This window comes from Rhinoraja longicauda, chromosome 1, assembly GCF_053455715.1.
Source record: "Rhinoraja longicauda isolate Sanriku21f chromosome 1, sRhiLon1.1, whole genome shotgun sequence".
In the NCBI taxonomy this organism is placed as follows: domain Eukaryota; kingdom Metazoa; phylum Chordata; class Chondrichthyes; order Rajiformes; family Arhynchobatidae; genus Rhinoraja; species Rhinoraja longicauda.
In genome coordinates this window covers 61,089,443-61,233,621 of record NC_135953.1, presented here as the reverse complement: position 1 = coordinate 61,233,621, position 144,179 = coordinate 61,089,443, and the positions used below count along the sequence as shown (strand labels likewise).

The following is a 144,179-nucleotide window of genomic DNA, read 5'->3' as shown; positions in this document are numbered from 1 at the left end:
GGTTTCTCAGTGTCGGATCTATTTTACAGCTGCTCTATATTTAGTCATTCTCTAGTTAGAGCACAGTGGCAGGTTATTTCCATATTAATTATTTTTGTTTTTTATGAAGTCAATTCAGGATAAGCAATTACAGATCACATGTTACATTCAAAAGGATGCAGGATATCCCATGTAAAATCTGGCTAAGCAATGAAGAATTTGGTTCTCATACGATTTGGCAAAAAAAGGATGTAAGATAAGTCAGTGAGGTGCAAGACGTAAGTCAATTCCCGATACAGGGTCCTGACCTGAAACATCGATAATTCCTCTTCCCATAGATGCTGTTCAACCTGCTGAGATCCTCCAACACATTGTTGTTGAGGCAAATTGGTTTTCTGATTGCATGTTTAAAAGCAATGTGGGTTAGATAAATTCGTTTTATCTAACGGATGATAAATAAATCCCAGATCCTAATTTAGGCAAGGACGTCCTTGCTATTGTGGCAGTGCAGTTTAGGTTCATGAGGTTAATCCCCGGGATGGCGGGACTGTCAGACATGGAAAGATTGGAAAGACTGGGCTTGTATTCACTGGAATTTAGAAGGATGAGAGGGGATCTTACAGAAACGTATATAAATATAAAAGGACTGGACAAAGTAGATGCAGGAAAAATGTTCCCAATGTGGGGGAGTCCAGAACCAGGATCCACAGTCTAAGAATAAAGGGGAGACCATTTAAAACTGAGGTGAGAAGAAACTTTTTCACCCAGAGAGTTGTGAATTTGTGGAATTCTCTGCCACAGAAGGCAGTGGAGGCCAATTCACTGGATGAATTTAAAAGAGAATTAGATAGAGCTCTGGGGGCTAGTGGAATCAAGGGATACGGGGAGAAGGCAGGTACAGGTTACTGATTGTAGATGATCAGCCATGATCACAATGAATGGTGGTGCTAGCTCGAAGGGCCAAATGGCCTCCTCCTGCACCTATGTTTCTATGTTTCTATGCTGTTAACGACAGGAAGAAAAAGCCAAAGATCTAAAAATTACATCCAATTTTGGAATGCTGCAGGTACCTCCCATGTGGGCAATGGAAGTCACATTGATTCATTAGGATAGAGAACACACTCCATAATAATAGGGTGAAACTATGTTACAATATAACAATATAACAACTACAGCATGGAAACAGGCCTGTCCGGCCCTACCAGTCCACGCCGACCATTCTCCCTGACCTAGTCTCATCTACCTGCACTCAGACCATAACCCTCTAATCCCCTCTTATCCATATACCTATCCAATTTACTCTTAAATAATAAAATCGAGCCAGCCTCCACCACTTCCACCGGAAGCCCATTCCATACAGCCACCACCCTCTGAGTAAAGAAGTTCCCCCTCATGTTACCCCTAAACCTTTGTCCCTCAATTCTGAAGCTATGTCCCCTTGTTGGAATCTTCCCCACTCTCAAAGGGAAAAGCCTACCCACGTCAACTCTGTCCGTCCCTCTCAAAATTTTAAAAACCTCTATCAAGTCCCCCCTCAACCTTCTACGCTCCAAAGAATAAAGACCCAACCTGTTCAACCTCTCTCTGTAGCCTGTGCTGAAACCCAGGCAACATTCTAGTAAATCTCCTCTGTACCCTCTCCATTTTGTCGACATCCTTCCTATAATTTGGCGACCAGAACTGCACACCATACTCCAGATTCGGCCTCACCAATGCCCTGTACAATTTTAACATTACATCCCAACTTCTATACTCGATGCTCTGATTTATAAAGGCAAGCATACCAAACGCCTTCTTCACCACCCTATCCACATGAGATTCCACCTTCAGGGAACAATGCACAGTTATTCCCAGATCCCTCTGTTCCACTGCATTCCTCAATTCCCTACCATTTACCCTGTACGTCCTATTTTGATTTGTCCTACCAAAATGCAGCACCTCACACTTATCAGCATTAAACTCCATCTGCCATCTTTCAGCCCACCCTTCCAAAAGGCCCAAGTCTCTCTGTAGACTTTGAAAATCTACCTCACTATCAACTACTCCACCTATCTTAGTATCATCTGCATATTTACTAATCCAATTTGCCACACCATCATCCAGATCATTAATGTAAATGACAAACAACAGTGGACCCAACACAGATCCTTGGGGTACTCCACTAGACACTGGCCTCCAACCTGACATACAATTGTCAACCGTTACCCTCTGGTATCTCCCATTCAGCCATTGTTGAATCCATCTTGCAACCTCACTATTAATACCCAACGATTTAACCTTCTTAATCAACCTTCCATGTGGAACCTTGTCAAATGCCTTACTAAAGTCCATATAGACAACATCCACAGCCTTGCCCTTATCAATTTCCCTGGTAACCTCTTCAAAAAATTCAAGAAGATTAGTCAAACATGACCTTCCAGGCACAAATCCATGTTGACTGTTTCTAATCAGGCCTTGATTATCCAAATAATTATATATATTGTCCCTAAGTATCTTTTCCATTAATTTTCCCACCACAGACGTCAAACTAATAGGTCTATAATTGCTAGGTTTACTTTTAGAACCTTTTTTAAACAAAGGCACAACATGCGCAATGCGCCAATCTTCCGGCACCATCCCCGTTTCTAATGACTTTTGAAATATTTCCGTCATAGCCCCTGCTATTTCTGCACTAACTTCCCTCAATGTCCTAGGGAATATCCTATCAGGACCTGGAGACTTATCCACTTTTATATTTTTCAAAAGTGTCCATACCTCCTCTTCTTTAATCCTCCTAATTTCCATCATTACTCTACTTGTTTCACTTACCTCACATAATTCAATATCCTTCTCCTCGGTAAATACCGAAGAAAATAAATTGTTTAATATCTCCCCCATTTCTTCCGGCTCAGCACATAGTTGTCCACTCTGACTCTCTAATGGACCAATTTTATCCCTCACTATCCTTTTGCTATTGACATATCTGTAGAACCCCTTGGGGTTTACTTTTACATTACTTGCCAAAGCAGCCTCATATCTTTTTTTCGCTTTTCTAATTTCCTTCTTAAGATTCCTTTTACATTCTTTATATTCCTCAAGAACCTCATTTACTCCCTGCCGCTTATATTTATTGTATATCTCCCTCTTTTTCCGAACCAAGTGTCCAATTTCCCTGGAAAACCACGGCTCTTTCAAATTATTATTCTTTCCTTTCCACCGAACAGGTACATAAAGACTCTGTACTCTCAAAATTTCACCTTTAAATATCCTCCATTTCTCTATTATATCCTTTTCATAAAACAAAAATTTCCATTTCACTCCTTTTAAATTCTTTCTCATCTCCTCAAAATTAGCCTTTCTCCAATCCAAAATCTCAACCCTTGGTCCAGATTTGACCTTCTCCATAATGATATTGAAACTAATGGCATTGTGATCACTAGACCCAAAGTGCTCCTCAACACATACCTCCGTCACCTGACCCATCTCATTTCCTAACAGGAGGTCCAACACTGCCCCTTCTCTGGTAGGCACCTCTACGTATTGCTGCAAAAAACTATCCTGCACACATTTTACAAACTCCAAACCATCCAGCCCTTTAACAGAATGTGATTCCCAGTCTATATACGGAAAATTGAAATCACCCACAATCACCACTCTGTGCTTACTACTAATATCTGCTATCTCCTTACATATTTGCTCTTCCAATTCTCGTTCCCTATTTGGCGGTCTATAATACACCCCTATAAGTGTTGCTAAACCTTTCTCATTTCTGAGTTCCACCCAAACAGCCTCCCTAATCGAGCCTTCTAGTCTGTCCTGCCAAAGCACTGCTGTGATATCCTCCCTGACAAGCAATGCAACACCCCCACCTCTTGCCCCTCCGATTCTATCACATCTGAAACAATGAAATCCTGGAATATTTAATTGCCAATCGCAACCCTCCTGCAACCATGTTTCACTGATCGCCACAACATCATACTTCCAGATGTCAATCCAGGCTCTAAGCTCATCCACCTTTCTTACAATGCTCCTAGCATTAAAATATACACATTTAAGGGACCCATCATTTCTTATTCTCAGTTTATTTCTTTTCCCTTCTTTCTCTCCTACATATTGGGTCTGAGTGTTTCCCTTTTCTGCCTCCTGCCTCACACACTGCCTTTTAGCTATCTGTGTTTGAGTCCCTCCCCCCAACCGTACTAGTTTAAAGTCTCCGCAGTTATTTTAGCAAATCTCCCCGCCAGGATATTGGTTCCCCTCGGGTTCAGATGCAACCCGTCCTTTTTGTACAGGTCATACTTCCCCCAGAAGAGGTCCCAATGATCCAGAAACTTGAAACCCTGCTCCCTGCACCAGTTCCTCAGCCACGTATTTATCCTCCACCTCACTCCATTCCTATTCTCACTATCGCGTGGCACAGGCAGTAAGCCTGAGATTATTACTTTGGAAGTCCTTTTTTTTAACTCTCTTCCTAGCCCCCTAAATTCTCCTTTCAGGACCTCTTCCCTTATCCTACCTATATTGTTGGTACCTATATGTACCACGACCTCTGGCTCCTCTCCCTCCCCTTTCAGGATATCCTGGACACGCTCAGACACATCCCGGACACCGGCACCAGGGAGGCAAACCACCATCCGGGTCTCCCGACTGCGTCCACAGAAACGCCTATCTGACCCCCTCACTATAGAGTCCCCTATTACTACCGCTCTCCTCTTCCTTTCCCTACCCTTCTGAGCAACAGGGCCGGACTCCTTGCCAGAGGCCCGGGCACCATCGTTGCCCCCAGGTAGGCTGTCCCCCCCCAACAGTACTTAAACAGGAGTACTTATTTCCAAGGGGTACAGCCACCGGGGTACTCCCTAGTCCCTGCCTCTGTTCCTTGCCCCCCCTAACAGTGACCCACTTGTCTACCTCCGGTGGTCTAGGAGTGACCACCTCTCTGTAACTCCTATCTATAACCTCCTCACTCTCCCTGATCAGACGGAGGTCATCAATCTGCCGCTCCAGGTTCCTAATACGGTCCCTTAGGAGCCCCATCTCGTCACACCTGGCGCAGATGTGGATGTCTGGAAGACTATCAGACTCCCAGATTCCCCACATCCGACACCCAGAACAAAAAACTGCCCTGGCACTCATACTCTCAAAACAAAGCCCCGTGCTCGGTTACTAAACCTACCGCCCGGCCGCTACTCCAACCGCTCCAACCGCCCACCCAAAAGAACTGAGTGATCTCCTGGGAGAGGCGAAAAACCGGATAAAAAACCCAGGCCAATTTGGGAAAAAATCCGGGAAATTCCTCTCCGACCCCAAGCTAGGCGATCGAAACTTGTCCGGGAGATCACACAGGTCTTACTCCTTACTATCCCCACACACTACTTCCCAAGCAACACAGCTTGGTGCTGCTTGCTGCTTGCTGCTGCTTGCTACTGCTGCTGCTTGCTGCTGCTACTGCTGCTTGCTGCTGCTGCTGCTGCTGCTTGCTGCTGCTGCTGCTGCTGCTTGCTGCTGCTGCTGCTGCTGCTGCTGCTTGCTGCTGCTAGGGCGGCACGGTAGCGCAGCGGTAGAGTTGCTGCTTTACAGCGAATGCAGTGCCGGAGACTCAGGTTCGATCCTGACTACGGGTGCTGCACTGTAAGGAGTTTGTACGTTCTCCCCGTGACCTGCGTGGGTTTTCTCCGAGATCTTCGGTTTCCTCCCACACTCCAAAGACGTACAGGTATGTAGGTTAATTGGCTGGGTAAATGTAAAAATTGTCCCTAGTGGGTGTAGGATAGTGTTAATGTACGGGGATCACTGGGCGGCACGGACTTGGAGGGCCGAAAAGGCCTGTTTCCGGCTGTATATATATGATATGATACTGCTGCTTGCTGCTGCTGCTGCTGCTGCTGCTTGCTGCTGCCGCTGCTGCTGCTTGCTGCTGCTGCTGCTGCTGCTTGCTGCTGCTACTGGTTCAATAACTGAGGCACTCAGGGGTATGTGGGGTTGCTAAAAAGGTCAGGTGGAGAAAGCTGCAAGACAAGCAACTGGCAGTTTGATGTTTTAATGTAAGAATCCGGGTTACCTGTGAGATGCAGTCTTTGGAGAATCACTAGTGTGGCTAGTGAACAACTAAAAGAATGAATTATGAAACACTGTACCTTGATACACATGACAATAAACTAAACTAAACTAAACATATGACCAGAATTAGGCCACTTGACCCATTGAGTCTACTCCACCATTCAATCGTGACTGATCTATTTTTCCCTCTCAACACTATTCTCATGCCTTCTCGCCGTAACCTTTGACACCCCTACTCATAAAGAATGTATTACTCTCTGCTTTAAAAATACCCAATGTCTGTGGGCAATAAATTCCGCAAATTCACCACCCTCTGGCTAAAGAAATCCCTCCTCATCTCCAATCTAAAGGTACATCCTTTTATTTGGAGCCCTGCCCTCTAGTTCTAACTCTCCCATTACTCAAAACATCCTTTCCATGTCCACTCTATTTGCCTTCCTTTCTGCTGACTCAACCTGCAAAATAACCTTTTGGGAATCCAGCACCAGCGTTCCCAAGTCCCTTTGCACCACCAATTTCAGAATCCTCTCCCCATCTAGAAACTAATCTATACCTTTATTCCTTCTACCAAAGTACATGACCATGACATTTTTCCACACGCTATTTTATTTGCCATTTCTTTGCCCAATCTCCAAGCTGTCCAAGTCTTTCTGCAAACACCCTGCTTACTCAGCACTACCCGTCCCTCCATTTATCTTCATGTCATCTGCAAACATGACCACAAAGCCATCAACTTTTGAACTACTTTAAGGACATGCTGCAACCTTCACAGACAACCCTCACAAAAAGTGTTGCATTCCTGAAGTGGCCGACTGCCAGTTTCAAAATAATCCCTGGCCCCCCTTCAAGCTGTGTGACAAATAGAAGTTTGTGCCAGCAAGGACTTCTGTACATTTCGATGCCCCTGTGCCTCTCTCTTGGTGTTATCAGATCTATAATAAACGTCCTTGTTCCGCAAAAGATAGCACCCTTTGCTGTGTCTTTCCATCCTGGACCGGAAGCAGGTTAAATTAGGACCTGTAATATTTTTTTCCCCCTTCCTCCACAAGCTGTTAAAATCCAAGCTTAACATAAACTGGTGAAGCCTTCTTGAGTAGGAAGAAACTGCAGCTGCTGGTTCACACCAAAGATAGACACAAAATGCCGGAGTAACTCAGCAGGTTAGGCAGCATATCTGGAGAAAAGGAATGGGTGACGTTTCGGGTAGAGACCCTTCTCCAGTCTGATGAAGGGTCTCGACCTGAAACGTCACAGAAGCCTTTTTGTCTTTTGTCATCTTCTCTTTAACCTAGATCGTAATTGAGTCTGAAAAAGGGTCCTGACCTGAAACATCATCTGTTCATTCCCTCCACCAATGTTGCCTAACCCTCTGATTTCCTCCAGCACTTTGTGTTTTGCTCAAGATTCCAGCATCTGCAATTTCTCATGTGTCAGGATGTTAATCTCTATTTGTATATCTACTGTGACACTGGAGATCGTTTGGCCCAGAGTCTATGCTGGCTCCAGGCAAAACATTCCCCCTCTTATTTCCATATAATCTATTCTTGCTCACATCCTCTCTCATTTTTACTCTTATCTTTGGCTTCCCAGTAGTAAGGCACACCTTTTGTCAAGTCTATTGGTAGCTCAGCAGACTGTACTGAGGCAGTGTGAATGCCAGCATTATTGTTTTGAGTGGCTTTCAGAAATGAAAGAAACACTCAGATAAAGTAGTTATTTTAAGGCCGAGATGGGCAGGAACATTTCTGAAAACGTTTTAAGAAATGCAGGAACTAAACAAAGGTCAGTGATCGGCTGTAGCTCTTGTCAAAATAAAAATTGTTTCCCTCCCCATCCATGTACAGTTCCTGCTTCGAAGGCAGTGGCCCAGCCATCACTAGGGTCTAGAATTCCCAAAGGCTTCTACTCGCTTATAGTTCGGATACCTTAGATTGCCGTATGCTGGTTTAACACAGGAAACAACTTCCTCCAGGATGTGCATACTCATAGGAACTGACTGCTCCTTATGTTTTTAATGTTCATGCATTGATATTAGTGGAAGTTTCAGAGATATTAAAAATTAAATGAAAATATTTTACTATTATATATAATATTCATGTGAATGTTAATACTGTGTATTGCTGTATGCTGTGATGTACACCGTTGCGAGGTGCCTGATCACCCTGTACTTACTTGTACTCTTTACTGATCAGTGAAGAAGGTGCTCTTTGCTGAGATGCTGATTCCATATGCATCTGGCAGCCGCACTCATGTCATGAATCTTTATTTGTGAATGAAAAAATATATAGGCTATTATATCACAGGAGATATAACATAGAAACATAGAAACATAGAAAATAGGTGCAGGAGGAGGCCATTCGGCCCTTCGAGCCAGCACCGCCATTCGTTGTGATCATGGCTGATTATCCACAATCAGTAACCTGTGCCTGCCTTCTCCCCATATCCCTTGATTCCACTAGCTCCTGGAACTCTATCTAACTCTCTCTTCAATCCATCCAGCGATTTAGCCTCCACTGCCCTCTGTGGCAGAGAATTCCACAAATTCACAACTCTCGGGGTGAAAAAGTTCCTTCTCACCTCAGTTTTAAATGGCCTCCCTTTTATTCTAAGACTGTGGCCCCTGGTTCTGGACTCCCCCAACATTGGGAACATTTTTCCTGTATCTAGATTGTCTAGTCCTTTTATCATTTTATACGTCTCTGTAAGATCCCCTCTCATCCTTCTAAACTCCAGTGAATACAAGCCTAGTCTTTTCAATCTTTCCTCATATGACAGTCCTGCCATCCCAGGGATCAATCTCGTGAACCAACGCTGCACTGCCTCAATTACAAGGATGTCCTTCCTCAAATTAGGAGACCAAAACTGTACACAATACTCCAGATGTTGTCTTACCAGGGTCCTATACAACTGCAGAAGAACCTCTTTACTCCTATACTGAAATCCTCTCGTTATGAAGGCCAACATGCCATTCTTTTTGGAGCTCAGCCTTTTCCTGCATGCCTCATATCCATGAGCATTGTGGCATTCTATTTGCAAAAGGATAATGTGGGTAATTAATCATAATAGTATTGAATGGTCTATATATCAAGAGTCAAGAGAGTTTAGCTATCATATGTACTGACCACGTACATTGAAATTCTTACTTGCAGCGGCATTATTGGCCAGTAAACGCAATGCACAGATAATGCAATGAACAGAGCTCTTAAGGATAGCGGAGTCAGGGGGTATGGGGAGAAGTCAGGAACAGGGTACTGATTGAGAATGATCAGCCATGATCACATTGAATGGCGGTGCTGGCTCGAAGGGCCGAATGGCCTACTCCTGCACCTATTGTCTATTGTCTATAGTCTAATATATAATAAGCAAAAATTTCAATTAATTAATAACCATAATGCTACTGCAAAAAAAAACCTTAGTCCTTAGTGCAACCAAAGGCAGAGCATAGAAGTTCACATTTGAGGTTGGTGTTGTGCAGTGTTCAAGCACCTGAAGGTTGTTGGGAAGAAGATATTCTTGAACCAGGTGGTCACAGTTTACAATCTTCCCAATGGTATGAGCGAAATGAGAGTGTGGCCGGATCCTTGATGATATTGGCTGTCTTTTTGAGGTAGGGCCTCCTACAGATCTCTTTGATGGTGGGGAGGATCAATACCTGTGATGGACAAAGCAGTGTCGACCACTCTCTGTAATCTCCAGGCCTTGATGCAACCAGTCGAAATGCTTTACACCATGCAACTGTAGAAGTTCAAGAGAGTATTTGTCAACATACCAAATTTCCTCAATCCTCTCAGGAAGTAGTCATTAATGAGCTTTCTTTGTGATTGCATGAATGTGTTGGGTCCACAGATCTTCAGAGATATGTGCGCCCAGGAACCTGAAGCAGCTGTACATTCATTGGCATCCACACTGTTTTGCAAAGACAGAACGGAGCAACTACACAGGTTCCATGAAAATCATGTGGCAAAACAACAACACAGTTCAACATGCCAAGAAGATCAGTTAACAGATGCTAACCAGTCACATGTACTAGCTAGGAACTGCTTTCATTCACAGCAAGATGAAACAATTATTTCACTGTAGGCACAATCTTGGGTCACCATTCTTCAGTGGCTTAAAGTCTTCAATTAGCAGATGCAGAAAAGAGACATTGTCCTGAATCAATCATTGCAATTACATGGCTTCCCTGTGTGATCAGTTCCAGAACTTGGTAAATGGTGCTAAAAATACATGGACGGCTGCTTCCCCAAATTATCGAATTGATCTGTGTCATGCCAGTGTGCAGATGAAGCGGAAAAACTGGACACCATATTTGAGCGGAGCATTCTGCATTGAGAGTTTCTATTCTGTAATTGATTCTGTAATTAGCTAGTCTTCATCTCCAACCAGCTTCTGAAGAGGTGCTGAACAAATGCTTTTGAACACTAAACATAACCTGTGCAACTTAACAGATCAAAGCACAAGTGACAGGAGTAGAATGAGGCCATTCGGCCCATCAAGTCTACTCTGCCTTTCAATCGTGGATGATCTATCTCAACCTCTTAACCCTTAACAGACATTCATGAACTTGGACTCTCGGTCTGAAGAAGGGTCTCAACCCGAAACATAACCTATTTCTTTTCTCAAAAGATGCTGCCTGACCCTCTGAGTTACTCCAGCGTTTTGTGTCTATCTTCAAGAACTTGCCAATCATCTTGCTGAAAATGATGTGGAACAGGACTGTCCAGATAAACTCACACAATTCGAGTTCTCTACGCAGGATAAGCCAGATAAAATATCTGTAAGTTTTAATGCAAGTTGGCCGCCAGACAACAATTCCTGACTGTACATCATCCTTAAACTTTCCCTGACCCTGTTAGTTACAGATCATGAAGGAGATTAAACATTGTCGATGATGGTAAAGATAAAAAATGAACAGGGATGAAAAATACACTAGAGGCACCTAAATGGTTTGATTCAGAATCAGAACTGATGCAGCAAATTGGTTTTGATATTAATTTCCACTCTCAAAACTCAGAAGAAACCAAGATGTAACAATTGCCCCTGTATCCCCTCCGTCACTTCTAGAGACCCCAACAGTCCTTCCAAGTAAGACAGAAATTCACATGCACGTCCTCTGACCATATACACTGTAATTGGTGCTGCTGATGTGGCCTCCTTTAGAGGAGACAGAGCATAGACTAGATGACGGCTTCACCGAACACTTGTTCTCTGTCCACCTAGGCCTGCTGGATTTCCTGTTTGCTAACTTCCTCTCCCATTATCATACCAACCTTTCTGTCTTGGGTCACCTCCATTGCCAGACTGAGACCATATGTAAATCCAGAACAAGGGGTCACAGTTTAAGGATAAGGGGGAAGTCTTTTAGGACCGAGATGAGAAAAAATTTCTTCACACAGAGAGTGGTGAATCTGTGGAATTCTCTGCCACAGAAGGTAGTTGAGGCCAGTTCATTGGCTATATTTAAGAGGGAGTTAGATGTGGCCCTTGTGGCTAAAGGGATCAGGGGGTATGGAGAGAAGGCAGCTACGGGATACTGAGTTGGATGATCAGCCATGATCCTATTGAATGATGGTGCAGGCTCGAAAGGCCGAATGGCCTACTCCTGCACCTATTTTCTATGTTTCTATGTTTCTATATTTTGAGGAACACCACCCAATAATTCACTCGGGTAGCTTACAACCTAACGGTATGAACATTGAATTCTCCAATTTTAGGTAACATCCCATCTAGTTTTTTTCTCTTCTTCCTCCCCATCTTTCCTGAACCTTGTGCGAACCCATTATCACACTATCCCACCTTCTTCCCCCCATCCACATCCCATTCCATCTATATCAATTGCATTAACGTATGAGGAGTGTTTGATGGTTCTGGGCCTGTGCTCACTGGAGTTTAGAAGGATGAGGGGAAATCTCATTGAAACCTACTGAATAATGAAAGGCCTGGATAAAGTGGATGCGAAGATGATGTATCCTGTAATGGAAGTGTCTAGGATCAGGGGGCACGGCCTGAGAATAAAAGGACTTACCTTTAGAATGGAGATGAGGAGGAATTTCTTTAGCCAGATGGTGATAAATCTGTGGAATTCATTACCACAGACAGTTGTGGAGGCAAGTTGGGTATTTGTTAAAAAGAGATTGATAGGTTCTAGATTAGTAAAGGCATCAAAGGTTATGGGGAGAAAGCAGGAGCATGAGGTGGAGAAGGAAAAATAGATCAACCATGATCGAATGGGGAGCAGACTCGATGGGCCGAATGGCCTAATTCTGCTGCTATGTCTTGTGATAACCTTCCCTCAAGCTTCACTTTTCACTCCTCTTTCAGTCCTTTTCACTCCTCTTTCAGTCCTCTTCTCTCCTTATCAATGCTCTTTTGCCTCCTTGTCTCCTTTTTTGGTCTCGTTTTGTCACTCTTTTGTCTCCCTTTCATCTGTAGCCTTTGTCCACCTATCACCCAATAAAATAAACCTCACCTGTATCCACCTATCACTTACCAGGCTTTGTCCCATATCCATGTCTTTTCCAGCTTTCTCTCCCACACTACAATCAATCTGAAGGAGGGTCAGAAGCCAAAACGTCACCTATTCATGTCCTGCAGAGTTGCTGCCTGACCCGCTGAGTTAATCCAGCAATTTATGGTCTAAGAATACTGATTGTTAGTTTGCAGTGCAACTGATATTATTCTTGTAGCAGTTTGTTGGGATGTAGTAAAATGTGTTTTAAATTTTAATTCATGGATTTCAGTAATTTTCCCAGACACATGTTTTGTTCAGCTCTGTGTGACAAATTTGAATAGTTAATTTTGAAATTGTTGGTAGTGGTTTATTTATTCATACCTGGATTTAAATATTTAATGGCTTTTGTGTTAATACTTGTTGATACCATTCACGTTTTTTAGTTGGTATATGGGTAGCCTTCAATTTTCTGTTTGCAATAAATCTTAATCCATTTTCTGATTAAAAAAAATAATGTATTCACTTACTTACAGAATGGAGGCTTACATGCATACATTTAAAGGGAAGTGGAATGAATCAACCTAGAGTAGACCAGGTTTGTAGAGAGCAAAGCAACGACCACACGTTGAATGGAGACAAAAGTAATTGCAGATGGTGAAATCTTGAGTAAAACACAAAGTGCTGAAATAACTCAGTGGGTCAGGCAGCATCTGTGAAGGGCATGGATTGACAGCGTTTTGGGTCCAGACCCTTCTACTTCAGGGACTGATTGCAGAATGGGGGAGAAAACTGGAAAAGATTACTTGAAACATTGAATAGATTGCTTCTGTGCTCTATTAAATTAACTTAGCTTGAGGCAGGACTAATATTAAATATTCTATGATGATTTATTTTTGTGTGGTTGAAAAATATATAATTCCAAAATCTAAACTTTCAGACTATCATAAATCCAAAGAATGTAACTGAATGAAGAGCAAAATGATTTCTAACATAAGAGCCTAAAGCATTTTGTTTCAACTAAACTTCATGGAATTATCAAATGGCCACAGTCCAACTTTCAACATTGTCAATTTGGACAGAATTTGTTGGAAATAATAAATGTACACTATATTTTCAGCAGGGTTCTAGAACTAAGCAAAGTCATATTTCACATGAGACTGGAACTTGGAAGAAAGAAAGGCTGCAAACGAACATCTGCTGCAAAGGATTAACAATGTAGTTTCCACTGCTGAGACTTGAGCAACTTTAGTAACAATGATGGAATCTAATCAGAGGAAAATAAAAAATACATTTAAGAAATGGAGGTCATGCAACAGCTGCCTGACTTGGGTTGTGGCCAATTCACGCGTCTTACACTTCTGTCGATGGTGAAACCAGCAGAGGGACCCCACTGGCAAACATTGAGAACTGGCATACAGTTGGGAAGGCTGGTGTGGAACTTATTGGCTCTTATTCTCCTTTCCAGTGGCAAATGTTCAAGCAGATGTAAACTGGTGTACAGGATTTGACTTTGAGGTATTCAGGGAATATGTACTCATTCTAGTATTAATGCTCATCGCAGTGTTTTGGTGCAGTTGGTCTTAGGACAAGTATTGGCCAAAATGTGCACTAAACGTTGGAGGGACTGGAAACTGATTCACATTCTATATTTGTGTTGGAATCTACATAAATTTACAAATGGATATATGTAAATATATATATATATATATAGTGTGTGTGTATGCGTGTGTGTTAAGTATGCGTGTTATTTAAAATGTGGCTTCTTCCATGTGCTAAAATTGTTCACCTAGCATATTTAATATAAAGTTTAAACTTTGTTTTATTATAATTCTTGTTTTCAAATTACACTGAACCAGAGAGGTATTAGAGTCATAGAGTCACAGAGAGATATAGCATGAAACAGGCCCATTGACCAGCAGGGCCAATTACCCATTATTTACTCTCATCCCACATTTAATCCACTATTTTTGTTCTATCCACATTCCCATAAATTCTCTCCAGATTCTATCTGCACACTTGGAACAATTTACTACAGTCAATTAATCTACTGACCCACATGCTTTGGAAGTAGGACGAAACTGGAGCACCTGGAGGAAACGTACAGGTATGTAGGTTAATTGGCTGGGTAAATGTAAAAATTGTCCCTAGTGGGTGTAGGATAGTGTTAATGTACGGGGATCACTGGGCGGCACGGACTTGGTGGGCCGAAAAGGCCTGTTTCCGGCTGTATATATATGATATGATATGATATGAAACCCATGTGGTCACAGAGAGAAACTCCACGCAGACGGAAAGAACCTAAGTCCACGATTGAACCCTGGTCTCTGGCACGGTGAGGCAGCAACTCTATTAACTGTGCCACAGATAACTCCATCTGTAAATAACTTCTTCCTCCACTTCACTCACTTTTTACACATCAAATGTGTCACTGTGACCACTTGCATGAGCCCAAACCTATTTGTGTTTTAATGGGATATGTGGAAAAATCCTATACAAGCCTCCTTCCCAATCTCTTTGTTTTTGTACATTGAGTGTTGCATTGGTTACCACTTCCTGCACTCGTCCAGAAGCTGAAAATTTCATTGATTTTGGTCCCAATTTCCATCCTGCGTTCACCTACACATCTCTCTCGTTTCCCTTCCCATTCTGGATTCATTCTGGATTTTTCTGTCTATGTCGCAGGGGAAAGATTAGTGATCAACATCCATTAAAAAACCAGACTCCCACTGCTATTTCAACTGGATTTCCTCCTATCCTGCATCCTGTAAGAACTCTATTCCATACACTCAGTTTCTCTTTCTCTATTGTCTCCGAGATGTTTTCTATGTTTCTGAATAATTTATAGTGGACAAAGGCTTCAATCTTTTCACATATATTTCTTGTGCATTTGCTCTCACCCAGTGTCTGCCTGATCCGAACATTATGAGGTTCCATTGCACCTCATCTTCCACCCACCAGCCATCTTCAATGAGATTTCATCATCGCTCTTCCTGTTTACAGTATTTCAAAGAGACTGTTTCCTACAACATCCACTGGTCTACTATCCTACCTCCACCAACTAGGAGCAGTACGGTGGTGCAGCAAAAGGGTTGCTGCTTTACAGTGCTAGAGACTCAGGTTCAATCTTGACTACGGGTGTTCTGTACGGACTTTGTACGTTCTCCATGTGACTGCGTGGGTTTTCTCCAGGTGCTCCGGTTTCCTCGCACACTTCAAAGACGGAGAGGTTTGTAGGTTAATTGGCTTAGGTAAAAATTGTAAATTCACCCTAGTGTGTAGGATAGTGTTAGTGAACAGGGTCGCTGGTCGGCGCGCACTCGGTGGGCCGAAGAACCTGTTTCTGTGCTATCTCCTTGTCCCTTCCTATCTCCAGGTGCCCACAGAGTCCTTTCAGATGAGACAACTATTCACTTGCCCATCTTCCAATTTGCCCATAAAGGTAACCTCCACAATATAGCCGTTTAGGTTACGGAGATTCACCCTTAAACGAATTCAACAAATTCGCAAACCACAACCCAAAAATCTGATATACAGAGTAAATTTCATTCTCATGGAATTTGCTTGAATAAAAGCAAATAAGTCAAAACGAATAATTACTTTTCTTGATGTGAAGTCAGTCCATCAGTCTGAAGAAGGGTCTCGACCCGAAACGTCACCCATTCCTTCTCTCCTGAGATGCTGCCTGACCTGCTGAGTTACTCCAGCATTTTGTGAATAAATACCTTCGATTTGTACCAGCATCTGCAGTTATTTTCTTACACTTTTCTTGATGTGGGTTAGTTTAGTTTAGTTTAGAGATACAGTGCGTAAACAGGACCTTAGGCCCATCGAGTCCGCACCGTCCTGTGATCCCCGCACATTAATGCTATCCTACACACACCAGAGACAATTTATGTTTTTACCAAGCCAATTAGCCTGCAAACCTGTACGTCTTTGGAGTATGGGAGGAAATCCGAAGATCCTTAATTTTGAATTTAAGTTTTCTAGTGAGATTTTTGACTCAGGTTCTCCTTAGATTAAGTTTTATGTGCCTGGACCAAATTATTTGAGGAACTGGAGGAAACAATTCATGGATCATGCAGAAAATGAAGAAAAAACAGGCAGAAGACATATTACACAGAAACATTTTATGTCAAGAATAACGTTGAGTAATTTCATTGAAGCATGCAACTTACAGTTACATACAAGACTTGATTCATATTGCGGCAAAGGTATGTATGAGACAAGGGCATGGATGCCACATGTCGAAGCTAGATTTGTTTCATTCACTGGCAATACTGACCTTTGTCCCTGAAGAATTAAACACTTCAAAATGCTTAATGTTGACTTCACACTTTGACTTTATATAAATACTGAGAAGTAGTTTATAGAATGAACATGTTTTCCTGAAGAAAGGGGATCCTTGAAGTTACTTCCATAAACAAGAGCACTGCATCCAGCAGGCAACAGAAATATTTATTCTGGAAGGGATCTTTACACAAATAAACTCAAGGTGACAATTTTGTGCATAAAACATGAAGCCCAGTAGCTCAAAGTCACAGCAACAGAAGTGGGTTTTAAATAAACAAAAGAGTAAAGTGTGGAACAAAATATCATTCTCAAAAATAGCATCATTGATTCTTATTTGCTATTTCATTTATGAGAGGATGCCGGGACTGTGGCAAATTTAGCTCAACTGGTGTTTCTCCATTGTATTTTTCCTTGTGGATAACAGGGAAAGCAGATTACTTTAAGAATATTCTTCTTGCACTTTTCACAATTACTTTCTGATAATAAAGCAAAGATATCCAATTATTCAATAGTTCTTCCACATATTTTATTGATTTATTCGATAGCAATGCTGAAAGTTGTATATCACAATACTCATTTATAAAATAACTTTAACAGTTGTCAGCAATATGTAAACTAATATAATGTGGAACATAGAACAGTACAGCTCAGGAACAGGCTCTTCAGCCCACAATATCTGTGCTGGACATAATGCCAAGATAAACTAACCTCATCCACCTGCACATGATCCATATTCCTCTATTCCTTGCATCTCCATGCCTCTCTAAAAACATCTTGAATGCCACTGTCGTATCTGCTGCCACCATCTATATACTAAAACTCTCGTTTGTTTGTTCCTGAACAACACTCAAAACAGTATACGATAGCACGGCAATTTTAGGCCCGCCTTACTCACCATCATCCCTTTGCTAATGGAAGAAGTTTCATTGAAATCGGTTATATTTTTTAAGTTATTCCCGTTTTAAAGTTTAAATCCATCTCCTAGGGAGGGAGGGGGGAGGGAGGAAGGGGGGAGGGAGGAAGGGGGGAGGGAGGAAGGGGGGAGGGAGGAAGGGGGGAGGGAGGAAGGGGGGAGGGAGGATAAGGGGAGTTGAGGGGGTGGAGTGGGGGGGAGGGGAAGGGGGGAGGGGAAGAGGAGGGGAAGGAGGAGGGGGAGAGGAGGGGAGGCGGGAGGGTGATGTGAGGAGGGAGGGGAGGGGCTGGGGGAAGGGGGAGGGGAGGGGAGGGGGAGGGAGGGGGAAGGGGTGGTTGAGGGGGGGAGGGGGGAGGGGGGAGGGGGGAGGGGGGAGGGGGGAGGGGGGAGGAGAGGGTGCTGCACCAATGCAGGTTTGGGCCCAACAGATCCACTTGGTCTAGTTACACCTAAAAGTGCCAATGAATGCATTGAGCTGAGAAATTAATATTCAATAACATCATAATTTAAAAGATGAATTAAATATCATCCACAATAAGAATGTTGGAGTAACTCACCGGGTCAGGCAGCATCCCTGGAGAACATGGATAGGTGACATTTTGACTTGAGACCCTTCTTGTGTAAATATACCTGGTGTATAGCGCTTTTCAGACTTTGCACAATCAGTTCATGGTGAGCTAACAAACATTTTCTGAAAGGAAAACTGGTGGAAAATAATAGCAAAGGAGGCCAAAGTGCTGAAAATACAATGAAAAGCAGGTTAATCTGGTCAAGGTGTGACTAGGTCCCAAGGGAAAAAACCCCAATGCTGGTTGGGAATGTTCACGGATCCAGAATGATTGTTGACCAGAGAGTGAGGGCCAACTGGCTGGAGCTTATGGTAGGCGGTGGAATATCAGAAATGGGAGGTGCTCGTAAATGGTCAATGGGTAACCTTGGTAATCGTGATCAACTAAGGTCAGCACTCATAGGATCACTAGACAATGAGTTGCACTGTTCAGGTCAGCAGTTTGGTGTGTGGGCGGCAGTCCGTAGAAGGGTCTCGACCTGAAATGCCACCTATCTATGTGCTCCAGAGATGCTGCCTGGCCTGTTGAGTTACTCCAGCACCTTGTGTCCTTTTGGTGTGTGGGAGGTGGTGAATGAAAGGACAGGCTTTTGGGGATGGTATTGAGATCATTGAGGTAGTGAGAGTCCACAAGGATAGGCATAAAAGAGATCAACCTGAGTTCTGCCCCCATTAACAGCCTGGATTTATTCATGCTAGCCCCTCTTTACATTGCACTTGCAGGTTTCACAGTCCCTGTGAAATTGTTTTTCTACATGGGGGATCCACAAGTGCTGCAGACCACAAATATGCATCACATAAGTAGCAGGTCTGCTTGACCTGCCCAAAGTCACCTTTTGCTCTTTATTTCAGATTTGCAGTTGTTGTTTTTGTTTAATTTTCAGTATAATTTTTATCTTGGGAAAGGCTGATCTAAATGTGAGTGTAGGATTTATCTGCATATGAGCTTGCAAGGTCTAGTCTTTCTAATTTGTGATATTTAAAAGTAACTGAAATAATTTAGTGATTTAACACTCCCAAGCTTTAGGGACGACATTTCTAGAAATCATTAAACCACCATGTAAAGATACGTCAAATATAGTTTTAATGACTATACATTCCCCCCCCCCCCCATGTAAAAGGGTGATGCTTCGATTGTCCTTTTGCAACTGTGAAAAGACACAAAGAGATAGAGTTACTCAGTGGGCCGGCAGCATCTCTGGAGAACATGGAGAGGTGATGTTTCAGGTTAGGACCTTTCTTCAGACTGATTGTGGGGGGTGGGGTGGATAGAAGAAAGCTGGAAGATGGGAGAGGCAGGACAAAGCATGGAGGTAATAGGTGGACACAGGTGAAGGGAAGTTTTGATAGGCTGATGGTTGGAACATAGCCCAAAGGTCAAAGGAGAACGTGTGAGACAGAATTGAAGAATTATAGAAACATAGAAACATCGAAAATAGGTGCAGGTGTAGGCCATTTGGCCTTTTGAGCTAGCATCACCATTCAATATGATCATGGCTGATCATCCAAAATCAGTACCCCATTCATGCTTTTTCCCCATATCCCTTGATTCCATTAGCTAAATCTAACTCGAAAGCATCCAGTGAATTGGCCTCCACTGCCTTCTGCTGCATAGAATTCCACAGACTCACAACTCTCTGGGTGAAAAAGTCTTTCCTCATCTCAAATTCATCTTATGAACTTTGAAGCCGGGGGGGGGAGAGGAAAGTATCAGGAGATGGTTACAAGAAATAGGTTGGAGTCCAGGTGAGGCACAGGCGATGGCAGTAGAGGTAAAATAGAAGGTGTGGGGGAGAAAGGAGGGGGATGTGGGGGGAGGGGGAGTTAGTTAGAAGTTACTAAAATTAGAGAGTTTGATGTTCATACCATTGGGTTGGAGTGAATGGTTTCGCCACACACCATATGTCTTATTGGTAGATTGACTGGATGACTTCTTTCTCCAGCATTTCATATAGTCTGCTTTTGTTAATGTTGTAGCTACAAATTGTATTCTGCTAATCCTGATGAAGAATTGTGCATTTGCAATACACATGCACACACACACACACACACACACACACACACACACACACACACACACACACACACACACACACACACACACACACACACACACACACACACACACACACACACACACACACACATACACACACACACACACGCACGCGCACACACACACACACACACACACACACACACACACACACACACACACGCACACACACACACACACACACACACACACATACACACGCACACACGCACACACACACACACACACACACACACACACACACAAACAAGCAAATTTAGTTCAGTTCAGAGATACAGCATGGAAACTGGTCTTTCGGTCCACTGAGTCCATGCCGACCATCGATCACCCGTTACTAACATGAAACTTACTGAATATTCGTGAAAGATATTGTAACTGGGAACAAAGAATCGTCATCTGAATGGATTCTTTCTATGCGTTAATATTCCAGTATTATAATTTTGTATTTTAGACATTTCTGCACTAACTTTGCACATATGGCATGAAAACATAAGAACGCAGGAAGCAGAAGCAGGAGTGGACCTTTTGGCACCTCTTGCCTTCTCTGCTATTTAACTAGATCATGATGGATCTGACGACTCAGCATCTTTTCCTGTGCTAACCACATATCCCTTAAATCCCTAAAGATCTGAAAATCCATCAATTTCTGTCTTGAGTAAATACAGAGGCTGAACCTCCACAACCTTCTTGGGTAGAGGAATTTCCTCCCCCTGTCCTCAGCGCCTGACCACTTATTTTCAGACAGTGTCCTTAGGTTCTCGACACCTCAGCCAGAGACAACATCAACCCCACGTCCACCGTGATGGTGGGCAGTTGTTACACCTACAGGTGTACAGCTGCTCTAGCACAGATTCTATTTATTCTGACAGGGCAGCTGACAGATCTGCTGAATGACCTTAAACAAAAACCTGTAAAGGAAGTAGCAGGAGACGAGTCACAGATGTTGCTATAATGGTACGTCCTCTGACAGGAAGTGATTCTCCTGGTGATATTCACCTTCTTTTATGCCATTTATATAATAGCAACAGTAACAACAACAGGCGCTGCTGGAACTCCCAGCACTGCAAATGTCAGTCCGTTTGAAGTATTCAGGATACTGCACCCCCTCCGTTCCCCAACTCTTTCAAAGATGAATTAAATGGATGACCAGATTTCTACTATATTACATGATGCATGTTGATGGTGTAACACAATTCACAAGCCCAGGAAGAATATCCCTGGACCTTCCCTCCTAGAGATGATGAATACTGTGACCTATCAGCTTCGACACCAGTAAAATACTTCAACTTTACTTTTGGCCTGAGATTTAAATCTTTACTTCAATTTATTTTCCAAATTTAGTCTGTTCATGTGCTGTGCGGGGCTTTGTTTCATTGTCCCACATATTTGGATTGCATTCTCTGACATCATCCCTCCCTGTTCGACCCAATTGCAAACCTTGCATACGATGGGCGGAGAATTTGCTCGACAACATTATGCTCTACAATTGACATTTTAAATTCCAAACCATTCTAACTCTTGGTTGGGCTATCCTACTGTTAATCCCAGACCAGCCAGCAATATACTATGCTGTTTTCCTGTGCTGACGTTTAAGTATATTCGTGTGTCATCTCACCGCAACTCAACTCAACTTGTCCAACCTCAAAGTGCTGGAGTAACTGGAGCATCTCTGATCCAAAAGATCACCCATCCTTTTTCTCCAGAGATGCTGCCTGACCCGCTGAGTTGCTCCAGCACTTTGTGTCTATCTTTGGTACGAAACAGCATCTGCAGTTCCTTGTCTATAGCGTCTCTGACCTGCTGAGTTACTCCAGCACTTTGCACTCTACGCAAGATTCCAGCATCTGCAGTTCCTTGTGTCTGCATTGTCCAACTACAATGTACCCACTGCAGTCATATGTCATCTCACCTCCTGGCTACTGGTGATGAAAAAGAGTAGAAAATTCTGTACTTTGGATCACTCAATGAATGGTCAGACCACAGTGAAAGGAAATGGTAGAAATCTGGTTTTGCATTTAATTCATCTTTGAACGATGGGTGGGGGGGGGGGGGGGGGCTTGGGACAGTTTGTAAACCATCAACTGTCTGTGCCTGATATTGATAGTATTTCTGTAGTCAGAGCCAAGCTACATTCCTCATCTATTCTGCTTAAATCACTCACCTTTTTCTCTAAAGCAAAAAGCCAAACAAACATTCTGCCAGTGAAATATTTAAACATTAAAACAATTAATTGGACCACCTAGAAAGGTTTCTAAATTCCTTTAACACTGATGGTTCAACTCTCGTCATTGTTCCAGTTTGACTAGTATCATGCAAGAAGCCTAAATTCATTGAAATGTGTGTATTTAAACGGCAGCTCCCCTGTTCATTTTGTGTCAATCAGAAACTGCATCTTGTTACACAGAGACATAGGATAACAAGTATTGGGAAGGATAGACAGGAGCGCTTAGGAGTAACTGAAGCTGTAACATAAGCAGTAAAGTGTATTGCAGAAGTCCCCATTGGGTATAATAAAACATGTTTTCAGGTTCCTTCTTCATGCCCCCAATTAACATGGACATTAACACCATGGCTGCTTCACATATCAAATAACTGCTTCAAACATGAGACTGCTGTCGTTTGCAGGGTTCTGACAGTTTTATTTTCGAAACAAACAAAGCACAGGATCCTGGCTCCCAGTGAAATGGTTGTTGTTTTAAGGATTAAGATATCCACGCCATCAAATAGCATTAACTTGCATCTTGACAGAGGGATGAATTTTGGTTTAGGTACTCCTACTTTTGAGTTTTGAAAACTGGCAAGGCGTACATATCGAACATAATCTGTTTGAGGCCCAGTACGTTAATGTAATCACAAAGAAAGCACACCCACATCTCTACTTTCTCAGAGTTTGAGGAGATCAACATATCACCGAATACTCGATTAAACTTCCACAAGTGTACACTGGAGAGCATAATGATTGGGTGTATCATGATCTTTCTCAGAAATTTGAATGCTTAAGAGCAAACAAAGCTGCAGAAATGACCCACGGCGGGTATGGCAAGGCATCCAGCACATCACCAACTACAAGACCAGCAACCGCACGACTGCCGACGGCGACGCCTCGCTGGCAGAGGAACTTAACTGTTTCTTTGCTCGTTTCGAGGTGAAAGCTGCAGTGGCAGACATAACACCCTCTCCAGCACCTGACAGCAACACCTTCACTGTGCAGGAGTATGATGTTAAGCGCGTGCTCAGAGCAGTGAATCCCAGGAAAGCTGCAGGCCCCGATGGTGTGACGGGCAGAGTGCTGAGGGAATGTGCAGACCAATTATCTGAGGTCTTCACAAAAATCTTCAACCTGTCCCTTTTAAAATCCACCATCCCTCCCTGCCTGAAGTCCGCCACAATCATCCCACTGCCGAAAAAGTCTGTCATCAGCGGCCTTAACGACTACCGTCCGGTAGCACTCACACCGGTCATCACAAAGTGCTTCGAGAGGCTGGTCCTGCAGCACATCAAAGCCAGCCTCCCACTCACCTTCGACCCATACCAGTTTGCCTACAGAGCAAATAGGTCTACAGGGGATGCCATCGCCACTGCTCTTCACACTGCACTGACCCACCTTGAACACCAGGGGAGCTATGTGAGGATGCTTTTCCTAGACTTCAGCTCTGCCTTTAACACAGTCATCCCGAGCAGACTGGTCACCAAACTTTCTGACCTTGGATTTTCCCAAACCATCTGCCAATGGATCAAGGACTTCCTGACCAACCGCCCCCAGACCGTCAAAATAGGCCCTCACCTCTCCTCCACCATTACACTGAGCACCGGCTCACCACAGGGCTGTGTGTTGAGCCCCATCCTTTACTCCCTCTACACTCACGACTGCGCCCCCACCCATCCCACCAACACCATCATCAAGTTCGCGGATGACACGACTGTGGTTGGACTCATCTCAGGAGGAGATGAGACAGCCTACAGGGATGAAATCCAAAGGCTGGCAGCATGGTGTTCAGTGAACAATCTAGTCCTGAACTCCTCCAAAACAAAGGAACTTATAATGGACTACAGGAAAACCAGTGCAGAACACGACCCACTCTACATCAATGGGGTCTGTGTGGAAAGGGTACCCGCTTTCAGGTTCCTGGGTACGCACATCGCAGAGGATCTTACCTGGTCTACCAACACCATCACCACAGTGAAGAAGGCACAGCAGAGACTCCACTTCCTGAGGATCCTCAGGAAGACCAACCTGCAGGAGAAGCTCATGATGTCCTTCTATCGCTGCTCCATCGAGAGTGTGCTGGCATACTGTATAACCACATGGTATGCCAGCTTCTCAGAAAAGGACAGGAAGGCCCTTCAGAGGGTCATCACGACGGCCCAGAAGGTCATCGGCTGCTCACTGCCCTCCCTGGAGCACCTGTTCAGCCTACGCTGCCTCAGTAGAGCAGGCAAAATAATAAAAGATCCATCCCACCCCGGCCACCGTCTGTTTGTTCTTCTGCCTTCTGGTCGACGTTTCAGGTCGATCAAATCCCGAACAAACAGACTTAAGAACAGTTTTTACCCCAGGGCCATACGAGAACTGAACACTACTTTCTGCACTAGGTCACACTGTTAAAACTTTTGTATTTAATATATTTGTATTTATTGTTTTGCATTTATTGCATATATGTTTTTACGCACCGTCAGGATTGCTATTTTTAATTTCGTTGTACTCGTTGCAATGACAATAAATGAATATTATTATTATTATTATTATTATTATTATTATTATTAGAAAGTGTTGGCATTTCCTGGTATGTCATGGGCATTGACCTCCCCACCATCAAAGGGATCTTCAAGAAACACTGCCTCAGGAAGGAAACATCAAAGACCCTTACCACTGCTGTGCTGTTATTCTCTGCCACCACCAAGAACAAGGTACAGGAGCCTGAGAATCATTTCCTCCAAGTCCAAGAGCAGCTTCCTCCCATCAACCATCAGGTTCTTGAACAACCCTGCACATTCCTAATCACATCCCTATCTCAACCACTTCAACTCTATTGAACCACGGCATAGTTAAAAACTATGGTTGCTTAGCGCACTATCCTGGTCTAGTTTACTTGGGATAACTGACAATAAATTATTGTTTAGTTATTGCTGTTATATCATCTAACATGTCCGCAAAGCTGCAGTATGTAAGAATTTCATTGCTTTGGTTCATATCGGGTGCATATGATAAATAAGTACCCTTGAATCTTGAATGTGTCTGGGTTCGTCCTTTGGGCTCTAACTGCACTCAGGTATCAGCAGTGTCTCAGTTGTTACTCACTCACCACTGAGTCAGAAGGGTGTGCATTCCAGGTCTCTTCCAGAGACTTGAGCTCAAACGCCAGCATGACAGTCACAGCACAAAAGCAACATTGCGCAGTCATTAATTAAGGCACCATTTGTCCTCTCAGGTATAAAGAATCCTATAGCATCAACTTGAGGAAGAGCATGGGAGCTCTTCACTGTGTCTTGTTCAATGGCTATCTTTCAATCAACTTTGCAATGCCGACCTTCTGGCTATGCTATTTATTGGAGCTTTCTGGTACAAATTGACTGCAGCTTTTTTTTCATTAACATTTCAAGGTTAACAGAAATTTTTGGAGATGTTTTCAGAATGTAATGGAGATCATATAAATATAGACTTTCTCTTCAAATGTAAGATCCAGAAATGTCTTCTAGTTCTCTCTCTATTTCAGTGGGTGAATGATGATAAATTTCGAAAGTCTAGTGTTTGTGGTAGATCTGGAAATCCACACCAGACTTTCTGCCTGTACATTTATGTTATTTCTCTATCATTTAACCCAAAATCCCACAATGTGACTTAGTGCCCAAATTCTCAGCTACCTGTATGAAATGTTGTGTTGGTGTAATGCTAAACTAGGTCAAAATAAATAGGTTAATGTCACTGAAAATGCAGCAGATTAAATAATTTCATAAAGAACTTTAAATATTTGCACAGAAATAGGAAATGTTTCCATAGCATCCAGGCACAATCGCCTCAATGGAAGTTCCAAAGTGTGACTTGGGTGGGGGAGGGATAGTGAGAGAGGAAATGCTGGGGCTACCTGAAGTGAGAGAAATCAATATTCATTCCACTTGGTTGTAAGCTGCCCAAGCGAAATATGAGATGCTATTCCTCCAATTTGCATTTACCCTCACTGTGACAATGGAGGAGACCTAGGACAGAAAGGTCTGTGTAGGAATGGGAAGGAGAATAAGCGAGTTCGGTATCTGGATAAACGCAAGTAATCATGGGATTTGGCAAAGGTCATTCGGGATAAACAAAGAGCATTGCTAGTGAACTTAATGGCTAATGTACACTGAAACAATGGTTGATATATGATTAAATGAAATGAAGGAAATTAAGAGTTGTATGAACTTCTGTACAGTTACTGATTGTGTTCTGGATTTCAGTTCATATCAAATCTGGTTGAATATGAAGTTGAACCTGATCAAAATGATTTGCAAGTGCAACAACATCTCTTTAACACATCAATGGAGGCAGTAAATTACATAATGCTGCGCAGATGTTGAAAATATCATCAATATGCGGAACTGAAGTGATGGGCAAAGTGTTTCTCAGGATGTTAAACCACTTTAGCCAACCTATTGCCAATTCAACTTGAATGCGGACATTGGCAACCTTCTTGGTTTTGTGTACTGTTTCTCTGGTCATTTGCTGATAACCACCGCTGGGAGGGGGAATCTCTAAATAGGCTTGGCGAAACATCAAGTCTTCTTGAATTGGAAATCCTCTTTCCGCCATAATGCAATCCCCAGGATCAACTGAGTTCAAAAATCCACTCTTCCTAACAATGTGTATATCAGATGTTTTGTACTACACAGCTTTATTTACACATGTACATGCAGAACTCATTCAGAAGTCAACAAGCGTGCATACAGCCCGTGGCCATGGACTAGTAGAGTAAAAGGTGAAAACCCCACAAATACTTTTCATATTATCTATTGATGGTTATAGAAATCATACATTTTATTTTATTCTCCCCCCCAAAACAAAAACAATAAAAAATGGTTGTTATTAATCATCATGATCTCGCTCACTCACCGAAGCTACTGTAGTTTTGTACAAATGAACCATAAATACACCTAGTTAATAGTTTTGAAAGCAGTATTTTCGTACCTCGAAGAAGCAAAACTGGAAAATACGTATGAAACACAGGTCTGCATACATACAGTAGCTCAGCTGGCGAGAATGTTTATCCCGAATGATCCATGACCTGGGCATGCGCAGTTGTAATACCGAACTCGCTTATTATTAAAGTGTCCAGCAACCGGGAGACCAGGTAGGTTCAGGTTCAGGGCTGAGCGAAAGTATTCCGCGAAACGATCGCACAGTCTGCGTTTGGTCTCACCGATGTATAAGAGTCCACATCTTGAACAATGGATACAGTACCAATTTTTTTAAAAAATCATCCAAAAATTTCCAACACATGTAACAACATAAGAAATAAAAGCAAGAGCAGATTGTTTGTCTGTTTGGGCCTGATTCTGAACATCAAGTCTGTTTTCTCACATAATTCCCTCATCCCCTAATTTTCTTATTATTCAAAAGTCAGCCTAGACTCAGCTTGTCCAGCTCTCCAAGGTTTAGAATAGTAAAGAATTGCATAGCAGTGGGAGTAGCAATTAGAATCAAAGTACATTTAAAAAAACATTTACTGCTAAATTAACACATTTAGTCTCACCCTATCTGAATCCCTTTTCTCCTCATTCATTCCCCACTATATTTGCTACAGGAAACTAACTTGTTTTCTCTCTTTCCCAGTTCTGATAACGGGTCCTGGAACTGAAACGAAAGCAGGAAACACAAGGAACTCAACATGTTGGAATCTTGAGCAAAATACAAAGTGCTGGAGGAATTAAGCAGGTCAGGCAGCATCTGAGTAGGGAATAGACAGGCGATGTTTTGGGTTGGGATCCATCTTCAGACTCCTCCGAATCCACAGACAGGACTGCCCAGCAGACCTATTGTTTCTGCCTGCTCCTGCCCCACTGAACTCAATTGTTCGATTCAATCTTGTTTCCCCTTGTCCAGTCCCTTCCAACCTACATCTGAGCAGCAGAAGAACTGAAACACCGGATTGTCCATTCCCTCCACAGATGCTGCTTGACCTGCTGAGAGTTTCAGGAAATAAAGATCGCAGGCTCAAGATAAGGGACCAATCATAAAGAGATTAAGAGAGATCGACCAGTTGGCACAGTAACACAGCTGGTAGAGCTGCTGCCTTACAGCGCCAGAGACCAGCTGTGTTAAATGGAGATACATCTGTACCCAAAGGCATAGTGTAGTGTAGTGTGCCCCATTGTAGTGTAGTGTACCCTATTGCTCTACAGCCACAAATCTGTACTTCACCAGAGACCTGGGTTCACTCTTGACTTCAGGTGCCGTCTGCTTGGAGTTTGCATGTTTTCCGTGTGACTGCATGGGCTTTCTCCGGGTGCTCCTGCTTCTGCTCCTTTATCACAGGGAGAATGTACAAACTCTGTACAGGCAGCACCCGTAGCCAGGATCAGACCCAGGTCTCTGGCACTGTAAGGCAGCAACTCTACAGCTACGCCACTGTGCCAACCTGAAAGTATAACAATGGGGTATTGTGCTGGTGAAGCACAGATTTGTGGCTGTGGTACAGATTTGTGGCAATAGGGTACACTACACTACAATGGGGCACACTACACTACAAAGGGGCACACTACAGATCTGTGATCATGGAACAGTGGGGCACTATGCCTTTGGGTACAGATGTATCTCCATTTAACACTAGGTTACATTTCAGGTAGTATAGATCTGTGACTATGTAATATTGAGGTACTGTACTGATGTGTACTTATCTGTCACTGCATAACAGTGGGTTTACTTTACTGGTGGATGTAAGTTTGTCACAGTTTTCGCATGGGTGACTCCCTCTTTTTTCTAGTGAAATGGAGAGTGACTCCCTCTCTTTTCTAGTGAAATGCCAGACAAGAACCATTGTTGAAATAGATCAAAAACACTGCTGACTCTCCTGCAGCTCCAGAACTCACCATACCTGCAATGGGCCTCAACTTTACTTCATCTCCGCTGGATAGAAAAATCCTCTCTGGTTCTATGACAATGTTCTGATCCAGACTCACTACCACAGCCACGTATGTTTCCTCAACACTTGCTTATGCTTCCGTCTTGAGCCTCGTGCTTACAGCTTCGGTTCGAGGTCTCCCAGTTTGGACCCAACCCGGATTTTAGGTACCCGCACTCAATCTACTGCTTCTCGCAATAATTCTCCTTCCCTGCCCAGAGTTGCACATTGGCTGCCATGCGCCGGCACCAAAGGGCCCTCATTCTGACTCTCCCGCAGCACCGGGCCTCATTAATCCAGACATTACTTCATTCTCATCGGATAGAAAAATAAAAGGGTCTTGTCACAAAATATCGCCTACCTGTGTTCTCCAGAGATGCTGCCTGACCTGCTGAGTTACTCCAGCACTTTCTGTCCTTTTAAATGCCATTGTTCAAGTAAGCATCCAGTGTGACGATTTGAACATTGCCCTCCCAACAAAAAATCCACTACAAATAACCGATGCAATTATTTATCTGTGGTTGATGGGAGCTTGCTAAGTATAAACTGGCTGGTCCATTTCTCTAAATAACATGCCCTTCAGTAAAGGAAATCACTCTTTTGTGTTTTGTTGCAGGATAATGCAAGAATCAGAAAGATATTCTATGAACCCAAACTGTTTTATATATTTATTGCAGGTAACAGTTAGAAAAACTGGAGTCAATTTAAAGTACGTTGCACTGTAAACATATCCTTTTTATTAAATTTCAATGACAGCTTTGTTATTGTTCAGTGAGTTTGATCCCACCCTGATCCATGTAATTTATCTACATTTTCCACACCTAACCCTAGTGGCCTGAGTTTAATGATTTGGTGACTGAAGGAAAACATGAAGTTTATAATGGATTTGTCAGTGTCTGAGTTTAGTGGGATTTACATCCTTTGGGCACACATTTTAAAATAATCTCCTCATGAAAGTGATAAGGTGTTTACATGACCCTATCTTGAACATGCCAAGAAGCACTTAGTGGCCTTTTCTGCTCGTTAACATTGTTCTCTTTGAAAAACTGGAGGAAAAATTATATTCCTGTTCTGTGTCAATAAGTACAATCAAATAAGCAGATTATTGTATATTCAAGACATGAATAAATATAAAGCCTTAATGATTAACCTTCTCAGATGCTTGTACTGGATAATAGCATATATAATTTCCAGGTGTTCTGCGTTGAATTCTCTGGACTGTGTAGAGTGTGGTCGAATGTCACATATAAACATATAAAACATAGAAAATAGGTGCAGGAGAAGGCCATTTGGCCCTTCGAGCCAACACCGCCATTCATTGTGATTATGGCTGATCATTTACAATCAGTAACCTGTGCCTGCCTTCTCCCCATATCCCTTGATTCCACTAGCCCCTAGAGCTCTATCTAACTTTCTTTTAAATTCATCCAGTGAATTGGCCTCTACTGTGGCAGAGAATTCCACAAATTACAACTCTCTGGGTGAAAATGTTACTTCTCACCTCAGTTTTAAATGGCCTCCCCTTTATTCTTAGACTGTGGCCCCTGGTTCTGGAATCACCCAACATTGGGAACATTTTTCCTGCATCTAGCTTGTCTAGTCTCTTATAATTGTATATGTCTCTATAAGGTCCCCTCTCATCCTTCTAAACTCCAGCGAATACAAGCCTAGTCTTTCCAATCTTTCCTCATATGACAGCCCTCCATCCCAGGGATTAACCTTGTGAACCAACGATGCACTGCCTCAATAGCAAGGACATCCTTCCTCAAATTTGGAGACCATAACTGCACACAATACTCCAGATGTGGTCTCACCAGGACCCTATACAACTGCAGAAGGACCTCTTTGCTCCTATACTCAAATCCTCTTGTTATGAAGACCAACATGCCATTAGCTTTCTTTCCTGCCTGCTGTACCTGCACGCTTACTTTCAGTGACTGGTGTACAAGGACTCCAAGGTCTCATTGCATTTCCCCTTTACCTAATCTGACACCATTGAGATAATAATCTGTCTCCTTGTTTTTGCCGCCAAAGTAGATCACCTCACATTTATCTACATTATACTGCATCTGCCATGTATCTGCCCACTCACTCAACCTGTCCAAGTCACCCTGCAATATCCTAGCATCCTCTTCGCAGTTTACACTGCCACCCAGCTTTGTGTCATTCGCAAACATGCTAGTGTTACTTCTAATTCCATCATCCAAATCATTAATATATATTGTAAATAGTTGCGGCCCCAGCACCGATCCTTGCAGCACTCCACTCTCCACTGTCTGCCATTCTGAAAAGGACCCGTTTATTCCTACTCTTTGTTTCCTGTCTGCCAACCAATTCTCCATCCATGTCAATACCCTACCCCCAATACCATGTGCTCTAATTTTGCTCACCAACCTCCCGTGTGGTACCTTATCAAAGGCTCTCTGAAAGTCTAGATACACTACATCCACTGGCTCTCGTTCATCCATTTTACTTGTCACATCCTCAAAAAATTCCAGAAGATTAGTCAAGCAGGATTTCCCCTTCATAAATCCATGCTGACTTGGACCAATCCTTTTACCGCTATCCAAATGTTGAAGTTATTCAAAATCTATCTCTTGAGCACATAAAAATAGTCTGAGGAGGGTTCTGACCTAAAACGTCACCTATTCCTTTTATCCAGAGATGCTGCCTCACAACTGAATTAAACCAGCATCTGCAGTTCGTTCCTACACATAAAAACATTTACATCAATATGAATGTGATATGTACTGTTGCTGCTGAACAAATTTTCCTACATTTCACAGAAACAGAAGGCTCTGAAAACCATCGATTGAAATATCATAGACAGACACAAAAAGCTGGAGTAACTCAATGGGTTAGACAGCCTCTCTGGAGAAAAGGAATAAGTGAAGTTTTGGGTTTATAGACCCTTGATTTTCATCAAAACGTCCATCAACCAGAAGGACCTATTGAAAACCAGTACAAGATTGCCAAATGTAGGATTTCTAGGAAGGAACAATTGACTGCAAAAACAATATGCAGCAAGTTGGATTCTTACTCCTAAATAAAAATATTGCTGAGGATTTAATATAAACGGGGAAAACGAGTTTTACCAAGAGCTCATAAAACTTATCCTCCAATGACTTTTTCCACAGATGTACCAAAGTTGATACTGCAAGGACATCAAATACAAAAATAAAGAGCAATGTTGAACTTGAGGATGTCGTCTAGGTATTGTGTGCAGCTTGGGACATCCCATTATAGGAAGGATGTAAAGCAATGGAATAGATACAACATACATTCACTGAGATGTTAACAGGAAGAAAGAAAAAAAATCTTCCTGGCAACAACCCAGTGAAGCAATGCAGTTAGGGCCTGGTATTTTTCCACTAGACTTGAGACGATTCAGGGATGAGCTAAGAATATAAGTAGAAGGAGAAGTAGGCCAGATGTCAACTCGTGCCTGATTTGCCATTCATTCTTGGCCACAACACCACTCCCTGCTCTCTCTCCATATCCCCAGATTCTCTTGCATTTGAAATGTCTATCAGGCTTTGCTTTGAATAATGGTACTGCCATGCATGCCGATACCAAAAGTGAAAAGCTTTTGTATGCATGCTATCTAGTAGAATCAAATCATACTGTATATAAATGCAATTAAGCCATGTACAAATGCAACAGGTAGTGCAAAGAGATAAACACCAGCCTGCAGAATATAGATTTGCAGCATGTAGCTTTACAGTAACAGAGAAAATGTCCAATGTCCACAATGAAGTAGTCTGGAAGAGTGAAACAATGGCTTTGCTATGGGAGGACCGTTCACTCATCTAATAACTTAATAACCAAGATAAACTCATGCGGAAAATGATTAGATTTTTTTGCACAACCTTATTGCAGAGTGTATGGCGAGTCCGAAACTTGTTGGTTGGAGAAGAAGTTTATTGCAGCCGCAATCTTCGAATACAGAGTTAAACAACAAGGTAAAGGACAACCATTACAAACTTACTGTCTTCCTTGAAGACTTCGCCGAACTGACTAAATCGGGCGCCAAACGCGCACATGACATCGCTGGCCAATCAGCGATGTCGCTCCCTGGACCAATCCCCATGGTCGCGTTCCCACGTGACCTTGCTGGCCAATCCGAGGGTTCGACGACCTGGACCATTCTCTATGGTCGCTACATGACCCCCCCCCAGAACCCGAGGTGCGGAACCTAGCAGGGAGCCGGATTTCGCGACCATAACGAGTACGGAGAGGGACAGCCTGAACCACAGGAGCCGGGGGTTCCGGACTTGGCGGAACAGCCGGAACGGGGGGTCCTGGAGGAACTACCGGAACGGGGGGTCCTGGAGGAGCTGCCGGAACGGGGGGTCCTGGAGGAGCTGCCGGAACGGGGGGTCCTGGAGGGACTGTCTGAACGGGGGGTCCTGGACTGAGCAGAACTAACGGAGGACGGCCTCTCCTAGGGGTTTGACCGACCAGGACTGGTTGATCCGGATCCAAATGGGCAGGTTTCAGCCGGGACACCGAGACGAGCTCACTCTTGCCGCCCATGTCTAAGGTGAAGGTAGCCGTTCCCTTACGCAAAACCCGGAACGGCCCTTGATAGACCCTCTGCAACGGGGCGCGATGGGAATCTTTTCGCAGAAAAACGAACTCACAGTCCTTCAGGGAAGGCGGTTCATGTACCATGGGACACCCATGACGTGAAGTCGGAACTGGAGCCAGGGAGCCCACCCGTTCCCGGAGAGACGCTAACACTGATGGGACTGTAGGCAGCTGGTCTGAAGGGTCCGGAAACAGATCTCCGGGTACTCGAAGTGTCGAGCCATATACTAGCTCTGCGGACGACGCACCGAGATCTAGCTTGGGAGCAGTCCGGATGCCCAACAGAACCCAAGGGAGCTGGTCTACCCAGTCCGGGCCTTCAAGGGTTCGACGACCTGGACCATTCTCTATGGTCGCTACATGACCCCCCCCCAGAACCCGAGGTGCGGAACCTAGCAGGGAGCAGGGACGCCTTAAGTTGGCGGTGGAACCTTTCTACGAGTCCATTTGCCTGGGGGTGATACGCAGTCGTGGGTTGTAACTTGGAACCGTACAGTTCTGCAAGCGCGGCCCAGAGGGACGAAGTGAACTGTGGCCCTCTGTCAGTGGTAATAACTGCCGGAACCCCGAAACGAGCTACCCAATGAAGGGCCAAAGTCCTAGCACAAGACGCTGACGAAATATCAAACAATGGGAAAGCCTCTGGCCACCGGGTGAACCGATCCACCACCGTGAGGAGGTGGGTGTAGCCCCGGGAGGAAGGCAAGGGCCCGACCAAATCCACGTGGATGTGGAAAAAACGAACAGCCGGGACCTCGAAATCCTGCACGGGGGGCTGGACGTGGCGCTGGACTTTAGCGGTCTGACAGGGCACGCAGGAACGTGCCCACCCCGCTACCTGTTTCCGTAGGCCATGCCAGACAAACCTCGCTGCTACCAAGGCAGAGGTGGAGCGGATGGACGGGTGCGCCAGCCCATGAATGGCATCGAAAACCCGGCGCTGAAGGGAGGGCGGTACTACCGGCCTGGGACGGGGAAGAGAAACATCGCACCAGACTTTTGTGCCCGCCGACCCACAAGCTACCTGGGCCAACTTCAATCCCGAAGTGGTGGACCGGTAAGCCGAAACGGTTCCGCCAGAAGCTGTGCCTCCGCAAGCTCCTGGGGATCCACTTCGCAGTCCACCGCCGAAATAGGGGAAAAAGCAGGTCTAGACAGGGCGTCAGCAACGGCATTAAGCTTACCCGCGACATGACGGACATCGGTGGTAAATTCGGAGATAGCAGTCAGGTGCCGCTGCTGGCGGGCCGACCATGGGTCAGACAATTTCAAAAAAGCAAATGTTAATGGTTTGTGGTCCGTAAAGGCCACAAATGGGCGGCCCTCGAGGAAGTACCTGAAATGACGAACAGCTAAATAGAGAGCCAGAAGCTCTCGGTCAAATGCGCTATACTTCAGCTCGGCCGAATTTAGTTGCCGGCTGAAAAACGCTAAAGGCTGCCAACGGCCACCGACCTGCTGCTCCAGAACCCCGCCCACCGCCACATCAGAGGCGTCAACCGTCAGGGCCGTGGGGGCGGAGGGGCTCGGATGGACCAACATGGTGGCGTCTGCCAAGGCTGCCTTAGCTGCTGTAAAAGCCGACTCTGCGGTCGGGGACCATATCAACTCTACCGGATTCCCTGCCAGGCATTGGAAAAGTGGGCGCATGACTCGCGCAGCTGCCGGAACGAACCTATGGTAGAAATTAACCATGCCTACGAACTCCTGTAGCCCTTTTACTGTGGTGGGCCTGGGAAATGCCCGGATAGCCTCCACCTTCTCGGGCAAAGGGGAGGCGCCGGCAGGGGTAATTCTGTGCCCTAGAAAATCAAGAGCAGGAAGGCCGAATTGACATTTGGAGGGTTGGATTATGAGCCCGTGGTCTTGGAGCCGCTGGAACACGGTCCGCAAATGGGCCTGGTGTTCCTGCACGGAGGGGCTGGCGACCAGGATGTCGTCTAAATAAATAAACACAAACGGTAAACCCCGGCCCACGCGGTCCATCAGCCGCTGGAAAGCCTGTGCCGCGTTCTTTAAACCGAAAGGCATACGCAACCATTCAAACAACCCGAACGGAGTAATTGTTGCAGTTTTCTGTATGTCCTCCGGTCGCACCGGAATCTGATGGTATCCTCGCACCAAATCGATTTTGGAAAACACCACCGCTCCTTCCAGCCCAGATGAAAAATCCTGTAGGTGCGGTATGGGGTAGCGATCAGCCGTGGTGACAGCATTGAGACGCCGATAATCGCCACATGGTCTCCACCCCCCAGATGCCTTGGAGACCATATGTAACGGCGAGGCCCACGGGCTGTCAGACTGACGGACAATTCCCATTTCCTCCATTTTCCTGAACTCCGCCCTTGCCACCACCAGTTTGTCTGGCGGTAGTCTCCTGGCCCGAGCGAAAACGGGAGGGCCTTCGGTGCGGATGTGATGGACCACACCGTGCTTAGCCGAAGGCGTGTCAAAACGTTGGACGAGCAGCTCCGGAAACTCTGCCAGAATCGCAGCATACGAGTCGGGGGCCGCGACGACGGCCTGGACAGTAGGGCTGGGCGAGGAGGCGACTGTCGGAGCGACGTGTTCATCTTCGGCGGAGGGTCGGAGGTCGTTACCGCGGACATCAGGAACCAGTGAAAAAGCCCAGAGAAAATCTGCGCCCAGGATCGCTTGTTTGACGTCGGCTATGATGAATGGCCATTCGTACGTGCGGAGGCCTAACACAAGGGACATCTTCCGTGTACCGAAAGTGCGAATGGGGCTGCCATTAACCGCGATGAGGGTGGGACCTGTCTTACCCGATCTGGTTTCGAGGTCGGTCGGCGGCACTATGCTGACGATGGCTCCCGTGTCTACCAAAAATTCTGTGTCCGTGAATCGATCATGGACATAGAGGCGCCGGTTCTGGCCAATCGTAACTGCCCCTATGTACGATCGGCCGAGGCATTTCCCGCGAAGGTACAAGGCAAACGGCAGTTGCGGGATTCATTACCCCATCGTAGGTGATAATAGCACCAGCCGCGCTTGTGCGGATCTTTTTGGCGGGCTTTCGGAGAATTGGCGGGAGACGTGGCGCCATCTTGCCGTCGCTGTGGCATGGTCACTGATGTCGAGACTTTGTTGATCGAACCACTTGCCTTGTTTTTTGCCGCTATGAGCGCGTCCGCTTTCGCTGCATATGCTTCGGGGTCCTTAAAAGAACAATCCGTGAGCAGCAGTCGGACATCCTCGGGAAGTTTCTCGCGGAATGCCTGTTCGAACATAGGGCAATCCGTATGCTCACCGGCTAGCATCATCATTTCGGCCATGAGGACGGAAGGCAGTTGGTCTCCAAGATCTGGTAGGTGCAGAAGTTTTGCCGCACCACCATGCTTATTAAACCCGAAGGTTCGCAGTAATACTTTCTTCATGGCCTCGTACTTGTTTTCCGCAGGTGGATCCACGATGAACCGCATCACGTGCTTGGTTGTGTCCGGCGATAGAGCGCTGACGAGGTAGAAGTACTTCGTGGATTCGTCCGACACCTTCTTTATATGAAATTGAGCCTCGGTGTGGATAAACCAAGCTTGCGGTGCGTGCGTCCAAAACCACGGAAGATGAACGCTTCCGGCGCTTAACTCCGGTGTGCCCTGCTCGGTCATCATCAACGAGGCGTCGGGTTCCTGCTCAGTCGGTGATCATCCAGATCACGTCGGGGTCACCAATATGGCGAGTCCGAAACTTGTTGGTTGTAGAAGAAGTTTATTGCAGCCGCAATCTTCGAATACAGAGTTAAACAACAAGGTAAAGGACAACCATTACAAACTTACTGTCTTCCTTGAAGACTTCGCCGAACTGACTAAATCGGGCGCCAAACGCGCACATGACATCGCTGGCCAATCAGCGATGTCGCTCCCTGGACCAATCCCCATGGTCGCGTTCCCACGTGACCTCGCTGGCCAATCCGAGGGTTCGACGACCTGGACCATTCTCTATGGTCGCTACAAGTGGACCATAAAATTATTTTAAAAAAGCATTGGAAAGTCACTCAAACACATGAAAAGAATGGGTAATGAGTATGGGAAGTTAGCTGGAGAACTGGAGATGAAGTTTCATGAAGCCAAGGTTGTATAGATTCATAGGGCTGAATGACATTTTTTCAGTGTTTCAATATCCCAAAGATAAGGTTCCGTCCTTCCTTCGCTGTGTCATTTAAGACAAACCAACATAGATTAAAAATATAGTACTAAACTGTGAGGCCAATGAAGTAACTGTAAAAATATTTTTGTAGCATATTTTGCAGCAGTCCAGCAAGAATTGGAAATGTGAGGTATCAAGCCATCTTGATCCCTCAAAGCAAACTAACTGCTTTTTAGATCACAAAGGAAATAGTTTTCCTTGAGGAAAACTATTTTTAACAAACATTAATTAAAAACTTCCTCTCGCTTCTCCGTGACTAGGTTCACTGTGCAACAGATCATTGTTAAGGAAGTCACAAACTGGGAAAGGAAGGTAAACTGGGGCTGAGAAATGCAGTAGCTCTGTTATTTATATAAAATTCTTGACTGTTCACACGGAAATCTAATTACATTGCTAATCTTGCCGATCTAAGAAAGCATCAGATTGATCACGCTGGGCTGAATCAATTTATCGCGGATGACTGAAAATTCAGATATGTATCTATTACATGTATAAGCTGAATACAGTATTTACTGCTGAAAATTGATTTCCTTTGGTTTTATGGCTCACCGCCTTGTCTCACCTTACTTCACCTCACAAATATCACACTATTTCAAAATCTTCAACATCTCATTATAGGAGACACAAAGAACTGCAGATACTGGTTTCCAAAAAAAAGGTGCTGGATTAACTCAGTGGGTCAGGCAGTACTTCTGTAGGACATAGATAGGCAACATTTCAGGTGGGGACCCTTCATAAGACTGATTTTAGTTGGGGGAGAAAGCTGGAAAAGAGGTGGGGGCGGGACAAAGCCTGGCAAGTGATAGGTGGATGCAAGTGAGGGTGGGAGGAGGGTTATATCAAAGAGGAGAAGAGGTGTTAGATAAAATTGGTTCTACACAAGAGATTAGTGTGCAAAGTTCGAGCACATGGTATTGGGGGTAGGGTATTGACATGGATAGAGAACTGGTTGGCAGACAGGAAGCAAAGAGTAGGAATTAACGGGTTCTTTTCAGAATGGCAGGCAGTGACTAATGGGTTGTGCAAGGCTCAGTGCTGGGACCACAGTTATTTACAATATGTGTATTTTTACAATACTGGAGAGATTTTGAGGAACAAGATTATTATTCAGGTTTTTACACCAATACACTGTTCTTAACAAAAATCTACCCATCATGTGAAACCTTATAAATAACAGATATAAATTAGATAACTTCAAGCCCGAAAGTCAAAAACATTTTTCATGACAGACAAATTTTCATCGTTTTACCACCATTTTGGACACCAAAAATGTGACATAGAAACTCTGCCACATTTAGTCATGAATATTTAATTCGTAAATAAACTTCTTATGGCCCTTCATACAGATACCTTTTGATAATGATCTAGGGAAATATCTTCATCAATACAAGGAGAAAAATAGTAACATGTCTGGTATTCCGCCTAGCAAAGATCCGGTAACGGTCGTCATGCTTGGTGTCCATTGTCACAACGACTGTTATCAGGTTAAACCACGGATACTCAAACTCTACAGCTTTTCACAAACCCCAACGAGGTATCCGATGGTAGTTGTGATTTTGGGGTGAGTTAATTCTTTTTTCTTATATTCAAATTATATATATCAAAAACATTGTGGTGTCAAAACACAACAACCGCTTATGATATATTTCCCGATTCTTTTAAGTCAATAAAAAAATTTGGGGGGGCATAAATTAGTCATCAAAACTAAGAAACTGAGCCAATCTTCAGTTTGGCAACACACTGTCTCGTGTTTACCTTTCGTACGGACCAAGTCGCTAACTTCATTCCTTCGTGTCAACTTCTGGAAGCTCCACAACGACGGGGACGGAGATAAAAAACATCAGACCCATGTCAGCTACAAAGCTGTTACAGTGTGTGTGTGAATACTGTTAACACTGTGTGAATATAAACTTTCTCCTGCAGTCCCTGAACATGAAATTCCTTCAAGTAGGTCACAACAACAGTCTGAAGAACAAGGTATTTTTATTATTTGTATGTATCAAATACGACTTGGTAATTTATCTCAGACTTTTCTTCAGACTGAAGAAAGGTCTCAACTCTCAACAGAGCCACTCCAGCATTCTGTGAAACATCACCTACTCACGCTCTCCAGAGGCGCTGCCCGACCCGCCGGGCCACTCCAGCACTCCGCGAAACGCCACCCATCCATGCTCTCCAGAGACGCTGCCCGACCTGCTGAATTACTCCAGCACTCTGTGAAAAGGCACCTATCCATGTTCTCCAGAGATGCTGCCTGACCTGCTGAGTTACTCCAGCACTCAGTGAAAAGGCACCTATCCACGTTCTCCAGAGATGCTGCCTGACCTGCTGAGTTACTCCAACACTCTGTGAAACGTCACCTATCCACGTTCTCCAGAGATGCTGCCTGACCCGCTGAGTTACTCTAGCACTCTGTGAAACATCACCTTTCCATGTTCTCCAGAGATAATGCCTGATAAAACATAGCACAAAAAGTAAGGAAATTTGTGTTTGGTAGATTATTTCTTTGTTGTAACAATGCTTCTTGGCAATAAATCTTATACCGTTGGAAAGCCTGTTTATTTCCCTTTTAAATGGTGCCACATTTGTAAGGAACATGCATTTGTGGGATGAGCAGCAGAGCTGAGTATGTGGGTTGCGCCCATGAAAAATCTGCCAAATCTTCTCTGCCAATGCCAAACAGCTTATTCTGCCATTGACTCTTGTTCGGTGTTGTTTGGTGGATTGGATGATTGAAGTCTGAAGAAACAAGACATATTGGCAATTTAACAATTTATGCATTTAATAAACAGGAGCCTCGGTAGCGTGTGGAAGAACCATATACAGCCACAACAGCCTGGCACCTCCTCCTCATGCTGGTCACCAGCCTGTTCACACACTGTTGTGGGATGGCATCCCATTCTTCAACCAGCATTTGTCGCAAGTCAGCCAACGTGGTTGTGTTGGTCACTCTAGCATGAACAGCACGCCCAAGCTGATCCCACAAGTGTTCAATGGGGTTGAGGTCAGGACTGCTGGCAGGCCATTCCATCCTCTCCACTCCCAAATTCTGGAGGTAGTCTCTGAGAAACCCTGCTCTGTGGGGGCGAGCATTGTCATCTTGGAGGATAGAGTTCGGTCCCAGACTGTGGAGATATGGGATTGCCACTGGTTGCAGAATCTCATCTCGATATCTCTCTGCATTGAGATTGCCTCCAATGATGACAAGCCTCGTTTTTCCAGTGAGGGAGATGCCGCTCCACACCAGCACACTGCCTCCACCAAAAGATGTTACACTATCGGTGCAGCAATCAGCATAGCGTTCTCCGCGTCTTCTCCACACTTTGACCCTATGATCCAACTGCCGTAGGCAGAATCTGGACTCATCGCTGAACATAACGTTCCTCCACATGTTCAGGTTCCAGTGCACGTGTTGCTGACACCAGCGCAAACGGGCCTGACGGTGAAGGGCAGTCATGGCAGGCCTCCTGGCAGCCCTATGAGACCGGAGATCGGCTGCGTGCAGTCTGTTCCGAATTGTCTGGGCAGAGAGCCATCGGCCATATTGTCCTGCAAACCTTGACTGCAAATCTGTAGAAGACAGCCTACAGTTCCTAAGTGCTGACAGGGTGGGGAAACGGTCTTCTTCGGGTGTCGTCTTCTTGGGACGCCCACTTCGTGGCCTGTCTCTGACATCCCCCATTATATGGAACTTGGCCTTCACTTTGGAGATGGTACTAGGGCTCACTCCAAATAATGCCGCAACTTGGTTTTGTGGACCAGCTTGAAGTTGCCCTATCGCACGGGCCCTATCCAGATCAGTCAAACGTGGCATGCCGATTCTTGAAGCAGACACCTACTGACCACTGTAGCAGGGCCCATGCTCACAGATGCTGCCAATCAGGTGCCAATCAGGCACCTGATTGTCAGCACCTGGGGGTACCAGAAGCTCAAAACAAGAGTCAATAGCAACAGCAGAATAAGCTGTTTGGCATTGGCAGAGAAGATTTGGCAAAATTTTCATGGGCGCAACCCATATACTCAGCTCTGCTGCTCATCCCACAAATGCATGTTCCTTACAAATGTGGCACCATTTAAAAGGGAAATAAACAGGCTTTCCAACGGTATAAGATTTATTGCCAAGAAGCATTGTTACAACAAAGAAATAATCTACCAAACATAAATTTCCTTACTTTTTGTGCTATGTTTATATAGTCCTCCCCATTTCAGGGCACCATAATGTTTGGGACACAAGGCTTCACAGGCGTTCGTAATTGCTCAGGTGTGTTTAATTGCCTCCTTAATGCAGGTATAAGAGATTGCTCAGCACCTAGGCTTTCCTCCAATCTTTCCATCACCTTTGGAACCTTTTATTGCTGTTTATCAACATGAGGACCAAAGTTGTGCCAATGAAATTTGCCTTTACTTACAAATGAAGCCAAAGATACAATGTATTGTAACATTTGTTTATCTTACGTAAAGCGTGTCGCGGTGTCCACTCAGATGGATGCAGTATTCTACTACATGATCAGGTGAATGAAGTGGAAACAGTGTTCGCAATTTTATTGTTGCATGTGGTATTCATAAACATAGAAAGGAATAAAAAATACGTGCACTTACTGTGCCAACCATGTCCCTGGTGGGCACCACGCGACAACCCTTACACAAAATGTATTTGTGTATTCTGATGCCATTTTCGGAAATGCCATCAATATGCTACCTTTTCGTATATGTTTTATTGATACTATGTTAGTCATGAACCCAAATAAAGTGCTTGCCAACTATTTTGAAGGAATTTTAAATTTGACCCCCTATTGAAGGAATTTTAAATTTGACCTCCTCACCCACCCCCCCTCTCCTCACCCACCCCCACACCCCCCCCCCCCCCCCCCCACCCACCCGACTACAGGTGCTGCACTGTAAGGAGTTTGTACGTTCTCCCCGTGACCTGCGTGGTTTTTCTCCGAGAACTTCGGTTTCCTCCCACACTCCAAAGACGTACAGGTATGTAGGTTAATTGGCTGGGTAAAATGTAAAAATTGTCCCTAGTGTGTGTAGGATAGTGTTAATGTGTGGGAATCACTGGGCGGCACGGACTTGGAGGGCCGAAAATGCCTGTTTCCGGCTGTATATATATGATATGATATGATATGTCATATTATTGTGTGCCAGTATTGTAAAAATACACACATATATTAACAATTTAGATGAAGGAATTAAAAGTAACATCTCCAAGTTTGCGGATGACACTAAGCTGGGTGTGAGCTGCGAGGAGGATGCTATGAGGCTGCAGGGCAACTTGGATAGGTTGGGTGAGTGGGCAGATGCATGGCAGATGCAGTATAATGAACTGCAGTATAATGAACTGAAGAACTTTTTCAGTCAGAGAGTTGTGAATCTGTGGAATTCTCTGCCTCAGAAGGCAGTGGAGGCAAATTCTCTGAATGCATTCAAGAGAGAGCTAGATAGAGCTCTTAAGGATAGTGGAGTCAGGGGGTATGGGGAGAAGGCAGGAACGGGGTACTGATTGAGAATGATCAGCCATGATCACATCGAATGGCGGTGTGGGCTCGAAGGGCCGAATGGTCTCCTTCTGCACCTATTGTCTATTGTCTATTGTCTATAATATGGATAAATGTGAGGTTATCCACTTTGGTGGCAAGAATAAGAAGGCAGATTATAATCTGAATGGTGTCAGATTAGAAAAAGATGAGGTGAAACAAGACCTAGCTGTCCTTGTGCATCAGTCACTGAAAGTACACATGCAGTGTAGCAGGCAGTGAAGAAAGCAAATGGAATGTTAGCCTTCTCAGCAAGAGGATTAAAGTATCGGAGCAAGGAGGTCCTACTGCAGTTGTACATCGAGTCATAGAGTCACAGAGTGATACAGTGTGGAAACAGGCCTTCGGCCCAACTCGCCCACACAGGCCAACAATGTCCCAGCTACACTAGTCCCACTTGCCTGTGCTTGGTCCATATCCCTCCAAACCCGTCCTATCCATGTACCTGTCTAACAGGTGATGGATAGTCCCAGACTCAACTACCTCCTCTGGCAGCTTGTTCCATACACCCATCACCCTGGTGAGACCACATTTGGAGTATTGTGTGCAGTTTTGATCTCCTAATTTGAGGAAGGACATTCTTGCTATTGAAGGAGTGCAGCGTTGGTTCATCAGGTTAATTCCCGGGATGGCGGGACTGACATATGATGAAAGAATGGATCATCTGGGCTTATATTCACTGGAATTTAGGATGAGAGCGGATCTTATCAAAACATATAACATTCTTAAGGGATTGGACAGGGTAGTTGCAGGAAAAATGTTTCTCCATGTTGGGGGAGTCCAGAACCAGGAGTCACAGTGTAAGGATAAGGGGTAGGCCATTTAGGACTGAGACGAGGAAAAACATTTTCACCCAGTGAGTTGTGAATCTGTGGAATTCTCTGCTACAGAAGGCAGTGGAGGCTAATTCATTTGATGTTTGCAAGTGAGAGTTAGATATAGCTCGAAGGGCTAATGGAATCAAGGAATATGGGGAGAAAGCAGGAACGGGGTACTGATTTTGGATGATCAGCCATGATCATATTAAGTGGTGGTGCTGGCTCGAAGGGGCAAATGCCCAACTCCTGCACCTATTTTCCATGTTTCTATGTTTCTAAGCTACCAAAGTGGAATATGAGATACTGTTCCTCCAATTTACATGCAGTCTCACTATGGCAATGGAGGAGGCCCATGAATGAAAGGTCAGTATAGGAATTGGAAGGTGAAGTTGGGAGGATGGCAGATCGGTAATGCAGAAATTTGAAGAGAACGTCCGTAAATTTCACTAAAGTATATTCCATTGTGAAGGAAAGACTCCTCGAGATGGCCTCAATATCTTTGGCAAACTAAGGAAGCTATGAAACAAAAACCATATAATATTGCAAAGATTAGCCGCTGCCAAAAAATATTGGAGAAAGTTATTGGAGGGGATTCTGAGAGACAGGACATAACTATGTTTGGAAAGGCAAGGTTAGCCAAAATGGCTTTGTGCATGGGAAGTCGTGTCTCTGAATTTAATTTAGATTTTGAAGGGGTGACAAAGAGGATTGATGAGGGCAGAGCTGTAGCTGTTATCCACATGGACTTTAGCTGGATTTTGACAATGTCCCACATGATTGGCTAGATCATGTGGGACATTGAGCCTCATAGTTTAGCACTAATTTAGACAGTTAGATTAGATGGTATCCAAGGGCAAAGAAATGGCAGTAGGGAAAATGGCAGCTTTATAAAATTAAAAGCACAAGGTAGATAAATATGGGGAAGACCTTTTGGTCCAACTTAATTTATCTATTCTGAACTTTAAAAAAAATCTGCCTCTTAAATGAGTCTAAAAGCAAAGGTTAAAAACAGGGAAATTCATTATTCTCTGAACTAAGTTTAGGGTTCATAGACTCACCTCCAATTGCCGTTTCTGGGGTAAATAGTCAGTTATGGTCCTCCTCCCAGATCAGCAGCTTAACTTTCGTGCTCATGTTTTAAAATTACCAAGACAGATGATACGTTCATAAATAGCTAAATTCTAGGAGCAGAATTGTGCCATTTGGCCCATCACGTTTACTCTATTCAATCAAAGCTGATCTATTGCTCCCTCCTATCCCCATTCTCCTGCCTTCTCCCCTAACCCCTCACACCCTTACTAATCAAGAATCTGTCAATTTCCGCCTTAAAAATATCCATTGACTTGGCCTCTACAGTCATCTGTGGCAATGAATTCTAGTCATCACCCTCTGACTAAAGAAATTCCTTCTCATCTCCTCCGTAAAGGTACTTCCTTTCATTATGAGGCTATGGCCTCTGGTCCTAGACTATCCTACTAGTGGAATCATCCTCTCCATATTTACTTTATCCAGGCCTTTCACTATTAGATAAGTTTCAATATGAATAAAAAAGGCAAGTGCAAGTAAGTTGGTTGTTTATTTTGCTCCATCTTAATGTTTTTCTTAACTTCTATCACATTGAGATATTTTTGATTATTAGAGAACAGTTCAAAGGCCCAGTTCAAAATAACTCGGGCAGTTCAGTGCTTTGTAACTGCTCTCACTCTCCAGAATGATTCTCAACATGGAGGACCAGCTCAATCAGTGCTCTGTATCTAGATCAAGTCAAGTCAAGTCAAGTCAATTTATTTGTATAGCACATTTAAAAACAACCCACGTTGACCAAAGTGCTGCACATCTGACTAGGAAAAAAAGAAACATACAGTGGCAGGCAGCCAAACACAACGGCGCGGCCATCTTGAACAAAATGTTAATTCAATCACCCACAGTCCAACAATAAAAGCACTAAACAGGCACCCAAATTACCCAACCCCAAAAACCCCCCAAAACACAGTCCAACAATAGAAGCATTAAATAGGCATTCAAATCACACACCCCAAAACCCCCAAAAACACAGTCCAACAATAAAAGCATCAAACAGGCACTCAAACCACCCAACCCCAAAAACACACAAAAAAGAAACATCCATCAAAGAAACATCCATCACAGTGAGTCTCCTCCAGTCCTCTCTCTCCTCACTGTGATGGAAGGCCACAATGTCTTTCCCTTCTCCCGCTGTCCTCGCCCGCAGTCAGGTTGTTGTGGTTGCAGGCCGCACCGGATGGTCCACAGCGGGCCAAGCCCAAGGCGCGTCGCGTCTCAGCCGCTCCCGCAGCCTCCGAAGACGGCCGGCTCCGCTGATGATAAGTCCGATCCGGGGTGGGCGAACACGCTGTCGCTGCCGCTGTTGTTGCACGTCGGGGCGGTCGTGGCTCCCGACATTGAAACCCCCGCCCAGCAGAGAAATATCCCGCGGCCATCTTAGGCCGCGCCGGACGGTGAAATGTCCGCGCCCCATGCCCCGCGATCCGGGGCGGGCGAACACGCTGCCGCTGCCGGAGCTCCCGATGTCGGAATCCATGCAGCCCGAACCTAAGGCGAGTCGCAGCCGCTCCCGCAGCCTCCGAAGACGGCCGGCTCCGGTGATGGTAAGTCCGATCCACGGACTTGGATGGTAAGTCCGATGGAGGCTGACAGCTCCAGGAGTTGGGCCGATGGTAGGCCGCAGCAGGAACGGAGACACGGCCCAGAAAACAAAGGTCGGGTCTCCGTTCTGAAGGGACACATATTTACAGTGTTACAGTTTCCCCCTCCCCCCCACATACACACATAGTACACAAACACAAAAACACCACATCACAACTACAATTAAGACCAAAAAAACCCCAACAAAAACACAAAGACAAATGGACCGCAGGTGAGCGGCAGCTGCTAGGGCAGTGCCGCCATTTTGTCAGGCTGAAGCAGCCAGGCAGCGCGGGCTGAGAGTTCAGATGGGGGAGCCAAATCCATGGTGATAAGACCCAATGTGTTACTGAACAGAACTAAAAGATTTCAAATCGCACATATTGTACCTGATGCAAATTGGACAGCAACGTCTGTTGTCCACATTCAGTTAGTGTGAAAATCAGGAAGTTGGGTTAATGTGAAAATCAGGATGTTGTGTTCAAGTTATTCTGTTCCAGAAACCTTTGCTCTTAATTCATTATTTACGTGCATGTTAGGATACAAGATCATTAGATTCTCACTAAACAAGCCAGAGCAATTAGGGTTTATTCATTCAAATACATGTCCAAATTTAAGAGCATTATTATTTTATAGCAACTTCTCTGTCATTGATCATTTTACATTTAAGTTACTGGTGATTTTTTAAAGATCACCATTCTTTCTTTACTTTTTTCTTTTTTTAAATTTTGTTTTTCTTTGCATAATTTAACTTGAACTATATATTCCATTTTATACTTCATGGAATGAAGAAAATTGAATTGCATCTAAGTGAATCATTTGAAATTTTCATTGACAAGGGAAAGCAGAGCTATGACAGTCGGCTGTTGTACCTCTGTGTTGCAGCTTAGTTTTTTAATAGGAAACTCAAAAGCCAAAATCCACAAAGAAGACATCAACCACAGATAGTTTCATCAAAACAATTTATTAAAAATGAAATCAACCTTTAATACATGGTAATTTCCAAGAACTCTAAAATCAATCAGATATAATACTTTTTTTACATTCATTTTTAGGGATTTGAGTTGTATTCAATTTGAAAACATTAATCAGCCATGATAAGGTTATTTTTCAAGGATGACTTCAAGAAATCATCATGGACCAGAAAACGCAGGTAATAAACGTAACAAATAAACCTGGACATTTCCCTGCCAGAGTGAAAATTGGTGAGAGTGGATCAGCTGCTCACTATGTACCTGTCAGAGATTCCTTTCCACTGAAGTCAACATGCACTGTCTAATATTGGGACATGAGACTCATTACTTTAGCTAAAAAAAACCTGAAAGCTTTATACGTTATGAGGGTCATGGCATATGCAAGGAATGGAAGGATATGGATCGCACAGAGATTAGGTTAATTTGGTGTCATGTTTGGCACAGGCATTGTGTGCCCCAGGACATTTTTCTGCATTGTCCTGTTTTATGTTCTGCGTACTATTACTGTATGAGTCGGATGTTTTGATGTCAAAACGTTTAAAGAGATGTTGATTAGGTGGTTTATTCCATATGTAGTCGCAGCTTAATGTTAAATTTAGTTCTTGTTTACAGGCAAAATTATTCAAGCCTCTAAACTAAAGATGCTTTCTTCAAATATGGTTGGCTTAATCCAAATTTGTGGATTCATTGAAATCACATAGACATGCATAACAAACTAGGTTAGAGAAAAAAAAACAACCTGTGAACACATTTTGTTTAATAAATGATGTCTGCATATTGCCACTTTAAAAGATGTGTGCTTCATTATCGCATCTGTTTGACAATAGAACCATCATCGTACATCGTTGTGCGAGGACATGCAAGAATTACAAATATGAATGTTAAATGATGGCAAGATTGTCAGTGCATTTACATCAATAATTGCCTGATTAAAAATGGAGCAATTGTGTTCTTGCAAACAACTATATTGTCCACCTGAAAGTGTGTTGTCCAGTAGACTGGCTGATGGAGCAGTACAGATGGAGATCTGAATAGCTTGGTCTTCTGAATTTAAAGGCCTGGCCAGCAAGCAAGTTTTCTTTAACAATGGTGACTTTCTCCATGACAAACTATTGATTTTCTATAATATTATGTTTGACAAACCGAAGAAAGTACAAAACATATATTTCTCATATATACACTGGAGTTTCCTTGGGAAGATGTTGCCATTTGAAATAATTCACTTTTGGAAGACAACAGACAGAGAATCAGAGAATTAAAGTTCATAGCTGCAAGCATTCTCTCAAAATAATGTAACTTTGCAATAAAATACTGTATCTTTCATTCCTGAAGTAATACATTGATCATCTTAAGGTCTTTTCTATGTGATTGTATAAACCATAATAAAGGTCATAGATTCACATTCAAAAATAGTAAAGGAGAAGCATTAGATCAATATATGTTATGTATAGCACAATACAATCTTTAGAAACTTCCAGTTAGATGCTTACATATGTTTATTTAAACATATTTTTTCAATGTTGTTTAATGAGAAGAGAGTACGCACCAGCCGATTAACCTTTCAATCCAACATTCCTTAAACTGTGGCAGTAAAATTTGTGCATTGTTTACAGGAATGCTCATTCAATGTAAATCATTATATCTGTGTTCAATATATTACATTTATTTGGAAATCTGCAGACATTCAACATTCAGGTGCTACAAATAGGTGCCTGCCTATATGTTCTTCCTCACACTCTCTCTGCACACACTCAGATGCCTAACTGGAGAGATATCCATCAAATGGGGATGAAATATGTTTTGCAATATGGGATATATACATGCAGATGGTTTTGTCTTCTGTTTGGAAGCCCAGTCTTAGTTGCCAAGTCATTTTATTTGTGCAGTATTTCATTCCGCATTTCCTCAGCCAAGGGGTGCTTGAAGTAGGCAACTTGATGGAATGTTTTAATGTGAAGAAATGCTGGCTACCTACGTTACAGTCATTTTCAGGCAGTGTTCCTCCAGACGGTGGTATTGACAACCTTGTTTCTTCTTTGTATGTCGCATGATACAGCTTATGTTTTGGAGAATCAAGGCTGGAGCTGAACTCACAAGAGTAGAGGACACGAATCAGTTCATGCCTGGCAGTTTGCTCCTCAGTAAGCTGAAGAGGCAGATAAGGTATTGGCCGTGAATTATTCAGGACCATCATCAGCTATGTAAAGATATCCAGTGTCGATATTAATAACAATTCTATGAGCTAGAACAAAGTTCATATTTTGAAAATATTTTAGAAATTATATGTGATAACTTTATACAATTGTGGCTTAGGTGAATTTGGTACAAGGTGGCATCTTCTGAGTTCTGTTTGAAGATCTTAGACAGGTGGTGCACTGTATCGAATCACATGGTTGTAATCAGCTGGTGAGGTGCAGAAATTTTCCTTTGGCTGTTTTTCTTCATTGGAGTAAGGAATTGTGTCAGTATCATCGGAATGGTATCCTGACTGGTAGCCGCTTGTCTGGTTAGAAACTTCAGATGTCACCGACTCTTTACTCTTGCTCGGAATTAAAGCACTGTTGATAATAAGGACATAAATGCTTACATTTTTGTACATCACTTTAGAAATATCATGGACAGGAAATTGCAATTAAGCTTAACAAAACAGTGTCACCTTTCACTGATTTTGCATGTAGACCAATTCCAATTGGTTAAAATAGTCATCTATCTACTGACCACAATACCATGCAAGAAATGGGTTTGGTGAATATCAAATACCTACCCAATGTTATGTTGCTGAGGTGTGTGTGTGTGTGTGTGTGTGTGTGTGTGTGTGTGTGTGTGCGTGCATGCGTGTGTGTGTGTGTGCCTGTGCGTGTGCCTGTGTTTATATATACTGCTGGTGCCTTTCAGCAAATATGTTGGGAGCACCCAAACTCCTATTTGCTTCAGGTTGTGTAAAGACAAAGGCACTAGAGTTGCATTATGGGAAGAGAGACTAGCCAATCTCTCATCAACGACATCCATGTCCATAAGTGCCAAAGAAGAACTTCCTCCTGGGGCCAAATCAAGCGGGACTGAATGGAAATGCCTCAACAGACTGGGAGCTGGTACTGGTCGTTGTAAACCAACTCTCAAGAAGTGTGGTTATATAGACACTGAAGATGTCATCTGCATATGTGGCACTGAACCACAAACTATGGAGTACCTATTGAGATGTCCTCTATTGGAGCACAAATGCAAAGATGAGGACCTCACAGAGAAGAATGATATTGCTAAGAGTTGTGTTCAGTTTTGGCTGAAACACAATATCTAGCATGTGTGGACATGATAAGAAGATCTAAAGATGCTTCCAATGTGAATTGTGTTATTTATCAGATATATTAAAATCACTTACGGGTATGGAAGATCATCTCCTTTTATTTAAAGAGCCCTGGTGACCATAACAAAGGTAATGGCACCAAATGACTCAGATACACATGTGCCATCCTTGATAAAACATAAAGTGTTGGAGGAACTCAGCAGCTCACGCAGCATCTGTGGAGAGAATGGACAGACACCCTTTTGGGACCCCGTTGAGTTCATCCAACACTTTGTGTTTTCTAAAGATTCCATCATAGACTGAATTTGTGTTGCCAGGGGTGGGGGTGGCTGAATAGTTGCAGTTTCTGTGGGTCCGTCTACATTCCAGCAGCATCTACCTCTGGATTTCTTCACTTAATTTCTCGAACCCAAACGTCCATTTTAAAATGCTGTAACGTAGCAAAATGTGGAAAAATAAGGGGTCTGAATACTTTCTGAATGCACTGTATAGGGGGAACTGCTCTAACAACCATTGCAAGCTCTGATGGCACAGACAGAATTTGTCCTTTAGACTTTAAAGATACAGCGTGGAAATAGGTCAGCCCACCGAGTCTACGTCGACCAGTGATCACCCCATACACTAGCACTGTCCTACACACTGAGGACAATTTACAATCTTTACCGAAGCCAATTAACCTACAAAACCTGGACATCTTGGAGTGTGGGAGGAAAACGGAGCACCCGGAGAAAATCCATACAGTCACAGTATGAACAAACTCTGTACAGACAGCACCCGTAGTCAGGATCCACCCCGGGTCTCTGGCGCTATAAAGCAGCAGGTCTACCGCTGCACCACTGTGCCGCCCCACTCCATTGACTGTTCAGGAGATATTGGAAATAATTCTACCTCTCCAACCACTTGCTAAGATACATAATACAAGTTCAATGCTGAAAATCCTCCAAACAGCCTCTTCCTATCTAGGTTCGAGCAGCAACATGTTGGAATACATACGGAATAATTTTTTCTCCAAATAGCTTTATAGCTTTCTTAGAGATTTTGGAATAAGGCTTTATTACCTTATGATGACATTGACATGTTAATGATGACATTAATAGAATGTTATGCCTATTCATGTAAGAAACTAGCAGAACAAAAAGTGACATTTGTCTTTTGCAAAAGCACAAAAAACAGCAGTCCATTTTACACTCCATAAAAAAGTAAACTGGATAGCTGAAAAACTATGATTTTTCTACATTGCTGCTAAAGAGCAATTTCAGCTCATTTGATGTCAAACTAATTACTTCATTATAATTGTACTTCGTCTTCATTTTAAATTTCACCAAAAGACTTGGGAAGAACTTCTGAAATGGCAATCAAATGGAAATTTCCAGCCTTTCATAATTCTTTTATAAGTTATAACTGAGATACAAGATAAATTTTAACTCCCCTTCCCATTCCTATACTACTTTTTCTGCCCTGGGCCTCTTTGGCAGAAGCTACACTCTATCTGGATCAACAGCACCACCCGTTCTGCTTGGGTAACTTATAACCCAACAATTTGAACATTCAATTATCCAATTTCAAGTGGTGCTTCCCCCTCCCACTCAAGCAGGAGCACACACATTTCTCCCACTATTTCCTCTCCACCATAAACGTATCTCCCATCCCTGAGTCGCATATTTCCCGTTATCTCCCCACCTTCTTCCCCTCATCCCTATTCCTTTCAAACATATCTCTCCCTCCGGCTTTACATTTCAATCCTCCTCTGCTTTCTTCATCTGAGGCCCTTTTGTCCTCTTTCACCTTCAGCCTTGGTCACATACTCCACACATCTTCCAATCACTCCCATCCCACCTGTATCCACCTATTAGTTGCCAAGCTTTGCCCTCATCCCACCTCCCTTTCCCAGCTTAATCCTTCCATCCTATGTCTGAAGAAGGGTCTTGACCTGAAACGTTGTCTCTCCATTCCCTCCCCAGATGTTGCCTAATCCATTGTTCCTCCAGCCCATATCTATTTACTCAAACATCACTTGACTCCAAACCCAGTCCTTTTTAATTCCTTTGGAGGTATACTAAATATTAAAGATTGTTAACTGCACATTTGACATTTTCCTGAATATGAAACTAAAGCTGCCAAAAGAAATCCATATATTGCAGCTTTTGTGCAGCCTCTGAACTCCATTATAATAGTTGTTTAAAAATAACATTATTAAATATCAACAAGAGCAGACAGCAAATTCTGTTTGTTGCATTGATGCAATGAACTTTAATAATTGAAGGAAGATGCCTCAAGAATGAAATTACCAAATATATTCTTGTTAGGATATAGGTGTCTCAAAACGTTCTCAGTGATAGAGAAGGAAAGAACCTTATTAAATCTGTCACCTCCCCCCCCCCTAAAATCTATGGCAGCCACTAATACATTATAGAGGGAACTTAATAAGTCCAGCCTGTGAAAAATGAAGTACTCAGCTGTACAAAATATGATGCAGAATTATAGGTTTGACCCAACAAAACTGATCTAGGATAAAAAGATTTGGGTTTATGATCCATTCTCAAATTGCCAGAAGTCAACTTTGTTGATATAATTGGCTCATCTGTGGGTGGAGATTAGTAATAGATATCAGCAGACGGACATGCTAATGATATCTGGCATTTGATAAATAAAAACTATCCCATTCTGCTTTGACCAAGAAAACAAAATCACAAGTTGTAACTAGAAGTAACCAGGCAAGTGCAAGCTCCACCCCAAGCCGGAAATATTACAACCCAAGAGAGTGAGCATGATAAAAGCAGAAGTCACTGAGGATCGGTGCTGGCTCAAAGGGCCAAATAGCCTCCTCCTGCACCTATTTTCTATGTTTTCTATGATCAATATTCAGTCTGTGCAGTCTCTATATGAACTACAAGTCTCCCTTTCAAATGTACAATCATAGCAACAAACGGGAAGGATAGCTCTTCAAAGTATCTCCCTTCCTAAAGAATATATTTTCTTATAATAGCAATTACATTCACTAATCTTGAACTTACCTAAATGCCAATGACTGACTCTGTCTGGAATCCAATGTCTTAAGTTCTTCTGATGCAAGTATGATGCCACTGTCAGTCTGATTATCCTAGTTAAGGAAAAGATCTCAGTAAAGACAACCAACACATTCTTCTGAAGTTTTCTTAAAATAGATTAGAATGAGGAAGAACCAACTAACTTGCCAAACATGTTCTTATCATATCTGCAAACACCATAATTGTCATGAACTCTACTTCACTCATTACACAATTCCTAAGCAAAATTTCTATTGACTTTTCTGATTTCGAGAGTTGAGAAAAAATTCTACTAACATCTCCAGTACAAAATCCCAATCTGGTATCACCATAGACCAAAGAACATAGCACATGAATGGGCCCTTCGCCTCACAATGTTTGTGCCGATTTAAGCTGATCACATCTGCCTGTACATGATCCATATACCTCTATTCCCTGCACTGCCATGTGCCTACCTGAAAGCCTCTTAAACATCACTATCATATCCATCACCACCCCTGGCAATGCATTCCAGGCCCACACTACATCTCCATTTAACATTCCCCTTCTCACCTTATAGCTATGCCATCTAGCATTGGGAATTTCCACCCTGGGAAAAAGGTTCTGACTGTCTACCCTATCTATTGCTCTCATAATGTTGTATACTTCTATCAAGTCTCAACGTCAGACGTTCCAGAGAAAACAATTTAAGCCTATACAACCTCTCCCTGCAGCTGAAACCCTCTAATCTAGGCATATCCTCTGCACCCTCTCCAAAGCCTCCACTTCTTTATCTTGACCTTTATCTTAATATAATTTAAAAAACATAAATGATGACCTGAATTTTATAGCCACACCATTCACAACTTTATTGTTATATACTTTGAACATTGGATCTCATCAATCTATAGTGTTGTGTCCTTACGGCATCAACATAGGCACTCTTTTCCAACCCACTCTGCTGAATGCAAGTTGTTCAGGTAAGATGGTGCACTTTCTCCTTGAGCTCCTGGAATCCTTGTGCTAACAGCACTTCCAGAAATGTGTTAAGATTGTTAGTTATAATACTTTCTCCCATTGCTATGTTCGATATGCCTGTTTAGTTCTGCATTAACCTGGTTTTGCTTTATCTTAAAACAATTAAAAAAAAACATAAACATTGACCTGAATTGTGTATCCACAGCCTTCTGCTGTTCTTTGGATAAAATACAGACCCATTGTATCTAAATCCCATGAGCAGCAGAAGTTTCTGTGAATAAGTGCCATCAAGCTCGATGGGCCAAATCAAGCCCCGTGCATAATGCAGCTGAAAGCCAGGATAACCAACATTGACAGCTCGAGAAGCTGTCAAAACTCTTCAAAGATTTCTAAATATTTCTGGCAACCAAAAATATCCTAATCAAGCAACTGAAATTTTAATATGTTTAAAAATTGAAGAAAACGTCTAAAAAAATATCTTAACCATTTGAAACATTCAAAGTATCTCAAAAAGTGTGATCCTTAATCTCTCATAACCTATCTCCTTCATTGAGGTCAATGTATGGAATTTGTCTGTGCCATCTGACCTAGCATAGGTTGTTTGAACAGTAGGTAGCACACCTGCAAGATTGTGCTCCGATTCTGGCATCCATCAGGAATGATGGGCATCCATGTTTGCACAATCATGCATGGAAGACCTGAATTTTTTGGCACATCCACAGAGAACTGTGCATGGCTGCATATAAGACTCAGTTACATTTTACTGTGCATTCTACTTGGAAAAGTAACACCATCTATACTGACCTCTTGCACAATGATGGTTGCTTGTTTCATTGGTTCTTCTTCAAATGTCTTCACACTTGCAGGTCTGCTTCGTCTTTTGCTGCCATTAAGATATCTTGAGAAATAAAAATAAAACAAGCACACCAGGTGAGCATTAAACATCATTCTCCAAAAGGTTGGAAAGAATGTGTTTAGAGATTGCAAGCAGGAATTTTTGATATAGTAGGCAATATTCTTCCATAAATGTACTCATGTAAAGTGTGATTCTGGAATCCAGTACCACAACAGGATGTAGTACTGAAAGGATTTTTAAAAATCTGGATACTACATACAATTTACAAACTAAGAGGCATCAAATTTCCCACGGTTCGGTCACTATGAAATTTGATATTCAACAGAAACACTGATCCATCAAATTGCCACTATCATGCGAGATTCATACCAATATATTTGTATAATTGTGTATATATTAGTATGTATTGGAATGCTCATAAATGAAACCAAAGCAAAAAGAATTGTTACTTACAATGGCAACTTGCAAAACTTTTCATATTTAATATTTGCTTTAGAAATAAATCTTTGTTGATTTTTTTGTCCTCTTTTGACAATGAGATTAACAAAAAAATATTCTGCAGAATTTCCCTTGACCAATTTATTTTTTCATTACTGTTAATTTCTCATGCAATCCCAACTAAATCTGTGAATTGTCCTTTTTCGATACTTTCTCCATATCAGTGAAAGGACTAGTTTTTCTACACGATGTTCTTAGCTAACTGTATCAAATCATATTTTCTGAAAAAATCATTATTTTGAAAGTATTCATTTTTGAAAACCTTTGTAGACTTTTATTTTCAAATATTTTTTTAGTAGCTATAACACCTAATGATTTTCTCCTCAATTGCCACAGTGACCAAGTTATCATCTGGTATGTAATTTTATCTTTCTAATATTGTTAATAGTTTGAAATGTATCCATTCTTGGATTTTTCTAATGGCACGGTGGTGTAGCGATAGAGCTGCTGCCTTACAGTGCCAGAGACCCGGGTTTGTTCTTGACTACGGGCGCTTGTCTGTACGGAGTTTGTACATTCTTCTCGTGACCTGCGCTGGTTTCTCCGAGATCTTCGGTTTCCTCCACACTCGAAAGACGAACAGGTTTGTAGGTTAATTGGCTTGGTATAAATATAAAAATGTTCCCCGGTGTGTGTAGGATAGTGTTAATGTGCAGAGCCCGCTGGCAGTGTGGACTCGGTGGGCCAAAGAACCTTCCACGCTGCATCCCTAAACTAAACTGAAAAAAAATCCAATTCACTGTCATACTCCTGCAAGAAAATAGTCTGATCCTCTGTTCTAGATCAAAGATCACATGAGATGATTCCACAATATTTCTTCTTTTTCGACCCTGTGCATTCAACTTTCGTTCCTCTCCGCTTCCTTGAGGAATGATGGAATATCCATTAAATTAATTACCGTATTCCGGCTGTGTTGTCATAATGGAATTTTGGATCGCATTCTTCCTCTTCCTCAGTACAGGAAGTAGGTGAAGTTGGCAGAGAAAGCCCAGAATCATCTTCGATAGTCAATGACATGTTAAGTGGAATGTAATCCTTGCCATCCTAAAAAATGCAGAATATTTTCATGTTTATTAACCTGGTGCTTCCAGAGGGTTAAAAAGACACACTTTGACATGGAAGTGTTTATCTGGCACCTGAATACAAACTTAGATGTTACATGGTGGGCAATCAATTTTTGATTCTCACTTGATTTATCACCTCCTTTAGTTGTTTAAATCAGAATCATGTGCAGTTGTGAATCACACAAAACTTAAATACAAAATAAAAATTGAAAATAATATTAATTATACCATGAAAAGCTTAGCATTATGTTATTTAGAGTCAGGAATGGCAGTATGACTATTAGACTGAGAAATCCACAGGCCTGGAAACGATTAGTGGCAAATCTTCAGTTCCCATGTCAAGGAAATGCAGTTCATGAAATGAGTTTAATTTGGATCACAAAATTAGCAATTTTTTGGATTCATAATAGTCCTCTGAAGTCGATGAACCAGCAATATCGTTCTAACAAGACCATCTGTACAAAGCAAAAAGCAACTAAACTCACCAGCTAACAACAGATTTGAAAAAGTAAAGGCATTTCCAGTCCTCCTTATTAACATGTGCAACTCTGTTTAAAGCGGCCTCAGTTGGGATTTCAGCACATGGGCTCAGATGATCAGGCCACATATAATGACATGACATATGGTCACTACCTCACAACACATTCTCTTTGTCTTTCCCAGTGCCGATGCCGGGTCTCAGACCTGAAATGTTAATTATGTTTCACTTTCCACAGATGCTGCCAGCCCTGCTTACTGAGTGTTAGTATTGCCAGCATTTTCTGGGTATATTTTAGATTTCAAGCATCTCAAGTATCTTGAAATTTCATTTTTTTGTTTTTATTCAATTAATTAGATGTTTTAGAAGTTGCTACTTAGAGTCATAGAGTGATACATTGTGGAAACAGGCCCTTCGGCCCAACTTGCGCACACCGGCCAACAATGTCCCAGCTACACTAGTCCCACTTGCCTGGGCTTGGTCCATATCCCTCCAAACCTGTCTTATCCATGTCCTTGTCTAACTGTTTCTTAAATGTTGCAATAGTCCCAGCCTCAACTACCTCCTCTGGCAGCTTGTTTCATACAACCAACACCCTTTGCGTAAAAAAGTTACCCCTTGGATTCCTATGAAATCTTTTCCCTCTCACCTTGAACCGATGTCCACCGGTCTTCGATTCCCCCACTCTGGGCAAGAGACTCTGTGCATCTACCCAATCTATTCTTCTCATGATTTTGTACACCTCTCAAAGATCATCCCTCATCATACTGTGCTTCATGGAATAGAGACCCAGCCTACTCAACCTCTCCCTATAGCTCACACCCTCTAGTCCTGGTAACATCCTCGTAAATCCTTTCAGAACCCCTTTCAAGCTTGACAATCTTTCCTATAACATGGTGCCCAGAATTGAACACAATATTCTAAATGCGGTCTCATCAACATGAACTTCCAACTTCTATATTCAATACTCTGACTGATGATGGCCAAAGTGCCAAAAACTTTTTTGACCACTTTATCAACCTGTGACCCAACCTTCAAGGAACCATGCACCTGTACTCCTAGATCTCTCACCTCTGCAACTCTACCCAGGAGTATACCATTTACTGGTTAGGCCCTGCCCTTGTTCGACATCTCAAAATGCAACACCTCACACTTCTCTGTATTAAATTCCATCAACCATTCCTCCACCCACCTAGCCAATCGATCCAGATCCTGCTGCAATCTTTCACAAAAATCTTCACTATCTGCAAAACCACTAACTTTTGTATCATCAGCAAACTTGCTAATCTTGCCCTGTATGTTCTCATCCAAATCATTGATGTAGATGACAAACAGTAATGGGCCCAGCACCAAACCCTGAGGCACACCACTAGTCACAGGCCTCCAGTCCGAGAAGCAACCTTCCACCATCACCCTCTGCTTCCTTCCATGGAGCCAATTTGCTATCCATTCAGCTATCTCTCCTTGGATCCCATGCGATCTATCCTTCCAGAGCAGCCTACCATGCGGAACCTTGTCGAACGCCTTACTGAAATCCATGTACTCAACATCTACAGCACTGCCCTCATCGACCTTTTTGGTCATGTCTTCAAAATATTCAATCAGATTTTTGAGTCACAACCTCCCATGTACAATGCCATGCTGACTATCCCTAATCAGCCTTTGCCCATCCAAATGCCTGTATATCCTATCCCTCAAAATACTCTCGTAACGTTCCAACTACAGATGTTAAGCTCACCGGCCTATAGTTCCCAGCATTTTCCCTGCAGCCCTTCTTGAAAAGAGGCACAACATTTGCCACCCTCCAGTCTTTCGGCACCTCTCCTGTATTTAAGGACGACTCGTAAATTTCAACCAGGGCTCCCACAATTCCCTCACTAGTTTCCCGCAATGTCATCGGATATATCTGATCAAGATACATCTGCTCATTTCCTGACCTATATGACATAACTTTGCAAAATCCAGGGAAACATTATATTTATGCAATTTCCCTGAAGTTTTCAGAAGTCTTCCAGCAATGTTATTTGCTGCGAAATCTTAAACCTTCAAGGAGGTTCCCTCTTTCAGTGCCCAGTTCAGAACCATCAATACTCTCCATTTTGCTTATGTAGCCAGGGTTATCCTCAGCAAATTCAAGGATTAGAGCCCATGACTAATTTTTTTTCCAGTCACCATTGATGAATTGTGGACGCAACCCAGACCATCACATAAACCAACCTCCCTTCCATTGACTCCATTCGCAGCTCCCATCAGGCAAGAGTTATAGAAGTGTGAAAATGCATACCTCCATATTCAGGGACAGTTTCTTCCCAGCTGTTATCAGGCATCTGAACCATTCTATCAACAACTACAGAGTTGTTTCTGCTTCATTGGAGACCCTCGGACTATCTTTAATCAGACTTTACTGGACTTTATCTTGCACTAAATGATATTCCCTTTATCTGTATACTGTGAATGGCTCAATTGTAATCATCTATTGACTTTCTGGTAACTGATTAGCATGCAACACAAGCTTTTCATTGTACCTCGGTTCACGTGACAATAGACTAAACTAAATTAAACTCCAATGTGGAATATCATAGAACTTTATGATTCAGGTACTCAGCTGCCCCATTGTAACCCAAGAACATTGACTGAAAGCACTTACTTACATATTTACATTTTAATAAAGGTTAAGCTTACTTGTTGAACATTTGTCTGGAGCAAGTTCCCGAGATGTTCTACTAACTCAGAAAAGAATGGCCTCATTTTGTAGTCTCCATGCCAACAATCCAACATTGTATGATAACTGACAAGATAGAACAATTGTCATATTCAAAGATTAAATAAACAAACCGCAAAGTAATTAATTTGAAGAAGACTGTACACATCATATGTATTAAACACACATGCATATGTTGGTATGTATGTGCATGTAGAAAGAAGGCAATATACTAAAAACTAATAGAAGTTATTTGAGGTATCAGACTGGTGTTCCTACTTTAATCAGAAGCACATTGGCTCAGGTCAGCAATGCTGATACCTGTGTGCACTACTGAGTAAGTGCCGTCTTTTTGGACGAGGATCTAAATTTTGCATCAGGCTGGTTATGTTATGGTTCAGATTGAATCTTCGGAGATGGAGAATTTCAGGCATTGAACATGATACCACAGCATTTGTTATCATAATCTACGAGCATTCAGTGTTTAACATCAAGTTTTAGATCAAGGACATTCTCAAATGCATTGATCAGTCTGAAGAAGGGTCTTGACCCGAAACGTCACCCATTACTTCTCTCGAGAGATGCTGCCTGTCCCGCTGAGTTATTCCAGCATTTTGTGTCTATTCTCAAATGCAAGTTAGTTTCCATAATTTCATGAGGAGGATCAGTGTTTATTGTGGTCTGATAAAAACATGGGAATCATCTCCATGCAAAACAGCTTGCTGGGGCAACAATGTGCTATGCTGGAATCCATAAGTTCTTAACAAAGGAAGGGGGTGCAAAGCTGGAATCAAAGAGCAGGCACAAACAACGTTAGCCAGAATGACTTCCTTCTGCATGAAAAGAACAAACAGCCTTGAAGTATTCTTATGTAGGGAGAGTTATGAATTGTTTGAAATGAATTTTGGACAATTATACTTCAAGAACACAATATTTCTGTCAGTGAGATTCCACAGAGAAAACCATGACATGGAAAGGGAATTACATTTCTGTTGTTGCATATTGAGGACATCGCATTCGAGTTCCTTCCTTCAGTTGCTGACAAAATTCTTCATCAATCTGAACGCCAGGATACGGAGAGGCACCTAAGAAGTGATCAGAAAGATATTTTAGTTATCTGGAAATCCACACCTCCTTTTATCATATTTGCTGCAAACTATTTTCTGGCAATTCATTACCAAGGTAACAGAAGACACTCACCCAGTGAGAATATTTCCCACATTAGAATTCCAAAAGACCAGACATCACTCTGTGTTGTATAAACTTTATCAAAGATGGTTTCTGGTGCCATCCATTTAAGAGGAAGCAGCATCTAGAAAAGAAAAAAATCTTACTTTTCCAATACATATTTTTAGCTAAATATTTCATTGGATGGCTTAAGATATAGAGTCATAGAGTCATAAAATCACACAGCATGGAAACAAGCCCTTCAGCCCAACTTGCACATGTCAATCAAGATACCCCATCCACACTGTCCCACCTGCCTGCGTTTGGGCCATACCCCTCTAAACTATTCATTTCCTTGTACCAGTCCAAATGTCTTTTAAATGTTGTTATAGTACCTCCCTCAACTACCTCCTCTGGCAGCTCGTTCCATATATGCTCCACCCTCTGTGTGAAAAAGTCATCCCTCAGGTTCCTATTAAGTATTTCCCCTCTCGCCTTAAACCTCTGGTTCTTGATTTCCCTACTCTGGGTCAAAGACTATGCATTCACCTTATATATTCCCCTCATGATCTTTTATATCTTTATATGATCACCCCTCATCCTCGTGCATCCCAAGGAAAAAGGTCCTAGCCTGCCTTACCTCTCCCTTTGGCACAGGCCCTCAAGTCCCGGCAACATCCTTATAAATCTTCTCTGCACTATTTCAAGCTTAGCAACATCCTTCCGATAGAAGGATGATCAAAACTGAATACAATACTCCACATGTGACCTAAACATCGCCTTGTACAACTGTAATATAACATCCCAACTTCTAGACTCACTACCCTGACTAAAGGCCAACGTACCAAAAGCCCCCTTGACCACCCTTGCTACCTGTGGATAACCATCTTTGGTATCTACAATACCACAAACTTTAATGTCATCTGCAAACTTACTAATTATGCCTTCTACATTCTCACCCCAATCATTGATATAACTCAGCAGGACAGGTCTCCAGAGAGAAGGAATGGGTGATGTTTCAGGTCGAGGCCCGAAACGTCACCCAGTCCTTCTCTCCAGAGATGCTCCCTGTCCTGCTGAATTACATCTTTCTGTGTCTATCTTCGGTTTAAAACAGCATCTACAGTTCCTTTATACACCAATCATTGATATAAAGCACAAAGAACAATGGGCCCAGCATGGATCCCTGAGACATACCACTGGTCACAGGACTTCATTCTGAAAAACAACCTTCCACCATTGCCCTCCACTTCCTTCCATGGAACCAATTCTCTATCCAGTCAGCAAGCTCTCCCTGGATCCCAAGCGATCTAACCTTCCACTCAGCCTACCATGGCAACCTTATCAAATGCCCTGTAGTCCATATTGACAATGTCTACCGCTTTGTTCTCATCAAGCTTTTTGGTTACATCTTCAAAAAAATCAATCAGATTCATAAGTCATGATCTCCCACATACAAAACCATGCTGACTATCCCTTATCAGATTCTGTCTATCCAAATAAATATATGTCCATCGGAATAATCTCCAGTAACCTGTCTACTGTAGATGTTAGGCTCACTAATCTATAATGCCCTGTTCCATGCAGCTCTTCTTAAAGAGAGGCACAATATTAGCCACCTTCCAGTCTTTTGGCACCTTTCCATGTCTAATGATTAATCATGTATCACACCCTGGGCACCTACAATTTCTTCTCTAGTTCCCGTAGTGTCCTTGGATATATCTGTTTAGGGTCAGAAGGTTTATCTACTTTCATATGCCTTAGGACATTCAGCACCTCCTCGAGTGTAATACGACTGTCCTCAAGTTATTGCCATTAACTGTCCCAAGTTCCCCAGTTTTCATGTCTTTCTCCACAGAGGAGAAATGTTCATTGAGGACCTTTCCCATCTCTTGTGGCTCCACACGGAGTTGACCACTTTGGTTTCCGAGGGGCCACATTCTCTCTCAAGTTACCCTATTTCCCTTAACGTACTTACAAAATTGCTTTGGGCTTTCCTTAACATTATCTGCAAGAACTATCTCCTACCCTCTTTTTGCCATCCTGATTTCCGTCTACTCCTCAGCCTCAATTTCTCTCATTATCCAAGCTTCCTTACTTCTATCTGCCTTGCCCTTCACACTACCTCTATGCATGCCCTGAACTCTTGTCATCGCACCTTTTAAAGCATACCACTTTTCGGATGTCTCCTTGCCCGCAAACATCCTACTTCAATCAACTTTAGCAAGTTTCCTTCTATACCATCTTCCGTCCAGGATAGGTCACAAGATTTGGAAGCAAATATTTAAGATGCACAAATACCACTAATAAATTTCAATAATTTATTTATTCTATCTTATTGACCCATATGGTGCATAAGCCCTTCATTTACACAAGCAACAATCTCAATAATTACATTTCTCCCAGCTATAGGGAATGCATGTGAAAACTTCCTCGTGCTAAATTTAGAATTGAACTTTCATAAACCACTACAACATTCTTCAGTCTGAAGAAGAGTCTCGACCCGAAAAGTCACCCATTCCTTCTCTCCAGCGATGCTGCCTGTCCCGCGGAGTTACTCCAGCATTTTGCATCTACAACATTTGAGCTGGCTTTAAGTATCCTCACAGATTCAACAGTGTTGGTTATTGTCTTTGTGAATAACAGAATGATATGTAGTTCTCAGCACATATATGGTAATGGTGGGACCATTCACTCATTACACATTTTTTCTACGGAGTTTAAAGCAGGCCAGCTCTTTAATGCGTAGATGACTATTTTCAACCCTATCTTTTTTTAAATCTCAGATTCTGTAAATGCAGTATTTTTCACTCACTGCAGATTAATGACCAGCAACATCAAAACAATTTCATTTGCATATACTCACATCTCCTTTCCTAACATAATCTGGGTTATTATAAATGTCCCTCGCCAAACCGAAATCACATATCTTCACCACATTGTTTTCTGACAAGAGTACATTACGTGCAGCCAGATCCCTATGGATGCACTGTAAAGAGAAAATAGCAAGTAATTAGTATATTTTTGCTTATATCTTTCTCTCCAGAAGCAGCACTAGGATCATCACCACCTTACATTTAGTACACTGACAATACATTGTGATCTTGGGATAATATCCATAGGATCATCATAGAAGTGACTTAGGAAGAAATTACAACTCCTTTAATTGAAGCTAAAGTACCTGACAATAGTCCAAATGGGATAATTGTGTTGGACAGATTATAGTTAACATGCCTTAATTCACTCTCACTCACTGTCCAAGCCAAGATTTAATCCAGTTTACTTAAAATAAGCCAGTGTTTGTGGTTCGAAAACAATATATCTTCAAAGAGACTGTGCACAATTCATTACATTGTTGTGTGATTTGTGCAAAACCTATGTATCTTTGGGAGAGAATTGAAAGATTAAGACAAGTTATGGTTTCATACCTTCCGTGAGGCCAGAAATTCCATCCCCCTGGCCGTTTGGAAGTTGTAGGAGATAAGGTCCTCCATTGTCAAATAGTTCTTGTGAAGGTCATCTGCGACTGTAGCGAAGTAGAGAGTATAAGATTGAGCTGAGCAAAAGGCAATGCCCCTATTTCAAACTACAATTACTTGCATCTTTTATTACCTATTAAAAATCTTCCATTTTGTTTCCCCAGTGTTGGACTCCCTTTCTACAAATGATCTATCCAAAATAAGCAATTACATGTGGGATAAAAACATTTTCATGCATTGGATTTCTTCGTTAAAATTGGTGAGTTCCCCACCAATGATAGCTGTCGAAGGTTGTAATGAAGTGCATCAACATATTACCTTCCTCCTCTTCTGCGTCACTCAACGACTTGTCTTCTGCAAACCCAGAACTGGTTGAGCTCTCACTACTTGCAATGCTGTCCAATCGCCGTTTAAACTCACTCTCCATCTCAGCAGCATCCTTCTCCTTTAGCTCTTTTAACCTCAATGCTTGATGCTATAATTAGGGAACAACAACACTGCTTGTTATATTTACTTATTTGATCTATGTATGGATACTATGAACTGCAAACTTATATCTCTCTATATATATATATATTACTAAAACTGTCATCTTGTATGCTTGTATGTTCCCGAAATACAGCCAAAACGGTACACGATAGCGCAACAATTTTAGGCCCACCTTATTCACCTGCGAGTCAAATGATTGTTATATTTTTTTAATTATTCACTTTTTAAACTTTAATAAATCACTTTTTAAACTTTAATAAATCGCTCCCACTTGCTCTGCCTATCAGCCGCACCTGCGCAGTAATGCATCCGTGTTCGTCATCACAATGGGAACCCAATGGGTCCATGCCTGCGCAGTTGGGGCCCGTTGATCTAATGCTTATGTGTTCATCTTGCATCACAAAGGTAAGATGGCTGCCGGATCCGCACGTGCGCAGTTGGGGGGAGGGTTGCCATTTTGAGATTGCCATTTTGAGATCGCCATTTGATTGGCTCTACCACCTCCCCCCCCCCAAGTGGGGTCTGAGGCTTCCTGATTGGCTCCTGCCGCTTCCCCCCCCCCCCCCTCCCCACTAGGGGCCGATTGGTTGGATCTGACCTCCCGCTTGACACCTGATTGGTCACTGTTCTGGGTCCCACGTGGGGGAAGCGCCGATGGCGCTCTGATTGGTCGTCGGCTCTTCCCGCTCAAAGCACGCTGGTTGCCTGCTGGGGCTTCTTGCCGCTCAAAGCAACGGCGGTCGCCATCGAGCTGCCGCTGCAGGAGAGGTTTGGACCAAACGGGTCGCTCTGGCCGTCACGATGGCCGCCCAGGGCCGGGGTGAGTGGTACACTCTCCCCTTTTCTCTCCCCCCTCGCCCACCCCCAGCCCAGGGGGAGACTCCCCAGCCGGCAACGGGTCCACGGGTCGTCAGTTGGGGAGGTTCCCGGGCCTGCAGGAGAGGTTTGGACCCAACAGATCCAGTTGGGGGAGGGTTACCGGACCCGCAGGAGAAGGTTGGACCCAACGGGTCCACGGTCGTCTAGTATAACATTAAAAGTGTGATCAACATCAAGTCAAGAGTGTTTTATTATCAAATGTCCCGAAATGGAACAATGAAATCTCCCATGTAGTAGCACAAGTATATAAACACAATACTCAGTAGATACCATAATAAGCAATAAAAAGTTCAATAAATTAAATATATATAGAGTATAAAAACAAAAATAAAGTCCAAAGTCTCGAGTGCAATCACGGCAGTTCATAATTCGGAGTTTAGTGGTTCATAGTGTTCAATAGTCTGATGGTTGTTAGGAAGCTGTCATTGTTTTAGGTGGGTTCCCAGTGGAATGATGAACCTTTCGCAGACTTCTGTTCATTTAATAAAGTGTGGGTGTGGAGGTGGGTGGGGGCCGGGTGGGGGTTTAAAAGAGAGGGGGATGTGAGTCATTGATGGGGAGGAATAACAGGACATGTTATGGGGAATTTAAATAGATCCCGAACAAATCCAACTGTCCTACCTTCCTGGGAAATCCCACAAAGGGACGTTACTGATAGCAATTTCAGTACGTTTCAGCAGCTGAAATCATTTTATGTGGTGTGAAAGAATTGTTTTCTGCCCATCGAATGACAATTTCAATTCCATTGTTTACTATGACTCAGCCACATAGGAATTATGTTTGGCAGGTTTTTCATTTCGCCAAAGAAAAGAGGTTCAGAAGAGGGCACGAAACACAAACCTGTGTGGAAACATGGTCCAGCTGTACTCTGCTCCCATTGTTTTCAATGGGGCTCTGCCAAATGGGTTGTTTTAAGTCAAAATTAACAGTTTGTTCGGTTCGTAAAACTGAAATCTCTCTTCAAAATTTCCACAGCTTTGTGCTATTAGTAAATGATACATTGGCTTTTAATAGCCTGAATTTATTTTGCACCTTTGATGTTGTAAAACCAGGCCAAAGAGGTAGGAAAAGACACAAAGTACTAGAGTAACTCAGCGGGTCTGGAAAAATGCCCCACACGAAATGTTACCTTCACATGTTCTCCAGAGAACCGGTGAGTTACTCCAGCACTTTGTGTCTTTTTTTGTAAACAAGCATCTGCAGGTCCCTGTGTCCCCATGGGCAGGTGTTTGACAAAAGAACTTTGAACCTGAAAAATGAACAAATCATCTCACGCTCCCCATGGATGTTGACTGGTTGGTGGAATATTTCCAGAAATTTTGCTTTCTTTCCAAAAAGATGTGTTATATCATCTTAACATGGGGAACAGAGGTGAAGAGAAGTAGTTTAGGTACACGGACTTGGGCCTGGGCACCTGACACAATAATATCAATTATGAACACACAAGTATGCAAGAAATGGAAGAATGCAGAAATTTTGGAAGGGAAGGACACAGCATGGGAACACCAGAATAGGAATCTCAAATTCAATGTCCAGCTCAGAAGTTAAATCAAAGGTCAAATATAATTATAGATTTAGAACAGGGAACATGGAACAGTACAGCACACGAACAGGCCCTTCAGCCCACTAGGTCATACTGAATATGACTCCAAAAGCATATCTGCCTGCACATAATCCATATCCCTGCATTTCCTGCATCTCCACATGACTATCCAAAAGTCCCTTAAATGCCACCATTGTATCTGCCTCCACCACCACATCCCATAGAACAGTCCAGGTACTCACCACCCTCTGTGTGAAAAACCTGCCCTACACATCTCCTTGAAACTTTGCCCCTCTCAACCAAAATCGATGTCCTCTAGTATTTGTTATGTCCTACCTGGTGTCTACTCTACTTATGTCTTTCATAATTTTATATACTTCTATCAGATCTCCCCTCAACATGGCATTCCAGAGAAAACAACCCAAGCCTGTCCAAACTCAGTTTGTAGATGATATCCCCTAATCCAGAGATCAAATTGGTAAACCACCTCTGCACCCTTTCCAAAGCCTCCATATGCTTCCTATAATGGGGTGACCAGAACTGCACACAATATTCCAAATGCTACCTAACCAAGGTCCCATAAAGTTGAATAATGATTTCCTGAGTTTTAGGCCCCAAGTCCATCATCTCTTTATTTCCTACTGTAAGATAAAACATAAAATTTTACTCTTTGAAATGAAAGAGAAAATTATGGAAGTACAGTCCATCAACCAACACTCATGGAGAGAAAAAAGAACAGCGGTAATATTTCAGGTACACAGTCCTTTTGTCAGACATTTATTATTTGTCAGACTTTGTTATTTCTACTATTTTGGTAATTATCTGACAGATGCTGCACCATTTTTCATAAATCTTATCAACCCAGACCATAGTGGTGAATTAAAGATCACTTCTGCATTTCAAAAAGAAGATGCAAGTAACATTCCCATCTCTGAACCAGAGGAATTGGGTTTACACCCTGCTCGAGAGACTTGAGTACTGAATCTAAGCTGACACATAATTCAGTGAAATGCTGTAAGGATACAGCACTCTGTCCTGTCATTTAGGTGACTAGGTGTAAAAGATTTAATGGCTACATCTCTAGACAACAAAATGGTCGTTATGTCCTGTTGAAATGTTATACTTTGCTGTAAATGTGATTGCAGGGCTGTAAGGCATTAAGGGCCTTTCTGATGCAGTGAAAGATAAAGCATATGTGTTTCCTTCATTATTATTGAGCTGAAGAATTTTTGTGAGTAAGTGAGTTGATTTCCACCAGGAAAGCTAATAGAACAGCAAATGTAAGAGGGAGCAACATGGATATCTACCTTGTAAGGAATATAATCACTTCTCTTGCTTCTCAAATAATTTGACAAGTTGCCATGCTTGCAATATTCAACAATCACCATTAGTGGACCTGTTGATAGAACAGCGGGATTTATAGTATATATTATAGGACAGAAATGCATAATTACAATGGACAAAATTCTATGGTATCAATGCAGTAAAACACAAATCTTGCTACACAGTAGTAGTTCATGCCAGTTTGAGGAATATTAAAGACTGTTTACAGAAACAACAATTCATTTGAAACATTTAACTTATTGCTTATTGTCATAGATCGTAACATTTCAACTCTATTTTTCTCTATGTCGATGCTACTTAATCTGCTGCAGAGTTCCTCTTTTTTCTGTTTTGTATTACTTCCAATAATACGCTTTTCTAACCTAAATGTGTCCACCTACATCATTAATATCTGTAACATAGAGTCGATTTAAAGCAGCAAAAAAAGTGCAGCGCTGTTCAGTAGAGCACACATAATGCACAATACAGAGGCACATTTCTGTCAATGCATAATTTTGAAGAAAACTGTGTAGATAGGAAATGGTGTGCAGTGCATTAGTAGACGATGTCTGACTAGGTGAAGGAGCATTGAGGTTTTCAGACACAGGAATGGGTTTCGTGGAGGAGACAAATCCTGTTCCATTAGGCTACCTAATGCTGTTTTGAAAGTAATAGTAATAGGCATAGTTCTATGTTCAGCAATATTTTCCTAACCTTCCTGCAAGTATTCCTGCAGCTGTTATCAGACAACTGAACCATCCTATTATCAACTAGAGAGTGGTCCTGAGCTACCATCAACATCATTGGAGACCCTCAGGCTATCTTTAATCAGACTTTATCTTGCATTAAATTTTATAGCTTTTATCCTGTATCTGTACACTGTGGAGGCTTGATTGTAATCATGTATAGACTTTTCGTTGACTGGATAGCATGCAACAAAAAAGGTCTCACTGTACCTCGGCACATGTAACAATAAATTAAACTGAACTAAGTGTAAAGGTGAACAATTGTTCTATCACTACCTCAGATGTGTAAGCATGATGATTTTTACCCAATAACATTACACAAGATATAAACATAGTCAAGATCGATTGGATTCTGTTCTGAATTACTTATTTTATTGATTTTCCACAGAAAGTGTAGCAAGTAAGCTGCTGTGACAGGTGGTTTACTGGTGATGATAGTGACTGACTCACCTCCCACTTTCGTGCATGCTCCCAGCAGGTTCACCACATTGAGGTGATGGCCAATGTGAATAAGGATCTTCAATTCAGACATCAATGCTCTTTGATCACTGGACGTTGCCCCTTCTGAAAATAGCATAAGGTCGTAAGGTCACAAGTGATTGGAGCAGAATTAGGCCATTCAGCACATCAAGTCTCCTCCACCATTCAATCATGGCTGATCTATCTCTCCCTCCTAACCCCATCGTCCTGCCTTCTCCCCATAACCCTTGACATCCGTACTATTCAAGAATCTATCTATGTCTGCCTTAAAAATATCCATTGACGGCCTCCACAGCCTTCTGTGGCAAAGAATTCCACAGATTCACCGCCCTCTGACTAAAGAAATTCCTTCTCATCGCCTTCCTAAAAGAACATCCTTTAATTCTGAGGCTATGACTTCTAGTACTAGACTCTCCCACTAGTGGAAACATCCTCTCCACATCCACTCTATCCAAGCCTTTCACTATTCGGTAATTTTCAATGAGGTCCCCCCTCCTAAACTCTGGCGAGTACAGGCCCAGTGCCGTCAAGTGCTCATCATATATTAACCCACTCATTCATGGGATCATTCTTGTAAACTTCCTCTGAACCCTCTCCAGAGCCAGCACATCCTTCCTCAAATATGACGCCCAAAATTGCTCACAATACTCCAAATGCAGCCTGACCAGCGCCTTTAAAAGCCTCAGCATTACATCCCTTTTTTTGTATTCTAGCCCTCTTGAAATAAATGTTGCATTGGCCTTCCTTGTTACCGATTCGACTTGCAAATTAACTCTTTGGGAATCCTGCACCAGTACTCCCAAGTCCCTTTTCACTTCCGATTTCTGAATTATCTCCCCATTTAGAAAATAGTCTATGCCTTTATTCCTACTACCAAAATGCATGACTCCACACTCTGCTACACTATATTTCATCTGCCACTTCTCTGCCCACTCTCCCAACCTGTCCAAGTCCTTCTGCAGATTCTCTGCTTTCTTTACACTACCTGCCCCTCCATCTATTTTTGTACCATCTGCAAACTTGGCCACAAAGCCTTCAATCCCCTCGTCTAAATCATTAATACACAATGTGAAGAGTAGCTGCCCCAGCACCGACCCCTGTGGAACTCCGCTAGTAACTGGCAGCCAACCAGAAAAATCCCGCCTTACTGCCACTCTTTGCCTTAGCGGACAGATAAGTGAATACACACACCTCCCTGTTGCAGATAAGGCCATTGCAAGAGATATGCATCCATCAATAGAGGGAGGCACTGGCTTTTACATGTTATGATACATTGAGTAAATTTGAATAAGAAATGTGTGTAGCTGTTTATGAATAGCACCAAAATCAGTTCCTTTCTACTCTCAGTGTATGGACCTGAGCACTCTGTCAGGCACCTCAGCCCTATGTGTGAAAGAGTCTCTGGTTCCTACATCGGCTCTAATAGCTGCCTGAGACCGACAAGTTGAGTGTGGAAGCAAGACATTCTCAACCCTGAGGGACTCCCTAAGAAAAACATTTTCAGACTACCGCTATCTTGTGCCAAGAGATACAAAGGTTGTTTTCTACATGGAATACATGGAGTGCATTATTGTACGATGCTGTACACTAATACATCAGATCCCCACGAATACTTGCAATAATATAACAGTATTATTTCAAGAAAAATCCCAATACAGATATTAATTTTAAATGAATAGCCTTTAAACATTTTTGATTATTCCAGCAAATATTCACAATTGAGCAAAACGAAGTGCTGGAGGAACTCAGCGGGTCAAGCAGTCTGTGGAGGGAACGGACAGGCAGTGCTTTGGTTTGGGCCCTTTTGCAGACTGATAATAGTTGGGGGCTGAAAGCTGGAAAGGAAATGTGGGACAAAGCCTGGCAAATGGTAAGTGGATACAGGTGAGATGGATTTTGAATGGCAGATGGATAGAGTAAGTGTCTAAGGGTAGATGTAAAGGGTTCAAAGATAAGAAGGGAAAGCCAGCGGAGGGATAGAGATGGAAGAGGATATTCCATTATTGGTTCTCTCCTGGAAGGTCACCACCTCTCCATTACAAAGTCATTGTTTCCATGGGAGAAGGAGAGGCTCAAAGGCAAAAGGAATCGAAAGGTGGAAAACATGAAACACGTTCCTTCAAACCAACCAGGTTAGATTATGTGGTGAGCTGTAAATCACGTGCACTCACACCTGCCATGAAAAATTACACTGAACATATCTTGGGCAATCCTCATGGGCAGAGAGAGTTGTGAGGTAAAGTGGGTCCAATCCCTCGCAGCAAGGCTTTGTGTAGCAAAAGGAGCTTCTATGGGGCACAGGGTTCAAAAGGAAGAGCCAGAGCTAGTCCACTCACACAATAAAGTGATACATTGGTTACACCAACATAATGTAAGTACATAAGCATTTTAAACATGTGTTAAAAATCAACCATTAGAGGTAGAATGGCTTTAAAATTACATATTTCAGGAAGAATTCTTTCTCATTGTCAATTACCTTTCAACATTTTAACAGCAACAGTTTTGCATGTTGAGGATTTTTCGATATTAAACGCAGCTGCTTCAACCACTTTTCCAAAAGCTCCATGACCCAACGGTTTTCCTGATTAAAGAATGAAAATTGTAATGTCATCATTAATTCAGTACTTTGAAATGGTCCTGAATGTAAATTGGTTTGACACCAGATTTCTAAACAAATTCTCTCTTCTGATCTCTGTCTGGGAGGATATTGCCAGTGGACAATGAATGTAAATTTGAGACTTTGAATGTAAATGGTACAAGATATGTAATATAATGTTTTCAGATAATGCTGCTCACCAAATAAAGAGGATTTACTGAAGACACCCCAAATGTAGTTTTTCTAATGGAGTTGCTGTACACTGAACAATTATACAGTTTTTGCACAGCAACGAATCATCAAATTTGAGCAAATCTGTGTAGACTGCAGTGTTATCACTCAGTGTTATCACTACCTCTGCTAAATTGGAAAACAATCATGGTACAATTGTCTTGTTCTATTCCAACCATGTACTTCACAGCTTTCTCAATTATAATTTTGAATGCCCACAAAAGATAGCCTAAAATTTTATTTCTTCATCATGTTAACAAAACAGTGTATTGCAGTGGTCATCTAAGTAACAATATGTATATCTTAGTTTTCAATGCATGAATTTGTATGCAAAGCTTATTCCAAAGAGGGGAATAAATATTACAGCAAAGTAGGAGTGGGGAATCTTACCCAATTTAAGTCTATCACTTGGAAACTCCCATTTGCTGGCATCATAGGACAGCTGTTCATACTGCTTATCCATGGATTCTTCATCAGGGTCTATGATGATTGATAAGTAGCCTGTTTTCACTTCCGCGACACTGCGCTGGAGAAGAACGACAACTCAAAGTTACTTTAACTGCTCGCCTAATGTCAACAGAATGATCGTGCTCCTTTGAATCATCTTTGAGAAACGACACAGAGCAGTTAACGATCCAGAATTAAATGCTGCCATACAAACAAAAGTGCACAACACACCCGCTAAACTGAACATGCACGCCTCGCTTGCGATGACTTCAGCTTTCAATGTGATGCAATTTGTCTGGCCTGAACATGCAGAATGGGCAATAAGGTTTTTTTCTTTTACATGTATGGCAATCCTAATTAACACACACATTAGTCATTCCTTCGTTAAGTCATGTAGCAGCATTCTGGGGAGCAAGAAAAATATGTGCACGTTGTTTTAAACAGAAAGAAAACGCCGACATGGGAGAGCAACAGTCAGTTTTCATTTGTCAGACTGTGCAAGCTCCCTCAGGACAATGGTGGGATTGTTTTATTACCCGCTTTATTTTTCGAATGATGATTAATAGAAGCAGCCAAAAGAACATGCCAATCACTCCGGTGCCAATCAAGATAATCAGCCCAACATTTGTCTTTTCGTCGACCCCTAGAAAAAAAGACAATCTGTTCAGATTTGTGCTGGTTCAGCAGGTCACAGATGGGTGGGAGTTTATTGAGAAACAGATTAATAGCACAGATATATCCTGCATTAGGAATGAAAAAGCAGGGAGGTGGGTGGATTAAAGTGAGCTTGTTACATATAAATATTGTCAAGTAAAAAAATCTAATTTAATCTACTGATACATTGGATAATACAAAATACCATTTGCCATAATACAGTTTAGTATATGCCTGAATTAATAATGTAAGAAAGCCCAGGCCACAGTATTTTTTTAATTGAAAACTATAGCATGGAAACAGGTCACCAAATCCATGCTGATCATTGATCACTCGTTCACACTTGTTCTATGTTATCCCTCTTTCACATCCATTCCTTACATTCGGGACAATTTACAGAGGCCACTGAACCCACAAACCCGCACGTCTTTGGGATGTGGCAGGACACTGCAGCGCCTGGAGGAAGCCCACATGGTCACAGGGTGAGAGGGGATCTTATTGAAACATATAAGATTATTAAGGGATTGGACACGCTAGAGGCAGGAAACATGTTCCCAATGTTGGGGGAGTCCAGAACCAGGGGCCACAGTTTAAGAATAAGGGGTAGGCCATTTAGAACGGAGGTGAGGAAAAACCTTTTTCCTCAGAGAGTTGTAAATCTCTGTTTCAGAAGGCAGTGGAGGCCAATTCTCTGGATGCTTTCAAGAGAGAGTTAGATAGAGTTAATGATACCGGAGTCAGGGGGTATGGGGAGAGGGCAAGAACAGGGTACTGATTGTGGATGATCAGCCCTGATCACATTGAATGGCGGTGCTGGCTCGAAGGGTCGAATGGCCTACTCCTGCACCTATTGTCTTTTGTCTATTGTCTATTGAACATGCAAACTCCATACAGCCAGCAGTCGAGGTCAGGGTTGAAGCCGGCATGTGGTTCTCTACCAACAGTGCAATTGTGCCATAGGGCAAGTAATGCATGACAGACATCCAGAATATGAATCAAAATATTTTAAAAGCTTGTCTCCAATAAATATGAAGAGAGAGTGCTGTGAATGGAGGGAAGGGGAAGGGGGGTGCTGGATGGTGGAGGAACTATGATCTTGTGCAAGCGTTTGAAGGCAGTGATGGTTAATAGATGGTTGTCTGTGTTAGGTACAATACAGAACTTTATTGTCATTCGGTACAGATACCGAACGAAATTACAGCAGTCACAGAACACAACAAAAAATAAAAGAACACAGGACACACGACCCCAACACAAACATCCATCACAGTGACTCCAAATACCCCCTCACTGTGATGGAAAGCAACAAAACTTCCACTCTCTTCCCCCCACGCCCACGGACAGGCAGCTCGACCCCTACCGAGCCGCACCAGGCACTGAAACGTCCCGCGGCCGCGCCGCGCCGGCGATGTTAAGTCCAGCGGCCGAGCCGCGCCGGGCGATGGAAAGCCCCGCCGCCGAGCCTCACCGGGCGCTGCCAAGTCCCGCGGCCGAGCCGCGCCGGCGATGTTAAGTCCAGCGGCCGAGCCACGCCGGTCGATGTTAAGTCGAGCGACCGAGCCGCCCCGGCGATGTTAAGTCCAGCGGCCGAGCCGCGCCGGGCGATGGAAGGCCCCGCGGGCAATGGAAGGCCCCGCCACGCCCCGGGGAAGAGACCTAATAAAAGAAAGGTTTCCCCCACCCCACCCCACCCCCCCACACATACACAGCCAAAAACAAAAAACATCCCAACACCGACACACAAACAAACAAAAAAAAAAAGGAAAAAAGGAAAAAAGACAAACAGACTGCCAGCGAGCCGCAGCCGTTAGGCGCAGCCATACGTGACCGGACAGGTGATCACAGAAACCTTGGATTAATATTTGATCCATTTGGTTTAAGCCTTGGAATCTAGAATGGATTTTTAATGAAAGGTTATATTGTATTTACATGGTGCTTTGTGTGTATAATATGTTACATTTCTATAACACCGCTGGCCTTGGAACAAAAAGCCAATAATAAAAATAATAATTGTAAAACAAACTAATTAATTCACTTTTATGCATGAAATGAGTAATCAATGAATTAATTCACCGCACCAATGTAATATTGTTAGAAATTCACAATTATTATATTTGAACTACAAGCCAGATGGATAGCCTGGTGCAACCATTGCTTTCTACATAAAATAACGTATGGTAACAGTTAATGCTGCATGCTACATGGTACCTAGATATGAGCAGTATGGCATGTGGATACAGGGAAGTTTGTTCTTCTAACCTTCGACAGCAATTGCAGCATGGGTCTCCGCACAGCCCTGCATATTACAAGCCTCACACTTGTACACCCCTTCATCTTCCTTCTTCGGTCTCTGGATGGTCAAAGTCCTGTTCAGCTCACCAAGAACAATGCCTGATAATGCAGAGGCACAAGGGGTTAGTTAGGTCAATAAAATTCAATTTCCTGCACAACTCACAATGTTGCAATTCACAGTGGTGACAAAAATGACAGGATTTGTTCAATAATAAGGCACCAACAAAAATACAGGCATGTTGCCAAGTCTTGCTTTTTCTACAATTACTTATTGTACATTATTTCTAAAGTTTACAAACTTATCTTGACTTTCTATACAAATCGTGAACAAGTACTTGCTGTCACTGAAAATCAAAGAAAAATCGCAGATGCTGTATATCTCAAATAAAAGTAGAAAATGCTGGAAACACTGAGCAGCCAACTATTTATTCTGAAACATTAATAATTATATCGGTGCTGCTTCTTGCACTCATATAAAATTTGAAAATTTCATTATTTTTGCTGCCAATTTCCCTGATATCATCTTAACTTGGTCCATCTCTGACTTAGAAACATAGAATCATAGAAAAATAGGTGCAGGAATAGGCCGTTCAGCCCTTCGAGCCAGCACCGCCATTCAATATGATCATGGCTGATCATCTAAAATCATTATCCCGTTCCTGCTTTTTCCCCATATCCCTTCATTCCCTTAACTCTCTCTTGAAAACATCCTGTGAATTGACCTCCACTGCCTTCTGTGGCAGAGAATTCCACAGATTCACAACTCTCTAGGTGAAGAAGTTTTTCTTCATCTCAGTCCTAAATGGCCTACCCTTATTCTTAAATTGTGTGCCTGGTTCTGGACTCCCCCAAGATCGGGAATATTTTTCCTGCATCTAGCCTGTCCAATCCTTTAAGAATTTTATATGTTTCTATAAGATCCCTTCTCATCCTTCTAAATTCCAGTGAATACAAGCTCAGTCGACCCATTCTTTCATCATATGTCTGTCCCGCCATCCCGGGAATTAACCCGGTGAACCTAGGCTGTACTCTCTCAATAGCAATAATGTCGTTCCTCAAATTAGGAGACCATAATTGCAAACAATACTCCGGGTGTGGTCTCACCAGGGCCTTGTACAACTGCAGTAGGACCTCCTTGCTCCTGAACTCAAATCCTCTCGCAACGAAGGCTATGCTTTCTTCACTGCCTGCTGTACCTGCATGCTTACTTTCAGTGACTGATGTACAAGCACACCCAGGTCTCCACTTTTTCTAAGCTGACACCATCCAGGTAATAATCTGCCTTCTTGTTCTTGCCACTAAAGTGGATAACTTAACATTTATCCACATTATACTGCATCTGCCATGCATTTGCCCACTCACCCAACCTATCCAAGTCACCCTGCAGCCTCATAGCATCCTCATCGCAGCTCACACTGCTGCCCAGCTTTGTGTCATCCGCAAACTTGGAGATGTCACATTTAATTCCCTCGTCTAAATCATTAATATATATTGTAAATAACTGGGGTCCCAGCACCGAGCCTTGCGGCACCCCACTAGTCACTGCCATTCTGAAAAAGACCCATTAATTCCTACTGTTTGCTTTCTGTCTGCCAATCAGTTCTCTATCCATGTCAATACCCTACCCCCAATACCATGTGCTCTAATTTTGCACAATAATCTCTTGTGCGGGACCTTGTCACAGGCTTTTTGAAAGTCCAGAAACACCTTTTTCCTTCCCTTTCCAGATCTCAGGGGATAGGTTAGTAACTACATCCATCACAAGCCCACATATTCCCATAAGTATTCTGACTAAACTTCCTCCTCCTCTTCCATTCCATTCATCAGTTCCTCTGTCTCCATTGCATTTGTTCTCATAACGAGACTTTCAGCGCAGGTATCTTCAAGATGTCTTCCTTCTTCCCCACTACTACAGTTAAATATCTTCAGTTTCCCCCGCTCCCACAGATGGCATTATATTTCCCCTCCACCGCAGTTCATGGAACTCTTGAATGCATTTTCTCTTTGTTCCACATCTCCGCTCTGCTTGTCCACTCCCTCTGAATAGAGCAAGACTAAGATTCCCATGTTTTCAACTTTTCCAGCTTCTTCATCCAAAGGGTTATCTTTTGCAACATCAATATTCACTATTACAATGGGGCTGTTCTCTTCTTAACTCTCTGCTTTGCACCCACCACTTCTCTTTCCACTGCACATTTGCAGGCAACATTCGCTGTCCTCTCACCTGCTTCCCTTCCCGCCGTCCAGTGATTCAAAGGGAAGCTCTGATATTTCTTTCAATGTAATAAACAGCACCTGGTGCTCACAAACTGGCATTCTGTGCATGAGAGAAATCTAACACCCATTGGAAGACTATTTCAGCGGGTCAGGCAGCACCACTGGAGAACATGGATCGGTGACATTTTTGGGTCGAGACCCTTCTTCAGACTGATGGGTCCTGACCTGAAACGTCACTTATCCATGTTCTCCAGGCATGCTGCCTGACCCGCTGAGTTACTCCAGCACTTTGTGTCTTTCCTTGGTAAACCAGCAGCTGAGGTTCTTTGTTTCAACATCTTGGATGATTACTTTGCAGGGCACCTGCATTCAGTCTGAATATTGATTCTGACCTTCCAGTTGACTGCCACTGTAACTCTCCATTGCACTCCCGTTTGCCTTGTATCTATGTGCCCTAGTATAATATTAGAAAGGGGTAACCCGTTAGTTTGAGGGACAGCATATAATCTTTTGAAAGGGCACACTGCTGCCCGCTTGACTCAATATCAAATTTATCAAGTTATAGTAACAAGGAACTGCAGATGCTGATTGACCAAAGCAGGACAGAAAGTGCGAGAGTAACTCAGCGGGTTCGGCGCATCTCTGGAGAACAAGGATAGGTGATGTGTCAGGTGATTCTTCAGATCTCAATAGCTGGTACTTTGCTTTCTCTCTTTACATCAGAACTGGCCAGTTCTGCTGAACATCATCCAACTATAATATTTACTCAGCTTTTCTCTGCCTATCAGTACTACCTGACCTGCTGGACAATTCCTGCAGCTCTGTATTTCACAGCTTCTACCTGTACTTTTATTTGTGCTCCCTCTTTTAAGCTGCCCTAATTTTCCTATCAACACACATGATTTCACCAGCAGCTTGTCAGCAGTGCAACCCTGGCCTTATACTTTAAAAAACTTTCCCTTTATGACATTCATTCGTCACTCATCATTGCTGCAATTAAAATTAACTTGTTTTCTAACTTTTATAGCTTTGACGAAGAATCTTCACCCTGAGGCACTAACTCTGTCTTTAAACATACAGCACAGAAACAGGTCCTTCAGCCCACTACATCCCCACTACATCCCCACCACATAAGGAATCACCCAGTACATTAGTTCTATCCAACACACTAGGGACAATAGCATGTTCAGGGGTAATAGGAAGGCAGGAGAATGGGGTTAGAGGGGAGAGATAGATCAGCCGTGATTGAATTGCAGAGTAGACTTGATGGGTCAAATGTCCTAATTCTGCTCCTATCGCTTATCACCTGATGATCTTATGGCAATTTATAATTTTTACAGAAGTCAATTAACTTACAAACCTGCACATCATTGGAGTGTGGGAGGAAACTGGAGCACCCAGAGAAAATGCATGCAGTCGCCGGGGGAACGTAAAAATTCTGTACAGATAGCACCCGTAGTCAGGATCGAACCTTGGTCTCTGGCGCTGCAAGGCAGCAACTCTACCGTGGCGCCACCGTGCCACATTTTTGCAAATACTATCTGATCTGCTGAGTGCTTCCAGCATTTTTCCTTTTTATTTGCTGTGAAGACTCAGTCTCAATCTTTCAATGTTTAATGTTTAATTGTCTCTCCAACATTGAAATATTCTTCCCATTCATCTCCTCCTCAATTAACATGGAGTGAATATCCACGAGGACATCCATCAGTGTGAGATGGTGAGCCAATGTTATTTGGTTGCATGAGCAGCTGAAGAGGCAGTACTATCCTTGCCAATGTTGCACACATTTCACTTGCAGGTGATAAGCAGTGATCAAAAACAGAGTGAAGGCTTTTTCAGTTAAAAGGAGTGTGAATACATTGTGTTACGTACTTAGTATAAACAAGGAATGACAGATGCTCGATTACAAAGTGCTGGAGTAACTCAGCAGGTCAGGCAGAAAATCTGGAAAGGTGAGGTTTCAGGTTGGGAGATATGTTCCAACCCAAAATGTCACCTTTCCATGTTCTCTAGAGATGCTGCCTGACCCATTGTGGTACTCAGCACTTTGTGTCTTGTTTTTGTTACTTCCATATGAGTGTTGTCTTGAGAAAACTGCCACAAAACAATGGGAGTAATTTTGACTTTGAATATAACATAGTAGAGAACAATAATATGGAACAACTATAAGCATCCTACCTGATGCCGGGAGAATCTGTTTCTCGTTCTTATACCATATAATATGTGGCCGTGGTGTCCCAACCACATCACATTCCATCTCAATAGAAGAACTCATGTTCACAGTTTGGTTGGTCAGGTTATGAAGCACAAAAGGAGCCTGTTGAGCTGCAGTCAATATCAGAAGAAACTTCAGTCAATGAACACTTTGACAGTTGTCACAAATAATTTTTGGAAATGTTAAATGATGGGTTATGATAACTCCAATTGTTTGTTCAATGGAGGGGCAAGCTATACTGATACATCCCATACATACGATGTATCTGTGCAAGGCAACTATTATCATCACATCATCACATTTTCCAGAACCAGGGGACACAGTCTAAGAATAAAGGGGAGGCCATTTAAAACTGAGGTGAGAAGAAACTTTTTGACCCAGAGAGTTGTGAATTTGTGGAATTATCTGCCACAGAAGGCAGTGGAAGCCAATTCACTACATGCATTTAAAAGAGAGTTAGATAGAGCTCTAGGGGCTAGTGGAATCAAGGGGTATGGGGAGAAGGCAGGCACAGGTTACTGATTGTAGATGATCAGCCATGATCACAATGAATGGCGGTGCTGGCTCGAAGGGCCAAATGGCCTCCACCTATTTTCTATGTTTCTAAGATCTTAACAATGCATGCCCGGATTTTTTGTTTAATGCACCTTTGCCAACATTCCTCAACTTGACTGACAAAAAGAGGTAGAGTCCCAATGCTTTCTTCCAATACAACAATATATTTCTCACCTTCGACAGAGAGAGTCTTCCTCACACACTGCTTTACACCTGTCTTTTTATACTGGGCTTCACACAGATAATCTCCTTGATCTTGAAGAGATATATTGGTGAACCTCAGTTCGATGGTGATATTCTCAGTCTTGTGGCCAGAATTCACTCTCCAACCCACCTCCTGTGCGTCGCGTTTGAGGTGCTCACAAGAAAAGTTAGCAGGAGTGCGACGGAGGCTTTCAAGGGTTGCTGGATGGAGTTTATAACACTTTAAGCTATCATATGAAAATCGGTCAGCTCTGCACCGAAGAGTTACATTGTCCTTTTCAATTGGATGATCAATAGGGTGCAAAGTCATTTCAAGGCCCCCTGAAAAAACAAACATTCAGTCAATTGTCTTAATTCTGTAAATTTGTTCTGAACCATTGATTTCAGTAATACTTAATGTTCAGCATATTCTCTTGGATAAATCAATAATTGTGGACCTACATACAAAATGTTTGCTGTTTACTGATAAATACATGAATAAATATTTTTCTTTTGAAGTACACATTATTTAATGCTGAATGTCAAAAAATGTTTCTGATGCATTCTGAAGTTAAAGGATTAAAATAGTGTTAATTATAAACTTATTTACCCCTTAGTTAGATTCAGTCATTTTTTCAAATGAAATGCATAAATTTAGGCAGCTTTAATTTAAAGTGGTTAAACTTCAAAAACTATTTGTGGATCAAAGATTATAGTCAGTTATATTGTAAATCCACAGAACCCCCAAAAAGGGAAGAAAATAATTTACATCTGTAGTTGGAACAGAATTGGAAGTTAAGGAAAAATGGAAGAGCTTTGGCTATGCAAGGAGCTTCTAAAGGGACATTTATCTCTCACAATTTGCAGAATTGTACCTATTCTGTGAAGCATTTTATGAGCATAAGTTTATGAGCATTATGCTTTATGTGCATAGTGTTGTTTAATGCGCATAATGGTGATCTTCCATTCGGAAAACCGTCAGGACATCTTGCATTATCTGTCCCATACTCACACATAGTTTCCCTAAAAAATTGATGAAACTTCATTAGATAAAATATTAATCAAACAGAATTGGCGTTCACTAAGACTGGTTCCCGAACCTAATGAGGAAGGAAATAAATACTTTCCAAACTGCTCACACTTTTGACGGAAGAACTAACTCAAATTCAGTGTGACAAGGAAAATCATTCATTCATTAGTCTGAATCATTTTATGAGAAAGGAATAACACTCATGAAATGCTAGAAATTCAGTGAGTCATAAAACCTATTTGTGTGACTGTATTACGAAAGAGCCTGTCCCACTTCGGCGACTTTTAAGGCAACTGCCGGCGACTGTCAAAGTCGTAGCAGATCGCCGAAAAACCGTTGATTTTTTTCACCCTACAACAATGTCTACGACAACGACCACGACAATGCCTACGACAAGCTACGACAACCTACCACCTAGGCGACGGAAAGCCACGACAACCGGCAACCCACGATAAGAAAATGGTACCAGTCAGTATATCTATCTCACAAAAACGGCACGAGGATTGTAGGAGAAAACACAGTTCCCATTTCACACAATATTCATGCATTTGACAATTGTGAGCGGATAGGATTATCACTCAGATGCAGCATGTCTTTGTTTCACTTCGCGAGGGCGGATATATGCTAAGATCATCTAGAATCGACCATTACACACCTACACAAGTGACTGCCGTGCTCTGCTCGGCCGCTTTGCATGACAAACACGCATGAGAAAAGACTATTCGACAGCAACATCGATCCACACAAGGTGCTCATTCGTGATACTTTCCTGACCCATGAAAGAATGGAGATTTCCCACTTTATGCAAAGTGGTCATTTTGGGACAAGTGGACTTCAGAGATACAGCGTGGAAACAGACCCTTTGGCTCATGGAGTCCGCGCTGACCAGCGATCATCCCATACACTAGCACTATCCTACATACTAGGGACAATTTACAATTTTACTGAAGCCAATTAACCTATATACCTGAGACAGACACAAAAGCTGGAGTGATTCTATGCACCAGGCAGTATCTCTGGAGAAACGGAATCGGTGACGTTTCGGGTCGAGACCATTCTTCAAAAGTCACCTATTCCTTTTCTCCAGCAATGCTGCCTGACCCGCTGCCTGACTACAGACTTTTGTGTCTGTCTTCGGTTTAATCAGCATCTGAAATAAAATTATTTGATTTTGTTTTATTTTGTTTTATTGTTCAAAATAAATGAAATTAAAATATTTGAAAGAGATACCATGAGAAACTACTCTGAAATACAATAACTTCAAACATCAATCTTTGGTCAAAATGTCCAAAATTTATTTTATTCAAACAAGATTCTTATAAAAGGTGGATCAGCACCGGCAACAACTAAAGTCACATGGCGACAACCTGGCGACAACCTACAACAGCGCCCACGACAGGATACGACAAGCTACGATCATTGGCATCAAGCCAGCTGTCGCCGAAAAATTTCCAACAGAATAAAATTTCCGCGACAACCCGAGATCTGCTACGACTCATTGGAGACTACTCACCACCATGCCTGCGACACCCCGCGACTCACCGGCGAACGTGCGGTGACAACCTAGTCGCCCGCAGTCGCCCTAAAAATTGCCGAACTGGGACAGGTCCTTAAGTTACATACATTTGTATCTATTGTCTTCAAGGAATCATTGGACCAGATCTTGCTAACCAAATTCCTCCATCTAGAACCTTTAGATGCTGACCCTTGGTGTTAACCTAGTCTAGAATCAGAGGGTCACATCCAGAGCCCTTAGATATTTGAGATTCCAGGCAACATACCCTGAAAGTTTGACAGTCGGCAAAGCAACAAATCCAACTGAGGGACCCCTGCCACCCCAGTAACGGACTGTTCCAGATGCTACGATCAGGCAAACGCCTCCGCTGTCACGCTGTGAAAACGGAGAGGATGAGACGGAGTTTCTTCCCACAGGCCATCAGGACTGTCAACTTTTATAACCCCAGAGACTAAATTTTTTGTCTACACTATAGTAACTTATTAACTTTATTTATATGCTGTAACTGTAATTCTTTTTTGTGCACAATCCGCAGGCATTGCCACTTTCATTTCACTGCACATCGTGTATGTGTATGTGACAAATAAATTTGACTTGACTTGACTTAACTACTCTCCCATGAAGTGCTGTGAATTATTATTTTTATTTTTTTATTGACACTTAGAGATATTTTTTAATTATTAAAATTGAAGCAAACTGTTTATTGTTAAAAATGTAACTAAACAATGCTAATAAATAAATCAGTGTCAAACTGCCATGAAATACTTTTAAAGGAATTATTTATCTTCTTTGTTTCCAAATCCACAACCCTCCAATCCCTTTTAAAATCAATGGAGTTTTGCAATCACTGCTAACCCTAATCTATTGTACGATCCCAGGGGCAATCCCCAGCATGGGCTCTTTCCATGTAAGTCAGTGTGTCTGATATTTCTGTCTTTGGCAGTGCTTATCTGGCTTCTGGACTTTAGATGTTGAAGTGCCTTATTTCTGATAGGAACAATTGGCATGGTCCACTGGTACCCTGCCAACATTGAACTATCAAGCAAGTCAAAAGCACCATGGTAATAAAGTAGAATGTGAATTTTTACTCAGCTAAAGGAGTAGCTCACTGCTCACTAACAACCTATGAAATGTTTCCCACACTGTAACCGAGACAGCAACAGTAATTATCTCAATCACTATTCAATATACCTCGTCAGCTATTAATAAGAAAAATATAACAATTCAACTTAAGATAAGCAAAAGGAATTGAGAATCTTTTTCAATTGTCTCTATCAGATTGAATATAGAGAATTCACTAATTTATTAAATAGATAAAAATATATTGTAATCAGTATTCATTGAATTCTTTCCATCACATATATTTTCAAAAGATGGGGTTAATGACTCCTCAATCACACCCCAATCTGCTAAAGATTTCACATAACCTTTATAAATTGGACATTCAGGTCCCTGAGTGTCAGGAACGGACATGACCTTTCACCCAGATCTAATCTCCAGTGGCAGAGGTTGGCATGACAACAGGGCTAATGCTGTGCCCTTCGTTTCTTTGACTCCAAAGAAAATGTCACGTTGTTTGCAAACTAAAAACTGCCCTTTGTAAAATTATCTTGGCTGAAGTATATACTTATCATAATATTGATTCAGAAAAAACCCCAGCTTCTTCAAGAGGTATTGCAAACTGAAAACTGTCCTTTGCAAAATTATTTGGGATGAAGTGCTTACTTATCATAATATTGATTCGGGAAAAAACAGCTTCTTCAAGAGGTTGGGCAGTATTTCAGTTATAATAATAATAATAATAATAATGCATTACATTTATATAGCGCTTTTCTAGAAACCCAAAGACGCTTTACATATTAGATATAACATAAAGATAAATAAATAAACATACAGAAAGGGAAGAATAAGGTGGAGCGACGGTCAATGATTGAAGGCGATGTTGAACAAGTGAGACTTCAGTGATGTTTTGAATGTGGTGAGTGAGGAGGAGTCTCTGACGGTTTGGGGTAGTGAGTTCCAGAGGGTGGGAGCAGCGATGGAGAAAGCCCTGTCCCCCCAGGATCTGAGTTTGGCCCGGATGGGGGGGGGACAGGAGGTTAGCAGCAGCCGAGCGGAGGGTGCGGGTAGGAGTGTGTCTGTGCAAGTTATTGTGTTATTGTGCAAGTTCACTGCTTATACGGATCTCAAATCACAAAATTCAACTCTCAGTAGACCCTTCAGATGGGGCTGTCTCAAAGCGAAGCGGCTGCAGATATGACATACTTACTGGTTACAGAAAAAAAGATAATCCTCTGATCCTCTCCCACTTTGTTAATAGCTCTGCATCTGTACATGGCACAGACGTTGGCTGCTTGAATCACAAGAGTGCTGACCATCTACAAAATCAGAAAAGTGGTACTATTCATGTAACATAGAAACATAGAAACAGAAAATAGGTACAGGGGTAGGCCATTTGGCCCTTCGAGCCAGCACCGCCATTCAATGTGATCATGGCTGATCATCAGGGATGCAGTGCTGCTGGAGCTCGCTGGAACACTGTTCCGGCACCTCTATTAAAAATAAAGCCAAAATAAATAGCGGGGAATTTTAACCAGTGGGAAATTTAACAGTGGCTGCTCCGGCACCAGTGACAGCTCCGGCACCTAAAAAATTAGCACTGCAACACTGCTGATCATCCACAATCAGTACCCCGTTCCTGCCTTTTCCCCATATCCCTTGATTCCGCTGGCCCTAAAAGCTTTATCTAACTCTCTTTTGAATGCATCCAGTGAATCGGCCTCCACTGCTTGCAGTGGAATGCTTGGAGGCATGGAATTCCACAAATTCACAACTCTCTGGGTGAAAAAGTTTTTCCTCCTAATTTCTAAATGGCCCACCCCTTATTCTTAAACCGTGGCTCCTGGTTCTGGACTCCCCCAACATCGGGAACATGTTTCCTGCATCTAGCTTGTCCAATCCCTTAATAATTTTATATGTTTTGAAAGATCCCCTCACATCCTTCAAAATTCCAGTGAATACTAGCACAGTCGTTCTATTCTTTCATCACATGACAGCCTTGGTATGCCGGGAATTAACCTCGTGAACCTTGCTCCCTCAATAGCAAAAATGTCCTTCCTCAAATTAGGAGACAAAAACTGCACACAATACTACAGGTGTAGTCTCACCAGGGCCCTGTACAACTGCAGAAGGATTTCTTTGCTCCTATACTCAAAACCTCCATTATAAAGGCCAACATGAAGCTTTCTTCACTGCCTGCTGTACGTGCATGCTTACGTTCAGTGACTGATGTACAAGGACACCCAGGTCTCGCAGCACTTCCCTTTTGCCTAATTTGACACCATTGAGATAATAATCTGCCTTCTTGTTCTTGCCACCAAAGTGGATAACCTCACATTTATCCACATTATACTGCATCTGCCCACTCACCCAACCTATCCAAGTCACCCTGAATCCTCATAGCATCCTCTTCACAGTTCACACTGCCACCCAGCTTTGTGTCATCTGCAAATTTGCTAATGTTACCTTTAATTCTTTCATCTAAATCACTAATGTATATTGTAAATAGCTGTAGTCCCAGCACCGAGCCTTGCGGCACCCCACTAGTCACTGCCTGCCATTCTGAAAGGGACCTGTTAATTGCTGCTCTTTGTTTCCTGTCTGCCAACCAATTTTCTATCCATGTCAATACCCTACCCCCAATACCATGTGCTCTAATTTTGCCCATTAATCTCCTGTGTGGGACCTTATCAAGGCTTTCTGAATGTCCAAACACACTACATCCACTGGTTCTCCCTTATCCATTTTACGTGTTACATCCTCAAAGGTACACAGAAATAAACTCAAAAATCAGTATCACCTCTGGCCAAAGGAGTCCAGATAGTTAATCAACATTTGTAATCAATGAAATTTGAGTATAACATTAAAGATATGTGCAATCTCATTCCAAATTAATGTTATCCAAACACAACTACGACATTAAGATCAGTGTGGTAAAATCATCATTCAAATTAATTTATATAATTATAAGTCTGAAGAACAGTCTCAACCTAAAATATCACCTATCCATGTCCTCTACAGATTTTGTCTGACCAGTTGCCATATTCCAGCACTTTTTTCGACATAAGTTTCAAGCACCTCGAGTCCCCATCTCTCTTATATAATGATAGATTTGTTGCAATAATAGACTTTAACATTTTTTGTGTTTGTTTAGCCAAACGTTTTCTACAGTTAATTCACCTTGTGTTTTCCTTTAATGACTTTATTTTGAGGCTCTGAGATTTCTATCTTATTGCCGCCTTCATTGTCTGTGATGTTCCTCCAGTTTTCAGCTCCACCTGACCTATAGGGGGCTTGCGATTCTTTTCCATAACTGTTAGAAAGAAATTGAGATCATTATCTTCAAATCACTCCTCCAAGTTAAATATGCCATGTGTTTCCAGCAAATTATAATTGTATTCCCCCATTTACTCAATGGGAAATATTTTAAGATATTCAGTTTACTGAAACACTTTGTGATGCCAGTATATCTCCGAAAGGTTAGGAAAGCTTATTTTACGACCAGCCTGGAAAACCAAATACCTAGAATTATTCTCCTAATAGACATGCAGAAATTACAGATGAAAATGATTTGACAGAGCCAAAACAACTTCTTGGCTTCCAAAGCTACACAGCTTGTTGACACTCACCATCAGACTGAGTTACATTGGCACATTTGCAATCAACAACAAAGCAATGATACTCATGGCTGACCTCAAGGGAAAGGCACCATAAAGATCGAGCAATTTCTGTGTTGAGAATTGGCCACATTCTGATATCAGCCATAGACAGATATCATTTCAACAGGCTTCAAAATATTGCAATATCATCAATATGTCTCAGCACATTTTTTAATCAGAGTTTGAAAAATTATACTAATAGCAAATAAAAATCAAAATGTGCACATAATTATAGAATAAGCTGAAATATCATAAATAACTTCATTAAGTAGAGTTACACTGAAATCCCCTATCTTTTTGAAATATTGAAATAAAGAAATTTCAATGGAGATATATAACTTCAGAGCCAAATGGTTCTCTAAGTAGTAGATATGGCTTGCCTGTACCATGAAAAACTTGTTCAGTCCTCGTATAACATAACCTGAGATTGAGAGAGTATCTTCCAGAGGGCCGAATCATAAATACCCCAAATCAACATCAATCCTTTGCTTATGGTGGACAAAGCTACAAAGAAGGCTTCCGGACAAGCCCTGAGGAATGAGAGAGGCACAGAGAATACTGACAATTTCAGGATTTCTGCACTTGCACGGGAACTCGGATTCCTGTCAGATTCACAGACCAATGGTGGTAAAAGCCAATAGTTCTACCATCATGGGTGGGAAGGGACTGCTGATGCTGCTTTAAACCAAAGATAGACACAAAAAGCTGGAGTAACACAGTGGGTCAGGCAGCATCTCTGAAGAAAACTTGTACTTGGAACTTCTCCCTCACATTGAGGTAATCAGAATGGAAGGTTGACTTTAACGAGGTACTTTTGAAAGGCACCATCTTGGTTTAGTTTAGTTTATTATTATTGTCATGTGTACTGAGGTACAGTGAAAAGCTTTTGTTTGCATGCTCTCCAGTTAAAGAAAAGACTATACATGATTACAATCAAGCTGTCCATAGTAACACAGATAAAAGATGAAAGGCACAACATTTATTGCAAACTAATGTCCGATTTTTTAATTAAACAAGTTTAGTGGACATTGATGTGCTGATGTCATTTGAGCTAGAATGCATAACTGAATCAATTGCAATAAAGGTGAACTTAGATTTTTTTTTCCTAAATGAAAAAGAAGCAATGCGCATATACTTTTGTCATAAAGGCAATGAATCTATCTCTCTCTCTATTTATATATATATAGATATATAGATATAGTTATATATATATAGAGATATAATATATGTAGGAAGGAACTGCAGATGCTGGTTTAAACCAGATAGACACAAAAAGCTGGAGTAACTCAGCGGGTCAGACAACATCTCTGTAGAAAAGGAATAGGTATTACATTGAGCATTTTATGTGTAGCCGTAACAAAAGCAGAAAAATATTAAAAATTCAAAATATTATTCGAACTCCTTAAGTGATTTCAATTAGGATACACTGAAGGATGTAACTATTTTTGGAAGCAAGACTTTGATAAATGAGTTTTGTTGCCAGAGATAATTCAAGTTCTAAGGAAGATGAGGAGACAGAGAAACCACTGCAGTCCTCAATAAGATTCTTGCTTCCGTGATTGGAAAGGGAAAACAATAGGGGTAGTGGAGGAAAGACCTAGTGGAAGTGAGTGGCCAAACAAACAACAGGAAAGCAGATTGCCCAGGATTGTCATGCAGGAACTCCACCGGACCTTCTGTGAGGCTAAGATATGAAAAGTCTCTTGGGCTACTGTGGGAGGTTGTCACTCATTCTCAACATCAATCAATTCACTTCCTCTAGAATAAATACATCTTGCACAGACACACAGTCAGTTTTTTGCCTTCTTTATTCCTTTGCAGCTTAACACAAAGTAACTGTTTTATTGGTTGGTATGCATCCAAATGCTTGCCGTATGCCGAATGAGATATTGATAGTCCTCTGATCCCACTGCAGGTTTTATTACATTGGGAGTCAACTTATTGAACTATGTTGCTTGTTGCTAAATAAAATATATATCCCATCCACAAAAATGACAATACATAACATCAAGAATTGTCATTCTGTTTCACGATAAAGAAGGAAAGACAATGGGTGTAGAATGTAAGAATTAGGATCAGATCATCCAGCTCTTGTTCCCTTTCTGCTTGATCCTCACTGACCTTTTACTTCAGTGCCACTTTCCTGGACTACACTCATGTTCTGACCCTTAATATCAAGAAATCTATTGATCTCTGTCAAAAATGTTCTGAATGACTGAGCACCCTTTTCACCCAGAGAGTACTGATTTTGGATGATCAGCCATGATCATATTGAATGGTGGTGTTGGCTCGAAGGGCTGAATGGTCTACTCCTGCACCTATTTTAGACAATAGACAATAGACAATAGGTGCAGGAGGAGGCCATTCGGCCCTTCGAGCCAGCACCGCCATTCAATGCGATCATGGCTGATCATTCTCAATCAGTACCCCATTCCTGCCTTCTCCCCATACCCCCTGACTCCGCTACCCTTAAGAGCTCTATCTAGCTCTCTCTTGAATGCATTCAGAGAATTGGCCTCCACTGCCTTCTGAGGCAGAGAATTCCACAGATTCACAACTCTCTATGTTTCTATGTTTCTTGGGTGGAGAAACCTAAGATTCGTGGGGAATTTCTTCTGATATCTGCCCTGAATGGCCAACCCATACTTTGTAACTGACCCCTAGTTCTGGACTCCAGTGCTTGGGGAAACATCAGTATTTTGTGTCTATCTTCAGTGTAAATCAGCATCTGCAGTTCCTTTCTATGCATTAACTTTGCATCTGTCTCAAAAAGCCCCACGAGGGCTTTATACATTTCAAGTCACCTCCTATCCTAAATGCAGAAGAATATATGCCCAGTCTGTTTATTCTCTTTACACAACAAACCTGCCATCCCTGGAATCAATGTGTAGGAAGGAACTGCAGATGCAGATGTTTACACCAAAGATAGACACAAAATGCTGAAGTAACTCAGTGGGTTAGGCAGCATCTCTGGAGAAAAGGAATAGGTGAAGTTTCAGGTCAAAACCCTTCTTCACACGGAGAGTCTGAGAGTCAAATTGTGTCTATCCCTGGAATCAATCTTGTTAACTCTCTCTGCTTTCCCACTATCAGACATCTATCATTAAGATTAGGAGGTAAGATCTGTATGCACTATTCTAAATGTAGTCTCACATTGACTTTAAATAATTGGTGCCAGACATTGCCAACTTATACTTAAATTCTCTTGTAGTAAAGGCCAACAAACTATTTTCTTTCCTAAATGCTTGCTGTATCTGCATGTCAACTTTCAGTGATTCATGTGCAAGGATTGTAATCATATATAATCTTTCCGCTGACTGATTAGCATGCAACAAAAAGCTTTTTACTGTACCCTCAGTACATGTGACAATAAACTAAACTAAACCAAACCTGTGACACTCCAAAACCCAACGCATTGTATGCAATCTCTCACTATGCTAAAATACTCTGTCCTCCAAAAATACAGTTCAAACTCAAGGTATATTCATACACAATGTCAGAACAAGTGAACAATAAACCACCTCCGTCAGAACCACCATGAAGTACCATGGTTTATGTAAAATATGGAAACAAATATCTTACTTGTAGGAGATGCTGCAGTTCACCGTGGGCTGCCAGTCCCAGATAATGCTGCTGGGAGTAGGGATGCCATACGCAGTGCAAGTCAATGATTGCCTGCTTCCATAGTTGTGAAAGTCAGTGTTTGTCGCCACTTCTTTCTCATGAATTTCTGGGGGAACTGTAAAATAATGAATCACACTTTCAGAAATCAGATGCCTGTGAACAACTATCCAGGTGTCAGGGCTTATGGGGAGAAGGCAGGAGAATGGGGTTGAGAGGGAAGGATAGATCAGCCATGATTGAACGGCAAAGTAGACTTGATGGGCCGAATGGCATAATTCTGCTCCTATTACTTATGAACTGATGAAGTATCCAGTTAGCTAAACAGGGTAAGCTATTGAGATGGAGAAAGGCATGAATAACCAACAAGTGCCTTGTAGCATCAAAAGCAAATGCAATTGAAATCATAAATTTGTGGTTTATTTTAAATCGTGGACAAAATAGTTAGAGCCTTTTGTAATACACTGAGAAATGCCATCAAAATAATTTCAGAGTGGACTTAACAATGGGTGGCAGTGGATCACCCACTTTGCCCACTGCCCAATTACTGCTCCCACTGATATTTCAATTCAGACACTTTATAGGGAAAATCACAAAGTGCTGGATTAACTCAGTGGGTCAGGCAGCATTTCTGGAGGAAATTGATAGGTGACGTTTTGTGCTGGGACCCTTCTTCAGATTGATTGTAGAAGAGTGGAGAAAGCTATGAAAGAGAGGCGGAGTGAAAGAAAGATTTCCCCAGGTTTCGCCCCCCACTACGACAATCAGTCTGAAGAAATGCAGGAAATGGAGATGCAGGTGAGAGCTCCATCAATCACTGTAGGCGAGAAGCCCCATTTCCTGAAGAAAGGGAACTTCTCTGATGTCCTGGAATGGAAAGCTTCATCTCGAAAACAGGTGAGGCTGAGATGGAGAAACAGAGAGAAAGCCAACAGTGGGAGGAGATGTAGTCTAGGTCGCTGTGGGAGTCAGAGGGTATGTCTTGCAATGATGACTTTTAACATTCACGAGATTTTTCAATTAAGAAATTGCGCATAACTACAGAATTTCTTACCGTTTACTGTGAGTTGAACTGTGTGATGCAGCACCTCTTTTGACATTGGGTTTCTCAGTATAATTGTGTAATTCCCAACATCATTTTCTGTCACATCACTGATCAGCAGCGCATATCTAACCTGCTTTATTCGGTAGTCTTCCTTACTAATTGGTCTTCCATTCTTGGTCCTATAAAAAGAAGCCATTGGAATTATGCTGAAGTAATTGCAGGATTTTCTTAGATTGTGCTTACATAGACATAAAATAATGTTGCTCCTATTGATTATCCTTTTACGGTGCGACCCTAAGAAAACACCAAATATTAAGAGTAGAGCAACGTATTAGTAATGACATTGGAGAATATTTGGTCCAGAACAAGGACATATTGATTGAATGAAACTGTATTAGAAAAGGCTGATGACTTTGTAGTTTCTTTTGCAACAATGATCAATTTTAAAGTATTTGCATTTAAAACACGATTTACGTTTCAGCTGACCAACTCATTTGATTGATTGATTGAAAGGTATAGCCCGGAAACAGGACTTTTGACGTATCAAGTCCACGCCGACCATTGATTACCCATTCACATTGGTATCTATGTTATCCTATTTAAGCATCCACTCATGTAGGAAAATAACTGCAGATGCTGGTACAAATCGAAGGTATCACAAAATGCTGGAGTAACTCAGCAGGTCAGGCAGCATCTCTGGAGAGAAGGAATGGGTGACGTTTCGGGTCGAGACCCTTCTTCAGACTGATGTCAGAGGGGGGCGGGATAAGGAAAGGATATAGGTGGAGACAGGAAGACAGTGGGAGAACTGGGAAGGGGGAGGGGAAGAGAGTGACACAAGAGTTATCTAAAGTTAGAGAAGAACTTTTTCAGTCAGAGAGTGGTGAAGGTGTGGAATTCTCTGCCTCAGAAGGCAGTGGAGGCCAGTTCGTTGGATGCTTTCAAGAGAGAGCTGGATAGAGCTCTTAAGGATAGCGGAGTGAGGGGGGTATGGGGAGAAGACAGGAACGGGGTACTGATTGAGAGTGATCAGCCATGATCGCATTGAATGGCGGTGCTGGCTCGAAAGGCTAAATGGCCTACTCCTGCACCTATTGTCTATTGTCAATGTTCATATCGCTGGGCTATAAGCTGCCCAAGCGAAATATGAGATGCTGTTCCTCCAATACACACTAGTGGTTATTTACAGAGATTAATTAGCCAATGTCTTTGGGATGTGGGAGGATACTGGAGCATCCGGAGGAAACCCATGCTGTCACAGAGAGAATAAGCAAACTCCAGACAAACATCATCCGAGGTCAGAAACAAACCCAGAAATCTAGTGCTGAGGCACCAGCTCTACCAGCTGCACCACCTTGTCATTTACTAATTGATTCATTCAAACTACCTAACAAATTAAAACTCCACACGTTTACATTCTATTCAGAAAATATGAATGTAATATTTCATGTTAAACTTCTGAAATTCTTGCAAAACATGTTTTTGATTGTTCTATCCATTTAGGTGCATTGTAACAAAAATATTTAAAGTCTTGGAAACAAGATATTTAACCCAATGTACTAAAGTTCAACTCATTCCAATCATTCAAAGGCATTTAACATTTCATGGAAACACGTCAAAATGAATAATAAAACTGACAATTGCATTGGTAATGTAACTACATATTTAATGCTCTGGTATTCATCTCTGAAAATTAACTGTCATTTATTATTTATATCATTTGTTTAGCAATTACCATTTCACTTCTGGCTGGGGATAGCCTGTGACCATCACTGAAATGTTGACATCCCTTTCATTCAGTACTGTCTCAATTGTTGATCTGGCTTTGAGATCTACGAAGATGAAGGGTTTCTCTGAAAGCACAAAATAAAAACAAAGTCAGTTCCAAAAGCTAATGTGCTTTTTGAAAACCTTAGGCGTGCGAACTGCTCAGCGCCAGAAGAACTGACACTGTTGGTGTAAGACCGCGTAGCTCATTATATTTGTGTGAGCAAGTTGGGAAAACAATTTTTTAACATTCAACAAAAATGTGTGGAGGTCTGGTCTCTGGCGCTGTAAAAATGATGTCAATTTGCTCAGTCATCAAGAAAAGGCACTTTTTTTTTTGCAGGAATGTTATTCTCCAAACAAGGTATCACAAAATGCTGGAGTAACTCAGCAGGTCAGGCAGCATCTCGGGAGAGGAGGAATAGGTGACGTTTCGGGTCGAGACCCTTCTTCAGACTGATGTCAGGGGCGTGGGACAAAGGAAAGATATAGGTGGAGACAGGAAGATAGAGGGAGAACTAGGAAGGGGAGGGGAAGAGAGGGACAGAGGAACTATCTAAAGTTGGAGAAGTCAATGTTCATACCGCTGGGCTGCAAGCTGCCCAAGCGAAATAATAGGTGCTGTTCCTCCAATTTCCGGTGGGCCTCACTATGGCACTGGAGCAAGGTCAGACTGGGAGTGGGAGGGGGAGTTGAAGTGCTCAGCCACTGGGAGATCAGGTTGGTTAAGGTGGACTGAGCGAAGGTGTTGAGCGAAATGATCGCCAAGCCTGCGTTTGGTTTCGCCGATGTAAAGAAGTTGACATCTAGAGCAGCAGATACAATAGGTGAGGTTGGAGGAGGTGCAGGTGAACCTCTGTTTCACTTGGAAAGACTGTTTGGGTCCTTGGATGGAGTTAATGGGGGAGGTAAAGGGACAGGTGTTGCATCTCCTACGGTTGCAGGGGAAAGTGCCCGGGGATGGGGTGGTTTGGGTAGGAAGGGACGAGTGGACCAGGGAGTTATGGAGGGAACGGTCTCTGCGGAACGCAGAAAGGGGAGGGGATGGGAAGATGTGGCCAGTAGTGGGGTCCCGTTGGAGGATGATTTGTTGGATACGCTGGCTGATGGGGTGGAAGGTGAGAACGAGGGGGATTCTGTCCTTGTTACAAATGGGGAGAGGGGGAGCAAGAGCGGAGCTGCGGGATATAGAAGAGCCCCTAGTGAGAGCCTCATTTATAATAGAAGAGGGGAAGCCCCGTTTCCTGAAGAATGTGGACATCTCTGATGCCCCAGTGTGAAACACCTCATCCCGGGTGCAGATGCGGTGTAGACGGAGGAATTGGGAGTAGGGGATAGACTTTTTGCAGGGGACAGGGTGGGAAGAAGTGTAGTCCAGATAGTTGTGTGGGTCAGTGGGTTTATAGTAGATGTCAGTCATTACTCTGTCCCCTATGATGGAGATGGTGAGGTCCAGAAACGGTAGGGAGATGTCGGAGATAGTCCAGGTATATTTAAGAGCAGGATGGGAATTGGTAGTGAAGTGCATGAAGTCAGTGAGTTCTGTATGGGTACAAGAGGTAGCACCAATGCAGTCGTCGATGTAGCGGAGGTTGAGTTCGGGGATGGGGCCAGTGTACATCTGGAACAGGGATTGTTCGACGTACCCGACAAAGAGGCAGGCGTAGCTAGGGCCCATGTTCTCTGATGCCCTAGTGTGAAACACTATTCTCCAAACAAGTGCAAATGGTTTACTTGATGCCCCAAAAGCACATTTATGAGCTAACATAAAAGCAGTGCAAAGCTCTTTCGTTTCATTCGCCCATCAAGGTTACAGTGTTTGCAGAAACTCTTGGTTCAGCCTGACATTTGCCAGTGGTAGTTATAATTGGTAATAATGTCATACCCTTAAAATACCTTAAAACTACTTCTATCTAGTGAATGTATTTCACAGCATATCATACAGAATACATCTTACCATAGACAATAACATCAGCGCTGGTCTCCATTGTCATCTTTGCATTGAAAGCTTTGCAGAAATATCTGCCTTCATCTCTCTTTGTCATATTATCTATAATCAGAATTCTTGAGATTTCCACGCTATTTCCTAAACGTCGCTTCTGGGTTTTGATGACTACGTGAGGATTGTGCTATAATTAACAGAAATCGTGTTTATTTGGAGATCCAATACTATATATTTCAATAGGAAAAAAAACCCTGCAGATGCTGGTTTACATCGAAGGTAGACACAAAATGCTGGAGTAACTCAGTGGGTCAGGCAGCATCTCGGGAGAGAAGGAATGGATGACTTTTCGGGTCTTAAAACTACTTCTTGGCTACTTTCCCAAGGCAGCGTGATGAGTGGATGGAGACAATGGGGAAGGAGGGGAGAATGAGTTACTCCAGCATTTTGTGTCCACCTACTATATAGTTCAAATTTACTGAATGGATTCTGCTATGGCCTCGACAGCACACCAATGCTCTACCTACTCAGAAGACTAAGGATATTCAACATGTCTCCAATGATTCTTACCAACTTCTACAGATCTACCATAGAAATCTTTGAATGCATCACAGCTTGGGTTGACAATTGCTCTGCCCACGATCACAAGATGTGATCACAGTCCAGTTCACCACACAAAGCAACCTCCCCCCATCTCATTTCCCCCATCTCATTCTCCCCTCCTTCCCCATTGTCTCCATCCACTCATCACGCTGCCTTGGGAAAGTAGCCAACTTAATCATGTATCATTCACACACCGGTCATTCCCTCTTCTCCCATCTTCCTCCCAGCAGAAGATACAAAAGCTTGAAAGCATGCACTGCCAGATTTAAGAACTGCTTCTGTTATCAGACTCTTGAATGGTTTATCGTAACCGAACAATGTATTCCTCATCTCCCAAAGTACCCTGTTACTTTTGTTATCTATTCTTTCTCTATAGTTGGAACACTATATTCTGCTATCTGTTTTTCTTTTTTTGCAGCACGTTTTATAATCATGTATGGTTTGATCTTCTCATATATGGTCCGATTTGGCTGGATTGCTTGCAACGCAAAATTTTCATTGTATCTCGTTCTCACCTTTTCATCAATTTTCATGTACAAATGACAATAATAACCAATATCGATTTATGTGGACCTAGATCGTCTCATTGATTAACATTAGTATCTGTGATGCATTAGGTTGGCTCACTAGGTAGTATTCTTACACCTGAAAGTGCAAATTTCAGTGGCATTCTGAACTTAAACTGCATAATTAATATGTCTTTGTTATGCAGCTGAGAAAGTGTTGAATTATCTGATACATTACCTTGTTTGTGGGGAATTAAATTGAGAGTCTGTCTATGTATTAAATTGAATTTAAAAAAAGAGTCCTTGTCAAAAAGATGACTGGTCTCTTCACAAATATTTCCTTGATATTTCCTTACAAACAAAAATATTCCAGCCATTTATCTCAAGATCCGCCTTTCATTGTGTAGCTTTTTTTTTATCTTTCTTGGTGTTTGTGGAACTTTGTAGAAAATGAAGTTGCTTTACTTTAACAATAATGGTTGCAATTCCAAAGGAATTCATCGTAGATATTCTTAAGGTGCAATCTGACTACATTTCACAATTTCTACAAAAAGGTAAATTCTCTACATACTGAGAACAAAACAATAATTCATGAAGTCTGATATTTTGTTATTTTAACTACGATTGGTTATAATTGACAATTTATAAGGTATTTCTCCTGCTCCAAACATTACTGGCATATTTCCACATCAATATTAGAAATTTGTTTCCAATAATGGCTCCAATGGTCTCTGTTCTAAATTAATATAGAACAATACTGCCAGGAACAAACTCTTCAGCCCACAATGACTGTGCCTATCATGATGCCATGATGGCATGTTTTATTCAACAATATTATTATTTCAATAAGTTCAAGACACTAAAATCTCAGATGTCTATTTCTGGCCTGTTACTCCCTTTAGCCAAGACTACCATAGATTTACAATGTTTCCTTTGTGCTACTTGCCCTAGTAATGTGACCTTAAGATCTTTTGGGTTTTATAACTTTTTTGTAATTGTAGTGCAAAAAGAAATTACTAACAATCTTACTTCTTTCAACACTTGTATTCAGTTTGCAATTCACACTTTACCTGTTCAATATACAGAAAATAAGTACTTCCAGGTAAACATGTAAAATATGTATGTTTATGACCACCATTAAATCACTGCTGTAAAACAATCTACTTCGACAGTAACAATCTACTTCTATGATAAACCCAGGCCTGAAACCCCAGTAACAGAGAGTGAACATCATATCCTGCTTCATTTGGGTTTATCCATAAAGATACCTTTTTACCTTTTCAAATCAATAAAACCAGTAATATTTTTATATGTTATACCTTCTCATCTGGATATTCCCATTGAAATGACAGCGGTACATGCAATTCAGTTCTGGCAGTGCAGTTGAGTATCAAGCGCTCCCTCACTAACAATTCCACTGGGGTTGGTGTGTTCAGTGTGAGGTTATAAATCCTGTATCCTGCAGAATGAATTATAAATAGAGATTTATGCTGTAGTAGCTTGGATGATATTCAGTTTCAGTTTAGTTTATCGTCACGTATACCAAGGTACAGTGAAAAGCTTTTGTTGCATGCTAACCGGTCAGCAGAAAGACAATACACGATTACAATCAATCCATTTACAGTCTATAGATACATGATATGGGAATAACGTTTAGAGCAAGCCAGCAAAGTCCAATCAAGAATAGTCCGAGGGTCATCAAAGAGGTTGATAGTAGTTCAGCACTGCTCTCTGGTTGTGGTAGGATGATTCAGTTGCCTGATAACAGCTGGGAAGAAACTGTCCCCGAATCTGGTGGCGTGTGTTTTCACACTCCTATACCTTTTGCCTGATGGGAAGAAGAGGGAGTGGCAAGGGTACAACTCATCCTTGATCATGCTGATGACCTTGCTGAGGCAGCGTGAGGAATAAATGGAGTCAATAGAAGGGAGGTTGGTTTGTGTGATGGTCTAGGCTGTGTCCACAATTCGCTGCAATTTCTTGCAGTCTTGGATGGAGCTGTTCCCAAACCAAGCAGTGATGCATCCTGATAAAATGTTTTCTATGGTTCATCTGTAGAAGTTAGTGAGGCTGTAGGGGAGTGCTGTAGGAACTCAAAAGAAACTGCATTTGCTGTAATCTTGAGCAAAACACAAAGTACTGGATGAGGTACAGGTTAGGCAGCATCGGAGGAGGGAATGAACTGAGGAGGGAATGGACAGGTCGGGACCCTTCTTCAAGTGATTAGTGGAACCAGGTGAGAAAGGATTGATTAGCAGATGAGTCAGGTGGGGGAGAAAAGTGTGGAGGTTGCAACTAAAACTGAAGATGATTAGTGGAGAAGACTAGATGGTGGATTCTGATAAGGGAGGAAGGTGAGAAGTGAAATGTAGAACTAGAAAGAAGGAGAGTGGATAGAAAGGAATGGTGGAGCCAGAGGAATTGTCCTGCTGTTTTTCCCTGTATACTTAATGTAATAAGAACACATTTGCCATTACAAATAACATAAAATCACTTGAAACAGCAGGTCGGACAAAATTTATGTACAGAGAAACTGTGTCAATATTTTACGAAAATAACCTTCCTTGAGAACTTCTATTTTCCAGAATTTTCAACCTGCTGTATTTTATTTGTAATTTTGTTTAACAAGTCATGTGGAGGAAATCTCCTTATATTATCAGATGCCATCACAGTTTCTTACTGTCAGAGTGTTGAACATTGACCTGGAACTGTGTGGACCAGAATGGTTAATGTGCATTAACAGATGCCTTTGATGGCCATAGTTTGCAGTGCAGCGACTGTTTCAGTCCTCAATGTGCTCCTGCCAAATGCAGTTAAAGACCATGATGAAAATATGCTACCCAGAGTAACTGGGCAAAGATAGTATGGAGGGGGTTCATAAGACCAGATTACATAGGAGCAAAATAGGTCATTTGGCCCATCGAGTCTGCTCCACTATTCCATCATTGCAGTCTATTTTTCCCCCTCAACCCCATTCTACTGCCTTCTCCCCTTAACCTTTGATGCCCTTACCAATCAAGAACCTATCCATCTCCGCTTTAAAAATACCCAAATGACAACCTCCACAGTCATCTGTGGCAATGAATTCCACAAATTCACCATCCTCTGACTAATGAAATTCCTCCCCATCTCTGTTATAGAGTCATAGAGTGATACAGTGTGGAAACAGGCCCTTCAGCCCAACTCGCCCACACCAGCCAAAAATGTCCCAGCTACACTAATCCCACTTGCCTATGCTTGGTCCATATTCCTCCAAACCTATCCTATACATGTACATGTCTAACTGTTTCTTAAACAATGGGATTGTCCCAGCCTCAACTACCTCCTCTGGCAGCTTGTTCCATACACCCACCACCCTTTGTGTGAAAAAGTTACCCTAAAAAGTTCTAAAGGAAATTCCTTTTATTCTGAGGCTGTGCCCTCTGGTCCGAGACATTCCCACGACTGGAAATATCCTCTCCACATCCACTCTAACTAGGCCTTTTATTATTCATTTGTTCAGAGAAATTAGAAATTAACAAGCAGAACTGAGGCCGGGACAAATTGATACAATTAAGTGGCCAGGGTGGCATTGGAGTTCAGGCCCTCTATCATGGACCTTGTCAACCAGTGGGCAATGAGTTGGGAAGGTGTCTGATGAGAGAGATTAAAATGGTCATCACTGAGTTCCAATCTGGAAAATATTATTTTTTTGTAGCATTGAAAGGAACAGCATTATGTGCCTAAATATATGAACAGATATTTTTCTTGACGTATGTTCAGGCTTCATATCCTTTCTAACTTTTGTTCTTGGTGTTCTGAATTTTGTCGTAGCTGCCATTTGCAAAATCCCTTTATCCCCCTTTCATTTAATTACTAATCTAATATCTTTAAAAGTAAACTTGGTCCGTCTTGCATGCATCATGTTTTGAATAAAGGGGCTTTATTTATTCCCGCTGATTTAAATTACAATTAAGTCTCTGTGGTTTTGGTAATGTTGTTCTGGTACACTTTTCAAGATCATCTCTGCAGTTTGTGATTAGTGTGTAAAAAAAAACAACGTGGCAGATCATCACAGACTGAAGGTTCTGAAGGAGGCAATCATTGCAATTACTCAGATGGTATATGCTCCTTGTCTAACCTGTCATCATCAGAAGAAGCAGGACAAAGAGCAAATTAAATGAAAACAAAGAGAGATCTGAGTTCATGCGCTTCCTAGCAAGAAATTGTCACAAACATTCCAATTTTAGCAATCAGGAAGCTCCTTGGATGGAAGAGACATGGTGAAACCAAATGAAATATCTCAGAAAAACACCGCAGACACATTTAAGTGCAGATTCTACTAAATAAACTATCTGTCTCGTTGAATGCAGTTGGTGTGGACTAAATTGTACAATTAATTAATTATATCAAGACAATTAAATTATTTATTGGAATAGAACTAGTTTTCCTGTCAAGAGAAACAGAAACACAATAATGTAAACATTACCAACTCAAACCTCATCTCAACAGGCAAAGAACATGAAGTGACATTGTACAATTGCACTCGCCTTTATCAATCAGAAGAGAAGCCCCACTGTGAGTAATAGTATAAACTGGGCAATTCTGATTAGCTAGTATCTCAGGACACACTTTATACTGTGGTTCTTATAAGTTGAGATGCATATGAACCACATGACAGACAGTTCATGTAACAGGCTGATAGACTGATAGGCTGATAGTTATTTTCCACAAAAGTCCATGCAGTGGAATGTCTACCCCCACTCAATGAATAGAATTTTCCATTGTAATCATATCCTCCACAGTGGATAAATAAGCAATGATTTTTGTGTCAAATCATGGGGGTTGCAGGACAAAAGGAATGTGTTCTGGTTGTCCAGCCACTGAAAGGAAGTCATTAAGTTGGAAAGGGTGTAGGAGAAAATTCACAGAATGTTACCTGGGCTTACAGCTTGAATTATTAGGAGTAATTGGATAGGCTGAGACTTTTTTTCTTTGGAGGTTGAATGATGACCTTATTCAGTTGTCCAAGATCGGGAGGGGCATAGATAAAATTCACACTTTTTTCCCAATGTAGAAGATTATAAAACTAGAGGACATTGACTTAAGGTGAGAGGAGAGAGACTTAAGAGGGATCTGAGGTGTAGGTTTTTTCACTCAGAGGTTAGTCTGTATCTGGAATGAATTGGCAGGGGAAGCTATAGAAGTGGATATAATTACAACTTTTAAAAGATATTTGGACAGATTGTGGATCGCAAGGATTTATAGGGGCAGGCAAATGGGACCAAGACAGAGTGGCTCTATGATCTGAGTTAGTTCCTGTTTGGTCTGATTTGCAGATATCTAATTTTAAGGGCGAAGTTTTAAGGGTGAAGTTTCCTCAGTAAGAAGGAGAATCAAATGATTACTTATTTCCTCTTTAATTTTGGACTTAAAAAAGTGTCCTATAAATCCATGACTTTTGACTTACTCCAATTCTGAACAAGGGAGACAAACTGGCTCTTTTGTAATCTTTTGGTACCCATGAAATTTAACAAGTTTTGAAAAAACTCGTCCAGTGGGTCCACTATATCTACAGCCACTTCTTTTAAAACCCTTGTGTGCAAGACATTAGGTCCTATCAATTTGACTGCCTTTAGCCCTGTGAGATTAGACTGAGATATATATAAACCATGTGACAGACATTACAATTGCAGCATAATTTTATCTGTGTGCTCAGTAAGCGTTTCTTCATAGCATTCTTAACACTTTTAGTCATTCCTCTAAAGGTGCTGCTGTTATTGATTGAAAACCAAACGCCCCACCACCATCTTAACAAGCTAAATGTAGGACAACACAATAGCATTAAGTACATGACATCTGACCAAAAGATGGCACAAGCCTCATAACAGTAACTTCATACAGATACAGCATAAAGCACCTTTTAATGGGTATTCACATAATTCTGTGAAAACTTTTTAAAATCAAATATTATTTCCATATGTTTAAGATTTAGTCATTTCAATATAAATGTACAAAGTGCCCTTACCTACAATTACCAACAGGTAAGTAGCAGATCGATAGACTTTTCCATTCACAGTTGTCTCACAATTGGCCATCGCTGCAGCTTTGATGGTCTCTCTCATAGTAATGAAACCTTTCTTATTGTCCCACAAGTTTGTTTTTCCATCAGGAACAATGTAATTATCTGGATATCTCTGTTCGCATAACAAAGATTTTTTTTTTAAACGAAAGTTGTAACTAAGCAACAACTAGTGAACAAGTACACTGGTAAATTATGTTTTATGATGTTGTGCAGGTGACCTCCCTCCCCCCCACTTGGGGTTATGGAAACTCGCCCTTACAGAATTCATAACTTGCTACTCAAAAAAATTAGCTACAAGTAAATAAAATTTACATTCGTGGAATTTGTGTGGAAAATAAGCAAATAAATATTGCAAAATTGAATTTCTTTCAATTCTCATTTATTTTCACTTGCACAGACATGACTTCAAATTTACAGAAAATTGTTATATGGCCCATTTTCTGGGAATGCAACTTCCCATAATGTGGAGTCCCTGCACCATTCGACATTATACTCAAGTGGTAGAATTAACATAGTATTAAAAAAAAGAACACAAAGTGCTGGAGTAACTTAGCAAGTCAGGCAGCATCTCTGGAGAACATGGAAAGGTGACGTATCAGGTAGAGACACTTCTTCAGATTGGTTTTGAGTCTAAAGAAGGGTCTTAACCAGAAACATTACCTATTTATGTTCTACGGAGATGCTACCTGACCGGCTGAGTTACTCCAGCACTTTGTGCCCTTTTGTTTATTAACCAGCATCTGCAGTTCCTTGTTTCTAACATAGTATTAAGATAGCCCTCATTTTAAAGCTGTGTACAAAACTACAATTTTTTTACAGGCACACAGAAAGTTACTCTGCATATATTCAAATATAAAAAGCCTATTTAAAAATTCAACATTTATGTACATTTACAACTTTATAAGTATAGCTATTAGGAAGTGAACTGGGAAGATCAATTATACTTACCAGATGTAAGGTCACATTAAGATCCGGAATAGAGACCTTGCATGGAATGACAAGTTTCTTCGCTTCAGTTATTAACAGAGCTTCTGGTATCTCAGAAGGATTCACAAATGGCAGTTTTTCATCTAAAGTGCAACAAGATATCAATTTGTGATTTGCTATAGCTTCAAATTCTAATAAAATATATCTTGAGATATCAACAGTAGCTGGTGAGTTAGATCACATCCCAGCAACATATGCCTGAGGTCCATTACATCATGGATTATTCTTGGGGATAGGAGCACTCAGAAATTCCTCAAACATGTGACATTGGCTCCTCAGTATTTTTGGCATCTCATCAGCTGCATTAGGGCAAGTGGTCATATAAAACTATAAGCTAAAAGCACATCAATTTAAGCTGTAAAGCATTGGTAACGTATTCTTTTGTACTCTATATTGAATGAAGAGAGATTGCACTAAAGTTTTCATTGCTATTTTATTCCGTTTCATTTTTAAATAAATGAACTTGCAAAAAGAACTGCAGTAACAGTTGCATCAGGAATTAATATGATCTTCTGGGTAGCTAACTATCAATGAAGCACACACAAAAAGCTGGAGTAACTCAACGGGTCAGGCGGCATCTCTGGGGAGAAGGAATGGGTGACGTTTCGGGTCGAGACCAAGCATATGGCCATTTTCTTGATACATTTCTGATGAACTTCTCATGGACGTGTAAAATTTTAAATTACACATTCTGGGAGATTCATAATCATTCATTATGAAAGATATGCTTTCAGGCTGATTTGCAATAACACACATTTTAACTGCACAAAAGAAATTAGATGGTCGGAGTCATGAGTGCCAATCAGGAAATTGGTTTGTTGTTTTATTATAATCCCTTCTGATTAGTAAGACAGAAGAAAGTGCTGCAGGCTATCTGCATTTAACCACATTGCTTTGGAAGTCAGTAAACAGGAACCCTATGGAGGCTAACCCCAGCATGTGGTGGACTTTAATGTGGGCACATTGCTGCTGTCAAAGCAAAAGGTGATCATTTGCATGGTCTCTGATAAGAATCTGAATCTACTACTACAAAAGAGGCAGTGCTGTTACATCAAAGAGTAAAGAGAATGAATAGACATGCTGCAGGAAATACAGGCTTAAACTGAAATGCTTTTCTCACTTGGAAAATTACCTAATTAATATTAAGAGCCTGTGTGTGTTTATTTGAATATGATAAAATAGGATTCAAATAAATAACGTTTATTTAATATATTTAACACTACAGTCATTTCACTCTTAATTGTCTTGGTACACATGACAATAAAGTAACTTTTGAACTATTGAAATAATGTTTTTTAAAAAGTTTTTCTTCATTATTTTTCATCTTTTTTAATGTTGTTACTTGAAATATTAACATCGTATTCAACAGACAGAGGAATTAGCCATAAGTGGAGTATTAGCTGTCACTGCTGCACTGAAATTATTGGCCATTGTTCTGACCATACACAAACAATTTCTTCCTGAGGACCAGATGTTAAACAATTGTAAAAGTTTTCTTACCCTGAACAAAGACATAGATACTTGTAGCTACATGGATCGGGGACAACTTATGGAAACACCGGTATGTTCCAGTATCATTTGCATTGGTCTTTGTCAGAATGAGAGTTGTGCAAAACCAATTCTCACTATCGCACTTAGTCAGGGATATCCTGTGTTCCATGCTACTGTGATTTGTGGGCCATGACCATTCCAGCGGTCCATATCCACTGCAGCAAATATGTAGAAGAAACAACATATTCTCAATAAGAAATGCACAGCCAGTTATGTGACAGAAATGCACAGCCAGCACAACAATATTATGAATTTAATTTTTTATGATGTTTTAACCACAAAGAATCATAAAATCTTCATCAATACAAAGAGGAGCATACATTTTGAAAACTATGCTACTAGTGTTATCCCTACATTTCATAAAAGCAATTACAATGAAAATGGCATTATTTGATCAGATTTATTTTATATCTATAGATTTTATTTCTCAGCAGAAAAAAAGATAGAATATGCTTTAAGCTCCAAGTGCTTTGTGTAATAATTCAATGTGGAAGAGGCATAATTTGTGATAAACATATCCAACCACATTTCCATTAGTTTTAAAATATGGATTCTAATGAAAATAGCTCCTAAGTATAAAATTTTAGAACAAATAGCTCCTAAGTATAACATTTTGACTTCATGAAATAACAGTGAAGTTGATGTTTAATCCCAGTGAGAAAACTAACAACCAATGATTTGTGCTTCTATGACTTTTCTAACATAATCTTTCACAAAAGTAACCATTCAAAGTTTGGCACCATTGCATAAGGTAGATTTTAAGGTAGAGGAAAGCAGGAATTAAAGGAAAGAATTGCAAATTTTAGGGTCTTGATAGTGAGCACAGTAACTAACAGTCATGAGGCCAAAATTGAAAGGTTTCAGGGATCTCACGGAGTTGTATAACTGAAGGGGATGCACGGGGCAGTGTAATGAGTGAAACTGACAGTTCGCAGGGAAAGGGTGAGAATATTAAAATCCAGGCATTGCTCATTGAGAATAAATAAGGGAGAATTAGATTTAATGTTGGTCACACATGCACAGCAGAGTTTCGGATGACCTCAAGTCTCCATGGGGTGGAGCAAGGAAGTCCACTGGAACATCCAAGGAAGACGAGGTAGCAGTGTCATAGATAAGCATTTGGCAACAAATAACTTGAGGCAGGAACAGAATCAGATCATATTATGATGGTGGAAATAGGTGCTTGTAGCAAGAGTGTAAGTAGCCAGTCTAAAGCTCGTCTTTGCCTCCTACACCCCTCAACCTCGTCAGCTTCAAGGAAAACCAAACCTATACAATTGACACCTCATAACTGAAATATTCACTTCATCCTACATCCTGGGAAGTTTCCTCTGCACCCTCTCTGGTGTAATCACACCCTTCCGAAAGTGTGGCAACCAGAACTGCATACAGAATTCCAGCTGTGGCCTAACCAATGTATTATTAAGATGAAGATGGACACAAAATGCTGAAGTAACTCAGCGGGACATGCAGCATCTCTAGAGAGAAGGAATGGGTGATGTTTTGGGTCGAGACCCTTCTTCAATGTTTTATTAAGTTGTATTAAGATCTCTCTGCACTCTATTCCCCGGCTAATGAAGGCAAGACTTCTTCAATATTTACCTGTGCTGCCACCTTCACGGATCTTTGGATTTGTACACCAAGTTCCCTTTGTTCCACTATACCCCCCAGGAGCTGTCCCTCATTTGACCCATTAAAATGGATCATCTCTTGTGAAGATTATATTCCAGTTTATGTTCATGATTAATGTTTTGAACTTCAACAACAAAATGCACTGCAATGCAGTTACATGGTCATTGATAATTCTGTCAGAATTTTTTTGGCTAATGTCCCTTTAGATAATGCAAATAAAAATGTTTAATAAAACAGAGACACATTGAAAAATAACATTAAAATGTTGATATTATTAATATTAAAAGCTGTATGATATTTAAGGCATTTAAATTTAATAATTCATGAAAAAAGTAGAAACTCCTCTTACCGGCAAGTAATCATCAAATTCTCACTCGCATTAATTACATATTCTTTATTCTGGATGCTAAGGAGTGGCAAAGAGTAGAAACCTGTAAATTAAAATATTAGTTGAATTTTAAGGAAAAATCATTGATACGTACTAAATAGAATCAATATATAAGTGTATAATAGTTTCATAATTAACGATTTGTTGCATTGACAATCAGCACAGAAAGATTCAAAATCACAAGGAACTGATACAAGAATAGGTTTTTGACAAAATAGCATCCTTAATTTGAAATGCACATTTGCCACTCTTTGTTTTCTAAGTCTTGTTCAGTTGAAATACCTGTGCATATGAATCCATATCACGTTATGTTTAATAGACATGGGTGTAGACAGGTCTAAAAAAAGTATGAACAACCATTTTACGGAGATAGGAAGGAAAGTCTGTTTGGGTGGGTCCAAGGACCGTTTCTTCTGAGGAACATTGTCATATTATACTTTAAAATATACATTTTCCTGTATTTTGTCTGCTGCAATATTTTCAAGTCTTAATTTTAGGCCCAATAAATAAATAAATAAAATCTGACTCTACATAGTTTCAATGCGATATAAATTAAGATAAAGCAAATTTCCAATTTTATTGGAGAAAAATAATGTGCAAACAACTTTAGCTGAGAAACATATCCCAAATGTTCTAGCAATAAAATTATTGAATGAGGACGAATTGGCTCAACCCATAACGCAAGACATATGGGACGAAAGTTTACAACACATACATCAATGCTCGTTAAACACTAGACACTCATTAATACAATTTAAAATATTACACAGACTACATTATTCGAAGACAAAATTAAACAGGATCTTCCCAAGTATCTCCCCTATTTGTGATAAATGTCAATTTCAAGAAGCCAATTTAACACACTTTTGTGACTTGTACAAATATGCAAAAATTTTGGATCGATATTTTAAAAATCATTTCCAATGTTATTGATAACCAACTGGATTTAGATCCAAAATTAATAATTTTAGGATATCAGAACACATTACAAACTTTACGCTAAGTCAGAGACGCTTTCTTGACTACAGTTTAATAACTGCGAAAAAAGTAATACTTAAATTTTGGAAAAAAACAGTAACCCCCACAATTAAAATGTGGATTACGAAAATGACCGAGACCTTGCATTTGGAAAAAATAAGGTTTGCCTTAATTGACAAACCAGATCTATTTTTTTAAAATATGGTCTCCATTTATTGAATTTTTTAAAAAAGTAAATGGGTTTGACACAAAACTAAAATTTAAAACTAAAGTTAAAACTTGAGTTTAGGGTTGGATGTACAACTATACTCACTAACTCCCGGATCTATCCCCATAATCTTTATATTTGTAATTCTCTTTTTTCTTTGCTTTCTTTCTATTAGTTTATAGTCTTTTTTTTCAATCTCTTTTCATCTATATTTTTTCTTTAAAAATTTAAAAATTGAAGCTATGTAAGAATTCTATAACCAGTTTGTCGTTTATTATTATTTGTACATATGCTTTAAAAAATTAAAAAATTATTGAACGACAATAGACAATAGGTGCAGGAGTAGGCCATTCGGCCCTTCGAGCCAGCACCGCCATTCAATATGATCATTGCTGATCATTCTCAATCAGTACCCCGTTCCTGCCTTCTCCCCATATCCCCTGAGTCCGCTATCCTTAAGATCTCTATCTAGCTCTCTCTTGAATGCATTCGGAGAATTGGCCTCCACTACCTTCTGAGGCAGAGAATTCCACAGATTCACAACTCTCTGACTGAAAATGTTTTTCCTCATCTCCGTTCTAAATGGCCTACCCCTTATTCTTAAACTGTGGCCCCTTGTTCTGGACTCCCCCAACATTGGGAACATGTTTTCTGCCTCTAACGTGTCCAACCCCTTAATAATCTTATACGTTTCGATAAGATCCCCTCTCATCCTTCTAAATTCCAGTGTATACAAGCCTAGTCGCTCCAGTCTTTCAACATATGACAGTCCCGCCATTCCGGGAATTAACCTAGTAAACCTCTGCTGTACGCCCTCAATAGCAAGAATATCCTTCCTCAAATTTGGAGATCAAAACTGCACACAGTACTCCAGGTGCGGTCTCACTAGGGCCCTGTACAACTGCAGAAGGACCTCTTTGCTCCTATAAGCAACTCCTCTTGTTATGAAGACCAACATTCCATTGGCTTTCTTCACTGCCTGCTGTACCTGCATGCTTCCTTTCAGTGACTGATGCACTAGGCCACCCACATCTCGTTGTACGTCCCCTTTTCCTAACTTGACACCATTCAGATAATACTCTGCCTTCCTATTCTTACCACCAAAGTGGATAACCTCACACTTATCCACATTAAACTGCATCTGCCATACATCCGCCCACTCACACAATCTGTCCAAGTCACCCTGCAACCTCAAAGCATCTTCCTCACAGTTCACACTACCACCCAGCTTTGTATCATCTGAAAATACAACATATGTCAACATATGTCAGCTGGTGGTATGGTGCATGTAGAATGTTTTTAAAGAAGGCTCCTTCCGATTTCACAAGAGATCAGGCCAGGTCAATATTTCCATATTCACATTAATTAGCTACTTCATTCATATATTGATAAGACATTTCATTTGAGGGTTCTTCATTAACATAATTGCTAATAGTACTGTGTCAATGGAAGTAGTGTATGGATAATCTTATATATAAGAAAATAACTGCAGATGCTGGTACAAATCGAAGGTATTTATTCACAAAATACTGGAGTAACTCAGCAGATCAGGCAGCATCTCGGGAGAGAAGGAATGGGTGACGTTTCGGGTCGAGACCCTTCTTCAGATTGATGTCAGGGGGGCGGGACAAAGGAAGGATATAGGTGGAGACAGGAAGATAGAGGGAGATCTGGGAAGGAGGAGGGGAAGGGAGGGACAGAGGAACTATCTAAAGTTGGAGAAGTCGATGTTCATACCACTGGGCTGCAAACTTAATCTTACCAGTCAGATCCTAAACAATAGCCCATTGAGCAAAGGGTCATGATAAAGGCACAAATCATTTGAAAGGTTGGTGAATATCTTAGCACTATGCAGCTCCTATGGGTTGTGTGGTTAAATCAAGCCTACAATCTGAATAGTACATATTGAGAATGGACTTTAGAATATTGAAAAAAATATAGAACAGTACACCACAGGAACAAGCCGTTTAGCCCATAATGTCCATGCCAAACACAATGCCAAGTTAAACTAATCTCCTCTGCCAGTACGTGATTTGTATCCCTCATTCCCTGTTTTTGTGAAGACTATTGTGAACCCTTATACTGAAGTACTGGGATAAAAGGCAATCCTTTTCTCTGGAAAAATGCATGGGAATGACACCATGGAACGTAGAAACATAGAAAAAAGGTGCAGGAGTGGGCCTTTCGGCCCTTCGAGCCAGCACCACCATTCAATATGATCATGGCTGATCATCCAAAATCAGTACCCCGTTCTGGCTTTTTCCACATATACCTTGATTCCCTTAGCCCGAAGAGCTAGATCTAACTCTCTCTTGAAAACATCCAGTGAATTGGCCTCCACTGCCTTCTGTGGCAGCGAATTCCACAGATTCACAACTTAACAAATGAAGAAGCAACTTGGTGCCCCCTAAAAGACTGTCAGGGTAATCATGCTTATCATATGCATATTATCACAGCATTGCCAAGTAATGACCCATATCATTGTTACACTGTGACACTTAGAAGGGGAAAGCAGAGCACAATCCCAACACAGGCATGTATGTTTTTAGCACTACATACTGTTTCGATATGTTTACTCTGGAGACAGTGAAAGCATCGAGGAACAAACACTCAGGACAAATAGTGACATCTGCAACTGATTGAGGAGGGGTTTCTTCTGCAACAATAACAACAACTTCCACATAGGGTTCCTTTAACAGAACAAACAATCCAAACAGTACTCTACAAGAGCATTATCAAAGTACAATGGTTAGGGCAAGGACCAAATGCTTGGTTAAAAAAAAGGTAATCTACATATGCAAAGAGTGTAGGAAGGAACTGCAGATGTCGGTTTACACCGCAGATAGATACAAAATGCTGGAGTAACTCAGGCAGCATCTCTGGAGAGAAGGAATGGCTGACATTTTGGGTTGAGACCTTTCTTCAGAAGGAGGATCTCAACCTGAAAAGTCACTCATTCACTCTCTCCTAGATGCTGCCTGACCTGCTGAGTTACCCCAGCATTTTGTGATAATTCCGACAGGTACATGGGTAGAAATGTTTTGAGGAATATAGACCAAATGCAGGCAATGGGACTAGTTCAGATGGATGTTTTGGACAGAATGAATAAACTGGGACAAGAGGCCTGTTTCCATGTTGTATAACTTCTTTGACTCTCTGATTCATGGACAGATGCCACAATTACAGTTCCCTGGATAATCTGAGGTCTAGTTTTAAAGAACAGCAACAATGAAACTCTATGAAAAATATAATAACAAGGATGGTTCCAAATGTTTCTGCTACTCCATAAACACCATTCAAGAACTGCTGCAATTTACTTTTAGAATACTGCGCTCCAGCAATCTGCAGAGCTTTGAACATAGTTTTGAGGCTTCAATTATTGTTGTGCAGGTCAAGTACGGCAGCACATTTTGTCACTTCTGGTTCCCCATTGTATTATCAATACACAATGGGATTCCCAACAAGTGACCAGCATAGTTCACCTCCACTCCATGCACATGGACAATGGTCGCATGGTGTTACGTTATGCTTGGTGCTACATTATTGCCCCTAGAAATAAATGTGTTGCCACTACAATTGAACTTCAAAATTTAACTTTAATATTTAAAATTAAAGATCTCTATGATGAGCCAATGCTATGTTTCCAATAGCTTAACCCAATATTTAAATTAGAATTTTATTCAAAGACCAAAAGAACCCAAACCCATGTATTCACGTCTCTGTGATGTGCATAGCTATGCTGTAACAAATTATGGCCATACAGATATATAGATATGCATTGCAATAAGTACTCCATGCATAGATACATATATTCCTTCATAAACACATTCTATTCAGACATAGGATCCGGTAGATTTTTCTGCTCTAGTTACTTCAAATGCAAAATAAAATGTCCACAATTCTCCAGTTCTGTACTTCATCTGATCCCCAGAAACACTGCATTCGAACGTTTGAATAACAGGAGGACTACTTCGCCAAGGGTCGAGAAGTACCAGACTGAACATTCAGAATTCTTTATATTGCAATCTTGCTCCAGCTCTGAAATAATCGCCGAAAGACTGAATGCTGCCTTTTCAAATGGCAGCAGTATATTCTGCAGCCTCTGTCAAAACAGGATGAGGGGCAGGTGGCTCAGTAAGAAATAGCTGATTGAGACCTCACAGACTCTGGTCAGCAATCAAATTTTCTAATTTTGCACAACTTCATGAATTTACTCAAGGTTCAATGTCAGGCCAATGGACAAACCAATTCGTTCTATGGGTAAGTTCGCATTTAATCTACATTTCTCTTAAATTGCAATATCAAAGATGTAAGATATCAATAATCAATAATAATTGAACAACGAATTCCATTAGAGAGTGATAAGCTTTGTTCGAGTGGTTATATTTTAGATTGCAAACCCATAGTTTAGCTCGTTTGAAAAGTAGTGAGAAATATTCTGCCAATCTAGTACAGCAATATCTACTCGCACGGTCTACCCTTGTTTTAGGAGGGATCCTGTACGCAACTCAGATGCATCGGCTGAGTTCAACCATGTGTGCAGATTCACCTCATTAGAATGACCGCTGTCTATTTTATGGCTACTGCCACTAATTGTGCAACAGGTTTCCACTGATCAACAAGTCCCACGCCTCCTTCCCGTCTGTCAGGAGCTACTTCAGCGAGACAATCCGCGTTGACAGCAGACTTCAGCAGCTCAATTCCCCCCCCACCCCCGACGATTATCCGCTTGCCTTTATTCAGCTATTGGATAACCGTAGTGCATTAAAGCGAACGACTGCGCAGACAGTTCCAAAGCCTTATTTTTGGTACAGGGCATTTTTATGTTCACTTTTCATTTTCGAGTAAAGAGGCAGAACTGTAGTTTAAATAAATTAATTTTGTTCTGGTTTATTTCCCTCCAGTAATGGGGGTATCGTATTTTTCTACTGTGAGAGTCCAAAACCAGGCAGAAATCAAATCACACTGTGTAATATTCAGAAAACATTTGTGCTGTTTTTTGACCAAGATTGGGAGAATCTCAGTCCATTCGCAAATAGTATACTGTTGCAGCCTGATATAATTGGCTTTTGAAAGTAAGATGGCTCCTGTAGCATCAATAAACTGTCTCCTCTGTCATAGACACAAAATGCTGGAGTAACTCAGCGGGACAGGCAACACCTATGGAGAGAAGGAATGGGAGACGTTTCGGGTCGCGACCATTCTTCAGAACTGTCATTGTTTGCTTTAGCTAGAACCATTGTACTTGATTCATAGAAAGCTGCCTTTAGAGATATTGGCGTAAAGTACAATGATTAAATGAGAAAATGCTCCAAGCGGCTAGGTCCTGAAGAATATTCGCAATTTGCAATGCACTGCTTGGTAAAATGTAGAGTGCTGATGCAGGTGCGAATAAAAGATGAGACAAAGGAACACTTACTTGTCCCTTTTATATCCCCCTACCCCCTCTTTCCCGTCGGTCCTGTCCATTTCTACCTATATCCCTCCCTCTGGCTTTCCATTTCACTCCTCCTCTCCTTATCTGACACCCTTTTGTTTAAAGCCTTTTCACCACTAGCCTTTGTTACTGCAACCATCTGTAATCACCCCCCCATCGCCTGATTTTACATGTCACGTGCCAGGTTTTGTCTCACCCCCATCTCTCTTTTCAGGTTTTCCCCCTCCTCCCCCCCCCCCCACCCACACCACTACACCTTAAAACTGAGGTGAGAACAAAACATTTTCACCCAGAGTTGTGAATTTGTGGAATTCTCAGCCACAGAAGGCAGTGGAGGCAAATTCACTGGAAGAATTTAAAAGAGAGCTAGATAGAGCTCGAGGGGCTAATGGAATCAAGGGGTATGGGGAGAAGGCAGGCAGAGGTTACTGATTGTGGATGATCAGCCATGATCATAATGAATGGCAATGAAATGGAAGGGCCAAATGGCCTCATCCTGCACCTATTTTCTGTTTCTATGTTTCTATCAGTCTGAAGAAGAGTCCCGCCCCTAAACGTTGCCTGACAATTCCCTCCATAGATGCTGGCTGACCCGTTGAATTACTCCAGCACTTTCCGTTTCACTTACCATTCCATCATTTGCAGTTCCTTGTATCTCCAACTGTTCTTCGGTTCCACTTCTGACTGCAGTGACCTGGACTCGCCACCACCCTGCCCCCGGTCACACCGCCACCTTCCCACCTGGAGCATGTTATTTACACAACAGTAACCCCGAGCTACTCAGGGTAGCTTCGCACTCCGCAGTTCATTTGAGTGAAGATCATCGCGTCTTTGGATGTTCTCCTAAATAATTTCGAGCATTTTAGGAGAAAATCCACAGATTCACATATCATGAACAGAGCACAATGTCTGCTTCCTGCTCGACTTGCAAAAAAATGCAGATGCTGGAATTCTGAAATAAAACAAAGTGACAGAAAAGCTCGCCGTGCGGCAAATACTATCTGATTTGCTGTTCTTGTTTAGACTTTCTAAAACCTATTATCCCACTGATATAGAGCGGACAACGGGACACCGACGAAGACAGGCAAAGTTGCACGATGTTTGTTTGTTCTGCAGCTTAATGATCATGGCAAACACTCATTTTACTCCTCAATTGACTGAAATACACAGTATGGAAACGGCTCTTCGCCCTCTACCCAGTCCATGCCGACCATCGATCATCCGTTCACACTAGTTCCATGTTTCCCCCTTTTATCGTCCACTCACGACACATTAGGGGCAATTTACGGAGGTCAATTAACCTACAAACCCGCACGTCTTTGGGACGTAGGTAGAAGCTGGAGCACCCTGAGAAAGCCCACGCGGTCCGCACAGTAGCCGAAGTCAGGATCGAACCCGAGTCTCTGGGGCTGAGCTCCACCATCACCTCAGCTCCAACAGCAGCACCACTGTTGACGCCATTGTAAAATTCAATTCTCCGCAAACTATATACTGTACTAATATTATAATTTCCCTGTAAATCTAACCCTAATTGTGTAGTTTCCACCACGATTGATAAAAACCGATTTCTTGCTATGACTTCTCATTTTAACTGTAATACCTGTTTTCGGATGAGTTCAGAGAACTCGTTTGCGCTGCATTACCAATGAGCTAATGAGGTCGTTACAAATCATTTTAAACAGCGACCACAGGTCGACTTGTCAGACTTCCTCGGCTAGCCAGAAGGTGGACTACTCTGTTGCGAAGGATGTCTGCGGCCGCAGGGCACTGTTCCGTACGGGTTGAATGAGGTCGGATTCTCCCCTCCTGCACGACACGAGACGTTTTTCTACAATCATTTTTAGATCAACTCAAAGATCCGCGTTAGCTCTGTTTAATTTAGAAAGCCGGTGCTAAAAACGCGCCACCCAAGGAAGGTGAATACGAGATGGGATTTATATTACAATGTACTCACACCGTCAAAAAAAAGAATTGTACATCATATTCGCTCACTTACAACATTAACTTAAATTTGCATTACGGAACAATTACTAAACGTATTGGGCATTTTGAATCGTCCGCGCAATTGTCATAGGACGAGGTTCCCTTAATTAGCACATAACAAGAACATTTTATTCGTTTGCTTGCAAATGTCCCTCACCAGCTGAATCAGACATCCCCAGCCACAGCCACAGCAGCGCGATAACCAATTTCCCCGACATGTCACAACGGGTAGCCCAGAAACCAGGACAACGTGACCTTCTGGTCCAGCAGAGTCGTTTTCTCAATAAACGTTGAATGATTCCCAGCCTCACAGCCACGTTCTCTGGTCCCCGATACGACCGTGTAACATTTTAAAGTCGCCCTTGATGCAGAGGTTGGATGAAGTCTGCAAAAAAATCCAGGAGTTAGAATCCTGTATCTATTATTCTAGATCGCCCTGCAGAGGAAGATCAGGTTCGGCGGGATGAGGGTCAATCTTTGGTCTGAAGGGGCATGGCAACTTGCAGGTTATATGCGGGAGGAGGTCCCAAGCTACGAAAATTGATCCTCGCGTCACGTGTCACGAGGATGCAGCTCATTCCCCCAAAATCGGAAAACAACTACGAAATAAAAAGAATCTTGTCGTGCTCTGGTCTGGAAAAAATAGGATACATTTAAAAAAACGAACGATGCCCAAGAAATGTTGCATTGAAGCCACTTATTGGAAAAAATGCATAGAAGGAGCAGTAGATCACATAATAAATCGAAATTTAAAGACAGCCAATATAGAACGCGAAAGTCTAGAGTTGTAAATGTACAGCAAGTCATCTGTTGAATGCAACTATTTTCACGAGACGGTTCTCTTCGAGCAATAATGGATGTTTTCAAGAGAGAGTTGGATTTAGCTCTTTGGGCCAGCGGAATCAAGGGATATGGGGAAAAGGTACAAACGGGGTACTGATTCTGGATGATCAGCCATGATCGTTTTGAATAGGAAAATAACTGCAGATGCTGGGACAAATCGAAGGTATCACAAAATGCTGGAGTAACTCAGCAGGTCAGGCAGCATCTAGGAGAGAGGGAATGGGTGACGTTTCGGGTCGAGACCCTTCTTCAGACTAAAGAAGGATCTCGACCCGAAACGTCACCCATTCCCTCTCTCCTATATGCTGCCTGACCTGCTGAGTTACTCCAGCATTTTGTGATACCATGATCATATTGAATCGTAGGGTCGTTGGGTCGAAGAGACGAATGGCCTGCTCCTGCACCTATTTTCTATGTTTCTATGTAATACCACAAATATTGTAAAAAAACAAGTATCGAATGGGTTGGTTTGCTTTTTTGATGTGAAAGTGTCGTTATCTAGAATTATTTCATATACTATTTGCCATAAATCATTCAACGAAATGTTAAAAGAGAATCGCCTATGTTGCTACAAGAAGCGCAAGCTTAGTGATTTGGATTCAACGCCTGTATTGCACACGCACGTTTTGTTTTCAATAGCAGACTGGTATCAGATCCCAGATGTTGTATTCCCAGTGACTTTCAACCCAACGTAGTCTAAATAAACGACAGGAATACTGCCGGAGTAACTCTACGGATCAGGCAGCATCTGTGGAGAACATGGATAAGTGACATTTTGGATCGGGATCCTCCTTCAGACTGATTGTAGTGGGTGGGGGAGTTGAAAGAGAGGAGAGGCAGGATAAAGCGTGGCAGGTAATAGGTGAACAGAGGGACGATGAGAGCGGGGTTGACAGGCGGATGGCTGGATATAGCTCAGAGATGAAAAGATAGAATGCCCGAGACAAAAGGATTGAAGAGTTGCGAATTGTGAAGCTAGAGAAAGGAATGGAGATGGAGGGGAAGGGAAGAAAAGAGTGTGAGTCCAGGTGGGACACAGGGGAAGGGAAGGGGAAGAGGGAGAGATGAGAGGGAGAAAGGGGAGGATGAGTGGGTGTTTGAGGTTACGTAACATTTGATAATTCGATGTTCATATAGTGAGGTTGTCAGCTATCCAAGCGGAATATGAGGTGTTGTTCCTCCGGTTTGCGTGTCCCCTCCCTCCTGCAATGGAAGAGGACCAGGACAGGAAGGTCAATATTTATCTTCTGACTAGTTTCAAATGGCCCAGTTGGACATAAGCCCTACCAGCCTTAGACGCAGCCTGTTTCCCAGGTGAATGTAATTCAACAACGAAACAACTATAAATTGGCGCTCTAGCAACGCTCTCAAAGGCCACGGAATGGCTGGTGTGGAAAGTGGCCTTGTTGTTGCTGTCGATGGTAACGGAGACCCGCTTTTCCGGTGTCAGCAGATTCACGTATTACTCAGAGACGATTCCCAGGTGTATTCGATAAACAGTGGAGTTATCCCTGACTACCCATCCAACAATGCTTCCGCAAACTACATTGCAAACATAAATTCCCCGGTTCTTGTCACTTTGCGGACATTGGGAACTTGCTGTACACAACGTGGCCGCAGTGTTTGCTACTTTACACTCTTCAAATGTGAAGTGGATAGGTGCAAGATAAGGCTGCAAAAGTTTCTGTACAAATCTAAGTTCTTCAATCATTGTCAGAAGCAATGTCAAAATTTATTCGTAAAGGAGCTGCCAATCATATGGGGGCAAATTAATCTACAGATATCAGGCTGAAAAAGTCCCCATCCTGTCCATTCCTACCTAGATGCTACCTGACCCGCTGAGTTCCTCCAACACTTTGTGTTTTGCCTAAGATGCCAACATTTACAGTTTCTTGCGTTTCCATTAAAATCATCTACTTTCAATAACATAACGATAAAAGTCAAATAATTAATAATAATAATAATAATACATTTTATTTATATAGCGCTTTTCATATACTCAAAGACGCTTTACAGAGATTTTGAGAACATAGGGAAATTAATAAATAGATAAATAAGTAAATAAATAAATGAACAGTAGGTGAGGTGACCTTCAGTGGTTGAAGGCAGTACTGAACAGGTGAGACTTCAGCGATGTTTTGAATGTGGTGAGTGTGGGGGAGTCTCTAACGGTTTGGGGTAGTGAGTTCCATAGGGTGGGAGCAGCGATGGAGAAAGCCCTGTCCCCCCAAGATCTGAGTTTAGTCCGGATGTGGGGTGATAGGAGATTGGCAGCGGCAGAGCGGAGGGTGCAGGTGGGAGTGTGCCTGTGGAGGAGGTCGGTCAGGTAGGATGGGGCCAGGTTATGGAGGGCTTTGTAGGTTATGAGGAGGATTTTGTACTGGATTCTCTGGGGGATGGGGAGCCAGTGGAGTTTATAAAGGACGGGGGTGATATGGTCACGGATCGAGGTGTGTGTGAGTAGACGGGCAGCGGAGTTTTGAATGTATTGAAGTTTATTGATGATTTTTGAGGGTGCGCCATAGAGGAGGCTGTTGCAGTAGTCCAGACGGGAGGTGATGAAGGCGTGGATGAGGGTTTCTGCAGCTGTGGAGGAGAGGGATGGACGGAGACGGGCAATGTTTTTGAGGTGGAAGAAGGCTGTCTTTGTGATGTGTTTGATGTGTTTGTCGAAGGAGAGGGTTTGATCAAGGATGATTCCAAGATTCCGGATGTGAGGTGAGGTGGATATTGGGAGACCATCAATGTTGAGGATGAAGTTTTGGGTGGATTTGGTGAGCATTTTTGGACCAATGATGATGATTTCAGATTTGTTGCAATTGAGTTTGAGGAAGTTTGATTGAAGCCAAGATTTTATTTCAGTAATGCAGTTTGTCAGTGTAGAGTGTGTGGTGGAGGAGATTGACTTGGTGGAGATGAGGAGCTGGATATCATCGGCGAAGCAGTGGAAGTTGAGACCATGACGGCGGATTAATTGACCAAGGGGGAACAGGTAGAGGATGAAGAGGAGGGGGCCAAGGACTGAGCCTTGGGGGACACCTTGGGGGAGGGGAGCGGTGGGGGATTTACAGTTGTTAATGGAGATGAACTGGTGTCTGTCAGAGAGGTAAGATTTAAACCAGGATAGGGCTGTGCCGGTGATGTTAAGGGAGGTTTCAAGTCGGGTGAGGAGAATGGAGTGATTTATGGTGTCAAAGGCGGCGCTGAGGTCAAGTAGGATGAGGATGTTGAGGTTGCCAGCGTCGGAGGAGAGGAGGAGAGGAGGAGAGGAGAATGTCGTTTGTAATTGCACTCCAATTCCTTAAATTCGGAGATACGGATGCATGTGTGTGGCCCATTAATATTTTTCATATTTCACAAGTATTTTCCCATGTTGATAACGTATTTCCTCCATTCTAACTTTCCTTTGTTCCATTAAAATTAAAGGGCGGCACGGTAGCGCAGCGGTAGAGTTGCTGCTTTACAGCGAATGCAGCGCCGTCGACTCAGGTTTGATCCTGACTACGGGTGCTGCACTGAAAGGAGTTTTTACGTTCTCCCCGTGACCTGCGTGGGTTTTCTCCGAGATCTTCGGTTTCCTCCCACACTCCAAAGACGTACAGGTATGTAGGTTAATTGGCTGGGTAAATGTAAAAATTGTCCCTAGTGGGTGTAGGATAGTGTTAATGTGCGGGGATCGCTGGGCGGCACGGACTTGGAGGGCCGAAAAGGCCTGTTTCCGGCTGTATACAAGGTTGAATTCACGCGAATGCATTGTCCATTCAAGCAAGGTTTGAAGCTAAAGGTCTACTTTAGACTTCCCCTTCATTCCTATTTGGACGAGAGCGATGTTGTTGATGAAGGAGGGAACTGCAGAGGCCGGTTTAAACCGAAGATAGACAAAAAAATGCTGGAGTATCTCAGCGGGACAGGCAGCATCTCTGGATAGAATGAATGGATGACGTTATGACGTTTGCGGTCGAGACCCTTCTTCAGACAGGAACGTTGATGCACTTTGTCACAACCCTACCTTTACTTTAACATTAATCGGAACTCTAATTCATTCCATCCCGTAGGAAAATATAGATACACAAATTAGTGTGGGAAGGTAAGACTGAATAACTGGGGATATTAATGCTGATGCCCGTTGCCTAGATCCATTCTGTACTTGATCCATTCGATGCCAGCACATCAGCGCCCCACCCAGCGGAAATACACCTCTATGACAATATTAAAAAGACAAGACCTAACTTATACTTAAGATTCCCGCCAAAATGGGCTTCTGATTTCAGTTATTCAGCTGTGACTTTCTTTTGGTTAACTTTGTTAAGCGTTGTGAAATGTAACATTTGTTTTGGGCATTGGTTGTGTCAGCTGCGCCTCAGTGGATGACATTTATCGGCCACATTCACATTAGGTTGTTTTACAATCCTTAAATAAATTCATCGTACAGATTTCGTTCTGATAGTGGACACTGCTGTCGAAACCACCCAGTCAAACAGCACTTTCATACGTCTGTTACCCAGGCTTATAAGTTTGCTCCTAGTGCCCTACACGGCCCCATTTGAAGCACAGCATTTGATATTGTTTGCCACTATTTAAGAACTCCGAGTAGGGAGGACCTTAAGGAATTTCCTGTGGTGATTTCCTCTGAACATTGAGAACAACATTTCATATCACTATGATACTGAATGTGGTTATAGCGTAAAGCGTAAGGCAATCATTGTATTATATTGATTGATCACATTGGAAAGGCAAATGGGAGAAAATAAACCACCATCATGGGAAAAAGGTGGACTATGGAGGAAAGGTATTGATTCCTCCATATTCCACTTTTTTCCCCATTAATATTGATTGCCCACACTCATTCATAGAAACATGCAGCATAGAAATTGGCCCTTGGTCCTGGCCGATCAAGATCTCCTATCCAATGTGGTCCCATTTGCTCGTGGACTTCACTTCCTTGCAAAACACAAAGTGCAAGAGGAACTCAGGGGGTTAAGGAGTGTCTATGGAGGGAAATACCTCCACAGATGCTACTTGAGTTCCTATGTCACATTATGTTTTGCTTTGCTGGAGATTCCAGCATCTGCAGTTCCTTATATCTCTTTTTCATTCTCCAGTTAATTCTCCTCTTTGATTACATCTGAAAATGAAGTGATAAAGCAACACAGCTGTGGAATTCTGATCCAGCATGATTTCTGTATCTGGGTGGAGAATGGGAAGAAACCTGGGTCAAAAAGGGGTGCACAAAAAGCCAAAAGGACCTAAATGCAAAGACAACTAGCTTGTGATTTAAATGTAGACATGTTCAGAATACAAATGACTGAATAAAAATCTGAATTTTGGCATCCCCTACACAAACCAGATGACAAGTGCAAGCACAGTACAGTATATTGACTTTTAAATAGCAACCCACTCATGAAGCCTGTTTAGGACTTTAGACTGGGGGAATAAAATAAGTCAAGGGTAGGTGCTGTATGTCCTATACGCGACAGAGATAACTGTGGGTAGACACAAAATGTTGGAGTAACTCAGCGGGTCAGGCAGCATCTCTGGAGAGAAGGAATGGGTGACGTTTCGGGTCGAGACACTTCTTCAAACTGATGTTAGTGGAGGGGGCGGGACAAAGATAAAATGTAGTCAGAGACAGTAAGTCTAGTGGGAGAACTGTGGTAGAGATAACTGTGCAGTGGACCATGGTGGAAGGAAAGACCCACATATAAAGAAATGGGAAAGGAAGATATATTTTGTGGTCGGTTGTGGTTGGAGATAGCAGAAATAATGGACGATAATCCATTATGGAGGCTGGTGGAATAGGTGCATAGACAATAGGTGCAGGAGTAGGCCATTCGGCCCTTCGAGCCAGCACTGCCATTCAATGTGATCATGGCTGATCATCCACAATCAGTACCCCATTTCTGCCTTCTCCCTATATCCTTTGATTTTGCTAGCCCTAAGATCTCCATCTAACTCTCTTTTGAATGCATCCAGTGAATCAGCCTCCATTACTTCTGAGGCAGAGAATTCCACAAATTCACAATTCTCTGGGTGAAAAAGTTTTTCCTCATCTCAGTTCTAAATGGCCTACCCCTTATTCTGAACTCCCCCCAACATCGGGAACATGTTTCCTGCATGTCCAATCCCTTAATAATTTTATATGTTTTTATAAGATCCGCTCTCGTACTTCTAATAGTGAATACAAGCCTAGTCACTACAATCTTTCATCATATGACAGTCCCGCCATCCTGGGAATTAATCTCGTGAAACTACAATACACTCCCTCAGTAGCAAGAATGTCCTTCCTCAAATTAGGGGACCAAAACTGCACACAATACCCAAGGTCTCACCAGGGCCCTGTACAACTGCAGAAGGACCTCTTTGCTCCTATACACAACTCCTCTTGTTATGAAGGCCAACATGCCATTACATTTCTTCACTGCCTGCTGTATCTGCATGCTTACTTTCAGTGACTGATGTACAAGGACACCCAGGTCTCGTTGTACTTCCCCTTTTCCTAACCTGACACCATTCAGATAATAATCTGCCTTCCTGTTCTAGCCACACATTTATCCACATGATACTGCACCTGCCATGCATCTGCCCACTCACCCAACCTGTCCAGGTCACTCTGCATCCTCATCACATCCTCCTCACAGTTCACACTGGCACCCAAGCATGATTACCCCTTTCTAAATCCATGCTTACTCAAATTGCAGCTTAAAACTTATCATATTATGGTTACTACCTCCTAATGGTTCCTTGACCTTAAGTTTCCTTTACAAATCTGGTTCATTACACAACACTAAACCCAGAATTGCCTTCTCCCTGGTAGGCTCCAGTACAAGATGCTCTGAATCCATCTCGGAGGCACTCCCTTTCTTGCAGTCCAGTACCAACCTGATTTTCCCAGTCTACCTGCATGTTGAAATCACTTATAACCACCGTGGCATTATTTTTGTTACATGCCAATTTTAACTCCGGATGCAACTTGCACCCTATATCCAGGCTATTGTTTGGGGGCCTGTAGATAACTCCCATTAGGGTATTTTTACCCTTATAATTTCTCTGTTCTATCCACAATGAATCTACATCTTCTGATTTTTTGTCACCCTTCGCAAGGGACTGAATTTTATTCCTTGCCAACAGAACAACCCACCCCCTCTGCCCACCTGTCTGTCTTTTCGATAGGAGGTACAGTCCTGAATATTCATCTCCCAGCTCTGATCCTCTTGCAGCCATGTCTCTGGAATTGCTGGTGTTGAAAGGAATAGAGAAAAGTATAAAATTAACACTAGAGTTTGAAAAGGAAAGGCATATATAGGTAAGGTTTATCTCGTTGAGTAAGGTCATATTTTCCTTCCAGATAATTATAAAAGATTGGTTGTGTTCAATCAATCATCAGCATCGTGGTAAAAGTTGTCCAATGTTGTCCAGTTACCTTGGTTTAAAGAGACAGAACTTTTATGACTTTACCTGAATCTGCTCTTTGATTGCTAACCAGGGGTTTGAACGCGGTGCAGTAACCTCGAGGGAAGGTTTTTATTTAACATACCTTGATGCGACCAAAAAATACTGAACCTTTTTTACACGTTATCTATTGAATCGGTAAGTAGTGGGATGAGGAATCTATACAACACGCCCTTATCTATACAACACGCCAGTATTAGCAACCAAGAACTAATGCAGCGAAGTCGTTCTTAGTTGATGTGGACAAACGTGAAAGATTACTTCAATAATAAATATGACGTGTCACTCAAGGCAGTGGAGGCCAATTCTCTGAATGCATTCAAGAGAGAGCTAGATAGAGCTCTTAAGGATAGCGGAGTCAGGGGGTATGGGGAGAAGGCAGGAACGGGGTACTGATTGAGAATGATCAGCCATGATCACATTGAATGGTGGTGCTGGCTCGAAGGGCCGAATGGCCTTCTCCTGCACCTATTGTCTATTGTTTATTGTGTCTGTACTTTAGCGGGTATTCATATCAGTAAATGTAATAAGGGGTAGGCCATTTAGAACAGAGATGAGGGAAAACTTTTTTAGTCAGAGAGTTGTGAATCTGTGGAATTCTCTGCCTCAGAGGGCAGTGGAGGCCAATTCTCTGAATACATTCAAGAGATAGCTAGATAGAGCTCTTAAGGATAGCGGAGTCAGGGGGTATGGGGAGAAAGCAGGAACGGGGTACTGATTGAGAATGATCAGCCATGATCACATTGAATGGCGGTGCTGGCTCGAAGGGCCGAATGGCCTACTCCTGCACCTATTGTCTATTGTCTATTGTAAAGCAAACTACCGCAGACTGGACTTAAATCGGCGGATATCGACCAGGGCACGTTAGGTGATATGAAATACCCTGTTATGATTTCTCCAGGTGAAGTCAACATTGATTCGGGATAAGACACACATTTCTGTAGGAACTCAGCGGTTCAGGATAAGCGACGTTTCGGGACGGGACACTTCGTCAGACCGGCCCGGCCCGGCCCGACCCGACACGTCACCTATCTCTGTCCTCTAAAGATGCTGCCTAACCAGCCGAGTTGCTCCAGCATTTTGTATCTCATTTTGTAATCCAGCATCTGCTGTTTATTGTGTCTCCATTGATTCAGGAAGTTGCTCCAATTTGGTCGCCCATTATAAAGTACCATACAAAACATTATAAAGTACCATACAAGGTGTTAGTCATCAGTTTCCCCAACAGACCTGTTTGACAAGCCACACGTTACGGGTTTGCGAACTGGATAATGACTTACATTTAACAACAGGACCATTTTTAAGAACTATAGTAAAGATGGGAGATCTTTATGTAACCGCGAAGGGCAAATGCTCCGCTGTGATTTACACCGGACAAGCTTCATGTCAAGCTGCCGCAGTACATCGGAAAAACTGCCTTCTCTTTAAGTGCTTTCTTTCCACGATGGGAGACGATTTCCTGTTGGATGGAATGTCTTGTTTTCCTTACAGACGATCTCCCGCAGTCACGCCCGGTGAGCCTCTGTCACGGTTTCCAGTTTAGAAGCAAAGTTGTTGTGTTTCTGGTTTTCGATGAGATAAGCGTGAAGGGTGCTGTGCATCGTCTGTGCACCCTTCGCGCCTTCGCCCGGCTCTTATCAACGTAAGAAAATAAACTTTTAGTTCACTTGAAGGCCAAGGTGGAGCATTGCAACAGTGCAGACAGTCCCACAGTGAAGGCAAGTGCCTGCGCAAACTTCTCAAAAGGGGGCAATATCTACACATGGATATGCAGGGTAATGGAGGAATATGGATCATGTGCTGGCAGATGAAATTATTTTCACTTGGCATGATGGGTAGAAATGTTGTAGGCTGACGGGTCTGTTCCTGTCCTGCTCTGTTCTATGTTCTATGAGTGGCATTGTTACGTGGAAGTTCACATTAGAAATGTGAACAAGATCTTTTCCAGCTATCTTTTCACTGCTTATATCAGTCCAGAGAAGGACACAATCTGAAACATTGCCTGTCGCCAAGACCACAAGATGTTGCAGAGCATTGCAGATATAGCCCAGTCCATCATGCAGACTAGACTAGACTCCCCACCATGACTCCATTTACACTTCACACTGCTTCAGAAAAGCAGCCAACAAAATTAAAATCGTGCCCCATTCCATTCATTTCTTTCTTCTCCCTGCTCCCATCACGCAGAAGTTAAAGAAGCTAGAAAGCACACACCACCAGACTCAGGAATAGCTTCTTGCCCTCTGTAATCAGGTTTCTGAATGGTCCTTCCATCAGCTAGGCCTGCTGTCCAAATCACCCCTACCCCATTGCAGACATTGGACTTTGTCTATGGAACCGATGCACTATAATGTTGAGAATTATATTCTGTACTCTGTAAATCGCCCCTTCACTCTACCTATTGTATTTGAGCTTGACTTGATTGTATTTATACGGTGCCCTCCATAATGGTTGGGGCAAATACCCATCATTTATGTATTTGCCTCTGTACTCCACAATTTGAGATTTGTAATAGAAAAATCACATGTGGTTAAAGTGCACATTGTCAGATTTTATTAAAGGAACAGTAAAAAAATCCTACAGCTAGAACTATTGAAGTGTTGTTGTTTCACCAGGACTTCATTTGGTGACAGCTCACTTTATGCAAAGCAACAGCGGTGCAGTTGATAGAGGTGCTGCCTCACAGCTCCAGAGACCAGGGTTCAATCCTGACCTTGGTTTTTGTCTGTGACAATACATGGTAACATTCGAGTCATTTACAGTGTATAGATGCATAAGGGAATAACATTTAGGGCAACGTCGGAACAACAATAGGCCGAGGGTCACCAAAGAGGTAGATAGTAGTTCAGGACTGCTCTCTGGTTGTGGTAGGATGGTTCAGTTGCCTGATAACAGCTGGGAAGAAACTGTCCCTGAATCTGGAGGTGTGCGTTTTCACACTTCTATACCTTTTGCCTGATGGAAGAGGGAAGAAGAGGGAGTGGCCAGGGTGCGACTTGTCCTTGATTATGCTGCTGGCCTTGCCGAGGCAGCATGAGGTATAAACAGGGTCAATAGAAGGGAGGTTGGTTTGTGTGATGGTCTGGGCTGTGTCCACAATTTGTTGCAATTTCTTGCAGTCTTGGATGGAACTGTCCGTGAACCAAGCTGTGATGCATCTTGATAAAATGCTTTCAATGGTGTATCTGTAGAAGTTAGTGAGAGTTGTAGGGGACATGCCAAACCTCCTAAGCCTTCTAAGGAAGTAGAGGTGTTGGTGTGCTTTCTTGGTCGTTGCTTTAATATGGGTTGTCTAGGAGAAGTTGTTGGTGATGTTGATTCCTTGGAACTTGAACTTTTCAACCAGTTTGCACATTCCTCCAGGTGTTCCGGTTTCCTCCCACATCCCAAAGATGTGTGGGTTTGTGGGTTAATTGGCCTTTGGATTGAGAATGACTTTCTTCTCTGCCATTTTTGTTGCCTCCAAGATGGCTGATCAGAACTATCTTGTAGACACAAACCTACCAAGGAGGTGCTTCATGCGTCAGTAATGGAATAGTTTTTGACTTGGTGAGCTCCTTCCACCAGTTATGCAGGGTTTCTGTTGCAATGCATGAACGAGGTTCTTAATACCATTCCAAATGCTCCTTTACCACTTTGAGGGTTATGGCCCAGAGGTTCCCAGAAGCCAGTGGGGATATTGCAAAGAGATTCCTAAACCAGTTCAGCAAGTTAAAGATTTACAAATGAATTAGTCGTCCATGTGACTAATCACATCACTGCTACTGGGAAATATGTATTTACATTGGTTACAGGGATGGTCATTTTATATTGGGATTGGGGATGGCCTGATCTCCTGCTATTCCAGACAGGTTGATTCCACTCTTGATTCTGGTCTTTCTACTGACACTGCAGTGTTCTCGTCAATAAAGTTCTCAATTCTCTTCAATAAAATTCTCAATGCAGATATATACTTGTATACATATTCAGCTGGATGAAGTGCTCTTGAGCATGATCCATCGACTCAAGGCAGTCCTGACGTAGAGCTTCAGCCACCTCGGATCACTGCTGTACTACTTTTTATTTTGGTGTCCCGTTTTTCACTCTCTGTCTGTAAGCCGGCAGCAGCAGCACCAACAAATGATCAGACGTGTCGAAATTAGCCAGTTGCACAGTGGACCAACAATTTAAAAGTGGACCAAGTGGAGGACAATTCTTAACACCAGGTGCAACAGTTTGGAGCCCACTCTGACAGGCCCCTTTGACTAACAATAAAGCGGGCTTCACATGCGCTGATGTTTCCTTCCCCTAATGTCCCCTGCATGCCAAACAGGCAGACTTGAAAATCAGAGAAATGGTGTCCAAAATTGTGATGTTATTATGTCACTGGACATTATGAACAATCCACATATCGTACCATCTCCATGTGATGACCAGGAAGGAAAAATCACGGACTTGTCAATTACTAGCACCTTTGCCTTTCATCGTCATTCTTTTCAACATTTAATCTCTCCTGCCTTCCATTTTAACAGACCTTCCTATTCAATCTCCATTTATAATTTGCAGAAACAAGGAACTGCAGTTGCTTGTTTTTGTACCAAAGATAGACACTAAGTGCTGAGTAACTCAATGGGATAGGCAATATCTCTGGAGGAAAAGGATTATTTGCATGTAACCACGATGTTCACAGATAGATCCTTTAAAAAAAAATGCCCAGGACAATCCTGTGAAGTCTACACTCTGCCAGTCTATTTGTGAATTAGACTTCAGTTTCTGAAAATTGTTGGTTTTATCCTACGCACCTAGCAAGGAAGTTGTAAACGGATTTGATCTGTCCGGTTATCACTTTAGCCTTTTGTTAACTCATTCCAAATTTCTGTTTTGGGACAGAGAGTCGCTCATCCACCTGGCATTTGTAGATAACTGACAACAAACCTATTTTATGCCTATGTTGCCAAAGTTCTTGCAATTTTCCATCTTCGGGAATGAAGTCATTGTTGCTGAGCCGAGATCCTAAAATGGGGATAACTGTTCGCGATTCAGCACATAAACACCCCAGCAAGTCTGGCTCATTAAATCTGCATTTGATAGCCCCATGTCCTCTTTACTTAATGTAGAGATAAAGAACAGCAGATTTTGATTAATATACAAAATTATGCAATGTGGTGGAGTAACTCAGCGGGTCAGGCAGCATCCATGGAGAACATGCATAGGTGATGTTTTGGATGTCGGCAGGGATTCTGAAGAAGGGTCCACCCAAAGCATCACCTATCCATGTTCTCCAGGGATGCTGCCTGACCTGTTGAGTTACTCTATGACTTTGTGTCTAACTTTGGTATAAACCAGCATCTGCAGTTCCGTCCGACAGCATTAGGAGATCATTGGGTAAATAATTTAAAAATACTTAACTAGTATTAAAAAATACTAACTGGTGCGACCAGTACTAATATGAGGAGTAAAACATAAACTTAAATGTTAAGCAAGTGGAGAAAAAATAATCTAATGATAATAAGGATAGACACAGTGTACGTTTAAACTTGGCCATAAATGTGGAGAATCCTTGAGTAATAGTATTCATGAAGATCAAATTCTCACTGGCTGAAATTGTTCAAGAAAATATTGCAGAACAGGAATAAGATACATCTTTTTGCTGCTGTGACCTGGTTTTCTGCTTTTGCAATATCCTCTTCTAACATCCCCAAAAGAAGTTGGTATAACAAGTAATAACAAGGAATTGCAGATGCTGGTTATAGATAGACACAATGTGCTGGAGTACTCAGTGGGTCAGGCAGCATCTCTGGAGAAAATGGATAGGTCTTTTTGGGTCAGGGCTCTTCTTCAGACTTTGTGTAACAAGGATGGGGCAGTGGATTTTGTCTACATTGATTTCTGTGAAGCATTTGTAGGCTGATTCAGAAGTTTAACATACATTAAGATTAACAGAGGATTAACAGCAACTTGATTGTTTGTGTTCAGAACAGGCTTATTGATAGGACAAAAGGTTGTGGTGGAAGGGCAATATTCAGAGTGGAGTTCTGTGATGAGTGGAGTTCCACAGGGATCTGTGTTAAGACTTTTGCTGTTTATGATATATATAAATGACTTGGATGTAAACATGGGTAGGTTAGTTAGTAAGTTTGCAGATGACACCAACATTTCTGGGGTCATGGACTGTGAGGTCTGTGAGGACTGTGATTGACTAGGGCGGCACGGTGGCGCAGCGGTAGAGTTGCTGCTTTACAGTGCTTACAGCACCGGTGACCCGGGTTCGAACCCGACGTGCTGTCTGTACAGACATTGTACATTAGAGTAAAGAAGTCATATGGTAGAGTGGTAAAGAAGGCATATGGTATGCTTGCCTTCATTGATCAAATACTAGAGGGCATAGATTTAAGTTGAGAGGAGCAAAGTTTTAAAGAAATGTGCGGGATAAGTTTTTTACACAGAGGGTCGTGAATGCCTTGAATGTGCTGCTGCTAGTGATGGAGGCAGATACAATAATGGTATTTATGAGATCCTAGGGTAGGCACATGGATTTGCAGACAATGAAGGGATATGGGTAGGAAGGAACTGCAGATGCTGGTTTACACCGAAAAGGCCTGTTTCCGGCTGTATATATATGATATGATGATATGATATGATGATAGACACAAAATGCTGGAATAACTCAGCAGGACAGGTAGCATCGCTGGATAGAAGGAATGATATGGGTTACGTGCAGGCAGGTAAGAGTTAGTCTTGTCATCATGTTTGGCATAGAAATTGTGGGACAACGGGCATGCTCCTGTGCTGTACTGTTCGATGTATGTTTTATGTATGCGGAGGTGATTTAGCACTGAGGCTATTCCACCATTTGCTGTCATGGCTGACCTGTGACCTGCATTCATCTCATAAAAACACTACAGATGTGTAAATCTTGGTAAATCTGTAATATATTCAATGTGTAATATTTGCTTAGAGTACAGAAAACCTGTCATTTATTGTCAAATTATGTTTGAAAGCAAGAAATGTTCATGGTTTTTGCTTTGTAATGTATCTAATCTAACCACAATAAAAGCAAACTTTGTAAGAATGGATATGTAAAAATTCAGAATGTATATGTTATTAGATCGAGTAGGAGAATTATTTGATCTTAAATCTATTGGATTTGTTTCATTAAACACTGTTCCCACTTAGCATTTCTCCAGTTAGCTCTTTTTTAATCTCCCCAAGCTGTGCACTGAACTCACACCCTATTATTATAGCTTTTATCCCTGCAGAATGCAGATAAGAAAGAGTGCAGGGTTGTTCTGCGATCAAAACTACGTGGGAGTAAGTTTAGACAGAGTTTCATGTTCCTAATTTCAGGAAGAATTGCATGATCACAATTCCCCTCTCCACATGTTTCCTGACCTTGGCATCCTCTTACGAGAAGCATTGCCACCTGCAACTTGGTCCCATTAACATTATGATATCCTGCTGGTGACCACAGCAGACTGTTTTAACAACAAATGATCATTTGAAAGGCATAGCTCCTCATTAAGCTTGAAAGTAATAACATCCTATGTCTCAAGGGATGTAGTAATTACAAAACTGCCTAATTAGTTTTGACTGAAAACAGGTTTTGAGAAGTGTAGAATTATCAGGACATAGTAAACATTGGTCTAAGTCACAGCATATTATTGGCTATGCTTTACTGTGGTGTGGTATCTTACAGCATGCCGTATTGGTTAATTTCCATCCTCCATGTTCAGTTTAATAATTTCTCTCCTTCATGCTTATGGAAGTGGAAACTGACAATAGCGTAGGAAGAGCAACTCGAGTGAGGGAAAAAAATCAGCTCATTAATGAAATGAATAACTGAGAAGGAGAGTAAATAGAAGAAGATACATTTAATGTCAATTTAGGTACAGAATAATAGGATTTTTTTTTTTTTAGAGAGGGAGAGAAATAAGATGTTGAAAAAGGACTTCTAGAGTCAAAGATAATTGGTGAAACCAAAGCCCCGACGCAAAAGGGAAAATCTCTCTGGCAGCCAGAATCACACAGAAAAAAACCCAAAATGCAAAGTGCTAGAAGAACTCAATGGATCAGGCAGCATCTGAGGAGAGAAATGGACAGATGACTTTTCCGGTCTGGACTCTTCTTCAGACTGACGAAATGTCATCCATTCATTTCCCACAACAGATGCTGCCTGACCCGTTGAGTTTCTCCAGTACTTAAGAAGACGGGGTGGTTTTGAGGCTGATTATCTTAATCCCAGATAATACTATTTCTGAGAGCAGGTTACTAGCTTCAGTTATGTTTCGTTAATTCAGGAGTTCACAAGTGTAATGGTTTGCTGATGATTACACCTTGTCAATTTCCATTGTTCATTTCCATTCACTGTTTCTCTGATAAAGAAGAAGTCCATAATCAGCACATAACAAAATCTACACAACATCTAGATTTGGGCTAGTTAACTACAAGTCAAACTCATGATATGCAAGTGATAGGCAACAACCTTCTCCAACAAGAATGAATTTAGCCAACTCCATTTGCCTTCTTTCCAGCCCAAATAATAGAAGGCATAACTTTAAGGTGAGAGGCAGAAAATATAGAGATGTATGCAGATTTTTTTAACACCGAGAGTGGTGGGTGCCAGGAATCTGCTACTAGGGAAGCTGGTGGAAGCAGACGTGATAGTAACATTTAAGAACCATTTCGATAGTCATATGAACATGCAGGTGATATGGATCATGTACAGCAGAAGGGATTCATTTAACTTTGCATCATAATTGGAATAGACACTGTGGGTCAAAGAGCCTATTCCTGTGCTGTATATGTTCTATATTCATTATTACCAGGTCACAGTTTTGGTGTCTGACCTACTGAGTTCATCCGGCATTTTGTTCATGTTCAAGGGAAGGCTAAATAGTTCTGCAGATTTAGCAGAATACAAGACACACCTTTTTTTCATGTGCTCAGTTGACATTTGACTGTCTCAGGATCTCTAGTTGTTTTAGAACTTTCTAATACACCAATGGTACATTTTTGTTGTGCACTTTTTAATAATGAATATTGCAAAATGATGTAGGAAGGAACTGCAGATGCTGGTTTATACCAAAGATAGACCAGAATGCTGAAGTAACTCAACGGGTCAGGCAATATCTCTGGAGCAAAGGAATAGGGTATGTTTCAGGTCGGCTTGGGTTGTTAAATTATCATGTCTGCTTATTTTGGCACCCTTTCACCAAATGAAAATTCAAATGCTGTTGGCATTACATTCAAAAACCTGATAATTTTCAATGTATTATCTACAAGTGAAAATGACTTGAGATGAGGAACCACTGAAAGATCTCACCAAAAAGGTACTCACCAAGTCATTAGTAAGAAGACCCTCCTTACCCTTAGCAGATCTTAGCATTTCTAATCTTCTTCCGCTGTTTCAAACAGAAGTTCTCAGTATTCTGGGCACATCTGGATGTGGTAAGTGGAGTGATTTTGTATGTTTTTTTTGCTTCTCAGCTTCTGCTGCAGTATTTTGATTACTGTTGGATTCCTGTCTGTGTATAAGCACAGGAGGCGAGACTAGTCAGCTTCCTAATCTTTATTCAACATTCAACATGATCACAGCTGTCTTACACTTTATCTGGATTTTTCCACCTTGTCCTGAATTCTTTAACCTGGCAGAAACCTACAAATCTCAGTTGACTTAGCTTTAACATATGATGGAGGGGAGGAGATAACTCCAGATTCCCTCCACATACTTTTATATTACCTGATATTATCTTTGAAAAACCTATCACTACTTTTAATTTTTTTTAAATTCATCACACATTGCCGCAACAGAGAAAATGATCATGCCTTATTTATTCTATCAGGTTTTTTAACTTCTTTAAATGCCTCATTTATTTCAACTCTAATCAGCTTCACTAAAGGGAACACAAGGCTTGTCAATGCAAACTGGTCTCACAACTTTATCCAAATATTGTCCTGGTTAATCCTGTGCACCAACTCAAGGCCAGTTCATGCTTGCTGAGGTCTAACATCTGGAACTGAAAGCAGGACTTCAGATTCACTCTAGCCAGAGTTTTATAGAATTATAATATTTCCACATTATCCATGATTATGATTATTTTGTACTCTGTTGCATATTGAGATGAAGTAAAACTATCCTCTAATTTGGCATTCATTTTTTGCTTATGTACAATGTTTTAGGATTAAAAACACTTTAGCTAGAAGGTCTTGATAAGGAGAAGGCTCGTGGAACCAACAGGAAAACAATCATGGGAAATTAATTACATTTACGCCCTGTCTGAAAGAAATTGGAGAGACATCAGCAATTTTTTGCTATTAAGTAAAATACTCCTTGGAAAAAACACCAGCTGCAGATTGGCATGAAAGGTTTGTTGAAACTGTGTTGGCCTCTTTTCAACATGGCTTATCAATGGCTCAGCTTTAAAATTAAATGCACTTCCACCTTGCTCAAGTCCAAACCATAATAGAGATGACATTTTGTGACCACATTCAGCAGAGGGCAGAGACGTCCTCTTACAGAATGTAATAGACCTATGCCTGGAAATAGGATTGCGTCTTCTCTTTGGTTTGTTAAAACATTGTTGCATGTACAGAATAACACGTTTTGGAATGGTTACAGCACAAAAATAGACCATACAACCCATGGTGTCCATGCCAGCTCACAACCAGAGCAACTTTCTCCCACCAGTTAGCCCTCTCTCCGCAAACTTCCTAGTTTTTTTCCTGCCACATATTGATCCAAATCCCTCCATATGTTCTCTGATCTGAAAAGTTAACTCTATTTTTTTCTTTCCACGGATGTTGCCAGACCTGCTGATTATTTGCAGCAGATACTGTTTTATTTCTGATACCCAGCATCTGCAGTTTAGTGATTCCATGTAACCAGAGATTTTCAAGAACATGGGTATCAGCATTTTCTGGACTTTTTCCTACTGTTCATATTCATCCTACATACGTATAGTAGTGTCCAGAATTGAGCCCAATGCTCCTACCAAAGTCGAATCAGTGTTTAATTAAGATTTGGCAAAATGTTCCTGAATTTCTATTCTTTGCCTTTATTGATAATCTCTGGAATCGTGTGTGACTTATGAACTGTGTTCTCAACCTGCCCCGCCACTTTCAATGATTTGTACACACATACCCTCAGGTCTATTTACTCCTTCCCTCCCTGTAGAAAACTGTTCTTTATCCTATATTAGCTCCTCATTCTTCCCAGCAAAATGCACCACCTCACATATCTCCACATTAAACTTCATCTGCAATTCATATTCCCATTCCACTAGCCTATGTGTATCCTGCTGCAATTTACCACTCTCATGGCATCATAGGGTCATTCAGCATGGAAACAGGCCAGTCAGCCTAACTTGTCCATGCTGACCAAGTTAAAAGTCTCTTCACAGTTCAAAATACTGCTGAGATCTGTGTTCTCCACAAATTTAGCAATTATGACCTACTCTAGGTCATTAATTTAGATCACAAAAAGCAATGAACCCCTAACATCAGGGGAGAAGGCAGGAGAATGGGGTTAGGAGGGAGAGATAGATCACCCATGATTGAATGGCGGAGTAGACTTGATGGGCTGAATGGCCTAATTCAACTCTTGTCACTTATAATCTTGTGATCTGTCCGGGTGAATGCCTCTATTCATTTGCTTTCAGTCTGAGAAAGAACTAATCACCACGTCCCTCTACCCTCTAATGCCTTCATATCTTTGCGGCCAATGTCCTTTTCAATGTCCCAGCCCACCACAGCCTGCTTGCATCTCGTCCCCTAAATCCACAAGAAGGATTGCCCTGGCAGACCACTGCTTCATCCTGCTCCAGCCCTTTTTAATGTACTCCTTCGTCCATTGACTCCTCTGGTCCAGTCCCTTCCCACTGACACATCCCTTTGTATTCTGTCTTGCACAGCACCAAACTGGGGCACCATCAAAGAATTGCAAAATTAGTCTTAAGCAAGTACGCAGTTTACTCTGAGAGTGAAATAATCTGGAATATGGATCAATATGTATTCCAGATCCAGACAGCAGCAACATATATTGTGGCTGCAGAAAAAAAGATAGATCTCCTTACATTAAAGAGAGGCAGATAGAAGTGTGCAACAGTGTGATACACTCCCGAATGGAGGTTTGGCGCATTAGGTGGATCCAGGGCCATAAGAAGAGCAATCTGTCTCAAGGTGGCTTGAAGTGAGAATGTCCTGCTGAACAGAACACTCTCACAAGATCTAAAAGCACTGCGAAAGCATGCATGCACACACACACACACACACGCGCGCACACACACACACGCACACGCATGCACATATGCGGCACACTCACATGCAAGCACACTCACACGCATGCACACATGCGTGCTAACGCACACAAACACACACAAACATACTCATGTGCCCAGTTAACCACAACAACTGTCACTCTAGGGGACTGTATATTGGTATGATGCGCAGGAATGTGATATGAACGCGGGTCAAAGGTTTCCCCTGCATACTGCCCCACAGAGAACTCAGCTGAGGACCATGATTGGGATAGTTTTATGATAAAGCTAACACACATACGCTCATGCAGCTTGATGAAACAAAGTTATGAGGTCCAGTTTCATGATTTCACTGTCAGAAATCTTCATGACTTCATGAAATCTTTCACCATACCTCATTAAAGCCAGCACTTCACTATGCATTTTGTTTTCTCAAGATATCCCAAGTGCTTCACATATATTGGAGGACTGTTGAAGAGTGGATAACCTGTCTGAGGTGCCTAATGTAACTCCATAATCCTACAGGAGTTCTTGTGTTTTTCTATCATTAGTACTCTCTAGGATATCAACAGGATCCATTTGTAGACATGATAGAATGATTGAAGCTAATTAGTTCAAGCAGGTCCTGGTGGGGGATAGAAACAAAGAACTGCAGATGCTGGTTTATACCATAGATAGACACAAAGTGCTGGAGTAACTCAGTGGGTCAGGCAGCATTTCTGAAAAAAATAGATGGGTGATGCTTTATGTCGGGACCCTCTTCAACACTCTCAGACCTCCTTCAGACTCACTGACCATAGTCTGAAGAAGGGTCCTGACCCTAAACGTCACCCATCCTTTTTCTCCAGAGATGCTGCCTGACCCGCTAAGTTACTCCAACACTTTGTGTCTATCTAGGGAATAGAACTAACCATGTATTGAAATTAATTTTACATCTCCATGTCATTTAATTACCAGAAAAGCATGAGTAAACCTGAAAGTATTTAGCAATGAGATCCTGAGTTCCTAAGAGGGAGCTCTTAGTGAGAGCAAAGTATTTTGCGGAAAGTATTTGGAGAGAAATCAAAGTTCACTGACTTTTGGCTGCAGAAGGGTCTCGATCGGAATGGTCACCTATCCATGTTCTCCAGGGATGTTGCCTGACCCGTTGAGTTACTCCAGCACTTTGTGTCCTCACTAGAATTCCTATCCACACAAGGTACTGGTTGCAGTAACTGAGATTTGGGCCTTTGATCTGGGCACGGACTATGATCCTTGCAAGTGCTGCCATTTCTTAGTAACACTCAGTAAGGAAGTTAGAACCCTCAACAAAGCGGGACAATTATGAGAGATTCTGAAGATTTCTTTTCTCCTGAGATTTCTTTTCTCCTGAGATGTTGCCTGGCCCGCTGAGTTACTCCAGCATTTTGTGATGCTGTGATGCTGTAACAGTTACCCACCAGGAAGGAAATCATTAGAAAGAAGGGGTTTCCCCAAACAAGCCCTTCCCTTAGCCTGACAAAACAAATCCTGCTATCTGAAAATGTAGATTTAGACAAGTTGGCCAGAGCGTAGAATGTGGTATAACTGTATAAAACAATGATTAACTGGAGTACTGTGCACTGTTCTGATTGCCACACAACACAGAGGTATCCTCAAACTGCAGAGCATCTTGGAGAATACAGCTCACCCCTTCCATGACACACTGGTCAATCTGAGGAGCACCTTCTGCAACATAGAAACATAGAAATATAGAAAATAGGTGCAGGAGGAGGCCATTCGGCCCTTTGAGCCTGTACCGCCATTCAATATGATCATGGCTGAGCATCCAACTCAGTATCCTGTACCTGCCTTCTCTCCATACCCCCTGATCCCTTTAGCCACAAGGGCCACATCTAACTCCCTCTTAAATATAGCCAATGAACTGGCCTCAACTATATTCTGTGGCAGAGAATTCCACAGATTCACCACTCTCTGTGTGAAAATAAAAGTTCTCATCTCGGTCCTAAAAGACTTCCCCCTTATCCTTAAACTGTGACCCCTTGTTCTGGACTTCCCAACATCGGGAACAATCTTCCTGCATCTAGCCTGTCCAACCCCTTAAGAATTTTGTAAGTTTCTATAAGATCCCCCCTCAATCTTCTAAATTCCAGCGAGTACAAACCGAGTCTATCCAGTCTTTCTTCATATGAAAGTCCTGCCATCCCAGGAATCAATCTGGTGAACCTTCTCTGTACTCACTCTATGGCAAGAATGTCTTTCCTCAGATTAGGAGACCAAAACTGTACGCAATACTCCAGGTGTGGTCTCACCAATGCCCTGTACAACTGCAGCAGAACCTCCCTGCTCCTATACTCAAATCCCCTCGCTATGAATGCCAACATACCATTCGCTTTCTTCACTGCCTGCTGCACCTGCATGCCTACTTTCAATGACTGGTGTACCACGACACCCAGGTCTCGTTGCATCACCCCTTCTCCTAATCGGCCACCATTCAGGTAATAGTCTGCTTTCCTGTTCTTGCCATCAAAGTGGATAACCTCACATTTATCCACATTATACTGCATCTGCCATGCCTTTGCCCACTCACCTAACCTATCCAAGTCATGTTGCAGCCTCCTAGCATCCTCCTCACAGCTAACACTGCCCCCCAGCTTCGTGTCATCCGCAAACTTGGAGATGTTGCATTCAATTTCCTCGTCCAAATCATTAATATATATTGTAAATAGCTGGGGTCCCAGTACTGAGCCTTGCGGTACCCCACTAGTCACTGCCTGCCATTCTGAAAAGGACCCGTTTATTCCTACTCTTTGCTTCCTGTCTGCCAGCCAAATCATTAATATATATTGTAAATAGCTGGGGTCCCAGCACTGAGCCTTGTGGTACCCCACTAGTCACTGCCTGCCATTCTGAAAAGGACCCGTTTATTCCTACTCTGTGCTTTCTGTCTGCCAGCCAGTTCTCTATCCACATCAATACTGAACCCACAATACCGTGTGCTTTAAGTTTGCATACTAATCTCTTATGTGGGACCTTGTCGAAAGCCTTCTGGAAGTCCAGATATAACACATCCACTGGTTCTCCCTTATCCACTCTACTAGTTACATCCTCGAAAAATTCTATAAGGTTCGTCAGACATGATTTACCTTTCATAAATCCATGCTGACTTTGTCCAATGATTTCACCACTTTCCAAATGTGCTGCTATCCCATCTTTAATAACTGACTCTAGCATTTTCCCCACTACCGATGTTAGACTAACTGGTCTGTAATTCCCCGTTTTCTCTCTCCCTCCCTTTTTGAAAAGTGGGGTTACATTAGCTACCCTCCAATCCTCAGGAACTACTCCAGAATCCAAAGAGTTTTGAAAAATTATCACTAATGCATCCACTATTTCTGGGGCTACCTCCTTAAGCACTCTGGGATGCAGCCTATCTAGCCCTGGGGATTTATCGGCCTTTAATCCATTCATTTTACCTAACACCACTTCCCGACTAACCTGGATTTCACTCAGTTCCTCCCTCTTATTTGACCCCCGGTCCCCTGCTATTTCCGGCAGATTATTTATGTCTTCCTTAGTGAAGACAGAACCAAAGTAGTTATTCAATTGATCTGCCATGTCCTTGATCCCCATGATCAATTCACCTGTTTCTGACTGCAAGGGACCTACATTTGTTTTAACTAATCTTTTTCTCTTCACATATCTATAAAAGCTTTTGCAGTCAGTTTTTATGTCCCCTGCCAGTTTTCTTTCATAATCTATTTTCCCTTTCCTAATTAAGCCCTTTGTCCTCCTCTGCTGGACTCTGAATTTCTCCCAGTCCTCTGGTAGGCTGCTTTTTCTTGCTAATTTGTACGCTTCATCTTTTGTTTTGATACTATCCCTAATCTCCCTTGTTAGCCACGGATGCACTACCTTCCCTGATTTATTCTTTTGCCAAACTGGGATGAACAATTGTTGTAGTTCATCCATGCGGTCTTTAAATGCCTTCCATTGCACATCCACCGTCAACCCTTTAAGAATCAATTGCCAGTCTATCTTGGACAATTCACATCTCATGCCCTCAAAGTTACCTTTCCTTAAGTTCAGAACCGTTGTTTCTGAATTAACTAAGTCACTCTCCATCCTAATGAAGAACTCAACAGACTGGTTCCACCAAGATGCAGCACAGAACACCACAGGAGATCCTATTTCCTTGTGGCTATCAAACTGTACAACTCCTCCCCCTTCTGTCATGGGGTAGACTGACCCCCCCCCCCCCCCCAGTGCAAAAGAAAGAATATAGTTCTCAGCAATGCTGAGCATTGTAGCGCATCAGTTCCTTAGATAAATTCCAATGTCCTCAATGGGGTAGAGGTGATTTGAACTGTACACTAGCTTATGGAAGCACCATTATAAGCCTGAAAACGGAGGGGAAGAAGTTGTTCCTGAGTCTGGTGGTGCAGGCTTTTAGGTTTATGTACCCTCTGCTGGACAGGAGCAGGGAGAAGAAGGCATGACCAGGGTAGGACATGTCTTTGGCTGCTTTTCCGAGGCAGCATGAAGTGTAAAGGGAGTCAATGGTGGGATGTTTGGTCTGTGTGTTGGACTGGGCTACATCCACAACTCTCTGCAATTTCCTAAATTTTGGGGCGGAGCAATTCCCAAACCAAGGTCTGATGCCTGACTGTATGATTTCCATGATGCATCGTTAACAGTATGCTTTCCTCATTTAACTCAGAATATAATTATTTTGAGGTTTGTAGGATTTAGTTCTTTACAAAATGATTAGCATGTTTGCTTATATAACAACAATAGTAGTATTTCAATCTATTCGTTTCCAAAGATTGACAATTTAATGGACATATTAATTTATAGAAAGGGTTGTGTGACAAAATGACAAAATAATTAGCACAATACATCTCACTCTCAACATTTAGTGGTGAAAGCACCAACTATGCTGTATATTATTCAAATGACTACCTCATTATTTAGGTCTTTATATAAGACAATGCCTTTTATGTCAAACAAATAATCTCTGACATTTACCAAATGTAGAGTGTGTCAACAAGATCATGATGGACAACACAATGTTCAGAAATGAGGACATAAAATGGTAGCAGGTTCATAGCATAACAAAGTTGAGATTAATGTCAAGTCTGATTTCCCATGATTTGTGTGTGCCATATCAAGTTACATAAT

At 42.0% G+C, this 144,179-nt stretch overlaps 1 protein-coding gene across 2 annotated transcripts; it reads right to left on the bottom strand.

The window, feature by feature from the left end:
- Positions 1–48,180: 48,180 nt before the first annotated feature.
- kdr (kinase insert domain receptor (a type III receptor tyrosine kinase)) lies at positions 48,181–118,957 on the bottom strand. 2 transcript variants are annotated; one of them, XM_078398530.1, is made up of 30 exons: positions 118,652–118,957; positions 109,850–109,931; positions 107,818–108,023; positions 106,279–106,400; positions 105,274–105,442; positions 100,586–100,725; positions 98,173–98,344; positions 96,184–96,301; positions 94,458–94,627; positions 93,365–93,521; positions 89,304–89,436; positions 87,334–87,442; positions 82,510–82,860; positions 81,744–81,890; positions 77,316–77,447; positions 74,939–75,045; positions 74,346–74,481; positions 73,605–73,709; positions 71,099–71,212; positions 69,887–69,975; positions 65,987–66,143; positions 65,618–65,715; positions 65,056–65,178; positions 62,223–62,334; positions 62,008–62,107; positions 61,004–61,109; positions 57,678–57,823; positions 56,230–56,323; positions 54,457–54,542; positions 48,181–50,696 (listed from the first exon to the last, which is right to left on the bottom strand). In XM_078398530.1, the coding sequence occupies exons 1-30, from the start codon at positions 118,710–118,712 to the stop codon at positions 50,498–50,500; spliced, it is 4,041 nt and encodes a 1,346-aa protein (XP_078254656.1). In that variant the 5' UTR covers positions 118,713–118,957; the 3' UTR covers positions 48,181–50,497. The 2 variants fall into 2 exon arrangements, with proteins under 2 accessions (XP_078254656.1, XP_078254664.1); XM_078398538.1 differs by lacking the exon at positions 54,457–54,542 and having other exon boundaries at positions 50,548–50,696.
- Between the last annotated feature and the right edge of the window lie 25,222 nt (positions 118,958–144,179).

What these genes read in the sequence shown, in the direction of transcription:
- kdr (XM_078398530.1), bottom strand. Translation starts at nt 118,712, where the DNA reads ATGTCGGGGAAATTGGTTATCGCGCTGCTGTGGCTGTGGCTGGGGATG. An exon ending in TATCTTTTTTTCTGTAACCA is followed by an intron (nt 82,861 to 87,333) that starts GTAAGTATGTCA and finishes TTGTTTTTTCAG; the next exon opens with GGGGCCTTGAAATGACTTTG. An exon ending in ATTATGTTAGGAAAGGAGAT is followed by an intron (nt 62,335 to 65,055) that starts GTGAGTATATGC and finishes TTTCTTTTCTAG; the next exon opens with ATGCTGCTTCCTCTTAAATG.